Genomic DNA, 139,692 nt, shown 5'->3' on the forward strand with positions numbered 1-139,692 from the left:
GTCATTTGTAATTCTTTCATATATTTCATTCCTTATTTGTATTGAATATTTTGTTTATCATTTATTATTTGGTCTTATTAGCTCTGTGTTTTTTTGTGGTAAATTTATGGTTCATCATATGTATCTTTAACATATAATAGTCTATCTTAAATAATATGCCACTTCATATAGTGTCTGTCTTTTTTTTATTGTTTCTCTTTTACTTGTTTTATTCTGTTGACTATATTTGTTTAAATGTATGTCTCTCTATATTTGCCAGAAATACTTGGATACAAGTGGGTAGAAATCTAACCCAAAGTAGCTTAAATTAAAAAAAATTAATACTGATATGAATATTTGCTAATTCCTGAACCAAAAATGTGGTCATAGGGATAGAGGTATTGATGGGCCAGACAAGGTTGTGGACCCACCTCTATGATCAGAATGGCATTGGGTTGATTGCTCCATGAGATAACACGAAGTGAGAATATAGTATTTGAAAGATCAAGTGAATGGATGGAAAGGTATGCTTGACAGAAGAGAAGCACTAGACTTATCATTTTTCAATATATTCCCAAAATAGAATGCAAGCTACTTTAGGTCAGTTTTATTTTAAATTATTTCTTTTAATTATTTTTAAAAATGTAAGTAATGTGTGATTAAATTATCTAAATTAAAAAATTGAAACAGTATTTAAAGAAAATAAAAAAAAATTAAAACAGTATCCATAAGCTTAAAGACTCCTACAGATCACCCATTCCTAGGAGGTAAGCACTATCACTGTCATCAGGCTGGTATACATTCTGTGCTATGCATAGACCTAAAATATGAATAGTTGTTTATTTCACTTAAAAAGGTGTCATATTATGGACATTGCTCAGGAGCATTTTTTTTAATTCAACAGATATCTTGTCAATCTACATATAATAGTGCATGTAGATTTACCTCATTCCTTTTAACTGCTGCATAGTATTTCTTTAAATGGATAATCAACGGTTTATTTTTTTGTATTGCTGCACATTTGTTTCCTATTTTTCATTATTATAAACAATGCTCCCATGAACACCTTTGTATATGCTTCCGTGTGAATGTTTTCAAGTTATTCTCTAGAGTATATACCTAGAAATGTAATTTCTGGATCAAACTCTTTAGTTATCAAATTGTATTTGTTTACTTAAAATTTTTAATGGATAAACTTTTGAATAGGAAGTAATGCACATGGTAAAAAAATATTAAAAAGTTTTGTAATGAAAAATAGTCTCTTTTAGTTTGGGAGAGTTCCTCAGCTGATGCTTGATGGCCATAAATTCTTAATATTAGTAACTATTAATTTTATAGCATATCTTTCAGTTTGGATTTGTTTGATGTTCCCATATATTTAGTTTCAGACTTTAAGCCTTTGGTAGGGGTAGCACACAAGTAAGGCTAATTTCTGATTTTGTCCTATCAACATATCAATATTTATCAATATCAATCCTACTACTCATAATGCTCAGTTTAATCACTGATTAAGGTGTTGTGTGCCAGACTTTTATACTTTTTTCTTTGTGATTACTATTTTGTGGTGGGTTCTTTGAAGTTATGTATATGTCTTTTTATTCATCAAACTTTTCATTCTTTATTCATTTCTATTCATATGGGCTCATGGTTTTCTATCTTATTTAGAGGATTATAGTCTGTTATTATCAATATTTATTTTGATGTTCCTATTGTCACAGGATTAGATAGTGGAAACCCCTAAGATTAACTTCTGGGTACTTTTGACATATCTCTATCATTCTTTGAACATTTTTTTATTTTCTTATTTAGCACCATATGTCAAGACCATCTGGTATTTTCCCGGCACCAGTCCTAGAATCAGCCATTTCTCTAAGATATCCTGGTTCTGTTTGCTGGAGTACAGTATTGAGAAGCCAATATATGGGTGCTAAGAGTGCTAAGTGTGTTCATTGTTACTGGAGTATTATTACCCCCATGCCTTCTCGGTGTATACACACACACACACACACATAATATACATCTATATTTATCCTATATCTATATACATTAAAAACTATGAGTTTACACTAATATCTCCACTTCCAGTCAAACCCAAACTTCAGGGTTAATTTTAGTTTTTTCCCTTCCATATCTGTAATCCCCTTCTCCAATAGTGAGAAATCTGTCTGCCATTATTATTATTATTTTAATTACAGGGTAATTGACATTTAACAAGGCTCCTATTATTCTTAAAAGAGGAAACTCTAGTGATATTTGGTAGACCAATATTAGTTTTTCCTGTCTCTGACTTGGGTTGTTCCAAGGGCAGTAATCATGCAACATGAAAGCATATATGATTGAGTTTTATTTGATAGTTTAATCTACATATATCCTTTTGAAAAATGTCAAATGCAGTTAAAACTCTAATTTCATATTTGTAGGTATTTATACTACTGTGTTATCATTGTCAGGAGAAGCAAAATCTTAATTTGACATCTCAGGAGGTAATCATAGTTACACTTCAAATGAGGGAAATGAATTATTTGATATGAAACTGTCTTTTTTTTTTTTAAGATTTCATTTATTTATGTGACAGAGAGAGAGAGATCACAAGCAGAGAGGTAGGCAGAGAGAGAGGGAGAGGCAGACTCCCCGAGGAGCAGAGATCCCCATGCGGGGCTTAATCCCAGGACCCTGAGATCATGACCTGAGCTGAAGGCAGAGGCTTAACCCATTGAGCCACCCAGGTGCCCCAGAAACTATTTATTTGACAGACTGAGATCACAAGTAGGCAGTAAGGCAGGCAGAGAGAGAGAGAGGGAGGAAGCAGACTCCATGTAGAGCAGAAAGCCCGATTCGGGGCTCAATCCCAAGACCCTGGAATCATGACCTGAGCCGAAGGCAGAGGCTTTAACCCACTGAGCCACCCAGACGCCCCCCTGTTTATATCTTTAAATACGATGCATTGTGCTGATCAGACGCCCCCCTGTTTATATCTTTAAATACGATGCATTGTGCTGATCAGGCTAGACTTCTCTGCACTCCAGTGTTGAGTATTGAAAGGTTACTTCTATATTTACATTAGATATCAAAAAGGAAGCTTAAACTTAACATATACAAAATAAAACCCTTGTTTTTGTTACATAACATCTGGTATATATATTTTTTTTCTTTTGAGATTTTTGTTATTTGTCAGAGAGAGGGATAGAGCATATCAGGGGGAATGGCAGACAGAGGTTTGATCAACTGCCACACTGTTTTCCAAAATAGCTGTACCATTTTTCATTCCCACCAACATTTGTATTCTTTTTGATTTTAACCATCATTGTAGGTGTGAAGTTTTAGTAAATATTGATTTTGATTTGCATTTTCCTGATGGTTAATGATATTGAGCAGTTTTCATCTAATTTTTTATTTTTAATGGCATTTTGGGAAAGAGGGGAGTATTTTATCTACTCCATTATAGGGGAAACACAGTAGTTTATTTGAAAAGTAACATGACAAATTTTTCTTCTAAATATTTGAAAACACACAATGTCAAGCCTTCAAAAACATAGACGGTGTTCTTCTATGCTTTTGGAATATTACAGTTACCGAGTGATTAAGGGACAGTGAAATTCTGCCCTGAATTAAGATTACTTCTTCTGTGTGTTTGAGGAATTCACCCAAATTGCTCCTCAGGGTTGACTTTAAGGCAGAGCAAAATTAATTGCCAAAGCCTCAAAGCCCAGTGCCTTTTCATCACAAATGCTGCATACATCTGTTTTGAATAAGTGTGTAGCACAGGTGATAAATACCAAAGAAACGTGAGAGCTTCGACGTGGATACATAGCATATGTCTCAGAGATGGATGGCAAGGTGTTTTAAAGGGGATTTTGCACTTTAATCACAGTGTATCACACCCACCCAATGATAACAGAACAAGTTTGGTAATGGATATGTGGGAAGTTATATTGTTCTATGTGCTCTTGTACATGTTTAAACATTTCTCTAGTAAAAATCATTTTCAAAGAGATGTTGAGTGCCTCATAAGGACAGGGAGGAGTCAGAAGGAGACCTGACAAGGGTAGATTAGTCCATCAAGACAAGAACTTAGCTCTATCTCAATAAAGACATTTCAGAAAATATATTTCCTTTGAGACTGGGAAGGAAACCTCTTTCCATATAACAGGAAGGAAGAGGAAAAGAAGAATGGGGATATTTTTTTGGAAGGATTTCATTTTGTTTTGTTTTGTGAGAAGCTCTATCACTGCTTTCTTGTTCCTCTGTGAGCTGTGTTGGATGTGCTGGATGTGCTGGATGCGAAGATGGCCTAAGTTTGAAGAAAGTAAAGGAAATTTGAAATAGATCTGAGGGCCACCTGGGTGTCTCGGTCAGTTTAGAATCTGCCTTCGGTTCAGGTGATGGCCATGGTGTCCTGGGATTGAGTCCTGCTCCTTGCTTGGCAGAAAACTGCTTCTCCCTCTACTTCTGCCAGTACCCCTGATTGTGCTTCTGCTCTCTCTCTCAAATGAAATTAAAAATAAGGTAAAATAAATTAGGTCTGAGAAACTGGGGAAAGAATGTACTAAGGAAATATTGACCTAACTCCATTTATTTTGCTCACATTAGTAGGTCTTAGATAAGTATTTGTGGAATGAATAATAATTTCCGGGTAGTGCTGGGGCTGAATTTCATGTGGCACCAGTAGACTCAGTTTTGACATGGGAGATTTAATCCAACAGTGATCAGTTACATATAGAAAGGCATTTCTTAAAAAAAAAAAAAAAAAAGGCAGAGAGACAAGATTTTGCCAGACAGTAAGGAGGGCAGGAGTTTAGATGGGGTCCACTTGTACTGGAGCCTGTTTTGTTTTGTTTTTAATTGAAGAATGGCTGATGCGGTATCACATTAGTGTCAGGTATGCAACTCTATGCTGTGCTGTGCTCACCACAACTGCAGCTACCACATGTCACCAGATAACACTATTACAGTACCATCAACTCTATTTCCTATGCTGGACTGGTGGCAATCAGTGAGGAAAGGAATAACAAGGCCTTGCTGGATAGGCAAGAAGAGGAAGGTGAATGATGTGAGTAGAAAAATTAAGAGACATATAAGCTGGAAGGACAGGGCCATGAGGCAAGAGAACAGAATGTCAGACTATAGTATTCTGATGCCAGAAGTATTCCCAGTAATAAGCTCTACAGGGTGGTGGGAAGAACACTGGATTGACCATAATGGACTATAAAATGAGATTATGTAGGAACCACAAGGATGGGTTATTGGCTGGTCTGTCCGCATAGATATAAGATCAGCGTGTACCCCCTCACCACCTCTTCAGGTTCCCTGCCTGGGGCCCCATCCCACCTATTGTCCCCCTCAGGGCCTCCACCACATCAAATCTGCATTCTATCTGTGACCCCCAACATTCAGATAGTGTAGGGTCAATGATAACTTGAATGGGAAGCTATAAGAGTGGTAGTGAGAGAGGTCATGGACATCTGGTTTTTTGTTTTAGCACTGAGCATCCTGAGACTGTCCAGAAGACTACCTCAGGTGTTCTCTAGCACACTCACCCCATTTTGAGTCCCAGTCTGAGGTGGAGTTGCCTTCCGTCCAGAGCCCTGTTTTAAGTGTGGGAATATGTGCCATCATGCCCTCCCCCCAAAGTAAAGCATTCCATGGAGTTCCATGATAAGCCCCCAAACATCTGTATCCTGGTACACAGTCTAGAACTCACCTCTGGTTCATAAGTTGCACGTGTTCTGGGGAAGAGCTACCATGGCTCCACTAAGGCCGTGAATATTGAAGGTGGCAAACCGCCATCCTAGCCATAGTAAAGGCCGTATCTTATATATTGTCATCGAGTGTGGATGGAAGGCAGGCACCAAGATCACCTTCCCCCAAAGGGGATGCCATGCCTGACAGCCTGCAGGTATTGCTTGCATACTCAAGGAACAGAGCCATGCCTTTTTGGTATAAGGCATCGGTAGGCTGCCAGATTCCAGTCTGCCACAAAGTGGTGGTGCCTGGATCAGACTGAGGAAGGAGAGGAGTGGGACAGGTCCTGAGAAGGGGATGAGTAGAAATAAACTTTTGTTCTACCAGCAAGGTTTCTCTTTCACTTTTTCATTTCTTCAAAGGTGTCTTATCCTGGAAGGTGGCAGCTGCCTTGTCAACATTCATATGAATAACAGCTAAGTGATGCTCTTATTCTGCAAAAAACATCCTCAGTCCAGCAGCCTGAAGAAACACCCCCAACCAGCCCAAGAACAACACCCCATCCCCCAAAAACACTCCCATTCAGAGTTCATCCACCTGTGGGATCCTCTGATCACTGACTTCTAAGTCATGATTAAGCTAACACAACAGTGTCTTAATCAATATTTTCTGAAAACTATACCTGTATTTGATCCTCCTCCGATATAGAAGACTTACTGTAAAGGGTGTAAAACATTCAGTGAGGGGAGAGGTGTGAGCTACTGTATATTTTCAGGAAGGCTAAGTCATGGGACAGGAGAGAGAGCCCATCAGAGGGAGAATGGGCTTTGGGGGCTTTCGGGGGCACATGATACATATTTCCCAAGAGGTCCAGGAGATTGGTAACCTTTTAGAAGATGAAGGAAGCAATCAATAATGGCTGAACTGATTTGCCCAAAACCATTGCTCCCAAAACAGTACACAGAACAGACAACATGTTACTAGAGAAATATTTACTCTGTGGGCACACCACCAGGTTATGGCTTCTTCCCCTTTATGCCTGGTTACTGTCCTCTTCCAGCATCGGCCTTTGCACTTTTGACCTTTGGCTCCCATGTGAGCACACCTTGCCTTATAGGCAGCCTTGGAGGCCATCTGAGCGCACCTTGCCTTTTAGGCGGCCTTGGGGGCCATCTGTTGCCTATGGAGTCACGTTTGACAGATGTAGGAGTCTGATGGGTTATATTAGAGGCTAATGGCCTCAAAATTCTTTGTTCCTCCTTGCCCGCAGTTGAGGTGGCAGGGAAAGGATGATTGGGGATGGGGGCTGAATTGGCTGTTCCTGCTTTGTGTCCACAGAGAGATGTCAAGCTTCCATTAAACTCTTTTGATTTAAAGCACTGTATGGATTCAAGGACCCTAGGGGGAAGGCCCCAAGTCACCCTCTTATTAAGCCTTTTAATATGGTCTTCCAGCATCTGTGCTGCCGTAGGTGTAACAAGGGGAAGCTCCTGGAAGTATTCAGGGAGTCTTCCTCAACCTGTGATGGTGGCAAACTTCCCTCTTTTATTTCATTCTGGTATTTCTTAGAAACAAGTGATGTCTGCTCCATGGAATGCCATTAATTATGCACAGTCTTCACAAGTTTATCAAGTTGTCTCTGTCCTGTAGTCTCTACAGACACCATGGAATTTTTCACAGATTGGCTATGTTCTTGGTCAGAACCATATCCCATATCATTTGCTGGGTTGTGTCCCTGATCCTTTTCCAGGTCATCTTTGCAGGAAATGTCCTCTAGCAGAATTTCTGGGAGCTCCACATACACGCTTTTTGACCTACTCCTTCTGATCAGACTCTTATTAGAGATCCCCGAGCGTCCACCATGGCGCTGAGACTCAGTTGCTGTGGAAGAGTCAGTGCTAGAGGCTCATAGATCCTGCGGGTTAGGCCCCTCTGGTGTAGGATGAGCCTCTTTTGAAGATGAGACTCTAGTTTTCTCCGAAGCTCTTCATTCAGAGGAAACTTCCCAGGAGTGACAGAGATTACAACTTGGGCCTTGGTGGCCTTGTGGCTGAAACAAGGGTTAGACGCAGAACAGTAGTCCTCCTGGGATCTTTGGACTATAGTGGGTAAACCCCACACACGTTTCTGTACCTTCTGCAACACGTTCCATTCCAGTTGTTGGATTTCTTTTGATGTGAGATGGTTGGATACATTGTGAGGTCTGTGAAAACACACTCCACAGATGCTGATTAGGCTAGAGGACCAGATGGGCCTGGGGCTGGACATGAGGGATGGGTAGGGGCTGGGTTTGAGGCAGGAGTTGAGGCAGGTTCTCAGGCATGGATGGAGGAAGTAGATGGGGAACTCCTGGGGATTCCTGCTCTGGGGAGGCATTCGAGATGTTATCTGAGGCATCCGCAGCAGGGAAGGACTCATTATGCAGAGTTTGGAAACCTCAAACTGGATGGGGGTTTGCTGTAAATGGCCCTCCTCCAAGGTGGTAGGATATGGACACTGTTCCCACAACTGCGGAAAGGGGCTGACATCTTGGGAAAGGGTATTTAGGGACACTGTCTCTGTTTGGACGCTACGGTCCACTGAATGAGCATGATGGGGTGGGACAGGAGGTGGAAAGGCAGGGGGCTGGGCTGGGAAATGGTCCATTGGGAATTTGGAATCCAAGGAAGGAAAGGGCTCTGGTGGCACAGAATCACCCGGTGGTGAGGGTGGAAAGAAATCAGCCACAGGGATCACTGGGTTAGGTGAGAAGATGGAGGCAGGTGGTGGGGAAGACTCAGGCAGCGAAGCTGGTATTAGCTCTCCTGGAGGGACTGCTGAGAAGTCAGTGGAGAGAGTGAATGATGAAGTCGTCACAGGAGCTGTGGAAGCCAAGGAAGTAGAATCTTCCAGTGCCTGCAGGAACAGCAGCCGTTTGATCTCAGCAAATGTGCTGTTACTTATCTCACAGGAGGGGTCTGGACATAACAGTTGACGAAAGTGGATGGTATCATGATGCCGGCCGAGGGGGCTGCAGGAGACAGGAGGTAAAAAACTGCAGCCAGGACCAGAACAAGGGGAGGCGGCCATGCAGACCTGACAAGGGAGGGGCCACCTGAATCCTGCTATCCCTTCACAATGCCCCACTTTAATGAACTGACAGTGTACTCAGTACCATTCACCCCAATATCTGTTCCTATGGCTACCCCCACCCCATGGCTCTGACAGACTGCAGTGAATCCTGCAATTGCATAAAACCTGCTCTAAGAGGCAATAGGATCAAGGGGGAAAACTGGTCACCTTCTTAAAATAGAGATCAGCTTCCGGGTCTCCTCCACTTCCCGTTGGTACCATCTGCCATCTGGGGAAACAGGAGACTGAGTTATATAGTGAAAGTAGAAACATAGGTATTAATCCAGGAGTCCCCTTATAGGACAGCCTTGGGATGTTGGACTCTGAAAGCCCCAACAATCAATAGATGAGGGCAAATGGCCAGTGATGTGAAGCTGGTTAGTAATCTAGCTTCCTGTATAAAGTACTTTCATGTAAATTATCCATGTGATGATCAGACCACCTCTGTGAAGCAGAGAGGTCAGGGAAGACTCCTGAAGGTCCATGATGTCAGAGAGCTTTCACAAAGTCAGGAGACAGAAGTTCTGACTCTTGTCATCTCACACGGCCACCTAGTGGGAAGCACTCGTTGTCCAGATCCATCACTGCTTCATGCTCAATAATGGTCAGAGCAGGGATCTGAGAAGGGTTTTGCACTCTGGCTACATTTCCATGAGCCTCTCCTCTGAGGGAATGTATCTAGCAGCTCGCATCCTCAGAGTTCATGGACCGGGCCCTCATGGAGAGGGCAGCAAGCATCAGCCTTGGAGAGAGCTCAGGTGGAATAGGCAGAACCTTACCTTCCAGTGTCTCTCCTTTCCTCCTCCTCTTGGCTCTGCCCTGATGCTAGAAGAAAAATGAAAATGAGGGGGGTTGGGAACCATGTCTTACTCTTCTCTCAGAAATGGAAACATCGTTTATGCAAGAATTCTAGGACTTTAGTAGAACTTTGTGTTCCTTGCTTTTTTCAGTTTTAAAGGTGATAAAATGTTGTCAATATTTACTCTTTGGAAAATCCAGGGGACGACTTTGTCTAGGAGGTCCACAATCCGAAGTCCTTTGTTCATTGAGGACATAGAAAAGGAAGCCCAACAGTCACACCTGTGCTGCCTCAGGTAGGACCCTGTAAACTAGGTCATAGCTCCGACCTCACTGTCTTCTCAGAGGTTTAGCAGTGTTCTGATCATCTCAGCATGAAGGAAGGCTTGATCAAGTGATGCTGGACTTGGGAATGTGACTTGATATGGTCGAGTGCTGGGAAACTTTGTTCTCTTACACAGACCCCATCCTCTCAAAATAACCCAATCCAGGACTACAGAATCCCTGAGTTTGGGATTTTATCCAAGAACCACCACCATACCCAGATAGACTGTAGTTTCAAGTAGAAACCTTAGTTCTTTCTTAACACTTACCCCTGCCAGGCCTCTTTTCCTAGAGGAGTGAATGTCTGTTCTCTTAAGACTTCCCATTTTAGGTGCTTCTCCCACTCTACCAAACTCCTTTTAAAACCTGGGATTAGGGCTCCTGGATGGCTCAGTTGGTTAAGTGTCTGCCTTGGGGTCAGGTCAGGGTTCCAGGGTCTTGGGATCTAGCTCCACATTGCACTCCCTGTTTCTCTCTCCCTCTGCCCCTCTACCCCACTTCTGCTTTCTTCCTTTGTCTTAAATAAAGTCTAAAAAAAAAAAAAAGGAATAAGATTTGGGATTAGAAATGGAAACCGTAATAATCTATGTTGAGTTCCTCCCCTCCCCAAGGTTTTCTTACCTTTTGGGTAATTTTGCTTTTCCAATTTGGAAATGGAATCCCCACCAGGTAGCACAGGAACAGAAGGAGCAATCCCAAACCGCACAGGAAGGTGAAGTTGGGATCAATCTCCAAGCATGTTGAGCCAGAGCTCAGACATGGTTTAGTATCGCTATTCAGAAATGAGAGAACATTCCAGTGTTGGAACTTCATCGTCTGAATCACAAGACACCCTATATTGTGCACACGCTGAATATATATCGTCCCCAGGCTTACATCACAGAGCACGGTCACAAAGAGTTTCTGAGGGTGAGGGAGGGGAGAGTTGAACAAGGTGTGTCCAGAGCCCCTCCCCACCTACTAGCTCAGAAGACCCCTCCATCCTCCTGGTCCTTCAGGTCTGCCATCCTATTTTCCTACTCCTTTTCATCACTTATGAAAATTATGAAATTTTCTGTCATTCCATGTATAATTCATATATTACCTGGGTCCCGCTTCACTGTTTGAGAAATTGGCTTTCGTCTTACCAGGTCTGTGCCTTGAAAGTCTGCAAGGCTACCTGGAGTTTTTGCTTGTACCCTGACATTTACACTCAGGATCACATAGGTCCTCAGATCCAGCTTTCATATACAGTGTGTTTGCCTGGGACACCTGGGTGGCTCAGTCGGCTAAGTAATCACCCTCAGCTCAGGCCATGATCTGAGGGTTCTGGGATCAAGCTCCGCATCTGGCTCCTTGCTCCATGTGGAGCCTGATTCCCCCACTCCCTCTGCCTGCAGCTCCCCTGATTGTGTGCTCTCTGTCAAATAAATAAAACCTTTAAAAGAAAATGTGTTTGGCTTCCATGAACGCAGATAGAGACCTTAACGTTCTTTCACACTCACTCAGTTCCGTACATGTTGCACAGCACATTTCAGTTTTTGTTTCATTCGGCCTTTAGTATCTTCCGTCAGAGAGGCTGACTCAATTAAACTCAATAATGCATTATTCAATAATCCCCAAACCAAAGTCAGTGTAAAATGACTGTAAATAATTAAACCTTCAAATGGTCTTGGGGGTAACTGTGCAGCACTCGTATTCCTAAAGTTAGTGAAGCTAAACTGCATAAAAGGTTTGGGGACAAGCTAACACACACACACACATACACACACACACACCCTTTGACAAAACAATCCATTTTCTTATTTATAAACTTAGGTTATTACTTATCTACTATATTACTACTTAGGATTAGTAAGAAGATTAGAGAAAATGCTTATAAAATGCCAAGCACAATCTCTGGCAACTAAGAGACAGTATCAGAGAAAGATCTGTTATTGTTGCCACTGCTGTGGCTCCAAATTAAAGGTCCCAGCTCAGATTTGGGAAGTAAGATAATCAAATATATGATCACTACTTAGGAAAAGCAGAACTAAGGAAAATCATTTTCCAGGGTTCTAGAGTGAGGGAGAAGTGCATAAAGAATAGAGATTTGAGTTGGGAAACAAAAGTGCTGATTTCATGCTTCCTTCCCACCACTTTCTGTATTAAGCAACCATGGTCAAGTCACTAAACTGGCCTCAACTATTACAAATGTAAATTGGGGTAATAGTCCTTATTTTTCTATGTTCTTGGATTCCTCATGTGATATGTTAATAAAATATTATACAAAAAGAGTGGCACTAGTAGCTGTGACTATTTTTTTGTTGTTGTATACTTATAAAGAAATATCACACAATTAAGGCAAGATATTTAAACTTCAAGTGCTTACATAATTTTTGTGTCAAGAGAGAAAAGTTGTTCACATTTCTCCACAAACAGAAGAGGCATCTCACCACATTTTTAAAAAGCATAAAATGTTAATGATATGTCTAATAATGTGTTATGTCAAGGTTTAGAATTCATGACTAAGAAGATAAGACAGATGTCTATAAATGTACATATTTAGCAATAATAATAGCAGAATTAACAAATGCCAATACTGTCAATGAGAATACTGACACTAGCACAATATGATAGAAGGTTATGAACACCATCTTCCAAATACCCAAGCTGCAAGTTCCATGGGAACAGATTTCCCAGGTCACATAAGATATATTGAGTTTTATTATTTTAAGGATAATATGATTTAACAATCATTTTTAGCCTGAGTCAGTCAGCACAATTTCTAAGCTGTGACCAAAGAATAATGTAGGTCCCCTGACAACCTTCCTCATTAATAATAACCATCTTCCCTCTTCCAGCTGAAAATGTCAAAGGACTCGACTGATAAAATTTTCCATACAGTCTGAGCATCACAGTACTTCAGTGAATATTGCTTCAAAAGAAGACTCCTACCCAGGAAGTCTTCAAGCCACCTTTGACTCCTCTGCCCTTCAAGCCCTCACATTCAATGTTATTACATTTCCTGGATATTTCCTTAAGATATCTCTTAAATTTGTTCCTTTACTTCCATTTTCACTGCCACAATTATAGTCCACAGCATGACCTTTTATCAACACTCTCAACTCCAGTTTTTTTCTTCCTTCAATCCAGCCTATAAATCCCTGCCCATTTAGCTCCCTAAAACACTGCTTACATCCTGCCACATGCTTTCTCAGGAGCCTATACTCAAGTCCATCCTTTGATCCCAGGGAGGAGCTTTCAAAAAGCACTGATGCCCAAATCCTACCTAAAGAGGTTCTGATTTAATTTATCTGGGATGGAGCCCAAATATTAATTTTTCTTTAAAGGTTCCTTGGGTGTTTCTAGGGTGTTTCTAATGTGCAGCCAGGTTTGGGAACCACTTCAATGCATCTCTATTGCCTATTAAGTCAAACTAAGACTCCCAGAGCAGATGCTGCAGGTGCTCTCCTGAGATTCCCTCCCATTCCTTTGACCTTTCTATGCACCATCCCATGGCTTCGGTGTGATTTGTTCCTAATGCCCATCAATACATGCTACTCTTCTGATGACTGCCCTTGTGTGACTAGTGCTATTGCATCCTTGTTCCTGCAGAGAAAACAGAAGGGGCCTGGGGATTTATATCCCTGGGGCAGCTCTAAGTCAATGCCTAAGAAATGTAGGAGTACGACTGCCTAGCTCCCTTGGCTGGATCTGGGCATATTCTGTAGTGTAATTTACACTTCAGAGCTCCCTAGCAGACCAGTCTAAGACAAACACTTTACATAAATAAACACACACACACACACACACACACACACACACACACACAAACACGCACTGTGTGTGTGTTTAGATTTTTCCCCTTGCTTTTTTCCCCTTCCCTTTACTCCCTTTCTTGTTTCATCAGGTAGCACCTTCCTTAAGATATCACTTGGATACAAAACCTCATCACAAGGTCTGCTTATGAAGAAGCCAACCTGTCTGACATCTTGCTAAAAACAATTCATAACTTGGTCCCACCATGTTTTCTGCAATTATCCATCATGTACTAGATGTGCTAGTTTTCTCATCAATTATACTTACTCCTTAAGCTATTTCCCAAGTGACCTCTGCGACTATCATAACTTCCTAACTTCCAAAAACAAACTCTATCACTCCCATACCATGCATAGCCCAAAGCCCTATCCATGAAAAGTGCTCAATAAATATGGTTTGAACTGGTGCTGCCTCCTCCATGAAACTTGTTTCAACAATTCTAGCACATATAACCCTAGATGTATTCTCCAAATTCTATATTTAATGTCATCCACATTCATTTGTTGAGTTATTCAACAAATATTTATGTGATTACTATGTCCCAAGACCTGTGCTCACCATGGGGAATGAAACAGTAAGTATGGAGGCACGTGGGTGGCTCAGTGGGTTTAAGCTTCTGCCTAAGCTTGGGTCATGATCTCAGGGTCCTGGAATCAAGCCCCCCATCGGGTGTCTGCTCAGCAGGGAGCCTCCTTCCACCCCCATCCCCCAAGCCTGCCTCTCTGCCTATTTTTGATCTTGGTCTAATTAATTAATTAATTAATTTAAAGAAAAAAAAGACACAGTAAGTATGGATTTTCTTTTGCTCCCATGGAGTTTAGAATCAAGTTAAGGATACATATATTAAGCAAATAATCACACTAATAAATGTTGATTTATAGCCATGAACATCTAAGGTGAGATAAATGGTGCTGTGAGAAAACACAAAAAGTAATAAATGTCCTCAACTAGGACTTCTCTGAGTAAATAATGAAGAAGTGATGACCTAAAATTATTGTCCTTCTCTATTTTAGAGATTCTTGGTCCCACCCCCTGAAATTGCATACAAATTTTGTGTGACTATGTATTATTCTTTTAATAGATTTTTAAGAGGTCCATAACCACAAATGTTGCACAATGGCAATCCTATAGAAAACATGCCACATTTATCAACTGCCTTCTACGTGTACCCTATCTGGAGATCACTATTCATAGAAATGTTAATATTTTCTTTTGTACTTGATATTATTTAGTAAAATATTAGACATATGCTCATCACTTAACAAATATTGTTATCCTCCCCCTGCTCTTAGCCTGAGTGTTTGCACAGAACTCAGATTCTCAAAAAACAAATAAGCAAAATGTCTTTATTTTCTTTATTAAATTAAGGGCCCATTTTGAGCAGTTGTGGGCAGGGTGCAATTGATTATCTTGGTTTTGTTTGGGTACCAGGAAAACAAGAGCAACAAAACAGGATTTGCGTGTTAAAACCTTCCGGGATGCCTGGGTGGCTCAGTCGGTTAAGCGGCTGCCTTCGGCTCAGGTCCTGGGATCCGGTCCCACATCTGGCTTCTTGCTCCACAGGGAGCCTGCTTCTCCCTTGGCCTCTACCTGCCACTCTGCCTGCCTGTACTCTCTCTATCTCCCTGACAAATAAATAAATAAAATCTTAAAAAAAAAAAAAAAACCTGCTTGTACCAGGCTAGTGCCAAACAACTGTCTCTACATAGGCTTCAGTGTTTGCTACTTCAGGGATTTAACACATTCAACCTGGGAACTCCCTGCTGTTTTTCCCATCCTCAAACCTTAGCTACCCTAAATGTATGTTTGTTACCTAAAAGGTAAAAGCAAAAATCATTCATTTCATGCAGAAAAAAAAAAAGGGAAGCTGATTTCTTAATCAAGTATACTGATCAAATTCAAAGAAAAATAGAATGAAAATTAAAATTTAATTTCAAATGCCACTGGAAAAATATCTTTGACTACATACACATTGAAAATAATGTTATAGCATTAAGGAGGGCACATGATCTGATGAGCACTGGGTATTATACACAACTAAGGAATCATTGAACACATCAAAAACTAATGGTGTACTATATGTTGGCTAATTGAATTTAATAATAATAAAAAAGGAATAAGGGCATTTGGGTGGCTCAGTCGTTAGGCATCTGCCTTCAGCTCAGGTCATGATCCCAGGGTCCTGTAACTGAGCCCCACATCGTGCTCCCTTCGTGGCAGGAAGCCTGCTTCTCCCTCTCCCACTCCCCCTGCATGTGTTCTCACTCCCACTGTCTCTCTCTCTCTGTCAAATAAATAAATAATCTTAAAAAAAAGAAATATTATGTATGTACAGACAAAAAGTTAATATACAATTATATAATAGAAACAACAAATACTTTTCATTTGTATACTTCAAAATGCATTTAAACATGTTATAGATGGAAAAATGTATATAGGGTGCCTGGGTGGCTCAGTGGGTTAAAGCCTCTACCATAGGCTCAAGTCATGATCCCAGGGTCCTAGGACCATAGGGAGCCTGCTTCCTTTCCTCTCTCTCTACCTGCCTCTCGATCTACTTGTGATCTGTCTGTCATAAATAAGTAAATAAACCTTAAAAAAAAAAGAAAGAAAGAAAAATGTATATATAAACCACAATGCCTAACTTACATCAATAAACGCAATAACATAAAAAAGAAAATAAGGAAAATTATACCATATTCCAATATATTGCTAAGGTGTTGTTAAAAAATGTAAAAATTTCAACAACTTGTACTTGAATTTCAGGTCCAGCAGCCCTGAGATAATGGTGCAAAATGTGCAAAACACAAAAACACAGCAAAATATTAAGGGAATAATTAAACTGAATAATCAAAAGACAAACAGGCATCAAAGTTCTAAAGAGGAAAAAGACTACTTTAATACCACATTCTCATCTCCTGTTTCTCTTAAACTTGAAGCTCAGAGTCTCAAAGATTGGCTATTACTAGAACATCCTGAACAGATGACACCATATGCACACATCAATATTTTAACAGACTGCCGTTCTTGAACGGTCCAGGGACCAAACACCAAATTTTAAAAATTTATTTCCTTCTCCCACAGGTTGACAACCCCTATGCCCCTGCACTCCTGTTCACTTCCATCCTAGGTATGCTGTTAATAAAGGGAGAAGACATCAGATACAAACAATATTGGCACTTAATAACAACTCAGGTATAAAGTCTGATCAAGTAGCTGAAATCCACAGTTCATTCTGAAAGCAAGATTTGATGTATGGTTTCTTATTTATGGGTTTTCCTCTCTTGTTAACATATATAATTAAATGCATGATAAGTAGTTAAATATTAGAAATCAAGTCTCAAAAACTACTTTAAGAAGGAAGGATGAGGTAGCAAATTACTTTCCATCCAGGGAATGATGACGGAGTATGAAAGAGTATAAGGCCATCTAATTTTGTCATCTCTTGCATCTACTTTTTAGGGCCTTTGAGCCTCTATCTGTTTCCTAACATGTCCTCCCAGGACTGTCACATTCCCATGGACAGAGTCAGCAATTCTCCATGTTAATTCTATCCTCTCTTCTGCTGCTTCGATGCAAGTAAAGGAAAAACAATTTTACTACACATAAGGGCAGCTTTAATTTAACTCCCATTTTTAAGTAATTTATTCTTAAACATTAATATTTAAGTTATTAATGACAAATTATCTGCTACAAATTTTATGAGTGATGAAAATGAACCAATAATATATTGATATCCCAAAGTAGACATTCCCTGGCCTCAATTAAAAACTTGCCTATTCTAACCGTGAGGTATTTTGCATAATATCACAGACCTGAAAGAAATACTAAGTAACCATTTAGTCCTGTACTTTGCAACTCCTCTGTCTGGAGCTCTCACATACACTAAAAGACTATTACAGTTTTTCTTTCCTTCCTTGCTGAGAGTTCTAGCTGGGAGGGGGGTGGGGGGGATGAAGGTCGAAAGGAGATAAGCTGATGGATATGATGGAGGAGGTTTCACATTCATATGTGTGTTGGATATATAATGTGATCATGGAGCAGTGCTATGGATGAAACGATATCTAGAGGCTAAGAAATTGGCAGCTTCACTGTGCCCAAAGAAGGTTCATTGGGCTGTCACTGACCAGTAAAGATTCACTAAAAGCAGTGGAATAGGCCCTAAATGTTTTTAGTTCACTTCATTGTCAGCCCAAGTGCACTACTGTTCAAATAAGATACATACTTGGGTTGCTTTCACTATACAAATAATACAACCCAAGAATTTTTCTATAACAATGGATTTTTAATTGGCATATTAAATCCCTTCCCCCCACCACCTCCAAGCCAAGGCACCCCTCCAATGACGTTGATTAATCCTTTTGTAGAATTATGAACTTGGAGAGCTTTTTAAAGGAGAAAGGGATTGAACGCCAGGTGGGATTTAGCCAAAGCTGTCACAGCTCTGGTTGTTACCCCTCACAATCCATCTTGCTGAATCAAAAAGCAAACTGTGAACAAAGAGCTTAGGCAGTTTGTTTGAAGATACACTCCTGTCTTTCTAGGAGGGATTAAGTCATGGCTACAGTTTGTTTGGAAAATTATCCACATGAAAATTATTAAATTCATGTGGCATCTCTTTGAGCCAAAATGTTTTATAACTTTTCATCTCTATATCACAGTGATAGTAATGCTGTAGTTTTTTACTGAAACACAAACCCTCTCCTCAGTCTTTCAGAATATTGCTTAATATTTTGCATTTACCACAAGAATACACAAGATGTTGACTCTTAGACTTTTAAATAATAAGGATCCAGGCTCTTCCTTTAAACAGGAATCACAGCCATACCAGATGTGGAGAGAAGAGGATTATTTTAGCATTTATTCCCAACACTGGGCTTCCTAAAAGCCTCACTGGTGCCCTGCTGAAACAGGAGAAACAGATTAGATAGTTAAGACCTTGGGCAAAAAGGGAAGAATAAAGCCAACCCTGTGATATATTTCAAAAGTAAAGTGTTTTCCCTCAGAATGGGAATTTTCTTCATGGTAAATGGATCCAAATCTTAGAATATGCTATAATCTTAATTATCTAAACAATAAGCCACCTGTGTATCACCAAATACTCCATTTTTGACACTCAAGGTATTTTTGTTATTCAAATAATCCTTGAATTGAGATGGGGGCAGGGAGATTATTCAACAAATACTAAATGGTTGCTATGTATCAGGCACCAGGGCAGGTCTTAGAGAAACAGGATTAATAAACTGCTAGCCCTTTCTTCTTGAGCTCATAGTCCAGTAAAGGAAGCAAACATGTAAACAAACATTATGATAAAAACCACAAAAGAAGGGTAACCATTGTGTTTAATAAGCAGAACTCCACAGAATATGGGGGTGGTGGGGGGAAGCCCTTCATCTTTTCCCCTCACAGCCTCTTTGTAACCAATCTACAGACTCATTTTTCTCTTGCCCTTTGAAGGAAAAGTTGGGCAAAGAAAGGTCCCATGATTTCCTTAAACACTCTTCTGTAGTGCCAAGAATAACCTAACTAGGTAATTAAAATGCCCAGTCCAGGTTATTATTGATTAATAAACACCAACTTCATTTAAAATTCAAAGTTCCCTCTGCCAAATTGGTCGTACATTCAGGCTGGAAGAGTGGAGAACGATATGGCCTTCTTTTTCTCCATTTCCCCACCTTCCACTTTTCTACCCATTCCATACCCAGCTGCACATACAAATTTGCCTCTGCTCTCATCAGGGATGCAGTCAGAGAAGAGAAGACGGAAGCATCTGAAAATGACTTGACTACTACTATTAGAATCTGAACGAAATTGATTCTCTCAGAAGTTGCTTTTATTTATTTATTTATTCCACAAATATTAACCAAACACCAATTACATTCTAGGTACTGTTCGAAACACTGGGGACACCTAGTGAGAAAAACAAAGTCTTTGAGTTTACGGACGTAATAGCCTAGTGGGGGTATAAGCAGACATAGAAATGCTATAAGTTGACAAGTGGTATGGAAGAAAAAATTAAACAGGATTAAGGAAATAGGGAGCATTAAGAGGTAGATGCTATTTTACTTAGGACAGTCAGGAAAGCTGTTTATGATAAGTGAATATCTGAGAAGAAACACAGTAAGGAAAAAAAGAAAGCTGAAGGATTTAAGCTAAGCAAATGTCAGAGTAAAGCGTATTCCAGCCTGAGATACTAATAATTGCAAAGGCCCTGAGGTAAGCAAATGCTATAGTAATGTTATAAGAACAGCAAGATGTAGCATAGTTAGAATAGCAATGAATAGAATAGCATAGCTAGAACAGAATGACACAAGGAAAGAATATTGGGGATGAGGCCACAAATGTAGAGGAAGTTAGAACATATGAAAGGAACTCAGGTCACTGGGCTTTTTTCTGCATCAAAAAGAGAAGCTTTTGGAAGTTTTGAGCAGAGATGTAAAATGATACATGTTTTGTAAAAATCATCCTGGCTTCAAGGTAGAGAAGAGAATGTAAAGTAAGCATCGAAGTAGGGAGACAACTGGGAGGCTACTATAAGAATTCAGAGCAGAGATGATGATGGCTTAAACCATTATGATAGAGGAGAAGGAAATAGAATTGGGCAGATTCTGGATATACTGTAAAGGATTTAATGATGGGCCAATTATGAGGTATAAAAGTGAGACAGAAATCAAAGCTGACTCTAAATTTTTGACCTGAGGAACCTGAAAAAGGATGTAGCTATTCACTGAGATAAGGAAAAAAAAATGTGAGAAGATAAGGTTTGATTAAGAAGAAACAAAGAGGGACACCTAGCCAGCTCAGTCTGCTAAGCATCTGCCTCTGCTCAGGTCATGATTCCGGGGTCCTAGGATCAAGTCCTGCATTGGGCTCCTTGCTCAATGGGGAGCCTGCTTCTCCCTAAAAGTTAAACATAGGGTGCCTGGGTGGCTCAGTGGGTTAAGCCACTGCCTTTGGCTCAGGTCATGATCTCAGGGTCCTGGGTTCGAGTCCTGTATCCGGCTCTCTGCTCTGCAGGGAGCCTGCTTCCTCCTCTCCCTCTCTCTGCCTGCCTCTCTGCCTACTTGTGATCTCTGTCTGTCAAATAAATAAAATCTTTAAAAAAAATAAAAGTTAAAAACATAGAGTTAACATAAGATCCAGCAGTTCCACTTCTTGGTATATACTCCCCAGAAATGAAAACAAGTCTACACGAAAATGTGTAAACAAATGTTTATAGCTATCTTATTAAAAGATCAAAAGATGAAAACAATTCAAACAACCATCAACTGATAAATGGCTGAATTAAATACACATATTCCTATGATAGAGTATTTTTTGGAATAAAAAAGACCAATCCATTCCACAACAGGGATGAACCTTGAAAACACGTTAAATGAAAGAAGCCAGTCACTAATGGCCACATATGACTCCATTCACATGAAATGTCCAGAATAAGAAAATCTAGAACCAGAAAGTAGTACATCTTAGAGGTGGAGGGAGGAGGGCGGAGGAGAATAATAGCAAAAGGTTGCAGATTTGTTTCTTTTAAGTCATGACAACATTTAAAATTGTAGTGATGTATATACTGAAAATCAAGGAATTATACATGTTAAATAGGTGAATTGTATGGTATGTGAGCTGTATTTCAATAAAGCTGTTAAAACAAGTAAAGTATTTAAAAATAAGTACTTAAGGATGACAAGAAGGGGAGCATAAAGAACAAAAGCTGTCAACACATTTTTGAAAAATGGAAATCTGGTGGAGGAGTGGAAACTGACTCACAGAGCTAACAAAGTGCTGGCAAATCGTTCACAGTGCAAAACCTAGAAGACACGCAACCTGGTGGCACTAGAGAAAGAAAGAGATTAGGGATTCCATGTTAGTAAAGATGTTGAATTATTGTTCTTTGTTGTTTGTTTTATATTGCATATAATTTCTAAAATAATTTTTTTTGAGTGGGGGTGCCCTTTGCCAGTTTTGTAAAACCTTTTTGAAATGTTAGCATGTTTCAAATGTGTAGAGAGGATCCCAGGTTTCTTGCATTGGACAGAACTTGAGACAACTGTTTTAAAGTTAGCATTGCACACACCTGATGGTCTGAAAACATACTGTGTGTGATTTCTATTTTATATTTGTTAAGGTGTGTTTTGTGTCCTTGAATATGGTCCATCTTAGTGAACGTTCCATGTGAGCTTTAGAAGTATGTGTATTCTGCGGTTGGATGAGGTATTCTATAAATGTCAATTAGAGCAAGTTGATTGAGGATGTTGTTTGGGGCAACTATATCTTTACTGGTTTTCTGCCTTCTGAATCTGCCCATTTCTGATAAGGACTGTTGAAATTTCCAAGAATAACAGTGGATTCATCCATTTTTTCTTGCAATTATAGTGGTTTTTGCCTCACAGATTTTGACACTATGTTTTACATGTGTAACTGTTAAAGAGTGTTCTGTATTCTTGGAGATTTGACCCCTTTGTTGTTATGTAATGCTCTTCTTTACCTATGATAATTTTCCTGTTGTGAAGTTTGCTTTGTCCAAAATAATAGAGTTACTTCTATTTTCTTTTCATTAGTGTTAGCATGGTACATTTTTCTCTGTCTCTCTTTTTTTAATCTATCTGTATCTTTATATTTAAAGTGAGTATTTCATAGGTCTTCAATTGGGTCTTGTTTTCTTATGTGCTGTGATAGTCTCCTCTTTTAATTGGTGAATTTAGACCACTTCCATTTAGTGATTTTTAAATATAGTTAGATTAATATCTCTACCTTGTCCGTTCTATTTGTTATTCATTATGCCTATCCTTCCCCTCTTTTTCTGTTTTCTTTTCTGGTTTTAAAAAAAGCATTATATATAATTCTATTTTCTTACTTTGTTAGTCTATCAATTATTCTGTTTAAAAATATTTTAGTGTTTGTTCTAGAGTTCATAATATATATTAACAAGTACTCTAAATTCCCTTTCATGTAATGTTATAACACTTCATAGATAGTGCAGGAGTGTCCAATTCCTCCTGTCCCTTGTACCACTGATGTCATTCATTTCACTTATCCATGTACTATAATCACTGAACACATTATCATTATTGTTATTATTAGGTCAACTGAGAATAAGATGAATGAATGTTTTATTTGACCCTCATTCATTCCTTCTCTTCCTTTACTTTATGTATATCTGAGTTATTTTCCTTCTCACCAAAGAACTACTTTTAACATTTACATAGGGCAGGACTGTTGCTGATGAATTCCCTGTTTTTATTTGTCTAAGTTATTATTTCTGTTTTACTTTTGCAGGATAATATCACTAGATATGAAATTTTGGATTGGTGGTTTTTTCTTTCAACAGTAAACATTCTAATCTCTTACTTTCATGGCTTATGATAATAGGTCATAATTCTTGGTTTTTTCCTCTAAGGTAGGGCTTCTATTTCCCTCTGGATTCCTTTGAAATTTTACCTTTTGTTTTCCTATCACTTGAATATGATATGTCCAGGTATAGACTTTTAAAATATTTCCCTACTTGATGTACTCTGAACTTCCACAATGTATCGCTAACCTTTTATTAATTTTGGAAACTCCTTGGCCATTATTACTTCAAGCATTTTTTTCTGTTCTTTCTTCTTCTGGTATTCTAATTATATATCTGTTGTACATTTTGAAACACAGTTCTTGGATATTCTAGATTTTAGCACTAAGAAAATTCTTTTTCTCTTTGTATTTCAGTTTGGAATGTTTCTACTGACATATATGCAAACTCACATATTCTTTCCTTGCTTGTATGGACCTACCGATGAGTCAATCAAAGTCATTTTTCATTTGCCATACTGCTTTTGTTTTCTAACATTTCCTTTTGATTCTTTCATAGAATTCCCTCTCTTGGCTTCCTCTGTTTTTGTATGTTTTCTACCTTTACCACTAGAGACCTTAACATAATAATCATGGTTATTTTAGATTCCATGTATGACAACTCTGAAATTTGTCACATCTGAATGTGTGCCTGATGCTTGGTTTGTCTGACAAGTTTGCTTTTTCTTGCCTTTAGCATGCCTTGTAAGGTTTCTTTGAAAGCCAAACATGATGTATTGGGTAATCAGAACTGAAATAAAGAGACCTTTAATGTGAAGTCTTATGTTAGTCGGGTTAGGTGTTGGGGTATGTTTAATATTTACTGTAACTATGCATATCAGGGGCTGCAATTTCCTTTAGTGTCCTTGTTTTTGTCTCTCCTAGTGTCTTTAGGTTTCCCTAAATTTCCCTAAATAGAAACTATACCTTGCAGCTCTGTTTAGCTCTGATCCTGTTCCTATACCAGAGCCATTAATACTGTAGCAAGGTGTCAAGGGAGGGGATATGATTAATCATTCATCTTTTAATGGGCTTATGTCCCTGGATTATGATGGTCACTAGTGTTTAAAGGTTTTTGGTTTTTTTTTGTTGTTGTTGTTCCACTTTATCAATAAGAAAGGAAGCCTAGAGGGGGCTGCTATTGTTGGGTAATTTACCTTCTTCCATGGGGCATAACGCTCTGGTAGGATTTTCCCAGTGAGTAGGTTTGTGTTATGGAAAACCCTCTGGGAATATTTCATGATGTTTTCAAAATGGGTTACCTTTCTCTTTCTCTCCAACACTACATTCCTCTGCCAGAAACTTGAGCTTTTTTTTTTTTTTTTTTTTTTTTTTTTTTTTGGTAGCTCTACTGTGAGAACTAGTTTGGGTTCCTGGTAATATCACCTATAAATAAATGGGGGTCCCCCAGTAGATTGTGACCCCAGGAGTTTCTCACTCTCATGCTAGCCCATATGCATCCTTCAGCAATTTGTCCAAGTGTCTGTTTAAGTGTTCATACCAGGAGAGCAGTGTTGAGCCTCCAGTGCTTCTGTTTCAGGTAAGTGAATCTTAGGTATGATTTTCTGCACTGACACTCTCAGAAGATTTGAGGTAATGGTTTGCCACTATGGTTCCAAGAAATGTCATTGATTTTTAGTCTGTTCAGCATTTTGCTTCTTTCACAGACTGAAGTGATGACTCCCAGGCTTTTTAAAATGTTAGATCTGGAACCAGAAGTTGCCCTTCAGAGAATGACTCTTTATTTTCCTGTTCCTCTTCCCGCATTTCTAAATGAGTTTGGTAGGGTCAGAGAAACACCTAAAATGAGAAGTCTAAGGAAAGAACAGACATAAACTCCTCTAGGAAAGGAGATCTGACAGGGTGAAGGATTAAGCACGCACTAAGAATTCCACGTGAAACACATGGTCTATTAGGGTATGGTTTTGGCTCTTGGGTAAAATCCCAAACACAATGATTCTGCAGTTCTGGATTGGGTTATTTGGAGAGTATGAGGTCTGTGTAAGAAAACAAATTTTCCCGGGTCTTGATCATAAGTCACATTCCCATGACAAGCAAGCCTGCCTTCACGTTGGGATGATCAGAACAGTGCTGAGCCTCTGAGAAGAGACTTGGGTCTGAGGTATAGCCTACAATACAGGGTCTACCTCAGGGAGCACATATGTGACTGTCAGGCTTCAGTTTTTTATGTCCTCATTGAACAAAGAACTTCTGAGTGAGAATATCAAGTGTGGACCCCCCAGACAAAATCATCCTTTGTTTTTCAAAATAAAGCCTTAAAAATTGAGAAAAGCAAGGAACACAAAGTTCTATAAATTAAAATACAGTCCTTGTGTTCTTGGATAAAGAATGTTTCCATTTCTGAGAGAAGAGTGAATGATGGGTCCCCACTCCTCATTCTTTTCTTTTCGTTCTAGTGTCAGGGCAGAGCCAAGAGGAGGAAAGGTGGGACTCTGAAAGGTAAGATTCTGCCTATTCCACCTGAGCTCTCCAAGGCTGACCCTTCCTGTCCTTTCCATGAGGGCTCAGTCCATGATCTCTGAGGATGCCAGCTCCTAGATACATTCCCTTTCAGAAAACAGAGGCCTCAGAGGAGAGGATCATGGAAACACAGTCAGAATGCAAAACCCTTCTCAGTTTCCATGCTCTGACCATTACTGAGCAAGAAGTAGTGATGGATCTGGGCAATGGGTGCTGTCCAATATGTAGCCTTGTGAGACATTAAGAGTCAGAACTTCTGAGACTTTGTGAAAGACCTGTGATGTCATGGATACTTGAATTCTTCTTTGAGGTAATCATTGACTGATGTCCCACATAGGGCGGTTTTCAGTATCACATAGGATAGATAATACACACAAAAGCCCATTGTGAGTGATAAAATAATGTAAGTCTTATGATCATTGATCATGTGACCTTATATCCTAATACATGGTACTCTCCAAGTCCAGTCTACCAAGGATATCTTTAAAGGACACTCTATTCAGCCTTCTATTAGATCTCTCTCTTCTATCTTCATTATTTTCCTGGTTTCCCAGGGTGGAGAACTTGCCAGAGAGAAGTTGGGGAGGCAAGAAAGGTGCTTCCTCTTCTGTAAAGGTGAGTAAACACTACCTTCTTTCCTGAACCGCTCTTTTAAGCAGAGTCTATGTATTTCTAGAGCCTTAGGGAAGCCTCAAATTGACATAGGATGGAAAATTCTAAGAGTTAGAATTTGAAGGCTTGGGGATGTTGGTGGGTGGGGGGCTACCTTTGCCAGACCAGCCATGGTCACCTATGTTTGTTCTGGTCCTGGTTGCAACTTTGTATGTCCTATCTCCCATAGCCCCCTAGGCTGGCGTCATGATACCATCCACTTTCATCAACTATTATGTCCAGACCCCTTCTGTGAGGAGTCTAACAGCACAACTGCTGGGGTGAATCAGTTGCTGTTCCAGAGGCCCTGGAATATGCTACTCCCTCTGTGATCCCCTTGGTTTCTATAACTTCTGTGACTCACTCATCATTCACTTTGTCTCCTGACTTCTCTGCAGTTGCTCCAGGAGACCTAATACCAGCCTCGTTGCCTGAGCCTTCCCCCCAATACCCTCTATCTTCTCACCTAACCCAGTGACCCCCTTAGCTGACTTTTTCTTACCCTCACCCTTAGGTACTCCCTGCCACTAGAGCCAAACACCTAGGATTCTTAATTCCTAGGGAACCATTCCATACCTCCACCCCCTGCCTTTCCTCCTTTCCTACCATATGATGTTCAGACAACAAGAGGCCACTTTACCTCTGAATACCCTCTCCACTCTTGACCCCACCATTTCACAAGATAACAACCTCTTACCACATCTGTCTCATATAAGGAAACCCACTGATTCATTTGCTTGTTATCAGGCATCTGTTTCACCACTGCCAGACTGCCCTTTAACTGTGACTCAATCTAAATCAATTTCCATCTCATTTAAACATATTCCTGAGAATTCATCTCCAGATGGTCCTCGTGGGATATCTCCTTGTGTCCCAACAATCAGAGGTAGTGAGTGTTCAAACCCATCGAGTTCCAAATTCACTTATTGGCAGGCCTATGGCAAGAACATGTTCCTCCCCGCATTATCACAATCCGATGTTCACCAAGAGCAAGTCTACCTCCGCCAACTGGAAACCTGTTTCAGGAGAGAGACTGCTACTAAACACAAGGAGGCCAGTGGAATTTCTTTCCCTGGTCTTAACTTCCAGGCCCTATTGGAGAGACAAATGGAGAAGAGGATGGCTTTCCAGATTTTAGAGAAGAAAGTAAAAGAGGAGGGGCCATTTTCCAAACAATTGTGGTCAGAGTACCAATGGACATCTTTAGGGAATGTTTTGCATCTGCTTGATGTACAGGTCACCATAGCCTCCAAAAGAGGCTGGAACACTGAAGCAAAACCAGAGCAGCTCTCTATTTATCAACAGCTCCTCTATGTCAAGGCTTTGGCAGAAAACTTGCATCAGATTTATAGCCAGCTCTTCTGGCGTCTTCCTTCTTTGCACAGTTAGTCCTTAGTAGTCACTCTCCTGATTTCTAGTAGTATTTCCCCACTAGAGTCTCACTTTGTCTTATTCAAAGGAATTCATAATACCTCTGCTATCAAAATACAAGCATCTCCTCCACCACTTCCTCATTCCCAACCATTTCCTCTCCCCATTGAACACCCCCAATCCTTGCGTCAAACCCTGTCCCCATCCCAACCTCTACCTTTCACTAAGGTGAACACCCATGCCCATTTTCAATCCTACCTCCCGATCATACCACCTTCTTCATCCCTAATTAGAGACCGTGGAGGGTCTTTCCATAGATCCAAGAATGAATCAGACTCTCCTATCTTGACTGAAAATCAACACCTGGGATGGCATGTGTTGCAGAAGCAATAGGAAAGGTTGTGGGCTTTAGTTCCTGTGTTTCAGAAATCTGAAGAAACCATTTGTCCTCGAGCTCCCAACCTTCCACTGGTTAGCCGGACGTCCCATGCCTATGTACCCATCTCCATCCTTCCTGGCCATTTTCATATCTTCTGTGAACCCCAGGAGACACTGGAGTTACATAGCCCAAGGAAGGTAATCCCACGCTGGTGCCTCCATGACTGCAGAAATCTAGACTCCCTAGCAGTGATGGAGCCTCAGCATACATTATCAGAACTCTCCTAGCAAAAAGGCAGGCATGTTCACTTACAATTCTCTGAGTTTCAGGCCCATAGTAACCAGGATCTAGCAAAGACTGAATTGAGTCTCCCCGGAAGTTTCCACGAGAGGGTCCAAACAGTGTTCCAGCTAAGAAAAGATAGGAGGAGGAATCTTGGGTATATCCTAGAGAAGAGTCCAGAAGACAGCCCACAGAGGATCTTAGAATGCCACCTAGTGAAGGGTCTGAGGGCTGCCTTGGAGACAACAAGGAACTGTGTGTGTCATTCAAGGAATCACTCGGGGAATGAAATATTGAATGTCTCAAGGAAGGACACAGACCAGAATCAAATGAAAAGTATTCTTAGTTTACATATGAGCAAGAAGTTTTGGCAGATCACTGCGGGTAGGATTCCTATAGGTGTGTGTTATTCATGGCTTGCTGATGACAATACATTGCCTTTCTCTGGGAGTTCCCATACTGCTCCAGAAAACACAGATGCTAAAGACAACGGTCGGTAGGGTTTACTGGCAGAGCACCACTCTAGAGCATTCTTTTCTTGGTCCCAGTACTCGACAGGTGCTAGAGGCCCATATTATTAGATTTTGCATGAGTGAGAGGTGGGGTCTACCCCTCAGGGTTCTTGAATCCATAAAATTCTATAAGTTGAGAGAATCCAAAACATGGCCTCTTCCCCAATTTGACTTTCCCTCCTCAGCCATGCATATTTCTGGGGTGGATTCCAAAGCTGAGATTTTTAAACACCTTGAGGGAAGCTCTAAACCTATTTTCAGAAACAGGGTGAGAACAACAAGTCAGTCCCCACTGCGGATCATCCTCTCCTCACTATGTCATCTGTGGGCAATGATGGACGGGGGACCTGAAGGCATCACACTCTGACACTGACCATAAGACTGCAGAGGGTATCCAGATAGCTGAGTCGGGCAGCCAGACTTTTCAGGCCTTTACACACAGCATCAGAGCTCAAGTGCGACCCAGTGAGACTGTACCAGACAACACATGTGGCCCAGAGGTACCTGCAAGTCAAGCTGGTGCTGGACTTGAGCCAACCCATGAGAATGTGAGTTCCAGTAACAGAGTAGAAATGGAACAGGGCAAAGATATGGAGGAGAAGAATTTACAACATTTTGCCATGCCCATCCTGTCCAGGGATATATTCGACACCAAGGAGCTCTATACCCTTCAATCCCCATCTTGGGAAATCTTGATGACCAGTGAGTTGGAAAGCTCCAAAATGATAAATGTCAACATGAATGAAGTAGAAACTGCCATGACCATGGAGCACCCCTCACCAAAAATACTGGTTCCCTAAGATTCTAAACTATCAGACCTGAAAAGACAGATCCTGAGTGAGTTAAAGTTTAAACTGGAGAGTGAGGAGCATAACCAGGCTCAAGGATGTCCCACTGACATGCGCCTTCCCTCAGATAGCTTGAATTCCAAGGCTTCAATGACTTGGTCCCAGGGTGTGCGCAGCGGGGACATGGAAGCATCCCAGGTGCTGCACATCCAACTGAATGTTAGCACAGAGGAGCAGCAGGAATCCTGGGACTCAAAACTGGCCTTCTGTAAGGGCCAACCTACAAATTTCTCACAAAGAAGAAGTGCAAAGAAAGTGAGACCTTAGGATCCCAAAGCAAGAAAATGCAAAAGTGAGGACTCGGGAGTAGGGACATCTGTAGGCAGAGAGGAGAGTCTCCATGCTGAGGACAGAAAATGAGAGAGTGCTTCCCCAACTCTGTCACAGAATGAACAGTTTCCTCTTGAAAGTTACTTCAGAAAAAAGATGAGACAATTTTCTCAGTGGATCAATTCCAAGAAAAAAATCATAGGGCATCAGGAAAGTCCCCAGCAATAAGCCAAGCTCATGTCCACCTTACTGCAGCACCAAGAACCATTTGAAAGTGTGGCTACTTTGGGAGTGATTGGCCTCCTGAAGATCACAAGCTCACTTGGGAAGGTCCTAGAAGAGAAGCTGGAACATATACGTATCTGAGGCCCCAGAGTTAAGCCAGCAGCAGGAGGAACTACAGGCCCAGGTAGGGCACGACAAGAGACCTCCCTCCAACTATTGGGCTCTTTCTGACCCACAACAGGAGAAATGGGCAAGTATCAAGTCCTGCAGCCAAGAATCTGTCTGTGCTGACCAAAACTGTCCTACAAAAATTAGGCAGAACAGAAAGAGGGTCAGACAGCCCCAGAAACCTGAGGCTTTTGAGAATCAGCTATTAGGCCAGAGTCAATGTCCTTCTTCTCTGCCTTCTGGAAAGTCTGTGCCTCATCCAATCCCCACCTTTATGCATCAAGTTTGCCAGGTCCTTTGGGCCACCAGGGGTGACCCTGACAAAAAATACTGTGTTTAGCAATTTGACTCTTCTACTCAGGCAGAACATGCTTCTCCAGCAATTCTTGGGAGAAAAATTTTCTCTAAAGAAATCATTCAGTCCTTGTTGAGAAAACTTCACAATTTTCATGACAATATATCCTCTGATGAGAACAACCTTCAGCACAACCAAGAATATTAATCCTCCTCAATAAGTGTTTTTTTTCTAATAGAGAGTGGTGTTCTCTGAGTACTGCACTGGCTGGGCTTGCAATCAGGGAAAGGAAGCAGTGCATTCAACTCTTAGTAGTTAATGCTTTTGGCTTCTACAAGTACACCAGTCCCTTGTAGAAAGCCAGACAGTGGCCTTCTCAGTTTTATCCTGGAGTCCCTTATTTGATCCTGCTTTGATATCCTGTATTTAAAACCTTTACTTTTTTTTTTTTTTTTTTAAATAAGAAATATAACGTGCTTACTCTGAAACCTTCAGGCCTTTACAAATAGTGAGAAAAACCCTTAAAGACTAGAACTTGATTTACACTCTCTTTCACCTTCTCCCAAACTATTTGTCAGGTAGGATACTATGTCAGCTAGGCCTCACCTCCTGGAGGTTACTCAGGCCCAATGATACGATTTCAACAGATGAATATACGGGATAGTCTTTGAGCATGAAGACAGTGCCCTCAGGGATGTTGCCAGGGACATTGTCCTCCTATATGATGCACCTTCCCAGACATGCAACATTTTACCCCAAGGTTACAGTAATTGAGGTGTACATTAATTATCTATTGCTGTGTAATGGATATTCCAAAATTTAGTGGGTTAAAAAAATACATACTTATTATCTTATGGCTATTGTGGGTCAGAAATTTGGGTGAGGCCTACCTGGATCCTGGATTCTCTGCTTCAAGGCTGCAATTAAGGTGTCAGCTGAGGCTACTACATTCTCATCTAGAGGCTTGACTGGGGAAGGACCAACTCCTGTACTCATTCACATAGTTGCTGGCAGGATACAGTTCGTCAAAGTCTATTGGAATGAGATCTTTAGTACCTTGCTGGCTCTTGGCTGGGGCTGGCTGGTTCCTTATCAAGTGGGCTTCTCCAGCATGGCAGCTTACTTCATCAAAGCAAGGAGAGAGTTTGCAAACAAGATAGAAGTTACAATGTTTTGGAAACCAGTAATGGAAATGATATCCTATAACCTTTCCTTTATTCTATCACTCAGAGGCAAATCACTAAGTCCAGCCTATGCTTAAGGGGAGGTGTAATTACACAAGTGTGTGAACATCAGAAGTAAGGATGATTGGAGTCTTCTCAGAAGTCTTCCTAATGCAAGGGTTTCTTTTTGGACACTTTCCTCAGTTTGCTGGTGCAAAAGTCTCCAAACATGCCAAGTTGGATCTTTGTCCTCATTCATGTCCAAGTCATCAAGGTCAAAATTGCTTAATGGCTAAATGAAGTGGCACCTGGGAAGTAACCATCAAAGAGACTGGAGCATCCGAAGAAGGAAGGAAAGATGACATAGAGAGGTAAAGGTAGTTTGGGTTTATCCTGAATGGTTAAGTAAAATAAACCCTGAGAACCACCTGACTTACCAGTATTCAAACTGGGGGCAGGGGCAGGCAGGGTGTAATATGACTCATCCAGCTCTACCGCAGTCTCTCTATTTTGACCTAGCTCCAGACCACAGGTGTGTAGAAGTAACCTTCAGCTTCTGTAGACCTAGCTAACGTTATACAGGAAGGAACCTATAGGTTGCAAGGTTTAATTTCTGTTCTTGTTAATATATTTAATATAGTGCTATCATTTCAAATTTAATTCTCGTAGTTTGAACATCAGAGAGAATGTGTCACTCAACTGTTGGAAAAGGCAGTACTAGGGATCTTAGAGCACATACTCCCATTTTGGGATATTTTCCACATACCTATGCCTTGAAGGCTCCGATGCCTGGGAAGTCTGCCACACTCAGGCACCCCTGTTCTTTCTGTGATCCCGGGAATCCTGAGACCCACTGCCCCAGCGAGGATTCTGCCTGCTTTGGCACCTAGGAGTCCTTCAGGCAAGGACATCCCTCACAGGAGCTGCCTTCTAAAAGTTCTGATTCTGTGCTCTGCTACTCTATCACTAGCCTGTAGCCAGCTGATGGAGGCTCCCTCCCCTCCCCCCATGGCTTATCTTCCCATATATCGCCTCGGATTCCCTCCTTTCCATCTCCTACCTGGCAGAACACGGTCACTTTTCTATCTGATGAGTTGCAGGTATTCTTTTCTTTGAACTCCCCTTGATTTCACAGGTGTTCAGAATGATTTTTATAGCTATCTAGCTGAATTCCTGCCACCAGACAAAATTAAGGTCTCTCACTGCTCTGCTTTCTTGGGCTGCAATCTCAATGCAGATTTCTTAATCCCCTCTCATAGAAGGGCAACCTGAAGGACAGAGAACATAATATATATTTAGAGGGCTAGCATGAAAGAGGGAGACAGTGATGGAGAACCCCCTTATACTGCGAGGAATTATTTAGATGTAAAAGACAGGAAATATAACTTACCTGACTTAAAAATGAGAATCTATTGACTTAGGTACTTGAAAAAGTCTGGGAATAAAGCTGGCCTAAAGTACAAGGTTTCATGCTGGGGCTCAATTGATGCCTTCAAGATTCACTTTCTATCTACTTCTTGGCATTCTGGACTGACTTTCTGTCCATATTTTGTAGCTTTAAGTGTATCTTCCAAACTTTAAGTGTAGCTACAAGTGGTTGTGTCTCTCAGTAGTCCCTGCAGAAAATCCCACTGTGCCTTACTGGCTCCAGTTTTGTCACATGCCTATCCCTGACCAATCACTGTTGTCAAAAGCATAATATCATCTTTTGGCCAATACTGATTTATAGATGCATTCTCAAAAGAGGAGTGTTAGGGAAAGACAACTCTACCTGCCCATAGACTAAGACTGAGAATGTGGTTAGTTCCCTAGAGATCAATAAAGAGACTGTTTCCAGAAGGTGATTGAATGCTAGGTATCAAAAATAAAACAGATGTCTACTCCAGACCACTTTCTCTGCCTCATTTATGCTTTCTTGTCCAGAGTTATGCCATGACTAAAGCTTGGGGTTGCAGGAAATGCTGATTCCGGAAGGTGGGATGGGCTGGGGTCAAGGAGAAGAACCTGAAGGAGGAGGAATCAGTCAGAGTCCCCCACACCCATGTGGATAGACCGTCCAATAATCTGGTCTCTCACTGTTCACCCCTTCTCATCCTTGAACCCTTTACTTCCATTCCAGTTTAGTTATGGCCATGTCCTAGAACTTATCACCAGGAACACTTCTGCCATCTGAAAAGACAGTCTGACATTCCACCAAGTTCATCCTTTCAGCTTATGCCCTCAGTACGCCAATTCTTCAACTTAGGAACTACAAGGCACTGTACACATCTCCCTATCCATCTAGACTGGTTTGTCTCATTTCCTCACTCTCCAAGGAAAACTTCATTGTTCGTCACTTAATTCCAAACCTAAAGAACTCTATTTTTTCTTTAAATTTTTATTCATTTTTTAAATTTTTCAGTGTTACAAAATTCTTTGTTTATGCACCACACCCAGTGCTCCATGCAATACGTGCCCTCCATAATACCCACCACCAGCCTCACCCAACCTCCCACCGCCTTCCCCTCCAAAACCCTCTGTTAGTTCCTCAGAGTCCACAGTGTCTCATGGTTTGTCTCCCCCTCCAATTCCCCCAGCTCCCTGCTCCTCTCCATCTAAGAGCTCTACTTCTGACAGCTTTTCATTCGCCTTTCATCTGTCAGGCCAGGCAAAAGGCAGTTGTGTCTTTTTTAGACCTGTATTCTAATAAAGGGGTGATTCATGTAGGATAAAATCAACACAAGTAATTGTGTTGATGCCACCATAAATGTTGTATAGTATTAGCTTCAACAATCCGTGAAAACAACCCATTAGTTCCTTCAGTGTTTAATGTACACTAGGCATTCTTCGAAGCATTAGGGGCACACCAGTGAAGGAAACAAAGCTCCCTGTCTTGGCCGACCTCATATGATTGTTCTTTAGTCAATTCTCTTACCTAAGCGTTCAAAATGATTTCACTTTTCTAGAATTTCTCGTCACCTCATTCGTTGAGCGGATGTGCTGGACCACGGCAGGGGAATAAAAGGTCACCAGAACTTTTCATCATCAAAAGACTTCAAAAGAGTAACAATATCAACACGTGAACATCTATCCCTCTTTTCTCTTTCCTTCCTATTATACTGAAAGGTTTTCCTCGGGGATCTGTCCTTGCTTCCCAAATTACAGCACTTTTTTCCACTGCTTGAATATTTGGCTTTATCGTCTACTTTTCTCAAAAACTGAGAACATATTTACCTCAATACAGTCTGGCACGCCAGCAGAGTTCAGAAACTCCCAGACAGAAGAGCCAGTAGCAGAAGGGATTTCTAAGGAGAGGTTCTGACCAGCCTGCTCTGGGGGCGGAGCCACGCACAGGGCAAGTCGCACCTGGGGGTGTGGCTACGTACAGGCTACGTACGCCACACCCTGCGGCGGTTCGCGTCCTGAAGGGGACTGCATCCAGGGGCGGGCTTCCTCTCGGGAAAGCCACACCCAGTGGCGGTATTACCCCAGGGTGAGCCACGCTCAGGGACGGGACACGTCCAGGTAGGCGCAGGGCAATGTGGAGGTCGAGCCACACTTGGCGTGGTGACTATATCCAGGGCAAACCGTGCCAGCGCGGGATAACGTTCAGGGCAACGCATACGCGGGGGCGGACCATGTCCAGAGTGAGCCCATCTAGGTGCGGGGCTGAGGAGGCTGTGGTGTTTGGCTTTTTCATGGCGGCGGTGCTGTACCGTCTGACTGTTAAGCATTTCACCTCGGTCTTCTGGATCCTGTCTCCATCACTTCTGAAAATCGAGTTTTGATTTGCCCCAAAGTCAGATTTTGACGGAGAACTTCTGGGTGTCCGAACGACCTACCCTTCTGCCCAGAAGGACCCTTCCCACAGTTGGCCTTTTCCATCCTGGCTGTTGGCTCTAGAGGCCGCTCCATGCCTAACGGTCTCCGAGAACGTGCCTCAGCGAGCCACGCGAGCGCCCTTTGCGGAGGTCACTGGATGGAACTTGCTGAGGTGATCCTAGTAATGAATAGGGCGGCCGTATGGACCCCTGTTAAGACTTCACCTTGTACCAGCTGCCTGCCCTTGTACAAGAAGCCTGGCTCAGATCTCATCTATTGTTTGCAGAGATAATAATATCTGACAGGGGTGGCCCTGGGACGTGGAATGAAGTGAAACATTTAGAGTCGTGTTAAGGGTTGATGTTACTGAAGGGTTTGGGGCGCCTGTGGTGACCTCGTGGACTTCCGGCCCCCGGAGAGCCTAGTGCCTTGCAAGTGCCTGCACTGGTCGGGACAGTGAGACGTCAAGATGTGAGTTCAGACACTCAATTAACAGTCATCATTTCTGATTCGCTGCAGAACCCGGAACTGGAAGGAGGTTCGCAGTTCGCCAGTTTTCAAACAAGCCAACAAGAGCTTCAACCACGGGGACCTAGCGGTGAGTTCAGTAGGAATGGTTTGTGGGAGCCTCAGGTATAGGTCATCGAGGCATTATGGACAGGCTAGAGGCAGAGCCCTTTGTCACGCCTTGCCTGAACCAGGATAGCAGGACGCACACCTCTCCAGCAGGCGGGACTACGAGTCTTTGATTAGAAACACTCAGGTAATTGTCTTACATTGCGGGCATTGATGCATTCATGCCACTTTGTGTCCTGGTTCTGTGTTAGGAAGTGTCACCATGATTATCATTGTAAGAGGTGGAAGAGAATCCCAATTGTGACTAATTCTACTATTAGAAAGTATTAAATGTGAATTTGAAAGATAGGTGAAGCTAAAATAAACCTCGTAGATTCCCACCTTCAAAACAATTACTGTTAACTTTCTGGTGCATCTTCTTTGAGATTTTATTATGTCTACTTTAAAAAAAATTAATATATTTATTTGACAGAGATCACAAGCAGGCAGAGAGCAGGCAGAGAGAGAGAGGAATGGAAGCAGGCTCCCTGCTAAGCAGAGAGCGGGACGTGGGGCTCCGTCCCAGGACCCTGGGATCATGACCCAAGGGGAAGGCAGAAGCGTTAACCCACTGAGCCATCCAGGTGCCCCACTATGTCTACTTTTAATACTGCTTAAATAATATATATTTTAACTGAAAAACACTATCATTAGCATTTTTAAGTCATTATAAACTTTCATAACGTTTTTATGATAACATTCTTTTAAGTGCTAGAATATTCAACTGCTTTTTGTTGACATTTTGTTAGTTTCTAACTTCTGAAATTTTACTATTTTGGCTTGCCATGTTTGGTCATAATTGTACTTATTTATAAACCCTCCTGTTCCAAACAGCGTCAAGCTTTTCCTATGTCCGAGTAACCCTGGATTCTGCCCTAGGCCAAATGCTTTTTTCTTTCTCCTGCTTCCTTAGATGAGCTGTGTCCTCATGTGGTTAGCTGATTCAGCAGTAGACTGTCCTCTGAGTGTCAAGCCAGTGAAACCAAATGCTTGCTGAACCTCCTTTATCAGATCTTACAGACTGAACCTGTTGTCTTCCTTTATCTCTAACCTTCCCTTCCCCATACAGTTCCAGTTTCAGTAGCACCTGAAAATCCAAGCAAGAAACACAAGAGCCACTTTACATTCTTCTCTATTGTAGCTAGTCAGTTACTTCGTGGAGAAGCTGGAAAAATATGTTGCGCAGAGAAATCCTAGAACTCTCACAGTATAGTACGTTCCCCAAAGAGATTATAAGATCCTTCAGGTCATGAGCTATATTTTGGTAATTAATTTTAGTTATATTAGTAATAGATGTTCCCATTCTCCTGAGTCAAAACTCTCATTAAATACCCCATTAAATACCCCATTCCAAAACAAAGTGTCTCATTCCACATCAATCAATTAATTAATTTCTGTGCTACTTATATCAATACAGACTATTGGTTTCTAGTTGATTCAATTCAGTCTGCTACTGTTCATTTATTTTGGTGCCCAAATTGTCAGTTTTAGCTGATTACCTCAGTCTGACTGTTGTATTCTTTTGATTTATCTCAAGCATTTTTTACTTTCTGACACAAAAGATGTTTCAAGCTGATTGTATACTTTTCCTTGCATAATCCTTCAGTTCTTGATTTCTTTAATGGAAAATGGTATTCAGAAGCCAACGTCAGTTTGCTAGATGTGTTCATTATTATTAGGATGTTGCTGTTTGTTGACTGTCTCAATAAATAGAGTTAAGGAATATGTATATATATGCAGACACACACACTTTCACACATTTAAATACTAATTTATTTTTCTCGTCTCTACATGTGTTGAAAGTTGTGAGTTCACACCAATACTTCTAGTTATAATCTAACACCACAGGGTTCATCCTAGTTTTCTCCCTTTCCAGTTTTGCAACTTCTTTCTCCAGCTATATTGGCTGGAGCTTTATTAAATTTTTAAAAATCTTTTCAGAGAACTAGCTTTTGGTTTAGTTGATTTTTCTCCACTTTTTTTGTTATGTGTTTTCTATTTCGTGGATTTCTTCTCTGGCTTTTATTATTTCTTTCATTCTTTTTTTTTTTTTTTAACCTACTTTGGGTTTTTTTTTTTTTTTTTAAGATTTTATTTATTTATTTGACAGAGAGAAATCACAAGTAGATGGAGAGGCAGGCAGAGAGAGAGAGGGAAGCAGGCTCTCCGCTGAGCTGAGAGCCCGATGCGGGACTCGATCCCAGGACTCTGAGATCATGACCTGAGCCGAAGGCAGCGGCTTAACCCACTGAGCCACCCAGGCGCCCCCCTACTTTGGGTTTAATTTGCACTTCTTTTTTGTAGTTGCTTAAGATAGAACCGCAGGTCACTGGTTTGAGACTTCTCTTATAAAGACATCTAGTGCTATGAATTTTTCTCTTAATACTGCTTTAAGTACATCTTGGAAATTTCAGTGTGTTATGTTTTGTTTTCATTCTGTTCAAAGTATTTTTAATTTCCCTTTTGATTTATTCTTTGGTTCATGGGTTATTTAGAAGTTTTTATTTAATTTCCAAATATTTGGTGGATTTTTCACAGATTTTTCTGATACTGATTTAAAAAAATTCCCTGTGGTAGAAGTACATACTTTTTCCAATTTGAAGAGTTTAAATTTATTTGGTAATGTGTGTGTGTGTGTGTGTGTGTGTGTGTGTGATTTATTTATGTCTCCATACAGAACGTGTTTTGTCTTGGTTAATCTTGTACATTTTTCTCTTGTGTGGAGTATTGTATGAACGTTAATTATGTCAAATTGATTGACAGTGTGTTCAAGTATTCTATGTCCAAACTGATTTTTTGTTTGTCTTTTCAGTCACTTACTTAGAGAAGGCTATTGAAATCTTTGACTGTAATTGTGGATTTATCTATTTCTCCTTGAAGTGGTGTTTCTTTCTTTATATATTTTGAAACCTTGTTATTAAGTATGTCAGTTTTCAGACTATTCTTTGTTGTGTGTGGGTGAAGTCTGTTTTTTAGCTTAGTGCTCAGGTAGTGGTTTGTCAGAGATTTTCTTAAATGACTGGGGAGAAAAGAAAAAAAGAGGAAAGAAAAGACTCTAGATCTTTGCAGATTGGCTGTGTGCTGGAGCACTCCCTTCTTGTTTTTGCTGAGCCTAAAGATTAGCTACTGGTGAAAGAGTAGTGTTCTCTCAGGTCTTTTCAGTACATTGTCCTATCGTGTATATGTCTGTGGCTTCTAGATTCTCTGGTGTATGGGAGAACTTTTCAAAGCCTCCTGGAGTCCTAGTCTACTGTTTTGCATCACTCTTCTCTTCCCAGCTTTGTTTTGATTAGGATCATTTATCTTTTTGTTTTTTTTTTTTAAACAAATTTAGAGTGTTTCTTAATATTTGAAGTGTGTTAGTTTTGATTTTTTTTTTTTAAAGAGAGGAGGAGAGAGGTGGAGGAAGGGGCAGAGGGAGAGGGAGAGAGAGAATCTTAAGCAGGCTCCCAGCCCAGTGCAGAGCCTGATGCAGGGTTTGATCCTGCAGTCCTGAGACCATGACCCTATCTGAAATTAAGAGTTGGACACCCAACTGACTGATCCCCAGGCACCCCAAGTTTCTGTCTTTTAGTGAATGTTTAAACTGGTGGTAGGTGGAATAGTGGCCCCCAAGAGATGATCATGTCCTAATCCCTGGAACCTATGAATATGTTACCTTATATGATATAAGGTAATTAAGTTTTCAGATGGAATTAAGATTGTTTATCAGCTGTCTTAAAATGGGTATATCTTGGAATGCCATGTGGGTCCAGTGTGAGTCCTTAATATCTGAGAACTTTTCCCAGCAGAAATCAGGTTGATTTGAAGACAGGAGGAGAGGCAAGAGAAATTCAAAATTTGAGAGTCTTTGATCCTCTATTGCCGGCTTTGGAAATGGGGGAAGGCAACCATGAGCTAAAGCTTTCAGGTAATTATTAGAAGCAATAACAGCCCTCAGCTGATAGAAAAGAAATAGTCTTTTTTTTTTTTCCTGCAATTGTAGGAGTCTTAATTCTTTAAACAACTTGAATTAGCAAGGAAACAGTTTCAGAGAGTCTCCAGGAAGGAATAATACATCGTGCAGATCTCGGTTTTAGCCTGATGAGACTTGTACCAGACTTCTGTTGTTCATAACTGTAAGAGAATTAATTTGTATTGTTTCAAGACACTAAGTTTGTGGTAATTTGTTATGGCAGCAATAGAAAACTAATGTAGGCTGTTTATGTATAATGTGATTATTGATTTAGTTGGGTTTGAATCTTTTTTTTTTTTTTTTTGGTATTCATTTGTTCTTTGTTCTTTGTGTCATTTGTAATTCTTTCATATATTTCATTCCTTATTTGTATTGAATATTTTGTTTATCATTTATTATTTGGTCTTATTAGCTCTGTGTTTTTTTGTGGTAAATTTATGGTTCATCATATGTATCTTTAACATATAATAGTCTATCTTAAATAATATGCCACTTCATATAGTGTCTGTCTTTTTTTTATTGTTTCTCTTTTACTTGTTTTATTCTGTTGACTATATTTGTTTAAATGTATGTCTCTCTATATTTGCCAGAAATACTTGGATACAAGTGGGTAGAAATCTAACCCAAAGTAGCTTAAATTAAAAAAAATTAATACTGATATGAATATTTGCTAATTCCTGAACCAAAAATGTGGTCATAGGGATAGAGGTATTGATGGGCCAGACAAGGTTGTGGACCCACCTCTATGATCAGAATGGCATTGGGTTGATTGCTCCATGAGATAACACGAAGTGAGAATATAGTATTTGAAAGATCAAGTGAATGGATGGAAAGGTATGCTTGACAGAAGAGAAGCACTAGACTTATCATTTTTCAATATATTCCCAAAATAGAATGCAAGCTACTTTAGGTCAGTTTTATTTTAAATTATTTCTTTTAATTATTTTTAAAAATGTAAGTAATGTGTGATTAAATTATCTAAATTAAAAAATTGAAACAGTATTTAAAGAAAATAAAAAAAAATTAAAACAGTATCCATAAGCTTAAAGACTCCTACAGATCACCCATTCCTAGGAGGTAAGCACTATCACTGTCATCAGGCTGGTATACATTCTGTGCTATGCATAGACCTAAAATATGAATAGTTGTTTATTTCACTTAAAAAGGTGTCATATTATGGACATTGCTCAGGAGCATTTTTTTTAATTCAACAGATATCTTGTCAATCTACATATAATAGTGCATGTAGATTTACCTCATTCCTTTTAACTGCTGCATAGTATTTCTTTAAATGGATAATCAACGGTTTATTTTTTTGTATTGCTGCACATTTGTTTCCTATTTTTCATTATTATAAACAATGCTCCCATGAACACCTTTGTATATGCTTCCGTGTGAATGTTTTCAAGTTATTCTCTAGAGTATATACCTAGAAATGTAATTTCTGGGTCAAACTCTTTAGTTATCAAATTGTATTTGTTTACTTAAAATTTTTAATGGATAAACTTTTGAATAGGAAGTAATGCACATGGTAAAAAAATATTAAAAAGTTTTGTAATGAAAAATAGTCTCTTTTAGTTTGGGAGAGTTCCTCAGCTGATGCTTGATGGCCATAAATTCTTAATATTAGTAACTATTAATTTTATAGCATATCTTTCAGTTTGGATTTGTTTGATGTTCCCATATATTTAGTTTCAGACTTTAAGCCTTTGGTAGGGGTAGCACACAAGTAAGGCTAATTTCTGATTTTGTCCTATCAACATATCAATATTTATCAATATCAATCCTACTACTCATAATGCTCAGTTTAATCACTGATTAAGGTGTTGTGTGCCAGACTTTTATACTTTTTTCTTTGTGATTACTATTTTGTGGTGGGTTCTTTGAAGTTATGTATATGTCTTTTTATTCATCAAACTTTTCATTCTTTATTCATTTCTATTCATATGGGCTCATGGTTTTCTATCTTATTTAGAGGATTATAGTCTGTTATTATCAATATTTATTTTGATGTTCCTATTGTCACAGGATTAGATAGTGGAAACCCCTAAGATTAACTTCTGGGTACTTTTGACATATCTCTATCATTCTTTGAACATTTTTTTATTTTCTTATTTAGCACCATATGTCAAGACCATCTGGTATTTTCCCGGCACCAGTCCTAGAATCAGCCATTTCTCTAAGATATCCTGGTTCTGTTTGCTGGAGTACAGTATTGAGAAGCCAATATATGGGTGCTAAGAGTGCTAAGTGTGTTCATTGTTACTGGAGTATTATTACCCCCATGCCTTCTCGGTGTATACACACACACACACACACATAATATACATCTATATTTATCCTATATCTATATACATTAAAAACTATGAGTTTACACTAATATCTCCACTTCCAGTCAAACCCAAACTTCAGGGTTAATTTTAGTTTTTTCCCTTCCATATCTGTAATCCCCTTCTCCAATAGTGAGAAATCTGTCTGCCATTATTATTATTATTTTAATTACAGGGTAATTGACATTTAACAAGGCTCCTATTATTCTTAAAATAGGAAACTCTAGTGATATTTGGTAGACCAATATTAACTTTTCCTGTCTCTGACTTGGGTTGTTCCAAGGGCAGTAATCATGCAACATGAAAGCATATATGATTGAGTTTTATTTGATAGTTTAATCTACATATATCCTTTTGAAAAATGTCAAATGCAGTTAAAACTCTAATTTCATATTTGTAGGTATTTATACTACTGTGTTATCATTGTCAGGAGAAGCAAAATCTTAATTTGACATCTCAGGAGGTAATCATAGTTACACTTCAAATGAGGGAAATGAATTATTTGATATGAAACTGTCTTTTTTTTTTTTTTAAGATTTCATTTATTTATGTGACAGAGAGAGAGATCACAAGCAGAGAGGTAGGCAGAGAGAGAGGGAGAGGCAGACTCCCCGAGGAGCAGAGAGCCCCATGCGGGGCTTGATCCCAGGACCCTGAGATCATGACCTGAGCTGAAGGCAGAGGCTTAACCCATTGAGCCACCCAGGTGCCCCAGAAACTATTTATTTGACAGACTGAGATCACAAGTAGGCAGTAAGGCAGGCAGAGAGAGAGAGGGGGAGGAAGCAGACTCCATGTAGAGCAGAAAGCCCAATTCGGGGCTCGATCCCAAGACCCTGGAATCATGACCTGAGCCGAAGGCAGAGGCTTTAACCCACTGAGCCACCCAGACGCCCCCCTGTTTATATCTTTAAATACGATGCATTGTGCTGATCAGACGCCCCCCTGTTTATATCTTTAAATACGATGCATTGTGCTGATCAGGCTAGACTTCTCTGCACTCCAGTGTTGAGTATTGAAAGGTTACTTCTATATTTACATTAGATATCAAAAAGGAAGCTTAAACTTAACATATACAAAATAAAACCCTTGTTTTTGTTACATAACATCTGGTATATATATTTTTTTTCTTTTGAGATTTTTGTTATTTGTCAGAGAGAGGGATAGAGCATATGAGGGGGAATGGCAGACAGAGGGAGAAGCAGGCTCCCCATTGAGCAAGGAGCCCAATGCAGGACTTGATCCTAGGACCCCGGAATCATGACCTGAGCAGAGGCAGATGCTTAGCAGACTGAGCTGGCTAGGTGTCCCTCTTTGTTTCTTCTTAATCAAACTATCTTCTCACATTTTTTTTTCCTTATCTCAGTGAATAGCTACATCCTTTTTCAGGTTCCTCAGGTCAAAAATTTAGAGTCAGCTTTGATTTCTGTCTCACTTTTATACCTCATAATTGGCCCATCATTAAATCCTTTACAGTATATCCAGAATCTGCCCAATTCTATTTCCTTCTCCTCTATCATAATGGTTTAAGCCATCATCATCTCTGCTCTGAATTCTTATAGTAGCCTCCCAGTTGTCTCCCTACTTCGATGCTTACTTTACATTCTCTTCTCTACCTTGAAGCCAGGATGATTTTTACAAAACATGTATCATTTTACATCTCTGCTCAAAACTTCCAAAAGCTTCTCTTTTTGATGCAGAAAAAAGCCCAGTGACCTGAGTTCCTTTCATATGTTCTAACTTCCTCTACATTTGTGGCCTCATCCCCAATATTCTTTCCTTGTGTCATTCTGTTCTAGCTATGCTATTCTATTCATTGCTATTCTAACTATGCTACATCTTGCTGTTCTTATAACATTACTATAGCATTTGCTTACCTCAGGGCCTTTGCAATTATTAGTATCTCAGGCTGGAATACGCTTTACTCTGACATTTGCTTAGCTTAAATCCTTCAGCTTTCTTTTTTTCCTTACTGTGTTTCTTCTCAGATATTCACTTATCATAAACAGCTTTCCTGACTGTCCTAAGTAAAATAGCATCTACCTCTTAATGCTCCCTATTTCCTTAATCCTGTTTAATTTTTTCTTCCATACCACTTGTCAACTTATAGCATTTCTATGTCTGCTTATACCCCCACTAGGCTATTACGTCCGTAAACTCAAAGACTTTGTTTTTCTCACTAGGTGTCCCCAGTGTTTCGAACAGTACCTAGAATGTAATTGGTGTTTGGTTAATATTTGTGGAATAAATAAATAAATAAAAGCAACTTCTGAGAGAATCAATTTCGTTCAGATTCTAATAGTAGTAGTCAAGTCATTTTCAGATGCTTCCGTCTTCTCTTCTCTGACTGCATCCCTGATGAGAGCAGAGGCAAATTTGTATGTGCAGCTGGGTATGGAATGGGTAGAAAAGTGGAAGGTGGGGAAATGGAGAAAAAGAAGGCCATATCGTTCTCCACTCTTCCAGCCTGAATGTACGACCAATTTGGCAGAGGGAACTTTGAATTTTAAATGAAGTTGGTGTTTATTAATCAATAATAACCTGGACTGGGCATTTTAATTACCTAGTTAGGTTATTCTTGGCACTACAGAAGAGTGTTTAAGGAAATCATGGGACCTTTCTTTGCCCAACTTTTCCTTCAAAGGGCAAGAGAAAAATGAGTCTGTAGATTGGTTACAAAGAGGCTGTGAGGGGAAAAGATGAAGGGCTTCCCCCCACCACCCCCATATTCTGTGGAGTTCTGCTTATTAAACACAATGGTTACCCTTCTTTTGTGGTTTTTATCATAATGTTTGTTTACATGTTTGCTTCCTTTACTGGACTATGAGCTCAAGAAGAAAGGGCTAGCAGTTTATTAATCCTGTTTCTCTAAGACCTGCCCTGGTGCCTGATACATAGCAACCATTTAGTATTTGTTGAATAATCTCCCTGCCCCCATCTCAATTCAAGGATTATTTGAATAACAAAAATACCTTGAGTGTCAAAAATGGAGTATTTGGTGATACACAGGTGGCTTATTGTTTAGATAATTAAGATTATAGCATATTCTAAGATTTGGATCCATTTACCATGAAGAAAATTCCCATTCTGAGGGAAAACACTTTACTTTTGAAATATATCACAGGGTTGGCTTTATTCTTCCCTTTTTGCCCAAGGTCTTAACTATCTAATCTGTTTCTCCTGTTTCAGCAGGGCACCAGTGAGGCTTTTAGGAAGCCCAGTGTTGGGAATAAATGCTAAAATAATCCTCTTCTCTCCACATCTGGTATGGCTGTGATTCCTGTTTAAAGGAAGAGCCTGGATCCTTATTATTTAAAAGTCTAAGAGTCAACATCTTGTGTATTCTTGTGGTAAATGCAAAATATTAAGCAATATTCTGAAAGACTGAGGAGAGGGTTTGTGTTTCAGTATAAAAATTACGGCATTACTATCACTGTGATATAGAAATGAAAAGATATAAAACATTTTGGCTCAAAGAGATGCCACATGAATTTAATAATTTTCATGTGGATAATTTTCCAAACAAACTGTAGCCATGACTTAATCCCTCCTAGAAAGACAGGAGTGTATCTTCAAACAAACTGCCGAAGCTCTTTGTTCACAGTTTGCTTTTTGATTCAGCAAGATGGATTATGAGGGGTAACAACCAGAGCTGTGACAGCTTTGGCTAAATCCCACCTGGCGTTCAATCCCTTTCTCCTTTAAAAAGCTCTCCAAGTTCATAATTCTACAAAAGGTTAATCAAAGTCATTGGAGGGGTGCCTTGGCTTGGAGGTGGTGGGGGGAAGGGATTTAATATGCCAATTAAAAATCCATTGTTATAGAAAAATTCTTGGGTTGTTTTATTTGTATAGTGAAAGCAACCCAAGTATGTATCTTATTTGAACAGTAGTGCACTTGGGCTGACAATGAAGTGAACTAAAAACATTTAGGGCCTATTCCACTGCTTTTAGTGAATCTTTACTGGTCAGTGACAGCCCAGTGAACCTTCTTTGGGCACAGTGAAGCTGCCAATTTCTTAGCCTCTAGATATCGTTTCATCCATAGCACTGCTCCATGATCACATTATATATCCAACACACATATGAATGTGAAACCTCCTCCATCATATCCATCAGCTTATCTCCTTTCGACCTTCATCCCCCCCACCCCCCTCCCAGCTAGAACTCTCAGCAAGGAAGGAAAGAAAAACTGTAATAGTCTTTTAGTGTATGTGAGAGCTCCAGACAGAGGAGTTGCAAAGTACAGGACTAAATGGTTACTTAGTATTTCTTTCAGGTCTGTGATATTATGCAAAATACCTCACGGTTAGAATAGGCAAGTTTTTAATTGAGGCCAGGGAATGTCTACTTTGGGATATCAATATATTATTGGTTCATTTTCATCACTCATAAAATTTGTAGCAGATAATTTGTCATTAATAACTTAAATATTAATGTTTAAGAATAAATTACTTAAAAATGGGAGTTAAATTAAAGCTGCCCTTATGTGTAGTAAAATTGTTTTTCCTTTACTTGCATCGAAGCAGCAGAAGAGAGGATAGAATTAACATGGAGAATTGCTGACTCTGTCCATGGGAATGTGACAGTCCTGGGAGGACATGTTAGGAAACAGATAGAGGCTCAAAGGCCCTAAAAAGTAGATGCAAGAGATGACAAAATTAGATGGCCTTATACTCTTTCATACTCTGTCATCATTCCCTGGATGGAAAGTAATTTGCTACCTCATCCTTCCTTCTTAAAGTAGTTTTTGAGACTTGATTTCTAATATTTAACTACTTATCATGCATTTAATTATATATGTTAACAAGAGAGGAAAACCCATAAATAAGAAACCATACATCAAATCTTGCTTTCAGAATGAACTGTGGATTTCAGCTACTTGATCAGACTTTATACCTGAGTTGTTATTAAGTGCCAATATTGTTTGTATCTGATGTCTTCTCCCTTTATTAACAGCATACCTAGGATGGAAGTGAACAGGAGTGCAGGGGCATAGGGGTTGTCAACCTGTGGGAGAAGGAAATAAATTTTTAAAATTTGGTGTTTGGTCCCTGGACCGTTCAAGAACGGCAGTCTGTTAAAATATTGATGTGTGCATATGGTGTCATCTGTTCAGGATGTTCTAGTAATAGCCAATCTTTGAGACTCTGAGCTTCAAGTTTAAGAGAAACAGGAGATGAGAATGTGGTATTAAAGTAGTCTTTTTCCTCTTTAGAACTTTGATGCCTGTTTGTCTTTTGATTATTCAGTTTAATTATTCCCTTAATATTTTGCTGTGTTTTTGTGTTTTGCACATTTTGCACCATTATCTCAGGGCTGCTGGACCTGAAATTCAAGTACAAGTTGTTGAAATTTTTACATTTTTTAACAACACCTTAGCAATATATTGGAATATGGTATAATTTTCCTTATTTTCTTTTTTATGTTATTGCGTTTATTGATGTAAGTTAGGCATTGTGGTTTATATATACATTTTTCTTTCTTTCTTTTTTTTTAAGGTTTATTTACTTATTTATTTGACAGACAGATCACAAGTAGATCGAGAGGCAGGTAGAGAGAGAGGAAAGGAAGCAGGCTCCCTATGGTCCTAGGACCCTGGGATCATGACTTGAGCCTATGGTAGAGGCTTTAACCCACTGAGCCACCCAGGCACCCTATATACATTTTTCCATCTATAACATGTTTAAATGCATTTTGAAGTATACAAATGAAAAGTATTTGTTGTTTCTATTATATAATTGTATATTAACTTTTTGTCTGTACATACATAATATTTCTTTTTTTTAAGATTATTTATTTATTTGACAGAGAGAGAGAGACAGTGGGAGTGAGAACACATGCAGGGGGAGTGGGAGAGGGAGAAGCAGGCTTCCTGCCACGAAGGGAGCACGATGTGGGGCTCAGTTACAGGACCCTGGGATCATGACCTGAGCTGAAGGCAGATGCCTAACGACTGAGCCACCCAAATGCCCTTATTCCTTTTTTATTATTATTAAATTCAATTAGCCAACATATAGTACACCATTAGTTTTTGATGTGTTCAATGATTCCTTAGTTGTGTATAATACCCAGTGCTCATCAGATCATGTGCCCTCCTTAATGCTATAACATTATTTTCAATGTGTATGTAGTCAAAGATATTTTTCCAGTGGCATTTGAAAATAAATTTTAATTTTCATTCTATTTTTCTTTGAATTTGATCAGTATACTTGATTAAGAAATCAGCTTCCCTTTTTTTTTTTCTGCATGAAATGAATGATTTTTGCTTTTACCTTTTAGGTAACAAACATACATTTAGGGTAGCTAAGGTTTGAGGATGGGAAAAACAGCAGGGAGTTCCCAGGTTGAATGTGTTAAATCCCTGAAGTAGCAAACACTGAAGCCTATGTAGAGACAGTTGTTTGGCACTAGCCTGGTACAAGCAGGTTTTTTTTTTTTTTTTTTAAGATTTTATTTATTTATTTGTCAGGGAGATAGAGAGAGTACAGGCAGGCAGAGTGGCAGGTAGAGGCCAAGGGAGAAGCAGGCTCCCTGTGGAGCAAGAAGCCAGATGTGGGACCGGATCCCAGGACCTGAGCCGAAGGCAGCCGCTTAACCGACTGAGCCACCCAGGCATCCCGGAAGGTTTTAACACGCAAATCCTGTTTTGTTGCTCTTGTTTTCCTGGTACCCAAACAAAACCAAGATAATCAATTGCACCCTGCCCACAACTGCTCAAAATGGGCCCTTAATTTAATAAAGAAAATAAAGACATTTTGCTTATTTGTTTTTTGAGAATCTGAGTTCTGTGCAAACACTCAGGCTAAGAGCAGGGGGAGGATAACAATATTTGTTAAGTGATGAGCATATGTCTAATATTTTACTAAATAATATCAAGTACAAAAGAAAATATTAACATTTCTATGAATAGTGATCTCCAGATAGGGTACACGTAGAAGGCAGTTGATAAATGTGGCATGTTTTCTATAGGATTGCCATTGTGCAACATTTGTGGTTATGGACCTCTTAAAAATCTATAATACATAGTCACACAAAATTTGTATGCAATTTCAGGGGGTGGGACCAAGAATCTCTAAAATAGAGAAGGACAATAATTTTAGGTCATCACTTCTTCATTATTTACTCAGAGAAGTCCTAGTTGAGGACATTTATTACTTTTTGTGTTTTCTCACAGCACCATTTATCTCACCTTAGATGTTCATGGCTATAAATCAACATTTATTAGTGTGATTATTTGCTTAATATATGTATCCTTAACTTGATTCTAAACTCCATGGGAGCAAAAGAAAATCCATACTTACTGTGTCTTTTTTTTCTTTAAATTAATTAATTAATTAATTAGACCAAGATCAAAAATAGGCAGAGAGGCAGGCTTGGGGGATGGGGGTGGAAGGAGGCTCCCTGCTGAGCAGACACCCGATGGGGGGCTTGATTCCAGGACCCTGAGATCATGACCCAAGCTTAGGCAGAAGCTTAAACCCACTGAGCCACCCACGTGCCTCCATACTTACTGTTTCATTCCCCATGGTGAGCACAGGTCTTGGGACATAGTAATCACATAAATATTTGTTGAATAACTCAACAAATGAATGTGGATGACATTAAATATAGAATTTGGAGAATACATCTAGGGTTATATGTGCTAGAATTGTTGAAACAAGTTTCATGGAGGAGGCAGCACCAGTTCAAACCATATTTATTGAGCACTTTTCATGGATAGGGCTTTGGGCTATGCATGGTATGGGAGTGATAGAGTTTGTTTTTGGAAGTTAGGAAGTTATGATAGTCGCAGAGGTCACTTGGGAAATAGCTTAAGGAGTAAGTATAATTGATGAGAAAACTAGCACATCTAGTACATGATGGATAATTGCAGAAAACATGGTGGGACCAAGTTATGAATTGTTTTTAGCAAGATGTCAGACAGGTTGGCTTCTTCATAAGCAGACCTTGTGATGAGGTTTTGTATCCAAGTGATATCTTAAGGAAGGTGCTACCTGATGAAACAAGAAAGGGAGTAAAGGGAAGGGGAAAAAAGCAAGGGGAAAAATCTAAACACACACACAGTGCGTGTTTGTGTGTGTGTGTGTGTGTGTGTGTGTTTATTTATGTAAAGTGTTTGTCTTAGACTGGTCTGCTAGGGAGCTCTGAAGTGTAAATTACACTACAGAATATGCCCAGATCCAGCCAAGGGAGCTAGGCAGTCGTACTCCTACATTTCTTAGGCATTGACTTAGAGCTGCCCCAGGGATATAAATCCCCAGGCCCCTTCTGTTTTCTCTGCAGGAACAAGGATGCAATAGCACTAGTCACACAAGGGCAGTCATCAGAAGAGTAGCATGTATTGATGGGCATTAGGAACAAATCACACCGAAGCCATGGGATGGTGCATAGAAAGGTCAAAGGAATGGGAGGGAATCTCAGGAGAGCACCTGCAGCATCTGCTCTGGGAGTCTTAGTTTGACTTAATAGGCAATAGAGATGCATTGAAGTGGTTCCCAAACCTGGCTGCACATTAGAAACACCCTAGAAACACCCAAGGAACCTTTAAAGAAAAATTAATATTTGGGCTCCATCCCAGATAAATTAAATCAGAACCTCTTTAGGTAGGATTTGGGCATCAGTGCTTTTTGAAAGCTCCTCCCTGGGATCAAAGGATGGACTTGAGTATAGGCTCCTGAGAAAGCATGTGGCAGGATGTAAGCAGTGTTTTAGGGAGCTAAATGGGCAGGGATTTATAGGCTGGATTGAAGGAAGAAAAAAACTGGAGTTGAGAGTGTTGACAAAAGGTCATGCTGTGGACTATAATTGTGGCAGTGAAAATGGAAGTAAAGGAACAAATTTAAGAGATATCTTAAGGAAATATCCAGGAAATGTAATAACATTGAATGTGAGGGCTTGAAGGGACAGAGGAGTCAAAGGTGGCTTGAAGACTTCCTGGGTAGGAGTCTTCTTTTGAAGCAATATTCACTGAAGTACTGTGATGCTCAGACTGTATGGAAAATTTTATCAGTCGAGTCCTTTGACATTTTCAGCTGGAAGAGGGAAGATGGTTATTATTAATGAGGAAGGTTGTCAGGGGACCTACATTATTCTTTGGTCACAGCTTAGAAATTGTGCTGACTGACTCAGGCTAAAAATGATTGTTAAATCATAGCGTCCTTAAAATAATAAAACTCAATATATCTTATGTGACCTGGGAAATCTGTTCCCATGGAACTTGCAGCTTGGGTATTTGGAAGATGGTGTTCATAACCTTCTATCATATTGTGCTAGTGTCAGTATTCTCATTGACAGTATTGGCATTTGTTAATTCTGCTATTATTATTGCTAAATATGTACATTTATAGACATCTGTCTTATCTTCTTAGTCATGAATTCTAAACCTTGTCATAACACATTATTAGACATATCATTAACATTTTATGCTTTTTAAAAATGTGGTGAGATGCCTCTTCTGTTTGTGGAGTAATGTGAACAACTTTTCTCTCTTGACACAATAATTATGCAAGCACTTGAAGTTTAAATATCTTGCCTTAATTGTGTGATATTTCTTTATAAGTATACAACAACAAAAAAATAGTCACAGCTACTAGTGCCACACTTTTTGTATAATATTTTATTAACATATCACATGAGGAATCCAAGAAGATAAAAAAATAAGGACTATTATCCCCAATTTACATTTGTAATAGTTGAGGCCAGTTTAGTGACTTGACCGTGGTTGCTTAATACAGAAAGTGGTGGGAAGGAAGCATGAAATCAGCACTTTTGTTTCCCAACTCAAATCTCTATTCTTTATGCACTTCTCCCTCACTCTAGAACCCTGGAAAATGATTTTCCTTAGTTCTGCTTTTCCTAAGTAGTGATCATATATTTGATTATCTTACTTCCCAAATCTGAGCTGGGACCTTTAATTTGGAGCCACAGCAGTGGCAACAATAACAGATCTTTCTCTGATACTGTCTCTTAGTTGCCAGAGATTGTGCTTGGCATTTTATAAGCATTTTCTCTAATCTTCTTACTAATCCTAAGTAGTAGGATAGTAATATAGTAGATAAGTAATAACCTAAGTTTATAAATAAGAAAATGGATTGTTTTGTCAAAGGGTGTGTGTGTGTGTATGTGTGTGTGTGTGTTAGCTTGTCCCCAAACCTTTTATGCAGTTTAGCTTCACTAACTTTAGGAATACGAGTGCTGCACAGTTACCCCCAAGACCATTTGAAGGTTTAATTATTTACAGTCATTTTACACTGACTTTGGTTTGGGGATTATTGAATAATGCATTATTGAGTTTAATTGAGTCAGCCTCTCTGACGGAAGATACTAAAGGCCGAATGAAACAAAAACTGAAATGTGCTGTGCAACATGTACGGAACTGAGTGAGTGTGAAAGAACGTTAAGGTCTCTATCTGCGTTCATGGAAGCCAAACACATTTTCTTTTAAAGGTTTTATTTATTTGACAGAGAGCACACAATCAGGGGAGCTGCAGGCAGAGGGAGTGGGGGAATCAGGCTCCACATGGAGCAAGGAGCCAGATGCGGAGCTTGATCCCAGAACCCTCAGATCATGGCCTGAGCTGAGGGTGATTACTTAGCCGACTGAGACACCCAGGTGTCCCAGGCAAACACACTGTATATGAAAGCTGGATCTGAGGACCTATGTGATCCAGGGTACAAGCAAAAACTCCAGGTAGCCTTGCAGACTTTCAAGGCACAGACCTGGTAAGACGAAAGCCAAGTTCTCAAAGAGTGAAGAGGGACTCAGGTAATATATGAATTATACATGGAATGACAGAAAATTTCATAATTTTCATAAGTGATGAAAAGGAGTAGGAAAATAGGATGGCAGACCTGAAGGACCAGGAGGATGGAGGGGTCTTCTGAGCTAGTAGGTGGGGAGGGGCTCTGGATACACCTTGTTCAACTGTCCCCTCCCTCACCCTCAGAAACTCTTTGTGACCGTGCTCTGTGATGTAAGCCTGGGGACGATATATATTCAGCGTGTGCACAATATAGGCTGTCTTGTGACTCAGACGATGAAGTTCCAACACTGGAATGTTCTCTCATTTCTGAATAGCGATACTAAACCATGTCTGAGCTCTGGCTCAACATGCTTGGAGATTGACCCCAACTTCACCTTCCTGTGTGGTTTGGGATTGCTCCTTCTGTTCCTGTGCTACCTGGTGGGGATTCCATTTCCAAATTGGAAAAGCATAACTACCCAAAAGGTAAGAAAACCTTGGGGAGGGGAGGAACTCAACATAGATTATTACGGTTTCCATTTCTAATCCCAAATCTTATTCCTTTTTTTTTTTTTTAGACTTTATTTAAGATAAAGGAAGAGAGCAGAAGTGGGGTAGAGGGGCAGAGGGAGAGAGAAACAGGGAGTGCAATGTGGAGCTAGATCCCAAGACCCTGGAACCCTGACCTGACCCCAAGGCAGACACTTAACCAACTGAGTCATCCAGGAGCCCTAATCCCAGGTTTTAAAAGGAGTTTGGTAGAGTGGGAGAAGCACCTAAAATGGGAAGTCTTAAGAGAACAGACATTCACTCCTTTAGGAAAAGAGGCCTGGCAGGGGTAAGTGTTAAGAAAGAACTAAGGTTTCTACTTGAAACTACAGTCTATCTGGGTATGGTGGTGTTTCTTGGATAAAATCCCAAACTCAGGGATTCTGTAGTCCTGGATTGGGTTATTTTGAGAGGATGGGGTCTGTGTAAGAGAACAAAGTTTCCCAGCACTGGACCATATCAAATTACATTCCCAAGTCCAGCATCACTTGATCAAGCCTTCCTTCATGCTGAGCTGATCAGGAGAACACTGCTAAGCCTCTGAGAAGACAGTGAGGTCGGAGCTATGACCTAGTTTACAGGGTCCTACCTGAGGCAGCACAGGTGTGACTGTTGGGCTTCCTTTTCTATGTCCTCAATGAACAAAGGACTTCGGATTGTGGACCTCCTAGACAAAGTCGTCCCCTGGATTTTCCAAAGAGTAAATATTGACAACATTTTATCACCTTTAAAACTGAAAAAAGCAAGGAACACAAAGTTCTACTAAAGTCCTAGAATTCTTGCATAAACGATGTTTCCATTTCTGAGAGAAGAGTAAGACATGGTTCCCAACCCCCCTCATTTTCATTTTTCTTCTAGCATCAGGGCAGAGCCAAGAGGAGGAGGAAAGGAGAGACACTGGAAGGTAAGGTTCTGCCTATTCCACCTGAGCTCTCTCCAAGGCTGATGCTTGCTGCCCTCTCCATGAGGGCCCGGTCCATGAACTCTGAGGATGCGAGCTGCTAGATACATTCCCTCAGAGGAGAGGCTCATGGAAATGTAGCCAGAGTGCAAAACCCTTCTCAGATCCCTGCTCTGACCATTATTGAGCATGAAGCAGTGATGGATCTGGACAACGAGTGCTTCCCACTAGGTGGCCGTGTGAGATGACAAGAGTCAGAACTTCTGTCTCCTGACTTTGTGAAAGCTCTCTGACATCATGGACCTTCAGGAGTCTTCCCTGACCTCTCTGCTTCACAGAGGTGGTCTGATCATCACATGGATAATTTACATGAAAGTACTTTATACAGGAAGCTAGATTACTAACCAGCTTCACATCACTGGCCATTTGCCCTCATCTATTGATTGTTGGGGCTTTCAGAGTCCAACATCCCAAGGCTGTCCTATAAGGGGACTCCTGGATTAATACCTATGTTTCTACTTTCACTATATAACTCAGTCTCCTGTTTCCCCAGATGGCAGATGGTACCAACGGGAAGTGGAGGAGACCCGGAAGCTGATCTCTATTTTAAGAAGGTGACCAGTTTTCCCCCTTGATCCTATTGCCTCTTAGAGCAGGTTTTATGCAATTGCAGGATTCACTGCAGTCTGTCAGAGCCATGGGGTGGGGGTAGCCATAGGAACAGATATTGGGGTGAATGGTACTGAGTACACTGTCAGTTCATTAAAGTGGGGCATTGTGAAGGGATAGCAGGATTCAGGTGGCCCCTCCCTTGTCAGGTCTGCAAGGCCGCCTCCCCTTGTTCTGGTCCTGGCTGCAGTTTTTTACCTCCTGTCTCCTGCAGCCCCCTCGGCCGGCATCATGATACCAAGGCCGCCTAAAAGGCAAGGTGCGCTCAGATGGCCTCCAAGCCTGCCTCCAAGGCAAGGTGTGCTCACATGGGAGCCAAAGGTCAAAAGTGCAAAGGCCGATGCTGGAAGAGGACAGTAACCAGGCATAAAGGGGAAGAAGCCATAACCTGGTGGTGTGCCCACAGAGTAAATATTTCTCTAGTAACATGTTGTCTGTTCTGTGTACTGTCTTGGGAGCAATGGTTTTGGGCAAATCAGTTCAGCCGTTACTGATTGCTTCCTTCATCTTCTAAAAGGTGACCAATCTCCTGGACCTCTTGGGAAATATGTATCATGTGCCCCCGAAAGCCCCCAAAGCCCATTCTCCCTCTGATGGGCTCTCTCTCCTGTCCCATGGCTTAGCCTTCCTGAAAATATACAGTAGCTCACACCTCTCCCCTCACTGAATTTTTACACCCTTTACAGTAAGTCTTCGGAGGAGAATCAAAGACAGGTATAGTTTTCAGAAAATAATGATTAAGACACTGTTGTTTCTTCACTGTTATTGTGTTAGCTTAATCATGACTTAGAAGTCAGTGATCAGAGGATCTCACAGGTGGATGAACTCGATTGGGAGTGTTTTCATGGGATGGGGTGTTGTTCTTGGGCTGGTTGGGGTAGTGTCAAAGAATACCCTAGATGCTGCTGATGAATCTGTCCTTTAAGTCACGTTAAACTTGACATTGAGCTTTCCTACTGGAAGTGCTTCCCATCCCTGGGTGTTTCTTCATGCTGCTAGACTGAAGATCTTTTTTGCAGAACCAAAGCATCACTTAGCTGTTAGTTGTAGGAATGTTGACAAGGCAGCAACCACCTTCCAGTATAAGACACCTTTGATGAAATGAAAGGGTGAAATAGAAACCTTGCTGGTAGAACAGAAGTTTATGTTTAATCATCCCCTTCTCAGGACCCTGTCCCACTCCCCTCCTTCCTCAGTCTGATCCAGGCACCACCACTTTGAGGCAGACTGGAATCTGGCACAGCCTACCGATGCCTTATACCAAAAAGGCATGGCTCTGTTCCTTGAGTATGCAAGCAATACCTACAGACTGTCAGGCATGGCATCCCCTTTGGGGGAAGGTGATCTTGGTGCCTGCCTTCCATCCACACTCGATGACAATATATAAGATACGGCCTTTACTATTGCTAGGATGGCGGTTTGCCACCTTCAATATTCACGGCCTTAGTGGAGCCATGGTAGCTCTTCCCCAGAACACGTGCAACTTACGAACCAGAGGTGAGTTCTAGATTGTGTGCCAGGATACAGATGTTTGGGGGCTTATCATGGAACTCCATGGGTTGCTTTTTTGGGGGGGGGGGCCATGACAGCACACATTCCCACACTTAAATCAGGGCTCTGTAGGGAGGGCAACTCCACCTCAGACTGGGACTCAAAATGGGGTGAGTGTGCTAGAGAACACCTGAGGTAGTCTTCTGGACAGTCTCAGGACTGCTCAGTGCTAAAACAAAAAACCAGTTGTCTGAGAATTTTGAAGGGACAGGGTGTGGGAGGTTTGGGGGGACCAGGTGGTGGGTATTAGAGAGGGCATGGATTGCATGAAGCACTGGGTGTGGTGCAAAAATAATGAATACTGTTATACTGAAAATAAAAAGTAAGTAAAAAAAAAAAAAAAAAAAACAACAGTTGTCCATGACCTCTCTTACTACCACACTTGTACACTTGTAGCTTCTTGTCCAGGTTATCATTGACCCTACACTATCTGAATGTTGGGGTCAGAGAAAGAATGCAGATTTGATGTTGTGGAGGCCCTGAGTGGGACAATAGGTGGGAAGGGGCCCCGGGAAGGGAGCCTGAAGAGGTGAGGAGGGGGTACAGGAGGCTCTAACATCTATGTGGACAGACCAGCCAGTAATCCAGCCTGCTGGTTCCTACATAATCTCATTTTAGAGTCCATTATGGCCAATCCAGTGCACTTCTTGCCACGCTGTAGAGCTCATTACCAGGAATCCTTCTGGCATCAGAATCCTATAGTTTGACATTCTGTCCCTCTGCCTCATGCCCCTGTCCTTCCAGCTTGTATGTCCCTGTTAATTTTTCTACTTACATCATTCACCTTCCACTTCTTGCCTATCCAGCAAGGCCTTGTTCTTCCTTTCCTCACTCTCCAAGGTACAACTGATGGCTTGTCGGGTAACCAACATATAAAAAGCACCAGCCCAGCATAGGAAATAGAGTCCATGGTACTGGAACAGCGTTATCTGTTGACATGTGGTAGCTGAAGTTGTGGTGAGCACAGCACAGCATAGAGTTGCATACCTGACATTAATGTGATATTGCATCAGCCAATCTTCAGACAAAACAAATATGCTCTAGTACAAATGGACGACCCCATCTAATCCCCTTTAGTCCTTCTTATCTGGCAAAATCTTGTTTCTCTGCCTTTTTAGAAATGGCTTTCTGTATGTAACTGATTATTGTTGGATTAAATCTCCCATATCAAAACTGAGTCTACTCACAACTGAGTCTACTGTGTCTACATGAAATTCAGCCCCAGCACTACCTGGAAATCATTCACTCACTCCACAAATACTTATCCAAGACTTACTAACTTGAACAAAATACATGGAGTTAGGCCACTATTTCCTCAGTACATTCTCTCCTCAGTGTACCCAGATCTAATTTAATTTATTTCAAATTTTATTTGACAGCAGAAACACAATCAGAGTGAATGACAGTGGTAGAGGGAGAAGCAGGCTTCCTACCAAGCAGGGAGCAGGACTCAATCCCAGGGCACCAGGGTCCTCACCTGAACCGAAGCAGATTCTTAACTAAATGAGGCACCCAGGTGGACCTCAGATCTATTTCAAATTTCCTTTACTTTCCTCAAAGTTAGGCCATCTCACTTGCCCAGCAGATGTGCTGTACCACAGCTCACAGAGGAGCAAGAAAGCAGTGATCGAGCCTCTCACAAAACAAAAAACAAAACAAAACAAAACAAACCCAAATCCTTCCCAAAAAAAATCTCCCCATTCTCCTTTTTCCTCTTCCTTCCTGTTATACAGAAAGAGGTTTCCTTCCCAATCTCAAAGGAAATATACTTTCTGAAATGTCTTCATTGAGAGAGAGCTAACCTCTGGTCTTGATAGACTGATCCAACGATGCCAGGTCTCCTTCTGACCCCTCCTCCCACTCCTTATGAGGCACCCAACATCTTTGTTTGTTTTTTAATGGTTTTACTACATCTTATTTATTTATTTATTTATTTATTAACTACAGAAACATGTCCAAGAGCACATACAACAATATAACTACACACATATCCGCCACCCAACTTGCACTGTTATCATTGGGCCGATGTGATACACTGTGACTAAAGCGCAAAAGCCCTTTCATTAATTAATTTATTTATTTAATAAATTATTTATTTTCAGAAAAACAGTATTCATTATTTTTTCACCACACCCAGTGCTCCATGCAATCTGTGCCCTACATAATACCCACCACCCGGTACCCCAAACTCCCACTCCCCTGCCACTTCAAACCCCTCAGATTGTTTTTCGGAGTCCATAGTCTCTCATGGTTCACCTCCCCTTCCAATTTCTCCCAACTTCATTCTCCTCCCTAACACCCCTTGTCCTCTATGCTATTTGTTATGCTCCACAAATAAGTGAGACCATATGATAATTGACTCTCTCTGCTTGACTTATTTCACTCAGGATAATGTCTTCCAGTCCCATCCATGTTGCTACAAAAGTTGGGTATTCATCCTTTCTGATGGAGGCATAATACTCCATAGTGTATGTGGACCACATCTTCCTTATCCATTCGTCCGTTGAAGGGCATCTTGGTTCTTTCATAGTTTGGCGACTGTGGCCATTGCTGCTAGAAACATTGGGGTACAGATGGCCCTTCTTTTCACAACATCTGTATCTTTGGGGTAAATACCCAGGAGTGCAATGGCAGGGTCATAGGGAAGTTCTATTTTTAATTTCTTGAGGAATCTCCACACTGTTCTCCAAAGAGGCTGCACCAACTTGCATTCCCACCAACAGTGGAAGAGGGTTCCCCTTTCTCCACATATTCTCCAACACATGTTGTTTCCTGTTTTGTTAATTTTGGCCATTCTAACTGGTGTAAGGTGATATCTCAATGTGGTTTTAATTTACATCTCCCTGAGGGCTAGTGATGATGAACATTTTTTCATGTGTCTGATAGCCATTTGTATGTCTTCACTGGAGCAGTGTCTATTCATATCTTCTGCCCATTTTTTGATATGCTTGCCTGTTTCGTGTGTGTTGAGTTTGAGGAGTTCATTATAGATCCTGGATATCAACCTTTTGTCTATACTGTCATTTGCAAATATCTTCTCCATTCTGTGGGTTGCCTCTTTGTTTTTTTGACTGTTTACTTTGCTGTGCAGAAGCTTTTGATTTTGATGAAGTCCCAAAAGTTTATTGTCGCTTTTGTTTCCTTTGCCTTTGGAGACATATCTTGAATGAAGTTGCTGTGGCTGATATCGAAGAGATTATTACCTATGTTTCCTCTAGGATTCTGATGGATTCCTGTTTCACGTTGAGGTCTTTTATCCATTTTGAGTTTATCTTTTTGTACAGTTTAAGAGAATGGTTGAGTTTTATTCTTCTACTTATAGCTGTCCAGTTTTCCCAGCACCATTTATTGAAGAGACTGTCTTTTTTCCACTGTGTATTTTTTCCTGTTTTGTCAAAGATTAATTGGCCATAGAGTTAAGGGTCCATATCTGGGCTCTCTACTCTGTTCCACTGGTCTATGTGTCTGTTTTTATGCCAGTACCATGCTGTCTTGGTGATCACAGCTTTGTAATAAAGCTTGAAATCAGGTAACATGATGCCCCCAGCTTTATTTTTGTTTTTTAACATTTCCTTAGTGATTCAGGGTCTCTTCTGATTCCATACAAAGTTTTGGATTATTTGCTCCAGCTCTTTGAAGAATACTGATGGAATTTTGATTGGAATGGCATTAAAAGTATAGATTGCTCTAGGCAGTATAGACATTTTGAGAATGTTTATTCTTCTGATCCAAGAGCATGGAATGGTCTTCCATCTTTGTGTCTTCTTCAATTTCTTTCATGAGTGTTCTGTAATTCCCCAAGAACAGATCCTTTACTTCTTTGGTTAGGTTTATTCCCGGGTATTTTATGGTTCTTGGTGCTATAGTAAATGGAATAGATTCTCCAATTTCCCTTTCTGTATTTTCATTGTTAGTGTATAAGAAAGCCACTGATTTCTCTACATTGACTTTGTATCCTGTGACATTGCTGGATTGCTGTATGAGTTCTAGTAGTTTGGGGATGGAGTCTTTTGGGTTTTCCATATAAAGAATCATGTCATCTGCGAATAGAGAGAGTTTGACTTCTTCATTGCCAATTTGGATACCTTTTATTTCTCTTTGTTGTCTGATTGCTTTTGCTAGGACTTCTAATACTATTTTGAACAAGAGTGGTCAAAGTGGGCATCCTTTTCTTGTTCCTGATCTCAACGGGAAGGCTGCAAGCTTTTTCCCATTGAGGATGATATTTGCTTGGGTCTTTCATAGATAGATTTGATGAGGTTCAGGAATGGTCCCTCTATCCCTATACTTTGAAACGTTTTAATCAGGAACGAGTGCTGGATTTTGTCAAATGCTTTTTCTGCATCAGTTGAGAGGACCTGGAGCTCATTCACAAGGAAAAGTTCAGAAGGAACTCAAACACCTGGAAGCTAAAGACCACCTTGCTTAAGAATGCTTGGATCAACCAGGAGATCAAAGAAGAACTTAAACAATTCATGGAAACCAATGAGAATGAAGACACTTTGGTCCAAAACCTATGGGATACAGCAAAGGCGGTCCTAGGGGGAAATACATAGCCATCCAAGCCTCCCTCAAAAAAATTGAAAAATCCAGAACACACCAGCTGTCTCTACACCTTAAATAACTGGAGAATCAACAACAAATCAAATCAACTCCACACATAAGAAGGGAAATCATCAAGATTAGAGCTGAGATCAATGAGGTAGAAACCAGAGATACAGTAGATCATATCAATGAAACTAGAAGCTGGTTTTTTGAAAGAATTAATAAGATTGATAAACCGTTGGCCACACTAATCCAAAAGAAAAGAGAGAAAGCCCAAATTCATAGAATTATGAATGAAAGCCCAAATTCATAGAATTATGAATGAAAAGGAAGAGATCACAACTAACACCAAGGAAGTAGAAACAATCATCAGAAGTTATTATCAACAGTTATATGTCAATAAGTTTAGCTACCTAGATGAAATGAATGCATTCCTGGAAAACTATAATATGCCAAAATTGAACCAGGTAGAAATCAACAACCTGAATAGATGGATATCTAATAACGAGATTGAAGCAGTGATCAAAAACCTCCCAAAAATTCTACCAAACTTTCAAAGAAGAAATAACACCTATTTTCCTGAAGCTGTTTCAAAAAATTGAAGCAGAAGGAAAACTTCCAGACTCTTTCTATGAAGCCAGCATTACCCTGATCCCCAAACCAGGCAAAGACCACACCAAAAAGAATTTCAGACCAATATCACTGATGAATATGGATGCTATGATTCTCAACAAGATCCTAGCCAACAGGATCCAACAGCACATTAAAAAGATTATCCACCATGATCAGGTGGGATTCATCCCTGGGCTACAAGGATGGTTCAACATTCGTAAATCAATCAATGTGATACAACAAATTAATATGGGAAGAGAGAAGAACCACATGGTCCTCTCAATTGATGCAAAATCCCTTTAAAACACCTTGCCAGTCATCTCTGAGACATATGCTATGCGTCCACGTTGAAGCCCTCAAATTTCTTTGATATTTATCACCTGTGCTACACACTTATACACAACAGGTGTATGCACCATTGGTGTCAAAAAGGCACTGTGCTTGGGGCGCCTGGGTGGCTCAGTGGGTTAAAGCCTCTGCCTTTGGCTCAGGTCGTGATCCCAGGGTCCTGGGATGAAGCCCCACATTGGGCTCTCTGCTCTGCAGGGAGCCTGCTTCCTCCTCTCTCTCTGCCTACCTCTCTGCCTACCTGTGATCTCTGTCTGTCAAATAAATAAATAAAATCTTTTTTAAAAAAAGGCACTGGGCTTTAGAGGCTTTGGCAATCAGTTCTGCTCTGCCTTATAGTCAATGCTGGCTTATAGCATTTTAATGAGGAAGGGATGCTGGATTTTGTCAAATGCTTTTTCTGAATCAATTGAGAGGACCATGTGGTTATTCTCTCATTTCTTATTGATTTCTTCTATCACATTGATTTATTTGTGAATGTTGAACCATCCTTGTAGCCCAGGAATGAATCCCACCTGAACATGGTGGATAATCATTTTAATATGCTGTTGGATCCTGTTGGCTAGGGTCTTGTTGAGAATCTTAGCATCCATATTCATCAGTGATATTGGTCTGAAATTCTCCTTTTTGGTGTGGTCTTTGCCTGGTTTGGGAATCAGTGTAATGCTGGCTTCATAGAAAGAGTCTGGAATTTTCATTCTGCTCCAAATTTTTGAAACAGCTTCAGGAGAATAGGTGTTATTTCTTCTTTGAAAGTTTGGTAGAATCCCCCAGGGAATCCATCAGGTCCTCAGCTCTTGTTTTTTGGGAGGTTTTTGATCACTGCTTCAATCTTGTTACTAGATATCGGTCTATTCAGGTTGTCAATTTCTTCCTGGTTCAATTTTGGGAGTTTATAGTTTTACAGGAATGCATCCATTTCATTTAGGTTGTTAGCTTATTGACAGATAACTGTTGATAATAACTTCTGATGATTGTTTCTACTTCCTTGGTGTTAGTTGTAATCTCTCCCTTTTCATTCATAATTTTATGAATTTGGGCTTTCTCTCTTTTCTTTTGGATTAGTGTGGCCAATGGTTTATCGATCTTTTTTTTTTTTTAAGATTTATTTATTTATTTATTTAACAGAGAGAGAGATCACAAGTAGGCAGAGAGGCAGGCAGAGAGAGAGGAGGAAGCAGGCTCCCTGCTGAGCAGAGAGCCCGATGTGGGACTCGATCCCAGGACTCTGAGATCATGAACTGAGCCGAAGGCAGCGGCTTAACCCACTGAGCCACCCAGGCGCCCCTTTATCGATCTTATTCTTTCAAAAAATCAGCTTCTAGTTTCATTGATACGTTCTACTGTATCTCTGATTTCTACCTCATTGACCTCAGCGCTAATTTTGATTATTTCCCTTCTTAAGTGTGGAGTTGGTGTGATTTGTTGTTGATTCTCCAGTTATTTAAGGTGTAGAGACAGCTGGTGTGTTCTGGATTTTTCAATTTTTTGAGGGAGGCTTAGATGGCTATGTATTTCCACCTTAGGACCGCCTTTGCTGTATCCCATAGGTTTTGGACCAAAGTGTCTTCATTCTCATTGGTTTCCATGAATTCTTTAAGTTCTTCTTTGATCTCCTGGTTGATCCAAGCATTCTTAAGCAAGGTGGTCTTTAGCTTCCAGGTGTTTGAGTTCCTTCTGAACTTTTCCTTGTGATTGAGCTCCAGTTTCAAAGTATTGTGATCTGAGAATATGCAAGGAATAATCTCAGTCTTTTGGTATCGGTTGAGTCCTGATTTGTGACCCAGTATGTGGTCTATTATTGAGAAAGTACCATGTGCTCTTGAGAAGAATGAGTATTCTGTTGTTTTAGGGTGGAATGTTGTGTACATATCTATCAGGTCCATCTGGGCCAATGTGTCATTCCCTCCTCTTATTCATTGATTTTCTGCTTTGATGATCTGACTATTTCTGAGAGAGGTGTGTTAAGATCTCCTACTATTAATGTATTCATATCAATATGACTATCCTGATATACAGTTTTCTTATGTAATTGGCTGCTCCCATATTGGGGGCATAGATATTTATAATTGTTAGATTATCTTGGTGGATAGTCCCTTTAAGAATGATGTAGTGTCCTTCTGTATTTTTGACTAAAGTCTTTAGTTTAAAATCTAATTTATCTGATATGAGAATCGCTACCCAGGCCTTCTTTTGAGGCCCATTGGCATGAAAGATGCTTCTCCATCCATTCACTTTCAGTCTGGGTGTATCCTTAGTTTCAAAATGGGTCTCTTGTAGACAACATATGGATGGGTCCTGTCGTTTTATCTAATCTGCAACCCTAAATGGCATTTAGGCCATTCACATTGAAAGTGATTATTGATAGATACATTTTTTCTCATCGTGTTACCTCTGAAGTCTTTCTTTCTGTAGATTGTCTCTATATTTCTCTTCCATGATATTCTTAGGATTTTTCATCTTTTATAGAACCCCCCCCCCCTTAATATTTCCTGCAGTGTCAGCTTGGTGGTCGCATACTCTTTTAAGCCTTGTCGGTCCTGGAAACTCTTTATCTCTCCATCCATTTTGAATGTCAGTGTTCTGGGTAAAGTATTCTTGGCTGCATGTTCTTCTCATTTAGTGCCCTGAATATATCTTGCCAGCCCTTTCTGGCTTGACAGGTCTGATGTTATTCTGATGGGCTTTCCTCTGTACATAAGGAGCTTCCTTGTTCTAGCTGCCTTCAAGAGGGCCTGCCTACAATTATAATTCTTTATTCTTGCTATTAGGTGTCTCGAGAATTTTGAGAATCTATAATCTTGGGGGGAGACCGTTCTGCCTCTAGTACATGAATGCTGGTTCCATTCGCAAGATTGGGAAAATTTTCATGGAGAACTTGTTCATATATACATATATACATATATACATATACAATTTTATTTTTGCTTTTCAGAACATATATATATATATATATTCTGAAAAGCAAAAATAAAATTGGGGCATCCCATTACCTGATTTCAAGCTTTTCTACAAAGCTGTGATCACCAAGACAGCATGGTATTGGCATAAAAACAGACACATAGACCAGTGGAACAGAGTAGAGAGCCCAGATATGAATTCTCAACTCTATGTAATCTTTGACAAAGCAGGAAAAAATACACAGTGGAAAAAAGACAGTCTCTTCAATAAATGGTGCTGGGAAAACTGGACAGCTGTATTTAGAAGAATGAAACTCGACCATTCTCTTACACCATACACAAAAATAAACTCAAAATGGATAAAAGACCTCAACGTGAGACAGGAATCCATCAGAATCCTAGAGGAGAACATAGGTAGTAATCTCATTGATATCAGCCACAGCAACTTCATTCAAGATATGTCTCCAAAGGCAAAGGAAACAAAAGCAAAAATGAACTCATGGGACTTCATCAAAATCAAAAGCTTCTGCACAGCCAAGGAAACAGTCAACAAAACAAAGAGGCAACCCACGGAATGGGAGAAGATATTTGCAAATGACAGTATAGACAAAAGGTTGATATCCAGGATCTATAAAGAACTCCTCAAACTCAACACAAACAGAACAGATAATCATATTAAAAAATGGGCAGAAGATATGAACAGACACTTCTCCAATCAAGACATACAAATGGCTATCATGTTCATCATCACTAGCCATCAAGGAGATTCAAATTAAAACCACATTGAGATACCACCTTACACCAGTGAGAATGGCCAAAATTAGCAGGACAGGAAACAATGTGTGTTGGAGAGTATGTGGAGAAAGGGGGACCCTCTTCCACTGTTGGTGGGAATGCAAGTTGGTGCAGCCTCTTTGGAGAACAGTGTGAAGATTCCTCAAGAAATTAAAAATGAAACGTCCCTATGACCCTGCAATTGCACTCCTGGGTATTTACCCCAAAGATACAGATGTTGTGAAAAGAAGGGCCATCTGTACCCCAATATTTATAGCAGCAATGACCATGGTCGCCAAACTGTGTAGAGAACCAAGATGCCCTTCAACAGACGAATGGATAAGGAAGATGTGGCCCATATACACTATTTATTATTATGCCTCCATCAGAAAGGATGAATACCCAACTTTTGTAGCAACATGGATGGGACTGGATGAGATTATGCTGAGTGAAATAAGTCAAGGAGAGAAAGTCAATTATCATATGGTTTCACTTATTTGTGGAGCATAAGAAATAGCATGGAGGACAAGGGGAGTTAGGAGAAGGGAGTTGAGGGAAATTAGAAGGGGAGGCATACCATGAGAGACTATGGACTCTGAAAAACAATCTGAGGGGATTGAAGGGGCGGGGGGTGGGAGGTTGGGGGAACCAGGTGGTGGGTATTAGAGAGGGCACGGATTGCATGGAGCACTGGGTCTGTTGCAAAAACAATGAATACTGTTACGCTGAAAATAAAACAAAAAAATGGTCAAAAGATGGAAACAATTCAAACATCTGTCAACTGAGAAATTGGTAAGTAAATTTTAACATATCCCTATGATATAATATTTTTTGGAATAAGAAAGTCAATCCATGCCACAACAGGGATGAACCTTGAAAACATGTTAAATGAAAGAAGCCAGTCAGTAATAACCACATATGACTCCATTCCCACGAAATATCCAGAATAGGGAAATGTAGAAGCAGAAAGGAGTTCATCTTACAGCTGGAGGGAAGAGGGGAGAGGAAAATAATAGCAAAAGGTTGCAGATGTGTTTCTGTTAAGTTATGACAACGTTTTAAAATTGACTGTGGTAAATCATATTACAGAAAATCAAGGAATTATACATGTTAAATGGGTGAATTTTATGATATGTGAGCTGTATTTCAATAAAGCTGTTAAAACAAAGGATTTATAAATAAATGCTTAAAGATGACAAGAAGGGGAACATAAAGGCCAAAGGATGTGAACACATTTTTGGAAGATGGAAATCCGGTGGAGGACTGGTAACTGAGTAGCAGAGCATACAAAGTGCTCGCAAATCAATTCACACTGCGAAACCTAGGAGAGGAGCAGCAACCTGGTGGCACTAGAGAAAGAGGAAATTAGCTGTTCTTGTTAGTAAGCAATGTTGATGTTGAATTTTTGTTCTTTGTTGTTTGTTTTATATTGCATATAATTTCTAATTTTTTTTTGAGTGGGGGTGCTTTTTGCCAAAGTTGTAAAACCTTGTTGAAATGTTAGCATGTTTCAAATGTGCAGAGACGATTCCATGTTTCTCACATTGGACAGAACCTGGGACAACTGTTTTAAAGTTGGCATTGCACACATCTGGGGTTGGAGTATGGTGGAGGCACTAGCTTCTGGAATCAAAGCCAGAATTCTCAAAGGTTGGGTTAAATCTATTTTTAAGATGTATTTGTAAATAAAGTTGTGGAAAAGTTGCAAAGATGGTAAAGCCATAGATGATAAAGCTATATACCCTTTATCCAGATGTACCTATTAAGATTTTGACCTGTTTACAATCTCTCTCTCCTTTTCTCCTTCCCCTTCTCTACATAAGAAGACACATATATGCATATGAAAACTATGCATACATTCTTGAATATTTGAGAATACATTTCATGCATCATGCACTTTCTCCCTGAATATTTCATAGTGTATTTCTTATTAAAAAGAATATTCTCTGACAGCAGTTATCTCCTTCAGTAAATTTCATGTTGATGTAAAACTTTTAACTAATCTCCCACTCAAATTCCATTTTTATCAATTCATCAAGTAATGTCGTGTGTGTGTGTGTGTGTGTGTGTAAACCTGCTTACAGGATTTAGTCTAGAATCACCTAGATTCTATGTATATGGATGTATATGGAATACATTCTTTGAAATACACTTTTGGTTTCTGGGTACCTTTTAATGTGGTTGCAGATGTGGTATCCTTAAAATAAATCACCTAAAATATGAAGAAAAAAATCCAGTTGCTGTGAATCTTTAGTTTCCTTTAATTGGGTTCAGTTTCTCAGCCTTTTTTAGAACAAGGCCAGGTTTCAAAAATGATTTTGCTGTGCCATATTTATAATGCCTTCATACCTGGAAATTTTTTTGGATGGGACTTATCTTGCTCAGACTTTAAAGGATGTTTTTATAGTTGTGAGTCCTAGGGGCCTATTTAAAAACAATTCCAGAAATTCAAAGATATGTGGAGGGATTTATCTTAACAGACATACATCCTACAGTCAAGGGAGGGTATGTGAAGTGGGGCGGGTTAGAAGTGTACTTTCCTTTGGGAGAGACAATGGTGAAGCTGTGGACTCAGGTTAAGAGAGGAAAAGAAGGCTGTCATTACTGGCAAACCCTCCTCATATGGGAGGGAAAAGATTGGGTGTCTAGGGCCAAGACACCCATTCCCTCAGGGAGGGAATGTAGGCAAGTCAAGTAAGGAAACAATACAGGGCTTAATTTCAACAGTTTATAATCTAACCAATGAAGCTGTAATGGTTTCAACTATTAAATGATTAGGTAACATGGGGAGAAGAAATAAATACATATAACCATCAACAAAAATGACATTATCATGTAAAATTGGTAGAGATGACAATAAGGCATTTTGGTGAAAAGGTAAGGTAGAAGGTATGTGGGAAAAACACGTTTCATGGAAGAAATAAACAAGGTTGTCATTCAAAAATCCAAAAGGTATTGCTAGGTATAGTTACAGTTGTGCTCATTAGACCTTATGATAGAGGAGCTCACTTCCTAAATCAAGGTGAGTTTGGTCTGCTGTGATGCAGCACACTTGCTCTGTAAAATAAAGGAACCTTTAAAAATGTTGGGGGGAGAAGGGGGACTGGACAGAGAGGAAAGAGGGAGCAGCAGGGAGAGACACTATACATGTGGAAGAGAATCTATAGGGTGTGAATAGCCCAAGAGGGATTTGGTGAAATTATAGAATTACTAAAAATTTTTAAATTGTTTGCCTCAGTTCCATGGATATGTCATGCCCTTGTCTCCCTCTTTGTCATGCTTTCTGTTCCTTGGTACAGGCTATTCTGCTTTCTCATGCTTTTTGGTGAACCTTTTGAATACTTTTAAGGAGCTGTGGGGGTGGGGCTGCGGCTGAGTCTATTTCTGACTTCATTTAGGGAAAAATGCTTGAGGGAGAGCTGCAGCTGAAGGCAGAGTAGATCTTGAGAATGTAAATCCCGGGGTACACCAAACCTTCAGAGATGAATTGAGGTCCAAAGTGAGATCAACAAGTAGAGAGAAGGGTCTCAGGTAATATCAGGATAACAGGGGACCAAGAACATTTCACCAAGGTAAATATATGATATGTGACTAGGTGGAGCAGGAAGGTAGGCTGGAGGCATCTAACATACCAGGAAGGATGGACACATTTGCTGGGCTGCATAGTGGGAAAAGGGTTGCATGTGAGTTTCTCTATCCTGTGTTGTCCCCTCCCCAGCACTCAGGAACCTTTGGTGTCTATACTAAAGCCCTGTGATGTGGGCCTGGAACTCTAGTCTAGCACATGCATTCTCCATGCCCAGCTGCCTGAGGCAGGAGTGCACTTGCAATGATGTGAATCATCTATGTCTGAGAAACCGTACTACACCATGGCTGAACTCCAATTACACTTGCTCAGTTTTCCCATCCTTGCCTTCCTGGGTTGGGTGGGGTTCCTCCTCCTGGTGCTGTGCTACCAAAAGAGGAAACTGTTTTTACCAGTATTTGGAAACAAATTCAATCAGGTAAATAAAGACCCTCAGAGATACTAAATCTTTCTTTTCAAACAGATGAATTCAAAACAACTTCCAAATGATACTTTTGCTGAATCTTACAAATACTAAGTAGTTTTTTTAATTCTATTCTATTTTATTTTATGAGTCTCTATGCTCAGTGTAGAGCCCAAAACAGGGCTTGAACTCATGACCCTGAGATCATAACCTGAGCTGAGACCAAAAGCCAGATGCTTAACCGATTGAGCCACCGATGTGCCCCTTCAATTGTATTTTAATTTTCATTTGGTTTAAAATAGTTTTTTTTTTTTCTTTTGAGTCTCCTTTCTTGGCCTGTGTATTAGCAGTGTGTCATTTAATCTAATCTAAACATGTTGGGATTTCCAGCTATCTTTCTGTAGTTGATTCCTAGTTTAAGTCTATTATGGTCTGAAAACATACTGTGTGTGATTTCTATTTTATATTTGTTAAGGTGTGTTTTGTGTCCTTGAATATGGTCCATCTTAGTGAACGTTCCATGTGAGCTTGAGAAGTATGTGTATTCTGTGGTTGGATGAGGTATTCTATAAATGTCAATTAGAGCAAGTTGATTGAGGATTATGTTTGGGGAAACTATATCTTTACTGGTTTTCTGCCTGCTGAGTCTTCCCATTTCTGATAAGGGCTGTTGAAATCTCCAGCAATAACAGTGGATTCATCCATTTTTTCTTGCAATTGTACCAGTTTTTGCCTCACTTATTTTGACACTATGTTGTTACATGTGTACCTGTTAAAGAGTGTTCTGTCTTCTTGGAGAATTGACCTCTTTGTTGTTGTGTAATGCTCTTCTTTACCCCTGGTAATTTTCCTTGTTGTGAAGTTTGTTTTGTCCAAAAGTAATAGAGTGACTCCTGTTTTTTTTTTTTTTTTCATTAGTGTTAGCATGGTACATTTTTCTCTGTCCCTTTGCTTTTAATCTATCTGTATCTTTGTATTTAATGTGGGTATTTTATAGACAACATATAACTATGTCTTGTTTTTTGTTTTGTTCTGTTTTGTTTTAATCTGCTCTGACAGTCTACTCTTTTTTTTTTTTTTAATTTTATTTATTTATTTGACAGAGAGAGATCACAAGCAGGCAGAGAGGCAGGCAGAGAGAAAGGAGGAAGCAGGCTCCCTGCTGAGCAGAGAGCCTGATGCGGGCCTTGATCCCAGGACCCTGAGATCATGACCTGAGCCGAAGGCAGAGGCTTAACCCACTGAGCCACCCAGGTGCCCAGTCTACTCTTTTAATTGGTGAATTTAGACCACTTCCATTGAGTGATTTTTAAATATAGTTGGATTAAAATCTCTCCCTTGTCCATACTATGTGCTATTCATTATACCTATACTTCCCCTCTTTCCCTGTTTTTTTTTTTTTTTTCTTTCTGGTTTTAAACAAGCATTATATATAATTCTACTTTCTCACTTTTGTTAGTCTATCAATTATTGTGTTTAAAAATATTTTAGTGGTTGTCCTAGAGTTTGTAATATACATTTACAACTACTCTAAGCCCACTTTCATATAATGTTATATCACTTCATAGATAGTACAGGAGTGTCCAATTCCTCCTGTCCCTTGTAACATTGATGCCATTCATTTCACTTATCCATATACTATGATCACCCAACACATTATCATTATTATTATTAGGTCAAATGAGAATAAGATGAATGAAAGTTTTATTTGAGCTTCATTCATTCCTTCTCTTCTTTCCTTTTTGTAGGTCTGAGTTATTTCCCTTCTTGCCAAAGAACTTCTTTTAACATTTATGCAGGGCAGGTCTGTTGGTGATGAGTTCCCTGTTTTTATTTGTCTAAATTTTTATTTCTCATTTACTTTTGCAGAATAATATCAATAGATATAAAATTTTGGTTGTTGTTTCTTTCAACACTAAACATTTCACTCCAATCTCTTACTTTCATGGTTTATGATAATAAGTCATGATTTTTATGTTTTTTTCCTCTAGAGGTAGTGTTTCTATTTCCTTCTGGATTCTTTCAAAGTTTATCTTTTGTTTGCCTACAGTTTGAATATGATATGTCCAGGTATAGACTTTTTTAGTATTTCCCTGCTTGGTGTACTCTGAACTTTCACAATGTATCATTAATCTGTTTTTAATCTTGGAAAGTATTTGGCCATTATTACTTCAAACATTTTTTCTGTTCTGCTTTCTTCTGGTATTCCAATTACATATATATTACACAGTTTGAAACTCAGTTCTTGGATATTCTAGATTTTAGGATTAAGAAAATTCTTTTTCTCTTTGTATTTCAGTTTGGCAAGTTTCTAATGACATTTATGCAGACTCACATATCTTTCGTTAACTGTATGCAACCTACAGATGATTCAATCAAAGGCATTTTTCATTTGTCATACTGCTTTTGTTTTCTAACATTTCCTTTGATTCTTTTGTAGAATTTCCTTCTCTTGGCTTACATGCATCATCTGCTTTCCTATGTCATTTACCTATTCCATTAGAGCCTTTAACATAATAATCATGTTTACTTTAGCTTCTGCATATGAGAATTCTGAAATGTGTAATTTCTGAACCTGATGCTTGGTTTGTCTTAACAGTTTGCTTTTTCCTGTCTTTTAGCATGTCTTGTAATTTTTCTTTGAAAGCCAAACATGATGTATTGGGTAATCAGAACTGAAATAAAGAGACCATTAATGTGAAGTCTTATGTTAATCTGGTTAGGTGTTGGGGTGTGTTTAATATTTACTGTAGCTATACATATCAGAGGTTGCCATTTCCTCTAGTATCCTTGTTTTTGTCTCCCGTACTGTTTTTAGGTTTCCCTAAATCTCCCTAAATAAAACCCATACCTTGCAGCTCTTTTTAGCTGTGATCCTGTTCCTACACTGGAGCCGTCAATACTGTAGTAAGGTGTGAGGGGAGGGGATATGATTAATCATTTGTCTTTTAATGATGGCCTTATGTTCCTGGATTGTGATGTTCACTAGTGTTTCAGAGATTTTTATTTTGTTTTGTTCCACTCTTTGGATGAGAGAGGAAATCTAGAGGCGGCTGCCATAGTTGGGTAATTTACCTTCTCCCATGGGGCATAATGCTCTGGTAGGCTTTTCCCCTCTGAGTAGGCTTTTGTTATGGAAAACACTCTGGGAATATTTCAAAATATTTTCAAAATGGTTACCTATCTCCCTAACCCTACTCTTCCTGGCCAGAAAATGCCAGAGAGCATTGGGGGGGGGGGGGCGTAGCTATTTATTATGAGAACCAGGTTGGGTTCCTGGTAATAAAACCCATATAAGTGGGGGGGAGGGGGTCCCATCAGATTGTGAGTCCAGGAATTTCTCACTCTCATGCTAGGCCATAGGCCTCCTCCAGCAATTTGTCGAAGTGTCTGTTTAAGTGTTCCTACCGGGAGAGCAGTGTTGAGCCTCCAGTGCCCTCTGTTTCAGGTAAGCTAATCTTAGGTATGATTTTTCTGCATTGATACTCTCTGGAGATTTGAGGTAGTTGTTTGTCACTATTATTCCAAGAAAAGTCATTGATTTTTAGTCTGTTCAGTTTTTTAGTCTTTTCAATCCAGAGGTTGCCCTTCAGAGAATGGATTCTTTGTTTTCCTGTTCCTTTTCCCAGATTTATAAATGCTTTTGATAGGGTTAGAGAAATACCTAAAATGGGAAGTCTTAAAAGAACAGATATTTGTTCTTCCAGGAAAAGAGGCCTGGCAGGGGTAAGGGTTAAGGAAGGACTAAGGTTTCTACTTGAAACTCACAGTCTATCTGGGTATGGTGGTAGGTCTTGGGTAAAATCCCAAATACAGGGATTCTATAGTCCTGAATTAGGTTATTTTGAGAGTATGAGGTCTGTGTAAGAGAATAGTTTCCCAGAAGCTGATCATGAGTCACATTCCCATGTCCAGCATCACTTGATCAAGCCTGGACTGATCAGGAGAAGAGTGCTTAGCCTCTGATAAGACAGTGAATTTGGAGCTATGACCTAGGATACAGGGTCCTACCTGAGGCAGCATATATGTGACTGTTGGACTTCATTTTCTATGTCCTCATTGAACAGTGGAATTCTGACTGAGAATATCAAGTGTGGACCTCCCAGACAAAATCCTCCTCTGAGTTTTTCAAAGAAGTAAATATTGACAATACTTTACCACCTTAAAAACTGAAAAAAGCAAGGAACACAAAGTTCTATTAATTAAAGTCCTACTATACTTGGATAAAGAATGTCTCCATTTCTGAAAGAAGATTTAGACATGGTCCCAAGCCCCCTCATTCTTTTATTTTTGTTCTAACATCAAGGCAGAGCCAAGAGGAGGAGGAAAGGTGGGGCTCTGAAAGGTAAGCGTCTGCCTATTCCACCTGAGGTCTCTAAGGTGACCCTTGCTGTTTTCTCCATAAGGGCTCAGGTCCATGATCTCTGAGGAAGCCAGCTGCTAGATATGTTCCCTCTCAGAAAATAGAGGCCTCAGAAGAGAGGCTCATGGCAAGGTAGTCAGAGTACAAAACCCTTCTCAGATTTCCTGCTCTGACCATTACTGAGCATGAAGCAGTGATGGATCTGGACAATAGGTGTTGCCCATTAGGTGGCCATGTGAGGTGTCAAGAGTCAGAATCTCTGTCTCCTGACTTTGTGAAAGACCTGTGACATCATGGATACTCAATTTCCTCTTTGAGATGACCATTGACTTATGATCCACATAGGATGTTTTCAGAATGACATAGCATAGATAATATGTAGAAAAGCCCATTGTGAATGATAGAAAAATATAGGTCTTATTATTATAAGCATTGATCGTGTGACCTTATATCCTAATTCTTGGAGCTCTCCAAGTCCAATCTACCTACGGTATCATGTAAAGGACATTCTACTTAGCTTTTTCTGAGCTCTTTTGCTTCTATCTTCATCATTCTCCTGGTTTCCTGGGTTGGAGAACTTGCCAGAGTCAAGTAGAGGAGGCAAGAAATGTGCTTTCTCTTCTAGAAAGGTAACTAAACATTACCTTTTTTCCTGTACCCCACTTTTAAGCAGAGTCTTTGAACTTCTAGAGCCTCAGGAAAGCCTGGAATTGACATGGGATGGAAAATCCTCAGAGTTAGAATTTGAAAGTCCTGGGGATGTGAATGGGGAACCTACCTTTGCCAGGGTCACTTATGTTCATTCTGGTCCCAGCTGCAGCTTTGTACCTCCTGTCTCCCACAGCCTTCTAGGCGGCATCATGACACCATTCACTTTTGTCAACAGTTATGTTGAGACCCCCTCTGTGATGTGTGTAATACCCCAACTGCTGAGATGGATCAGCTGCTATTCCCTGAGGCTCTGGAAGATACTACTCCCTCTGTTATCCCCTTGGCTTCCACCCCTCCTGTGACTGATTTGTCATTCACTTTATCCCCTGACTTCTCAGCAGTCTGTCCAGGAGACCTAATACCAGCCCCTTTGCCTGAGCCTTCTTTACCACCCCCCACCATCTTCTCACCTAACCCCTTTAGCTGATTTTTTCTTACCCTCATCCTCTGGTCACACTCTGCTACTAGAGTCAAAAGCCTTGGATTCTCAGTTTCCAGTGAGACATTCCATATCCCATCCCCTTGCCATTCCCCCTTCCAAACTACATGACATTTAGAAAGGGGATACTGTTCTCCAACCAGAGGCTACTTAACTTCTAAATACCATCTCTGCTCTTAACCCCACCATTTCACAAGATATCAACCTCTTACCAAATCTGTCTCAGACAAGGAATCCTACTGATTCATTTGCTTGTCATCATGCTCCACCAACTGTTTCACCACTGCCAGACTGCCCATTAACTGTGACTCAATCCAAATTGATTTCCATCTCATTGAACCCTGTTCCTGAGAAGTCAGTGGATAGCCCACCAGGGCTATGTCTGATGTCCCAATAATCAGACGTAGTGATTCTTCAAGTCTGTCAAGTTCAGATTTCTCCTCCTGGCAGGCTCATGCCAAGAACATGTTCCTCCCCACATTATCACACTCCAGTTCTCAGCAAAAGCAAGTCTACCTCCATCAACCAGAAACCTCTCTCTGGAGAGACTCTGCTACTAAGCACAAGGAGGCCAGTGGAATTTCTTTCCCTGGTCTTAACTCTCAGCCCCTCTTGGAGAGACAATGGCTTTCTGATTTTAGAGAAGAAAGCAGAAGGGGCCATTTCCCAAACAAATGTGGTCAGAATGCCAATGGACATCTTTGGGGAATTTGTTACAGCCATTTGATGTACAGCTCACTACAGCCCACAAAACTGGCTGGAACACTGAAGGCAAACCAGAGCAGCTCTCTATCAACAGTTCATCTATATCAAGGCTTTGGCAGGAAACTTGCATCAGAAATATACCCAGTACTTCTGAGGTATTCTTTCTTTTCACAATGAGTCCTTCATAGCCACTGTCCTATTTTCTAGTAGTATTTCCCCACTAGATTCTCACACTGTCTTATTCAATGGAATTCATAATATCTCTGCTATCAAAATGCAAGCATCTCCACCACTTCCTTTTTCCCAATCCCTTGCTCTCCCTGGTGTACATCCCCAGCCCTTGCCTCAAACCCTGCCCCAATCCCAGCTCCCATATTTCACTCAGGTGAAAATCCAGGTCTATTTCCAGTCCTGCCTCCCATCTTTTTCTTCATCCCAGATTAGGGACTATGCAGTGTTTTTTCATATATCCAAGAATGAGTCAGACCCTCATATCTTGACAGAAAATCAACACCTGAAATGGCACGTATTGCAGAAGTAACAGGAATTTTGTAGGGTTTAGTCCCTGTGTTCCAGAAATCTCAAGAAACCACTTGTCTTCAAACTCCCAACCTTCCATTTGTTATCTGGTCATCCTATGCTTATGTACCAGTCTCCATCATTCCTGGCCATTTTCATATCACCTGTGAACCCCAGGAGACACTGGAGTTACATAGTCCAAGGAAGGTAATCCCACGGTGGTGTCTCCATGACTGTAGAAGTCTAGAGCCCCTAGCATTGATGGAGCCTCAGCATAAATGAACAGAAATCTCTCAGCAAAAAGGCAGACATGTTCACTCATAATTCTCTGAGCTTGAGGGCCATAGTAGCAGGGATCTAGCAAAGACTGAGTTGCATCTCCCTGAAAGGTTCCATGAGAGGGTCCAAACAAAGCTCCAGCTAGGAAGGATATGAGGAGTAATCTTGGATATATCCTGGGGAAGAGTCCAGAAAACAGCCCACAAAGGGTCTCAGAAAGGTCTGAGGGCTGCCTTGGTGACAACTAACTGTGTGTGTCATTCAAGGAATCACTCAGGGAATGAATTATTAAATGTCTCAAGGAAGGGCACAGACTAGAATCAAATGAAGAGCATTCTTAGATTACATATAAGCAAGAAGTTTTGCAGATCACTGGGGGTAGGATTCTTATAGGTGTGTGTTATTCGTGGGTGGCTGATGACAATACACTGCCTTTCTCTGGGAGTCCCCAGATTGCTACAGAAAACACAGATTCTAAAAATAATGGTGGGTAGGATTTACTGCCAGAGCACCACTCTAGAGCATTCTTTTCTTGATCCCAGTACATGACAGGTGCTAGAGGCCCATATGATAAGATTTTACATAAGGCAAATGTGGGGTCTACCCCTCAGGGTTCTTGAATCCATAAAATTCTATATGAGAGAAGAGAATTCAAGAGAAGTCAAAACATGAGAGAAGTCAAAACATGGTCTTTTCCCCAATTTAACTTTCCCTCCTCAGCCATGCATATTTCTGGGGTGGATTCCAAAGCTGAGTTTCTTTAAACTTTGTGAGGAAAGCTCTAAATCTTTTTTGGGAAACAGGGTGAGAACAACAAAGTCAGTCCCCACTGTGGATCATCCTCTCCTCACTATGTCATCTGTGGGCAATGAAGGATGGGGGACCTGAAGCCCTGACACTGACCATAAAACTGCAGAGTGCATCCAGATAGCTGAGTGGGGCACCCAGACTTCCTTTCACACAGCATAATAGCTCAAGTGTGACCCAGTGAGACTGTACAAGACAACACATGTGGCCCAGAGGTGCTCACAAGGAAAGCTGGGGCTGGACATGAGCCAATGAATGAGAATGTGAGTTCCAGTAACAAAGTAGAAATGTAGCAGGGCAAAGTGATGGTAGAGAAGAATTTAGAACATTTTGTCATGCCCAACTTGTCCAGGGATATATTTGACACTGAGGAGCTCTGTACCTTCAACCCCAATCTTGGGACACCTTGAAAAACAATGAGAACAATGAGCTGGGAAGCTACAAAATGATAAATGTCAACATGAGTAAAGTAGATCCTGGTCACAGAAGTAGATTCCCTGATCACAGAACACCCCTCACCAAAAATACTGGTTCCCCAAGATTCTAAACTATCAGACCTGAAAGGACAGATCCTGAGTAAGTTAATTTTTAGACTACAGACTGAGGAGTATAACCAGGCTCAAGGATGTCCAACTGACATACTCCTTCCTTCAGATAGCTTGACTTCCAAGGTTTCACTGACTCAATCCCAAAGTGTGTGCAGTGGGGACATGGAAGCATCCCAAGTGCTGCACATCCAACTGAAGGACAGCAGAATTAGCACAGAGCATCAGCAGGAATCCTGGGACTCGAAGCTGGCTGTCTGTAAGGTACAGCCTATGAACTTCTCACAAAGAAGAAGTGAGACCTCAGGATCCCAAAGCAAGAAAATGCAGAAGTGAGGACTTAGGAGTAGGGACATCTGTAGGCAGAGAGAAGAGTCACTGCATTGAGGACAGAAAATGAGAGAGTGCTTCCCCAACTCTGTTCACAGAATGAACAGTTTCCTCTTGAAGTTACTTCAGAAAAAAGATGAGGCAATTTTTTTTTTCAGTGGATCAATTCCAAGAAAAATTCACAGGGCATCAAGAAAGTCCCCAGCAAAAATCCATGTTCATGTCCACCTTAGCGCAGCACCAAGACCCAATTGAAAATGTGGCTACTTTTGGGAGTGATCAGCTTTCTGAAGCTCACAAGCTCACTTGGGAAGGTACTAGAAGAGAAGCTGGCACATATATATGGATCTGAGGCCTCAGAGTTAAGCCAGCAGCAGGAGGATGTACAGGCCCAAATAGGGCCTGACAAGTGACATCCCTCCAACTGTCAGACTCTCTCTGACCCACAGCAAGAGAAATGGGCAAGTATCAACTCCTGCAGCCAAGAAGCTGTCTGTGCTAACCAGAACCGTCTTACAAATGTCAGAAAGAACAGGGTCAGACATCCCCAGAAAGCTGAGGCCTTCAAAGATCAGCTATTATGACAGTCATCCCCCTTCTTCTATGGCCTCTGGGGAGTCTGTGCCTCATCCAAGCCCCACTTGTGTGCATCAAGTATGCCAGGTCCTTTGGGCCACCAGGAGAGACCCTAACAAAAGTACTGTGTTTTGTGATTTGACTCTTCTACTCAAGCAGAAAATGTTTCTCCAGAACTTCCAGGGAGAAAAATTTTCCTAAAGAAATCATTCAGTTCTTGTTGAGAAAGCCTCACAGTTTTCATGACAGTATATTCTCTGATGAGAACAACCTTCAGTACAACCAAGAATATTAATCCTCCTCAATAAATATTTCTTCTAATAGAGAGTGGTTTTACTCTGTGTGCGCACTGAGACTAGGGCTGGGGCTTGCACTCAGGTAAAGGAAGCAGTGCATTCAACTCCTAATTATTAACTCTTTTGGCTTCCTCAAGTACACCAGTTCCTTGTAAGAAGCCAGACAGTAGTCTTCTCAGTTTTATCCGGGGGTTGTTTATTTGATCCTGCTCTGATGCCCTATATTTAAAATATTTATATATTTTTTTTTCATAAAAAGTACAAAGAGCTTACTCTGAAAACCTTCAGACCTTTACAAATAGTGAGAAAAACTTTTACAGTGTAGAAGTTGACTCAAATTCTTTTCATCTGCTCCCAAATTATTTGTCGGGTGGGATGATTTACTGTCATCTACGCCTCACCTCCTGGAGGATACTCAGGCTTATTACAGCCCAATGATACCATTTCAACATATGAGCATATGGGATAGTCTTTGAGCATGTAGAGAGTACTTCCAGGGATGTTGCCAGGGAAACTGTCATCCTATATGGTGCTGCCTTCCCAGACATGCAACATTTTATACCAAGGTTACAGTAATGGAGGGGTGCATTAATTATCTATTGCTGTGTAATGGATATTCCAAAATTTAGTGGCTTAAAAAATACATACTTATTATGTCATGGCTTTTGTGGGTCATAAATTCAGGCAAGGCCTACCTGGATTCTCTGCTTCAAGGCTGTAATTAAGATGTCAGCTGAGGCTACATTCTCATCTGAAGGCTTGACTGGGGAAGGACCAACTCCTGTACTCATACTCATTGACACATTTGTTGGCAGGATGCAGTTTCTCAAAGTCTGTTGGAATGAGATCATCAGTACCTTGCTGGCTCTTGGCTAGAGCTTGATGTCATATGGGCTTCTCCAGCATGGCAGCTTACTTCATCAAAGCAAGGAGAGAGTCTGCAAACAAGACAGAAGTTATGATCTTTTGTAAACTAATGGAAATGATATCCCATTACCTTTCCTTTTTTCTATTAGTCAGAGGCAAATCACTAAATCCAGCTTATGCTCAAGGGGAGGAGTAATTACATGAGAGTGTGAACATCCGGAAGTGGGGATGATTGGAATCTTCTTAGAAGTCTTCCTAATGCAAGGGTTTCTTCTTGGACACCCTATTAAGTTTGCTGAAGCAAAAGTGGCCAAAGGTGCCATATGGATCTTTGTCCTCATTCATATCCAAGTCATCAAGGTCAAAACTGTTTAATGGCTAAATGGAGTGGCAGCTGGCAAGTAAACAACACAGAGCCTATAGCATGCAAAGAAGGAAGAAAAGGTGGTGCAGAGAGGTAAAGTTAGTATGGGTTTATCCTGAATGGTAAAATAAAATAAGCCCTCAGAACCATTTGACTTACCAGTATTCAGACTTATAGGGGAGGAAAAGCTAGGTGTCATATGGCTCATCCTGGCTCTATCAGTCTCTCCACTTTGCCCTAGGTCACAGACCATAGGTCTAAATAAATAACCTTCAGTTTCTGTAGACCTAGCCACACTTAAAGAGGAAGGAAACCCTACAGTTTCAAGGTTTAAGTTCTGTTCTTATTAATATATTTAATATAGTACATCCATCATTTCAAATTAAATTCTCATAGCTTGAACATCAGAGAGAATGGGTCACCCAATTGACAGAAAAGCAAGTACTAGGGATCTCAAAGTATGTAACTCCGATTTTGAGATATTTTCCTTGTTTTTATGGCTTGAAGACTTCTAACCAAGGGAGATGTGAAGGCTCAAATGGGTTGAGTTAATGGCCTTGGGTCACATAACAAGTCATATCTAATGTCTATTGTTTCCATTCAGAGAAACATTGGATGATGTACTGAGACAGACTTTGCACACTCAGAATGTATAGGAAGTCATCTGTCCAAATTACATGGTAATACCATCCACAAGTGATCTCATACTTTTGTTCTGCTTCTAGGATTGTTTTCCTTTCTTTCATATTCCTGCTTCAATGAGAAAGCATCATGATCATAAAAAGTAAGAACTATATTAGCTGAAAAATGATTGGAGAGATGAGGATCAATTTCTCTAGAAAAAGATGTGCTTTGTGCCCACACTCAGGATCCCAGTGTTATGAAATTTCAGGAGACTGTCATTTATACATTAGTGATATAGTCTGGTGCCCAGAGAATTGTCCCTGACATATAATGCAATGGGAATGGGTTACCTGAATTTTTCAACCTCAAGCTTAATCTCTAAACCTAATGTCAGGATGGACAAAAATGCATGGATTGGTACCTTGTTGTTGACTGGGCATGGGGACCCCAGATCCCAGCTTCAGGCATTGTGAATTTCTCTGGAGCCTGGTGGTGCCTAAGGCAATCAGGTTCCTTGGGGCAGCCATCAGAAGGATTAACACAGATTTGTGCCCCAATCGGCAGTTGCAGTGAAGGAGCCCAGGCTATCTGAAGGGGCTCTTCTCTTGAGGCTTTTCGCCTAGAACTTCCACTGGCCCTGGATCAGAGCCTAAACTAGGCTATTTTACTGGGGTCACAAGGCCACATTTGGTTTTTATTAGGAAGGCCAAGTGGCAGGTTCAGAGACTTGTAGAGGCTGCCTCCTTATTTCTCCCAGGGGACTTTTCTTTCCTTCATTGGTGGGGATGGGGAAGCAGGGAAAGAACTGATTTTTTTTTCTTAAGATTTATTTGACATAGAGAGATAGAGAAAGCACACAGAAGCAGGGAAGCAGCAGAGGGAGAGGGAGAAGAAGGCCCTCGGAGCAGGGAACCTGACGTGGGGTTCAATCCAGGACCTTAGGGTCATGACCTGAGCTCAAGGCAGATGACTAACTAGCTGAGCTACCCAGGCACCCCAGAACTGATTCTTATAGAAGTGTAGGAGTGCTTCCTTATGAAGAGGAGGTTTGGTAGGCAATGACAAGAGTGGGTAATTTTCCTCTGTAGGGATTCTTTCCCAGCTTTAAGCAGCCTTCATTTGAGGTAGGATAATTTACCAAGCTATTGACAGCTTCTTCTATTCCCTGCCAGAGGGGACTCCAGAAGGAATAAAAGTTAATGTTCCCTTTTGTCTTAGAGGAAGTTCTGACCTTCTGTTCTCATGGGTTATTAATGGTTTTCATGTTTCCTGACCCCAAAGAGAAATTGTGAGGCTCCTGTTGTATAGTCCTGTCCAGACTCTTACATGAGAGGAAAATTTTTACTAGGTGTTCCCAGGAGAGAGGAGACAGGGGTTGACATAGGTGCTGGGTTGAAAGGAGAGTTACCTAAAGGTACCAGGGGTTCTAGTGACTTGATACTAATGGTGTAAAGATGAGTTTCTAAGTGTGTTCTGTGTGAAAGTCTCTAGGAGATAGCACAATTTTTCTTTCTCTCTCTCTTTTATTTTTTATTTTTTTGTGTGTGAGCTTTTTCTAAATTTTTTTATTGTTATATTCGTGACTATACATCATTAGTTTTTGATATAGTATTCCAAGATTCATTGTTTACATATAACATTGCTGTTATATGTAATATTGTTGCTCTGCTACTCCACGCAATACAAGCTCTCCTTAATACCCACCATGAGTCTCACCCATTCCTCCACCTCCCTCCCCCCTAAAACCCTCAGTCTCTTTCTCAGAGTCCCTAGTCTTTCATGGTTCGCCTTCCCCTCCTATTCCCCGCCCCTCACTTTTCCTTTCCTTCTCCTAATGTCCTCCATGTTATTTCTTATGTTCCAAAAGTAAGTGAAACCATACGATAACTGACTTTCTCTGTTTGACTTATTTCACTCAGCATAATCTTCTCCAGTCCCATCCATGTTGATGCAAAAGTTGGGTATTCATCTTTTCTGATGGCTGAGTGATACTCCATTGTATATATGGACCACATCTTCTTTATCCATTTGTCTGTGGAAGGGCATCTTGGCTCTTTTTACAGTTTGGCTATTGTTGACATTGCCACTATGAACATTGGAGTGCATATGACCCATCCTTTCACTACATCTGTATCTTTAGGGTAAATACTCAGTAATAGCACAAATTTTCTAAGGAATGAAATGATGTTTGCTGATATGAATGATCATCAAGCTGCATTACCTTGGGAGCTGCAACAAAATATTGCATTGCCCACAGTTGGGAGCTGCAACAAAATATTACATTGCCCACAGTTGGCATAGAGTTTATACAATGGGCCTTCAGTGGGCATTTCAAAGGGGGCCTTTCAGTGGGCCAAAGGAGCTTGCACAATCAATATCCCAGGGGCAACCATGATGGACTCAAGGGCAGAGTCTCCTTCTTACATATTTGCCTGATAGCAAAAGCCTCTCCTGCATTCCCCATTGCCAGTAATGACTAATATTGGATACCTTCCTTTAACATGGAGTCTCTGAGCCAGATTTATTTTAATTTAGAAAAATTAGGTACTGCTTGCTGTACTTTAACTTTGCAAAACATGCTTTTATGTATACTATCCTATTCAATATTTATAATCCTTCAAAGTAGATTACTTTTCAATTTTTTACTTAAATTCAAATAATTAACATATAATGTATTATTGGTTTCAGATGTAGAGTTCGGTGATTCATCAGTCTTATATAATACACAGAGCTCATTACATCCCGTGCCCTCCTTAATGTCCCTCATGCAGTTACCCCATCCTCTTACCTCCCTCTCCCTCCAGCCACTGTCAGTTTGTTTCCTATGATTAAGAGTCTCTTATGTTTTGTCTACCTCTCAGATTTCATTGTTTTATTTTTTCCTCTCTTCCCCTATGATCCTCTGTTTTGATTTTTAAATTCCATATATGAGTGATATCATATGATAACTGTCTTTATATGATTGATTTATTTCACTTAGCATAATAACCTCTAGTTCCATCCATGTCATTACAAATTGCAAGATTTAATTTTTTTTGATGGCTGAGTAATATTCCAGCGTGTGTGTGTGTGTGTGTGTGTGTGTGCACGTGCCTGCATGCACGTGTGTGTCTGTCTGTACCACATCTTCTTTATACATTCATCTGTCAATGGACATCTGGGCTCCTTACGTAGTTTGGCTATTGGGGACACTGTTGCTCTAAACACTGGGATGCAGGTGCCCCTTTGGATCACTACATTCACATGTTTGAGGCAAATACCCAGTAGTGCAATTGCTAAGTCAAAAGGCAGTTCTATTTTTAAATTTTGAGGAAGTTGCATATTGTTTTCCAGAGTGGCTGCACCAGCTTGCATTCCCACCAACAGTGTATGAGATTCCTCTTTTTCTGCATCCTCACCAACATCTGTCATTTCCTGATTTGTTCACTTTAGCCATTCTGACTGATGTGAGATGTTACTTCATTGAGGTTTTGATTTATATTTCCCTGATGACAAGTGATGTGGAGCATTTTTTTCATGTGTCTTTTGGCCATTTGTATGTCTTCTTTGGAGAAATGTCTGTTCATGTCTGCTGCCTTTCTTGATTGGATTATTTGTTTTTTGGGTGATGAGTTTGATAACTTCTTTATAGATTTTAGATACTAGCCCTTTATTTGATATGTCATTTGTAAATATCTTTCCCCAATCTATCAGTTGTCTTTTGGTTTTGTTGACTGTTTTCTTTGTTTTGAAAAAGCGTTTTATCTTGAAGAAATCTGAACAGTTCATTTTTGCCTTTGTTTTCCTTATCTTTGGAGATGTGTCTAGCCATGTCGAGTTGTGTCAAGAAGTTGCTGTGGCTGAGGTTGCTGCCTGGTTCTCCTGTAGATTTTGATGTATTCCCTCTCACATTTAGGTCTTTCATCCACTTTGAGTCTATCTTGTGTGTGGTGTAAGGAAATGGCCCAGTTTCATTCTTCTGCATGTGGCTGTCCAATTTTCCCAACACTATTTGTTGAAGAGACTGTCTTTTTCCTCTTTGATAGTCTTTCCTGCTTCATCAAAGATTAGTTGACCATAGAGTTGAAGGTACATTTCTGGGTTCTCTATTCTGTTCCACTGATCTATGAGTCTGTTTTTGTGCCGGTACCATACTTTCCTGATGATGACAGCTTTGTAATAGAGCTTGAAGTCCGGAATTGTGATGCCACAAGTTTTGGTTTTCTTTTTCAACATTCTGTTGGCTATTCAGGGTCTTTTCTGGTTCCATACAAATTTTAGGATTATTTGCTCCTCCTCTGTGAAAAAAAAAAATTGATGGTGTTTTGATAGGGATCACATGTATAGATTGCTCTAAGTAGCATAGACATTTTAACAGTAATTGTTCTTCCAAACCATGAATATGGGTTTTAAGGGTTTTTTTGTTTTGTTTTGTTTTGTTTTTATTTTTGTTTTTTTTTTCCATTTCCTTGTGTCTTCCTCAATTTTTTCTCATTAGTGTTCTATATTTTTCAGAGTAGAGATCCTTTGTCTCTTTGGCTAGGTTTATTCCTAGGTATCTTATGGTTTTTGGTGCAATTATAAATGGGATCAACTCCTTAAATTCTTTTTTTTTCTGTCTTATTGGTAGTGTATAGAAATGCAACTTATTTCTGGGCCATGATTTTCTATCCTGCCACTTTGCTGAATTCCTGTACAAGGCCTAGCAATTCTGGGATAGTGTCTTTTGGGTTTTCCACATTGAGTACCATGTAATCTGCAAAGAGTGGGTGTTTGCCTTCTTTGCAGAATCAGGTGTTTTTTATACCTTTTTGTTGTCTGATTGCTGAGGCTAGGACTTCTAGCACTATGTTGAACAGCAGTGTGATAGTGGCCATCCCTGCTGTGTTCCTGATCTTAGGGGCAAAGTCTCAATTTTTCCCCATTGAGAATTATATTCACTATGGGCTTTTTGTATATGGCTTTTAGGATATTGAGGTATGTTCCCTCTATCCCTATAATGTGAAGACTTCTAATCAAGAAAGGATGCTGTACTTTGTCAAATGCTTTTTCTGCATCTATTGAGAGGATCGTATGGTTCTCATCTTTTCTTTTATTTATGTAGGTATCAAATTGATTGATTTGTGGATATTGAACCAACTTTACAGCCCAGGAATAAATCCAACTTGGTCATGGTGAATAATCCTTTTAATGTACTGTTGGCTAGTATTTTGATGAGAATTTTGGCATACATGTTCTGGCCCATAATTCTTTTTGGTGGGGTTTGTCCTGTTTGGGTATCAAAGTAATTCTGGCCTCATAAGTAGAGTTTGGAAGTTTTCCTTCCCTTTCTATTTTTTGAAACAGCTTCCAAAGAATAGGTATTAATTCTTTTTTAAATGTCTGGTAGAATTTCCCTGGGAAGGCATCCAGCCTGAGTTCTTCTTTTTTGGGAAATTTCTGATTACTGCTTCAATTTCCTTGCTGGTCATGGGTCTGTTTTGGTTTTCTAGTTCTTCCTGTTTCAGTTTGGTAGTTTATATGTCTCTAGGAATGCATCCATTTCTTCCAGATTCCCTAATTTGTTGGTGTATATTTGCTCATAATATGTTCTTAAAATTGCTTGCATTTCTTTGGTTGTGATCTCTCCTCTCATGAATAAATAAAATTCATGATTTTATTTATTTGGGTCCTTTCTCTTTCCTTTTTGGTAAGTCTGGCCAGGAGTTTATCAATCTTATCAATTCTCTCAAAGAACCAGCTCCTAGTTTTGCTGATATGTTCTACTGTTCTTTCAGTTTCTATTTCATTGATTTCTGTTGGGTTAAGCACCCAACTCTTAGTTTCACATCAGGTCATGTTCTTAGAGTGATTGGGCTCCACCTTCAAGTGGGAAGTCTGATTGAAGATTCTCTTCCTCTGTCCCCCTCAACTCATGCACATGTGTGCTATCTCTCAAATAAATATTTTTAAGGGATGCCTGGGTGGCTCAGTCAGGTCGCTGTCTTCAGCTCAGGTGATGATCCCAGGGTTCTGAGATTAAGTCCCAAATCATGGGACTTATTTGTTTTAAGCCACTACAATTTGGGCTAGACTATTAACTGATAAAGAACATATAATAACCCTATGACAATTCTGGCTTCTGTCTTGCTCTTTGAGATTCCTGAGCTGCAGTGTAAAATGACAGTGTAGACCAGACCAGCTGCCTGATGAATATTTCCTAGAGAACCAATCAGTGCAGAGCAGAAGAATTGCCTGACTGGGCCCTGCTCAAATTCTTAATTCACAAAATCATAAGATACAATAAAAGTATTATTTGTTTTAAGCCACTACATTTTGGGGTAGTTTGTTTGAGTAATATAATCAGAACAGAATAATATATGCGCACACAGGCACACACATAGATAGCTAAATACATGAATAATATATGCATACACAGGCACACACATTGATAGCTAAATACATGAATACACCCAAACACACACAGTAATATATGCCCAGTTTTTTTTATCTAAAAAGATTAATAAGGAACTATTAATAGTGACTTCTTGGGTGCCTGGGTGGCTCAGTTGGTTGAGCAACTGCCTTTGGCTCAGGTCATGATCCTGGAGTACTGAGATCAAGTTCCGCATTGGGGTCCCGCTGTTTCTCCCTGTGACCTGTTCTCTCATGCTCTCTCTCATGGTCTTGCTCTCAAATAAATAAATAAAACCTTCAAAAAAAATAGTGACTTCTTTAAGAGACAGAAACTTAAAAAAAAGTAAAGCTTTTCCTTTTCACAATATGGCTATCTTTACTCTTCAAATTTTTTTGAATTTGCTTTTTGTAATTGCACTTTTATGTATTTTTCTTTTCTTGCTGGAAGGCCTGTCTGGGTGGTGAAATGAAAAGCTGTCTCTTCCTTACATGTTTTCTGTATTTAAAAAACTAACATATTTTAGGGGCGCCTGGGTGGCTCAGTGGGCTACAGCCTCTGCCTTTGGCTCAGGTCATAGTCTCGGGATCCCGGGATCAAGAACCGAGTCGGGATCTCTGCTTGGCAGGGAGCCTGCTTCCCCTCCTCTCTCTCTGCCTGCCTCTCTGCCTACTTGTGATCTCTGTCAAATAAATAAATCGTTAAAGAAAACTAACATATTTTATGAAAACTAAAATTAATCTGTGGGACTGAAATAAAAAAAAGAGAATACACACTTTCTAACCATACTTTTTTACAACAATCTTATTCCTTATTTTGTACAATGAGTTCTTTCTCTTCTGTCCCATTTACCTGATTTTAGCACACTTTACAGCACTGGTGATGATCTAGCCTGGTTCTAATTCCATTGTTTTCCTATGCTTCATTTCCTCTACTATATTTTGAAATCATCACCCTTCACTGTTCAGTTCTTACTCACAATATACCATATTCTTAAAGTTAAATCCAACACACAGCAAACAAAATATCGAATCTACCAACAGAGACTCTTTTCTCTTCTCAAGAAAGGAAGAACTGAATACTGACATGCTGACTTTGTATGGGCATTTTTATTGATGATATCAAGTTGATATATGCAAGCATTGCAGCACAGAGTAGAAAAGCTTTTTAAAAATTTTTTTATTTATTTTTTAATTAAACATATAATGTATTTTTATCCCTAGGGGTACAGGTGTGTGAATCGCCCGGTTTACACATTTCACAGCACTCATCATAGCACATATCCTCCCCAATGTCCATATCCTCACCACCCTCTCCCGTTTCCCCTCCCCCCAGCAACCCTCAGTCTGTTTTTTGAGATTGAGTCTTTTATGGTTTGTCTCCCTCACAATCCCGTCTTCTTTTATTTTTTCTTTTCCTACCCCCCAATGCCCCACATTGCATCTCCACTTCCTGATATCAGGGAGATCATATGATAGTTGTCTTTCTCCGACTGACTTATTTCGCTAAGCATAATACCCTCTAGTTCCATTCATGTCGTCGGAAATGGCAAGATTTCATTTCTTTTGATGGCCACATAGTATTCCATTGTGTATATATACCACTTTTTTATCCAGTCATCTGTTGATGGACATATAGGTTCTTTCCATAGTTTGGCTATTGTGGACATTGCTGCTATAAACATTCGCGTACACAAGCCTCTTCGGAGCACAACGTTTGTATCTATATATACCCAGTAGTGCAATTGCTGGGTCATAGGGTAGCTCTATTTTCAGTTTTTTGAGGAACCCCCACACTGTTTTCCAGAGTGGTTACACCAGCTTGCAACAGTGTAGGAGGGTTCTCCTCTCTCTGCATCCTTGCCAGCTTCTGTCATTTCTTGACTTGTTAATTTTAGCCATTCTGACTGGTGTGAGGTGGTATCTCATTGTGGTTTTGATTTGTATTTTCCTGATGCCTAGTGATGTGGAGCATTTTTTCATATGTCTGTTGGCCATCTAGATGTCTTCTTTGCAGAAATGTCTGTTCATGTCCTCTGCACATTCCTTGATCAGATTATTTGCTCCTTGGGCGTTGAGTTTGCTAAGCTTTTTATAGATTTTGGATACTAGCCCTTTATCTGATATGTCATTTGCAAATATCTTCTCCCATTCTGTCTATTGTCTTTTGGTTTTGTTAACTGTTTCGCTTGCTGTGCAAAAGCTTTTGATCTTGATGAAATCCCAATAGTTCATTTTTGCCCTTGCTTCTGTTATCTTTGGCGACATTCCTAGGAAGAAGTTGCTGCTGTTGAGGTCAAAGAGATTGCTGCCTGTGTTCTCCTCAAGGATTTTAAAGGATTCCTTTCTCACATTGAGGTCCTTCATCCATTTGTGTGGTGTAAGGAAATGGTCCAATTTCATTTTTCTGCATGTGGCTGTACAATTTTCCCAGCACCATTTGCTGAAGAGGCTGTCTTTTTTCCATTGGACATTCCTTCCTGCTTTGTCGAATATTAGTTGAATATAGAGTTGAGAATCTATTTCTGGGCTCTCTATTCTGTTCCATTTATCTATGTGTCTGTTTTTGTGCCAGTACCATACTGTCTTGATGATGACAGCTTTGTAATAGAGCCTGAAGTCTGGAATTGTGATGACACCAACTTTGGCTTTCTTTTTCAATAATCCTTTGACTATTTGAGGTCTTTTCTGGTTCCATATAAATTTTAGGATTGTTTGTTCCATTTCTTTGAAAAAAAATGGATGGGATTTTGATAGGGATTGCATTAAATGTGTAGATTGCTTTAGGTAGAATAGACATTTTCACAATATTTATTCTTTTAATCCAGGAGCATGGACCATTTTTCCATTTCTTTGTGTCTTCCTCAATTTCTTTCATGAGTGCTTTATAGTTTTCTGAGTATAGATTCTTTGACTCTCTGGTTAATTTTATTCCTAGGTATCTTATGATTTTGGGTGCAACTGTAAATGGGACTGACTCCTTAATTTCTCTTTCTTCTGTCTTGTTGTTGGTGTAGAGAAATGCAACTGATTTCTGTGCATTGGCTTTATATCCTGACACTTTACTGAATTCCTGTATAAGTTCTAGCAGTTTTGGAGTGGAGTCTTTTGGGTTTTCCACATATAGTATCATATCATCTGTAAAGAGTGATAGTTTGACTCCTTTGCCAATTTGGATGCCTTTAATTTCTTTTTGTTGTCTGATTGCTGAAGCTAGGACTTGTAGTACTATGTTGAACAGCAATGGTGATAACGGACATCCTTGTCGTGTTCCTGATTGAGAATGATATTTGCAGTAGGGTTTTCATAGATGGCTTTGATAATATTGAGGTATGTGCCCTCTATCCCTACACTTTGAAGAGTTTTAATCAGGAAGGGATACTGTACTTTGTCAAATGCTTTTTCAGCATCTATTGAGAGTATCATATGGTTCATGTTCTTTCTTTTATTAATGTATTGTATCACATTGATTGATTTGTGGATGTTGAACCAAACTTGCAGCCCTGGAATAGATCCCACTTGGTCGTGGTGAATAATCCTTTTAACGTACTGTTGGATACTATTGGCCAGTATTTTGTTGAGAATTGTTGCATCTGTGTTCATCAAGGATATTGGTCTGTAATTCTCTCTCTTTTTTCAATTTATTTTTTATTTTCAGCATAAAAGTATTCATTATTTTTGCACCACACCCAGTGCTCCATGCAATCCATGCCCTCTATAATACTCACCACCTGGTACCCTGACCTCCCACCTCCTGCCCCTTCAAAACCCTCAGATTGTTTTTCAGAGTCCATAGTCTCTCATGGTTCACCTCCCCTTCCAATTTCCCCCAACTCCCTTCTCCTCTCTAACTCCCCATGTCCTCCATGCTATTTGTTATGCTCCACAAATAAGTGAAACCATATGATAATTGACTCTCTCTGCTTGACTTATTTCACTCAGCATGAGTATTATGCTTCCATCAGAAAGGACGAATACCCAACTTTTGTAGCAACATGGATGGAACTGGAAGAGATTATGCTGTGTGTAATTCTCTTTTTTTGATGTGATCCTTGTCTAGTTTTGGAATCAAGGTGATGCTGGCCTCATAAAATGAGTTTGGAAGTCTTCCTTCCATTTCTATTTTTTGGAAAAGTTTCAGGAGAATAGGAATTAATTCTTCTTTAAATATTTGGTAGAATTCCCCTGGGAAGCCATCTGCCCCTGGACTTTTGTTTGTATGGAAATTTTTGATGACTGTTTCAATCTCCTTACTGGTTATGGGTCTGTTCAGGTTTTCTATTTCTTCCTGGTTCAGTTGTGGTAGTTTATATGTCTCTAGAGTAATGTATCCATTTCTTCCAGATTGTCGAATTTGTTGGCATAGAGTTGCTCATAGTATGTTCTTATAATTGTTTTTATTTCTTTGGTGTTGGTTGTGATCTCTCCTCTTTCATTCATGACTTTATTTATTTGGATCTTTTCTATTTTCTTTTTGATAAGTCTGGCTAGGGGTTTGTCAATCTTATTAATTCTTTCAAAGAACCAGCTCCTAGTTTCATTGATTTGTTCTATTGTTTTTTTAGTTTCTATTTTATTGATTTCTGCTCTGATCTTTATGATTTCTCTTCTCCTGCTGGGTTTAGGCTTTCTTTGTTGTTCTTTCTCCAGCTCCTTTAGGTGTAGGGTTAGGTTGTATACCTAATTGCCTTTGTTGTGTCCCACAGATTTTGAACCGTTGTGTTTTCATTATCATTTATTTCCATGAATTTTTTAAATTCTTCTTTAATTTCTTGGTTGACCCATTAATTTTTTAGAAGGATGCTGTTTAGTCTCCATGTATTTGGGTTCTTTCCAAATTTCCTCTTGTGACTGAGTTCTAGCTTCAGAGCATTGTGGTCTGAAAATACGCAGTGAATGATCCCAATGTTTTGATACCAGTTGAGACCTGATTTATGACCCAGAATGTGGTCTATTCTGGAGAATGTTCCATGTGCACTAGAGAAGAATGTATATTCTGTTGCTTTGGAATGGAATGTTCTGAATATATCTGTGATGTCTGTCTGGTCCAGTGTGTCATTTAAGGCCTTATTTCCTTGTTGATCTTTTGCTTAGATAATCTGTCCATTTCAGCGAGGGGAGTGTTAAAGTCCCCAACTATTATTGTATTATTGTCAATGTGTTTCTTTTATTTTGTTTTAATTGGTTTATATAGTTGGCTGCTCCCATGTTAGGGTCATAGATATTTAAAATTGTTAGGTCTTCTTGTTGGACAGACCCTTTGAGTATGATATAGTGTCCTTCCTCATCTCTTATTATAGTCTTTGGCTTGCAATCTATTTGGTCTGATATAAGGATTGCCACCCCTGCTTTCTTCTGATGTCCATTAGCATGGTATATTGTTTTCCACCCCCTCACTTTTAATCTGGAAGTGTCTTCGGGTCTAAAATGAGTTTCTTGTAGGCAGCATATTGATGGATTTCGTTTTTTTATCCTTTCTGATACCCTGTGTCTTTTGATTGGGACATTTAGCCCATTAACATTCAGGGTAACTATTGATTTATAGTGGCAATATATATTTATAATGGCAATATAATGCCATTATATTGCTTGTAAGGTGACTGTTACTATATATTGTCTCCATTTCTTTCTGATCTACTACTTTTAGTGTCTCTCTTTGCTTAGAGGACCCCTTTCAATATTTCCTGAAGAGCTGGTTTGGTGTTTCCAAATTCTTTCAGTTTTTGTTTGTCCTGGAAGCGTTTTATCTCTCCTTCTATTTTCAATGATAGCCTAGCTGGATATAGTATTCTTGGCTGCATGTTTTTCTCACTTAGTGCTCTGAATATATCATGCCAGTTCTTTCTGGCCTGCCAGGTCTCTGTGGATAGGTCTGCTGCCAATCTAATGTTTTTACCCTTGTATGTTACAGACAGTATTTTCCCAGGTTGCTTTCAGGATTTTCTCTTTGTTGCTAAGACTTTTAGATTTTACTATCAGGTAACTAGGTATGGACCTATTTTTATTGATTTTGAGGGGCGTTCTTAGCATCTCCTGGATTTTGATGTTTGTTCCCTTTGCCATATTAGGGAAATTCTCTACAATAATTCTCTCCAATATACCTTCTGCTCCTCTCTCTCTTCTTCTTCTGTAATCCCAATTATTCTAATGTTGTGTCATCTTATAGTGTCACTTAACTCTTGAATTCTCTTCTCGTGGTCCAGTATTTGTTTGTTTCTCTTTTTCTCAGCTTCTTTATTCTCTGTCATTTGGTCTTTTATGTCACTAATCTTTCTTCTGCCTCATTTATCCTAGCAGTAAGTGCCTCCATTTTTTATTGCACCTCATTAATAGCTTTTTTTATTTCAACCTGGTTAGATTTTAGTTCTTTTATTTCTCCAGAAAGGGCTTTTCTCTCTCCAGAGAGTGTTTCTCTAATATCTTCTATGCTTTTTACGAGCCCAGCTAGAACCTTGAGAATCGTCATTCTGAACTCTAGATCTGTCATATTACCAATGTCTGTACTGATTAGGCCCCCAGCCTTCAGTACTGCCTCTTGCTCTTTTTTTTTTTTTGTGGTGAGTTTTTCCACCTTGTCATTTTGTCCAGTTAAGATTTGCTTTCTCCTCCTCTGGAATTCCCTGTTTTTCTTGGTGAGTGAAGTTGGTCTTGGCTGGATTTCTTGTTGATCTTCTGTGGGAGGGGCCTGTTGTAGTGATTCTCAAGTTTCTTTGCCCCAGGTGGAATTGCACTGCCCTTACCAGGGGCCATGCTAAGTAATTCGCTCGGGTTTGCTTTCAGGAGCTTTTGTTCCCTGAGCACTTTCTGTAGGGTTCCAGAGGACAGGAATGTAGATGGCGGCCTGCCAGTTTTTGGCCTGGAGGAGCCAAGAGCTTGGTGTCCCTCCCGCTCCTCAGTGCATCCTCAGAGAAAAGTGCCTAACCATCCCCGTCTCCCGGGCCTCTGGCAGCACTTGGAGGAAAGTGCTCAATTGCTCACACTTGGAGAAAAGTGCCCAGTCACTTCCATCTCCGTGGCCTTCGGCTGTGCTCCAAGCTCACCCAGCCTATGACTGGTTCAAGGTAAGCCTGGGTTGAGAGCTCAATCCTCAGCTTTGTCGCTGTTCCTGGCTTACCCGGTCTATTACCTGTAAGCTCTGGGATACTCAGACACCCCCGGGTCCTTCTGTGACCCCATGGGGGGTTACGCTGACCCCACGTGGGCTTCCCCCTGGTTTAGCCTCTGGAGCGATGTCCCTCCATGGAGCAGACTTTTAAAAGTCCTGATTTTGTGCTCCATTGCTTCACCGCTTGCCTGGAGCTGGCCCCTCCCCCCACGGTCTATCTTCCCGTCACTTTGGTTTCACTTCTCCGCAGGTCCTACCTTTCAGAAAGTGGTTGATTTTCTGTTTCTAGAGTTGTTGCTCTTCTTCTCTTCGATTTCCTGTTGGATTTGTAGGTGTTCACAATGGTTAGATAAGCTATCTAGCTGATCTCTTGCTACCTGATGTCGTTTCAGCCTGCTACTTCTCTGCCATCCTGACTCTCCCCTCAAAAAGCTTTTTTTTATTCCTATGCAAGTCATCCAAGGAAAGAGCCCCCAAATGCCCTACCTAAATCGGAAAATATCTGCCATTTTCAAACACATTGTACGTATTAGAAGTCTGAAGGAGTTACATTTGAAAGAGACTCTAACTTTGTAATAGTTTGTTTCCCTTGAGTAGAACATGAGAAGAAAATAACTCTGGAAACACATCTGTCACAGGTTAGGTTCTGTGGAAACAGACAATGAAATGGAAAATGGTATATTGATTAGGTATGATTAGGGATCCATACTGCGGAAGGAAGGAGAAGGGAGGAGAACTGGTCAAAATGGAAGGTCAAACTATGTTGTAGGCCCACAAACCCTGTTCAATCCCATGGGAGGTTCTGCAGTGTACATTCATGAAAAGTATACTGCAGTGGGCTACATGGGCTTTATATCTCTGATGTGGTCAGTCATTGCATTTGGACTGCTCCAGAAAGGTTCTTCTCTTGGGTGATGCAGCTTTCTGCAGCTGAGGCAATTGTGACCGGGATGACAGCTGGATGTTGACTGCCTACAGTATTCCCAGGAGCTGGCCAACAAGTCCTTCTTTAAATGGGAATCTGGGCCATGATTCTCCACGTCTGTCACACATCCTATACAAAACCATTCAAGACTTCATGCACCAGATTTATAAGGGTTTACTGATGTATGAAGTCATCCTAGATTTTGAGACAGAGGTTTTCATTTTTCTCTAATCCTTTAGTGGCCCACAGAGGCAAAATTGTCATGTGTGTGCTTGAGATAAACAGGTAAATTATAATGACAGGCATTTGTATAACACATTACTATTTATAAAATGTTATTCACATATATCAGCCCTTTGATTCTAATGACAAAATTTACTTCTTTTTATAATTCATTGTTAGAAATGATAAACTTAAGTTTGAAAGGACAAGTGATTTGCTGAGTTTTCATAGATAAGTAGAGGTGGAGCTGTGATCTTCTGACTCCAAGCCCCACCATTACAAATGCAACCTATTATGGCAGAGATACCATGTGATTTGTGACTTGGACTCAGTCAACCCTGGTTATACCCCAGGATTTCCATTTATTAGCTGTATAAGCTTGGGCAACTTTGTCTAAACACTGTAAGGCTTAATTCTTCACACATAAAGTATAACAACAACAACACACTTCTTACAGTCCTTATATGTGTTAATTTAAATGAAGTGTGTATATAATCAAGTATAATGCATGGCATACAATAGGCATTTAATCATTTGAAGCTCTTTTTTTAGTTTTGTCGAAGTCACATTTCATTTGTGTTTGTGAACTGACTGAACATAAATCACCAGCATTACCACCAGGAATGGTATGCTCTCAAAGTTTTAAATTCAAGTCATCCACAAATGGGTGGTAAATACATAAAATTGTTTTTGAATTTTTAAAAATTAGATTTTTAAGCTCATACAATCTTGAGAAGTAACATATTCTCCCTTGGTCTCAGTGTCCTTCAAAAAAATACATGTTTAGTAATGTGGTTTAAAGTTTCTGTGATTATATCCAGATCCAAAATTCTAAGTGCCTACAAATTCACTGAACAATGTGCTCACAGTGCTCTTAGGTGAGTGGAGTGAGAAAGGACCTAATATGGGGTAACCACTGAGTATTGAAACCCAGTAACACATGGGCTCTTCTGGAAAACAATAAAAACAAACAAACAAACAAACAAAACCCAAACCTGGTGTAAAAGGCTCCAATATTTGTGGTTATTTTGGCATGGTCACTAAATGATTGTGTCTGAAAACAACCTTGGATTGGCCAAAAAGTACTTCCCATCAAGCCCTGTCAACATCTGAATGAGTAAGAGTACTGGACCAGGAACAACTGTTCTGGAACAGATCAAGTTTCTAGACTAACTGGCAAGTTATGAGACAAACTAAGGAGAATAAATGACATCAGGGGATTCAGTCAGTAAAACTTAGGTCATGAGAAACTGAAAAATTCTGTGCAAGAAAAGGAAGACAGAAAGAGAGAGATGAAAATATGAGGAAGGGGAGGCTTTAAGATAAAAAGTATTTAAGAGGCATAGTAGCCAATCATAATTGGAAAATTGTTTTAATCCTTATATGAGCCAGTAAACATTAAAAAATTGACATTTATGAGATAATCATGGAAACTAGGACAGTGACCTGATATTTAATGACATTTAGAAAGTATTGATAATTTTTAAGTTGGTTTTAAAAAAGAATCCTTATCTTTAGAGATATATGCTGAAATATTTATCTATTAAATGATATGATATCAGAGATTTGCTCCAAATGGGGTGGTGAAGAATGGGATAAAAGTATAGATGACACATAATTGGACATCAATGGATAATTACTCAAACTGAATGATATTATACTTTCTGCTTTTTAAAAAGATTTCATTTATTTATTTGAGAGAGAGAGTGAGAGAGAGTGAGAGTGCATGAGAGGGGAGGTCAGAGGGAGAAGCAGACTTCCCATGGAGCTGGGAGCCTGATGTGGGATTAGATCCCAGGACTCAGGGATCATGACCTGAGCCAAAGGCAGGGGCTTACCCCACTGAGTCAGCCAAGTGCCCCATACTTTCTGCTTTTATGTTTGCAACTTTCCATCATAAAAGTTAAAACATATATACTCATACACAAATATACTAAGGTTCAGCTCAAGGAAAGAGCTGAGTCCTACTAATAATACAAGTGGAGCCTGCATCCAGAATGTTCTACCTCGGAAATCTTTTGCTGACACTATGACTAAATATGGATAATACCCATTAACCACAAAGTTCCCATGAAATGGGACAGAGATGATTTCAGAACCTTTTATGGAAAACCCCTAGAGAATGTTCCTTGAAATCCATGTCATTAAAACAAAAGTTTGACTTAATTGCAGCAAGAGTTTCTGAAAAAATGTCTCTGCCTCATCAAATTTTGTTATGGAGAAACCTGTATGAATTTTCCTTTTGGTGTGTTGGTCCTGGGTATTTGGATAGGGTAGGGAAGTTCCAACCCCTCTGCAGCATTTGTATGTAGCAAGGGACATTTATACAGTTTAAAAGTTAGGGGGACCTAATTTTTAAAAATGCTTCTGTTCTGATGAAGAAGTCAATTTCACAGATGAAGCAAGTCACTGTCTCTGCAGAGATAGTAATTCCTGTAAAGGAAGCAGGGGAAGGTAGAAATTATAGCCACAATGAAATTGTTTGCTTTCTTTTTTTATTAATGTCTACCTTTATACAAGCTCCTCTAATTGTCCCATTGATAGCGGTAATCAAAAATAGAGAATGATAATATACCATTCTGACATACATGAGTACACACCACACATGCACACACATGCACAACACAACAGTGATAGCTGATGGACTGTGATGGTTCTTTCCAGCCCCAATTATGATTGAGCATTCCATTACCTTTATGCTTATTTTAAAATTCCCTTGACACAGATTGATTAAAGGCACGGACCTCTATGAACCTATGAAATATTTATGGATTTTGAAAGAGCTTTAACATGTACCATTTGAGCACAAATCATTTCCTAGCTGTCACTGTTTTTCCCACAATCTCTCTTATGTTGGCAATATATGTTTAATAATCAAAAACTGATGCTAGGGATTAAAGCATCAAGATGTTACAGAACAAAGCAACACAAAAAAAGAAATTAGATTTGTATGATTTTAACTATCCCTTAATCTGCTTCTGGGCAACAAAAGTGATTTGTGTCAGCCGTTATTGCATTATACTTTAATTTTCTTCCACCGGTACAGGAGTATATAAAGGAGTATTGGATTGCACTCAGCATGGATTAGCCGAACACTGTCTCTACTGCCAAGGAGCAAATGGATTTCCTTCTTTCTTTGATTTATATTTTTATTGCTCTTTTTGCCCTCCTTCTAATTCCCATTACCCTCTGTTTGCCAGCTCTGAGGTAGCCTGTAGGAGCAGCAGAAAGGCAGGCAGAATTATTGGCTTATTGCATATATTTATGTTTCAAGGCTTCTCAGCCATCTATGTCAGAGGAATAAAGTAGCCTCCAGCCATGGAGACTGCCAGTTTTAAACTATTAAATTAAAACTTTTTTTTAAGGTAAAAAGTCACCTCTTACCTGCTTAAAATTGGCAAAACTAGCTGGATTTTGCCTCTCTTCTGATATCTTGGGGGTATCTATAGTGGGTGGAGAAAACTACTATTGAGACAGAAAAAGATAAAGATCTAAGGACTTCTTTTCCATGCAGGTGGGTATATGCAGCTGAACCACTGAGATTCAGAAGGCAGAAGAGGCTCTCTTTGGCCTTCACCTTAGGGTCTTCGAGATACAAATGTGTCTCTGGAAACAAGAATAAATGATCTCCCTCCCTTCAGAGGAATAGAGAGACTGCCTGCCCCCTGCATAGAACCTAGAGGGGCTTCTATAAACAAGACTCTAAGATTATAGCAGAGAAGCCAACCAAATCCGATTGTGTCAAGGAAAGAAGAAGCATGTATTAGATTTGATCTGCAGAAATCTCTAGATTTCTAAAGAAGAAAATAAACCTGATTTCAATTTTGGTTTTGGTTCTCACAGACTTCTTGAGAATAATGAATTTCTAGATCTCAGAAGAGTAGCTATTGGGTAGGATGTCCATAGCAGATGCCACTTAAGCAGTACTTCTCAGGAAGGATCCAAGTGTCCAAATTGAGACTTGACTCTTCTCATTGAGAAGCCCCCACATTGGGGACTGGAATTTATTCTCCAAAGGAGCCCAAATGAGTTAACCCAAGGCAAAGATGCTTATACTAAATTAAAAGAACCATTTCAAAGAACAGAATAAAGACGAAGAAAACCATTGGCAGGCCTTTAAAAGAAAAGACTAAGACCTAATTAGTGGAGCAAAGAAGATTCCACAGAATTTGAGGAATAAAAAAATTATTCATGAATTCATCCTTAAGTATCTTTTGGATACACAATACACTCAAAATTTGAACTACAAAAGTATGGTTAGATGTGAATCATCTTCGTTCAGACCTCTTAGTACATCTAACTCAGATACTAAATAGAGAGGATTTGTTTCCAAAACCAAGAGGCACTGTTACTTGTCACTAATCTTTATATTTCAGTGTATTTCATATCAGATATGATGTTATATCATAAAGAATAAATGAAATATTCAAAAACTTCATTCCAAAGACATATAATATCTGGCCCAGACATTCAACAAATGTATGTTACATTCTTCTCCTTCAGCCCCATAATGCTATTAGGACGTATTACAATCATTTGGTAGAAGCCACTTTTTCCAAAGACCATTTGGTTTTTCATTAATTATAATGTGTCAAATAGAGTTCATGGCCAACCAAACTTATAGCAAATTCCATTCTATATAGAACAAACTTATCTTGAAGTTCCTGGATAGACTAGATTTGACTCCATGATTCCTGGTTTTTCCAATAGATTTTTGGAAATTGTATGGAATTTTCAGTTTCTGCTGAGAATATTGACCTTAAAGGAGCGTTCTTTGTATTGATAATTCTCTAGAACCCCTTACCATAGAGATAAAAATGGCCATGCCACAGAAAAGTATACCTGAGATTGAATATTCATAGGCCAAAGTCACTTGCACTTAGAATATTCTCCAGTTAGGCCAGACATCTACTATAACTTGTTTCAGACACTAGCAGTTACCTATAAAAATGCCCCTAAGATTCAGTGAAAACTTACAATATTTTAGGAAAAATGAGGAGGAAAATAATTTAAAAAACATAAAATGTAAAGAAAGCAAGAGGGATTCTCTACTAAACATAGTGGAGTTCCGTATAAAACACCCATTTAACAAACTTCTGGTTTAATATCTAGTGTTCTCATGTCCCTTTGTTCTTGTTAAAAAACAAAAGCCTTTAAAAAGACTCTTATATGTTTACTCATTCTAAAATCTAAATAACGAAATAGTTTTAAGTATTATTTCATTATCCCTACACAACACTTACATCACTAAATCTTGGTTGTATTAATAAAATAAAACTTCAGAGCTCCTGAAATTTGGAGTCTTGTTTTGTTTTTTGGGTTTTTTGTGACAAAGCAGCCAGCTAAGTTTACATAAATCTATGTTTATTGAGGTCACATTAAAAACACTGGAAATTTATGCCTAAATTTATGATCAGCTAGCCAAATGTTTTATTTCAATATGTAGCTTTTTAAAAAATTCAGTATGGAAAGTACTTTTATATTTGTTAGGTTTATGTTACAGTAGTAACATGTAACAAACATTCCCCAAATTCAGTGTGTATACTCTTTCTACAGTCACCAACTACATGCTTTTTCTCCACATCGATTTCTAATACCAACTGGAGGTCTAGCAATTCAATTCACTTTAGACACTAACTTCTGGAGGTAGCACAGACTTCACAGGTCAAGGACTGCAAAACTGCCCTCACTTCAGCTGTCAGCCACAAGTGGGGTGCCCAAACTACCCCAACTTTTGATCAGAAGACTACAAATTCAGTGGCTCTTACAACTCTCCTCCTTCAGTTTGATAATTTGCTACAGTGTCTCAGAGAATTTATAAAAGAACCATTTCAAAGAACAGAATAAAGACGAAGAAAACCATTGGCAGGCCTTTAAAAGAAAAGACTAAGACCTAATTAGTGGAGCAAAGAAGATTCCACAGAATTTGAAAGTGCTTTATTTATGATTTCCAGTTTACTACAAAGGATATAATTCAGGAATAGCCAAGTGGAAGAAATGCACAGGGCAAGATATCAGGGAAGGGAGGGAGAAAAATCTTCCATGCTCTTTTGGGTATTCTGCCCGCCTGGCATACCAATGTGTTTACCAACCTGGAAACTCTCAAAATCTCATTGTTCAAGAGTTTCTAGAGAGGTTTCACCACATAGGCATGATTTACTAAATCACTGGCCATTGGTGACTGAGTTCAATTTCCAGCCTCTCTCCCCTCCCTGGAGGTTGATTTAGTTTCACGATTGTTTTTTCTGTTGATCAGTCCCCATTCTAAAGTTATCTAGCCCCTACCACCACGGATCATATTAACATGTAAAAGACAGCAAATTCCAAACTTTTTGGGAGCTCTGTGCCAGGAACTGGGAACAAAGACCAAATGTTTATTTTTATTATACCACACAGTAGTTTACAAAAACAAACATTGTCTCTCATGGAGATTTCTATAGGTAGGTTGGGTCTCTGCTAAGCTTACCTGGGATCATTTCAGCTTGGTCTAGGTTGTGGTTTGGTTTGAGATATACTCCATGTATTTTCTTATTTTGGGCCCAGCATTTACGCAGTGTATGTTTTGTCTTGGTGGATGGTCAAAACAAAAGAGGTGTGAACAGAAATGGGCAATGTCTCTTAATACTTCACCCGAGAACTGGTACATGCTTTGGCCACCCCCTGCCCCCACCACCACATTCAGTTGACTAAAGCAAGACACATGGTCAAACCCAAAGTCAATGAAACAGGAAGTAAATCTGCTCATATGACATTAATTGCAAGGAAGGAGTAGTACAGGAGAAATTTTGACAAATAACACAATATACTAGGGGTCTTCAAATGTTTTTTCAAAGGGGCAGATAGTAAAAAGCATCACAAAATGCTTGCCTATGTTCTAGCTAGCATTTGCTGACTCCTGCAATAAAATACACTCTTTCCTATTATCACAATTTTCCCTTCCAAATGCAAATTATGAATACCCTCAGAGTCATATTCAATCGGAGTCAACATCCAGGATCTCAAGACAATATCTCTATCAGGCCAAAATGTGGCAACTCATGATCCAGAGACTTAAGAATCAAAATGTCAAACCATCTGCTCTCTTTATATATACACGCCCATACACAGTGGTGAAAAGAGGCAGGATAACTAGAGTTAACATCCCCATTTGGAAAAGAAAAGAATTGGAGGCACACAGGAGTAACCAAAATCCTACAGAAGGTGGTAAATATGTCATAATTAGGCCCCAGATCCAATTCCTAGTAACAACTCCTTAGTCCACTGTTCTCCATGGTTCTTGAATCTACCCACTGTGATATCTTTTCTTTTGTTAGCCTTGGCCACATTTGAAAAGAACTTCAGATCGCTTCTCAGCCTTTTGGCTAAGATCAAGTATAAAAAGACCATCAGAGAACATGCTTTTCTTTCTTAGCTTGTTTCTTACCTGTTTAAAGTTGAAATCCCTGTGTTCTCTTTCATTGTTCATTTTCAAATTGCGGGTGATGTACTTTTGTCAATAACAGCTCTCTGAAACCCTTCTCCCTCCCCTCTTTTTTTAATCTCTCAATTTGATTAGTCCTATATGCCAAAAGTCAGACCCATAATTTTGGTGGGGGGGATGTCTCTTTCTCTATCTTGACTTAATTTCATCTCCTTTGACCATATCTTCCTTCACTGAAATTATACTCTTAGTCTCCTTTGAAGATGACATCTTGCCCAACTGTAGTGATCTACTGACCCCTATCTTAAGTTGTGGAGAGTCCTTAAGCAAAGGTTTTCATAGCCACATCCATATTTTGTCTTTGCTCTGAGGTTATGTCTTTAAAACGAAAGTTCCGGTTGGGTTTTTCCCATGAGTTTGAGTCTTAGAAGGCCTTTTATTTTTTATTTTATTTTTTTAAAGATTTTATTCATTCATTTGAAAGAGAGAGAGAGCACATGCAGGAGGTGTGTCAGAGGGAGAGGGAAAAGCAGCCTCCCTACTGAGCAGGGAGCCCCAAGCAGGTCTTAGAAGGCCTTTTAAACTCAAAGTATTTTTTTTTAAAGATTTTATTTATTATTTGACAGAGAGAGACACAGCAAGAGAGGGAACACAAGCAAATTATGGACAGGAAGCAGGCTTTCCGTCTAGTGGGGAGTCCAAGACGGGGCTGGATCCCAGGGCCCTGGGATTATGACCTGAGCCGAAGGCAGACGCTTAACAACTGGGCCACCCAGGCACCCTCAAAGTATTTTTTAATCTTATCTTCAACTGGTGGAGACTTGAAAGAGTTTCATTTCTCAACCTGAAAAATTCTAGATTTTCTGAGCATTCTATATTCTTTTTCAATTGTTTTTTTTCCTGAGATCTCTTTTTCTTTTGGCACCATATCAAATAAAATTAGTAACAATCAACTCATCCTATCAATAACCTGCCTCAAAACTTCCATGCCTAATGTCACAAATTAATTAGAAGGAACATTTACTAAATGTTTTACCCCAAGTAACCTGGGTTGCCATTCCCAGGCCACTTTAAACAGTTCCCTCATTCTAAAGCCAGTGCTTCATATTTTAGGTTGATATCATGGTGGTATTTCATTCTCATTAACAATTTTTGCATAATGTGTTTTTGGTTGTTTTTTTTTTTTAGTATGTTGACAAACAGTATTACATTAGTTTCAGGTGTACAACTTAGTGATTTGACAAGTTCATACATTATGCTATGTTCACCATAAGCGTAGATACTGCCTCTCCTATTCCATGACTGTATTCTTTATGCTGTGTCTTTTATTCCCCTGACTTATTCATTCCATAACGGAAGCCTATCACGTCCTATCTCCTTCACCCATTTTTCCCAGACCCCTACCCCTTGAGACCCCTTTATTCATTTGATGTTTTTATAGATTCCATCTATATTGAAATCATACAGTATTTGTCTTCTCTGTATGACTTATTTCACTTAGCATAATACCCTGTAGGACCATCCATGTTGTCTCAAATGGCACAATCTCACCCTTTTCTATAGCTGTGTAGTATTCCCCATCGTGTGTATGTGTGTGTGTGTGTGTGTGTGTGTGTATACACCACATCTTCCCTATCCATTCTTCTATTGATGGACCCTTAGATTGCTTCCAGCTCTTTAAAAATATTCCTAAAACTTAGTGCTTTGCAATAATAAACATTTGTTTCTTGCTGAATATATGAAACTAAGGGAGTTTGTTCCTAGCTACCTGTCCTACAAGAAATGCTAATGGGGGTTTTCATTTTGAAATATAAGAATATTAAACAATAACTCAAAGTTATATGAAGAAATAAGGAGCTCTGGTAAAAGTAAGTTCATAGGTAAACATAAAAGATAGTAATATTTTTGCTTTAGAATTCTTTTTGTTTCCTATACAATTTAAAAGACAAATGCATAAAACAATAATTATAAGTCAAAGTTAATGGGCACACAGATACAAAGATGCAATCTGTGACAATAACAATACAAAGGGTGGGGAAATAGAGGTGCAAAGGAGCAGTTTTTATATGCTATTGAAGAAAAATTGTTATCAATTCAAAACTAGATTATTTAAATTTAGGATATTAATTTAAATTCTCTTGGTAGCTACTTAAAAAATAATTAACAAATACACATAGAAGGAAATAAGAAGGGAATCAAAATGACAGACTAGAGAAAATTAACTAAACACAAAAGAAGATAGTATTGAAGGAAATGAAGAAAAAAAAGATATGACATATAAAAATGAAGAGTAAGATGATGAAAGAAAACCTTTTTTTAATTTTTTATTTTATTTTTTTATTTTAGAGATACAGAGAAAGAGAGAGCAAGCACAACACAAGAGAGGGGTTAGGGGCAGAGGGAGAAGCCCTAATTCAGGGCTCAGTCCCTGGACTCCAGGATCATGACCTGAGCAGTAGGCAGATGCTTAATTGATTGAGTCACCCAGGTGCCCAAAAGAAAGACTTCTTAACTGTAATCTCCTTAAATGTATATGCATTAAATTCACCAACTAAAAAATAGAGGCCGTTAGAATGGATAAAAAAACATGATCCACCCACAAACAGTCTATAAGAAACTCAATTTAGGCCCCCAAACAAAACATAGGTTGAATGTGAAAGAATAGAAAAGACATTCCATAGCAGTAACCGAAAGAAAGCTGGAGTCTACATTACTACCAGACAAAACCAACTTCAAGTCAAAATTGTTAAAGGATACTCAGAAAGTCATATATTGATAAAAGGGTAAAACTATAAAGAAGATACAAAATTATGATCATGTACAACAAACAATAGAATATACATGAAGGAAATATTGAAAGAATTCAAATCAAAATCACAATGAGACACTACTTCACACCTACTAGAAAGGTAAAAATTAAAAAGAAAGAAAACAACAATGAAGAATATGAAGAAATTGAAACCCTCTTACATTGTCTGTGGGAACATAAAGTTGGAATATAAAGTACAGAAAAATTTGGTGGTTCTTAAAAAAGTTAAACAGAATTGCCGTATGACTTAGCATTTCTGCTTTTAGGTATATAACCAAAGGAACTCAAACAAATACTTCTGCATGAACATTAATGCAGTAAGATTCACGGTATCCTCAAAGTGGAATTAACCCAAATGTCCATCAACAGATAAATGGATAAACATAAAATGGAATATTATTCAACCAAAGAAAGGAGTAAAATGCTGATACATCTGTAACAGAGATGATTCTCAAAATCATGTTGAAAAAAGCCAGACACAAAAGGTCACATATTTTAATGATTCCATTTATATGAACTAGCCAGATTAGGTTAAGTCCATAGAGATAGAAAGCAGGTAGGAGGCTGCTAGTGGCTGTTGAGTTCATGGGAAGTGACTCATGAATAATATGGAGTGATGAAATTATTTTGGAACTGGTTGGAGCTAGCTGGTAGTTGCATAGTATTGTAAATATACTAAATGCTTCTGACTCGCTTACTTGAAAATGGCTAATTTTGTGTTATGTGAATTTCACCTCAATTTTTTTCACATTCTCCTACAGTTTAATTTTTTATTTTTTGATTATTCTCATAAGAATTTTATTATTTTTAAAAATTATTTTTATTAACATATAATATATGATTTGCCCCAGGGGTACAGGTCTGTGAATCATCAGGCTTACACACTTCACAGAACTCACCATAGCACATTTTAAAAATCCTTAAGACCAAAAATAAAAAAAGATAATTAATTCAACCCAGCAAGTCCACTCTTAACGTATTTACTCAAGGGAACTGGAAAAAACAAAACAAAACATGTTTCTCCATCTATCATCACAAATACTTGTACATGAATGTTCTAGCAGCTCTATTCATTATAGACCCACACTGGAAACAACCCAAGTACCCATCAACTGCTGAATATATAAACAAGCTGCTGTATATCTATACAATGGAAAAGTATCCAGCAATAAAAAAAGACAAACAACAACATGGATGGATCGGATGGATCTCAAAAACATTTTGTTTTGTGAAAGATGCCAGATTCAAAAGACTGCATATGGTCTGGTCTATTTACATAAAATTCTAGAAAAGATAAAACCATAATGACAGAAAACACTTCACAGGTTGACAGGGGCTAAAGTAATGAGAAGGAATTGACTGGAAAGGGGAATAAGAGAATTTGGGATAATAGAACTATTTCATATTTTGATTTTAGTGGTGGTTATATGACTACTCACTTGTCAAAAGTCATTGAAATATCTAAAATTAGTGAATTTTATTATAGGTAAAGTGTAAATCAGTAATTTAATTTTTAAAAGAAGGAAAAAAAAGCCTTTATACTAGGCATTCTTTGTGGTTGGTTTTTTAAAATGCCCAACTCAAATCTATTTTTTGGGTGTGAAATAGTAAAGTTCTTTCAACAATGACCATAGAAATTTCCTAGAATCGAGGGAAATCTTTTACCCTTTTTACCCAGGTGTTAAAGGGGAATATTAAGATGGATATGCCTTCTGTGCCAATGGAAGATTGAACCAAACAATATATTCAACCATATGTTCTCATCTCATCCTGACCATCTGTTGGCTGTTCACTTAAATATACCATCTAGTTCACTGATTCCCATTTGAAGGAAAACTATGGGGTAAAAAACCCCAATATATCCAGTAAAATAGTTAGCTAATAGCTATGGTGAAGAAACCTAAGCACACTTTTTTCTAAGAATAAATTGTGCACTCTAGGGTAAGTAAAGTCATTCACAGTATCAAGGTATGTAGTTTGGAGGGGGGAAAAATGCCTTAAATCTATAAAAAGAAATGGAACCAGAGCGGTGTCTCAAAGTGTTGACCTAAGACACTCAAGGGTGCAAATCTATTCATTTGCGCTCTCTAGACTGCCCTTAAAAAGACATTAGATACAAATTAGAGTTATAGCTATCATTCCGTTGCTACTTCGATGTCTATATTTCTGTCCTGAAAATTTTTTTGGTTGAAGTAACTAGTCTGTGTATATGTGTTTCTGACAACTGTGGAAAATTCCATTCCTACATTTTCTTGGTATGAGCTATGATATTCCCTGTGCATTTGGAGACGAATCTTGATTCTTATCTTCTTATTTCTCCACAGACAGAATTAAATAGTTAACACACACACACACACACACACACACACACACACACACGTCATGTGGTAAATAATTGCTTTTATTGTTTGTCAACCTACTAAAGGCATATTAGCTCCCATTGTTTGACAGACAGCAATCACAAGTAGACAGAGAGGCAGGCAGAGACAGAGAGAGAGGGAAGCAGGCTCCCCGCTGAGCAGAGCACCCGACGCGGGGCTTGATCCCAGGACCCTGGGATCATGACCTGAGCCAAAGGCAGAGGCTTTAACCCACTGAGCCACTCAGGCGCCTTAGCTCCCATTGTTAAATTTCCTAAATTTATATCCATGAGAGTGTTAGTCTTTAACTAAACTACATCTACGAAGAGATGCATTATAATTCAGTCTCTCCATTTATTCCAAAAACATTACCATAAAAGTAAAGGTTCTGACATTGGCAAAGTTAAATACAACACTGCTTTTTGAGAGGTTTTTTCCAGCTTCAGCCTCTTGCATATTTCATCTCAGTAGCTCCCCGGACCCCGTTCTTTCCCCACAATTGGCAACTGGCGCCCTTCAGCCGTTATCCTTTTCCCAATCCAGCGCTTAGTACCTTGCAGCCACTGTCAGAAAAGCAGCCTCTTTAAAGATTCCACATGTAAGTGATACTGTAGAGTATTTGTCTTTCCTTTGATTTAGGGCTCCTAATTAGCCATACTGCTTTGTGGAGCCTCCCATTCCAACTATCTGTATGCCACTGCAAGATAGAACTTTATAAACCACCACTTTTCATGAAGATGTTCTCAAAACTTCATGCTTTCATGGCGATGCTCTCATATCATATCTAGCCCTGCTTCTTTAATTTTCTTTCATTTATTCACTTAAGAAATATTTACTGAGTGCCTACAATGTGCTAGGCACTGCTGTCATAGAAGTTACATTTTAGGGAGAGAAGAAAGACAATAAAAAGAAAAACTAGGGAAAAACAAAAAACATGGCAAAAGAACAGGGTGATCAACAGAAGCTATTTCATATAGGGTGGTCAGAGAAAGACTCTCTAATAAGGGAGTGCTTGAGCAATACTGAATGAAATAAAGCTGCAAGCCATGCCAATAACAAAGAGCAGCATACTAGGCAAAGGGTTAAGAATTCCATTTTTAAAATTTTTTTAAAAGATTTTATTTATTTATTTGAGAGAGAGAGAGAATGAGCAGGGGTGGGGCAAAGACAGAGGGAGAGGGAGAAGAAGACTCCCCACTAAGCAGGAAGTCCAACTACATTGGGACTCGATCTCAAGATCCTGAGACCATAACCTGACCCAAAGGCAGCTGCTTAACTGACTGAGAGACCCAGGAGCCCCAGAATTAAGAATTCTAAAAGCCCCAGGTAGGGAGGATGCCTAGTGAGTTCTAGAGCCATCTTGAAGGCCATTGTGTTGGGAATGGAGAGAGTACTATGTAGAATGACAGGTAGTGACTTTAGAGAAGGAGGCTATATTGCTATCATATATTCATCCTTACAGTCAATATTATAGACTTTCTGTTTTATTCTGTCCAAATGAGTAATTATGGAAAGCTTTGAATTCATGAAGTTTAATCTCTAAACTTTTATCTCATTATAAGCCCTTTAGTTTTGACCTCCTATGCATCATTACTCAGTCTTCTTTTCATCCAATCATAAAGTATATTGACTACCAATTTTATGCTGGATACCAAGGCAGGTACTGGGCACACAAAGGTGAAGAACTTAAGACAACAAAGAGAATATGGTATGTAAATGTTATCATAGAAGCATTTACAGAAAGTTCCGGAAATCTCATCCAACTTCCCCAGGAATCTCATCCAACTTGGAAGGCAAGGTACTTGGAATGGGAAGAGGTCAGGGAAGTTTTTGCAAGAGTTAGTGAGCAATACTATTCCTTTGGCAGACATTCCTATGCTGTTTCTCACTTTGACAAGATTTTTTATCTCCTGCCTGCTTATTTGAATCCTGCCTATACATCAGTACTCTACTTAGATGTCATGTGGCTTCCTCTGAAGTACCCAACTCACTGATTGTACTTTAACTTCTATTCCAGTGTCTGCCAGGGCCCTGTTCCTCAGTACTTTTGTTCAGATTTATTGAGGAGTAACTGACAAATAAAATTGGTATGTATATAAAGTGTACATTATGAAAAGATGACCACATTCAAGTTAATTCATATATCCTTCACACCTTACATAGTTATTTTTTCTCTCCTTTTTTGGTTGTGTGAACACTTATGATCTACTCTCAGCAAATGTTCAGTTTTCCCAACACCACTTATTAAAGAGACTCTCCTTTCCCTATTCTATGATCTTGACACTCTTAGTTGACCATGTGTGCACAGGTTTACATCTGGGCTCTCATTTTTGTTCCACTGAAGTATTTGCCTGTTTTTATGCTACCACCATCCTGTTTTAATTGCTATAGCTTTGTAATATAGTTGAAATTGTGAGGTGTGATGCCTCCGGCTTTGTTTTCATTGCTTCATCACGTAAGGTTTGCTTTTCTGACACATTTTAAATATCCTGAATGCTGACAAGGTCACAGTTTAGACTATTTCCCCATACCCTTCAAATTATTCAACACAATGTTTACATAAACGAAAAGAAGTGATCATGGGCTATATGAAGATTAGAGGCCTAAAAGAAACAGGCAGCCCCAGGATGAGGCCTTTTGTTTCAACCTTAGAGGCCAAAGGAGGTATCTGAATAGTAAAAGAAAAAGTGAATCATCTACTAAGAAAATTCATTCATTCACTCATTCACCAATGACCTGACGAGCATGTGTAACAGCCCAGAGTCCGCCAATACCACACACACACACACACACACAATGATTTTATTCCCACAGAAGCAAAAATTCAAGGCATGTGAAGGTATTCATAAGCCACTTTTCCTTCTCAGGAATAAAACTAGTGACTGCAGCAGAAATGCGGTATAAATGAGGCAGAAAGTTCTTTGCTCTGAGCAGTTGCTGACAGAGGGAGTAAGCTCCTTAGGAACTTTACCAATGGCACTGTGCAACATTGTCTAGAGGGTGATGCAGAAGCAGGTAAGGTGGTCAAACGCAGAGCCATGAAGAGCTGGGGTGTTTCAAGAGGTGGGTTCAGACCATACTGGGATGGGCCCCAGGACCACACATTCTCTTATCACCCTGGCTTCATTAGTCTTTTCCGACTCCCTCACATGGAGGATGCATAATTAACAGGAACCACATTGCATGTAATTGGAATTGATGGCAAATATTTACATCTAAGTTTCCTATTAGTAAAGTGTATGTAGGTCATTCATAAGGAGGGCTTAATTCCCCACCTGGCCTTTTGCTGCTCTCCTAAATTTCCAAATTTAAGAGATACATATCTCGTTAAAATAGAACACCTGCCTTGTGTGGACACACCAGTATTTCAGTAACTGCTTTGATGCCCTGATTGCTACAAGGTACAAAGGACTTAAAACGTTAGAATGGAGATCTGTTTTGAGCTACTACATACTCACCCATTCTCAGACACTATGAATACCCAATACATAATTAGTTGTTTAGAATATCAAGTCTGTCACTTGACTGAATCAACAAGTTATTGAACTGCAATTTCAATTATGTACTCCAGGTAAACAGAAATTCAGGTAAAATTCAGAAACTCCTACATTGGAGGAGGGAACAGCCTTGAAGCTAAGTCCCCAGCAAGCTTAATATTTTCTGCTATTTACCCTGGAGTTCAGTCAAACACATCCACTGTCCCTGTGCAGAAGGCACTGTGATCACCGATGTGATTAATATGCTGCTTTTACTGTGGCAAAAGCTGCCTAAAGCCAGTTTCCAATGAGCTCTGTAAATGTCTTTTTTATGCCCTCCACTGAGCATAGGCCTACGAAGTTTAGGTCAACAATGGGTACTGGAAGGTGCACATTGTATTGGCAAATACATTCCTCCCACTTTTGAACTAGTCTCCTGATGACAAGGCAAAATCGCAATCCTGCCTGACTGTTCACTGCCAGGCTTTTTAAGTTCATGACTCCCTTACACAAGCAGTGACTAGGTGACACATTTACTTCACTTTAGCACTGAAACAATGACAACAAACCACGCAGAGGAGTTTTTGCTAGACACACACACACACAAACTCTTTCCTGCCATCAACTGTGAGTCGAAAAGGCAGAGAATGCCTCAGAATCTGCCATCCATATGCACATGCAGGAGACACATGCAGTTTCTCAAAGTGGACAACCAGTGCCACAGTTTATGGGTGGCTCTCCCTCTCCAAACTGGGGACATGGGTGCAGGATATTATACATGGGCTCTCTTCTGGTTCACTCCTTCAAAGGAGAAAAAAGAAAAAAAAAAAAAAAACTAACCTGTAGCAAATTGTCCTTGGAAATCAATGCTTGGACGAGCTCTTGGGAAGTGTGAAACAAGATAAAAGCAAGATGAGCATTCACTCTAGTCAACAGCATTGCAGTCCACTCCACAGATTTTAAGATAAACTTCCAGAGTTTGTTGGGCTACAAAGACATTTTACCAGAGTAACAAAGTCCAGGCACAGCACACATGAAAAGCCAGTTATTGTTCTGACCTCTCGAATGCCCTCTGGGGACTCCAGTATAGATTCCTTTTCTATTTTGGAAGCTCACAGCCCTAGACGAGCTTCATGTGGGGTTTAAAAAAGGAAAGCCAGTCTCACTTGTAATGTTTTTTCTGCCCACTGATTTATTGTTTAAATTTTAATTTTTTTCTTATAGAAATACTAAGGATGGCCTCATCTTATAGTAAAAGAAGCTATTTATTCACATCTTGTTCTAGAGTCTCACACACACTGAGTATTTATGTGTGTCTGTATGTACATACATGCAGGTTTACACACACATTTCCAAATATAAATTCTTGACACAGAATGATTCACAGCTACTTACAGCTAATTTCCTCATGACCTGGCTCTTTGTGAAAAATCACAAACCTGGCATATGACGGTGCCTCATTTTCACTTGTGATGAGACTAATGTATTTATGCTATAATGTAGCCACTTTTATTTTTTAAAACCAAATAAACTAAAATGAGTGATCTTGTTCTCTGATCAAGAATATTGGCTGCATAAACCAAAAATATATAAAGATACAGATAAAAATACAGATGCAATATTCTCAAAATATAAAAAGTGACTAGTTACTTAAATAATTGTCTCATATATTCACAGGGTATGGGAACTGTGTTTGTTCTGTTTACAGAATACTGAATCATATGCTTTTTCCATGTTAAAAAAAAATGGATTGATTCCTTGCCACCAAGTCCCTGATCCATTTTAGTAGATTCTCCTTCTGCAAAATGGCCCCTCAGTGACTCTGTGGATGAAAACTATTAGAGAGATGAGAGATTGAAAATTTACCATATGTTAGAACATGTGTACAGCGGAAGTTGCCTTGGATTGAATGCTGTCAACATGGGGATTCTTCAGCTTAACTGTGTCATTTCATCCACACCTAAAGCCCTCAGCAATGCTTTCTGTCCTTTGTTGTCTTTCTATGAGAGAAGCCCTTCAAATAACAGATGTTTGCAAAAGCACAGTGCCTCATACCAAGATCCAAATAATTCACCACTATTCAGGTTTGGTGCATTTTCAAGATTCTCTAATGCCATTTGCCAGACTTCTAATTTAATTTGTATTTTTAGCAAAGTTGTATAGGTGCATGATTTACATAAATAAGACTGCAAAACAGCAGTCACCTTACCTACTCACCCTTGATTCTTGTTCTCTAAAAGCAAACACTTTCAGTATTTGCTCCTGAAATCTACCTGCATATTGCTACATAGTATCCTTCCTGGGTTTTGGGGTTTGTTTTTGTTTTTGTTTGTTTGTTTGTTTGTTTGTTTTTGCAGCTTTAGGTATTATTGTTCAACCTCCTACTGTGGGACATAAGGACTTCAGTGTCTTCAGTGTCCTTACATATCCACCCCCAAGACACATCTATACCTTTTTTACTACCTCACTACCACCTCTTGATACCATCTTTTCATGACAAATATGCCACAATTTTCAATAACACCCAAAGCTAGTAACTTTCTTGTTTAACGTTTTATTTTCTAGTGTTAAAAATTGTCCTGGATTTTGTTTGGTTTGGGTTTTGTTTTTTCAAATATCTAGCATTAGTACATCCCAAGAGTGTGAATCATCTTTCAAAAATCTAATACAAGGCCGGAGAATATTTTTTTCTGTAAAAGGACAGATTGATTTTGTGGACTATATGGTCCATATTGGAACTACTTAACTCTGACATTGCAGCAATATAAATGAGTGAGCCTGAGTACGGGAAAGGACCTTTATTTACAAAAACAAGCAGGGGGCAGGATTTAGCTCTAGCCATAGTTTGCTGACCTTGCTCTTACATCAGGTGATCTATGACTTCTTTCGTTTTCCCAAAGATATTCTTTCTAGATGTTTTGGCCCTCTTGCTTCAACCTGGACTCGATTCTTTCCACACCTATTGGAGAGTCATTGTCCTGACATTTCCCCATCCCTCTCTCCTAGGCTGAATTCTTCCTTTCCCGAATCCTCTTTTCTTTCTTTATATCATCCTTTCCATAGCTTGTCTAGAAAAAGGGCATAGCAGGTAAATTTTCTGACTGCATTGGTTCCTCAAATGTCTTTATTATACCCACACACATCTTTGCTATCTTTACTGGGTTTAGAATTCTATATTAGAAATAATTTTCCTTTCAGCATTTTTAACCCTATCATTTTCTTGAAATTTCCAATTATCATTGAGAGATACTTTATTTTGATTCCTGGTCTTATTGGTGTGACTTATTTCATTCTTGCTGGGAAACTTAGCATTTTTCTTTTTCTTCAATATTCAGAAATTATACGATAAAACATTTTATTGTTTTTTGTCTTCATCAATGTATTAGAGACTCAATGGATCCTTTCAACATAGAAATGGGTATCATTTATGGGAATATATTTGGAATAACTTTTTTGGTGAATTATGTCCAAAATTATTTTCCTTTCCAAAATTCCTTCCAGTCAGGACAACCATAATTCATCTTATCTTTTCTCTTCCTCTTTCCCAGCTGAGCATCTCGCTTCTATTTTTTTATTTTAATATTTATCTTTTATGAAACATGAAGTTTTATAATAAAATTGATAGTAATAAAACAAATAAAACAAGCCCAAACATTTTCAAAGGTGTCTCTCCAGAACAGAGATAGGGATTTTGCTTCTCCTTTTCCCTACCATCTGGCTCAATGCCTGGCACATAGTGAATGTTCAGCATATGCCTTGGTTCTATTTTTGAAGACAGTTTTAGGACTTTACCTTTCAACCAGCATGGAAGTTACAACAGGTGATGAAGTAATGGATATAAATATACAAAGAAATACTATTAGAGGATGTAAAGTTCTTTGATCTGGGAGCTTACGGAGCTGATTTGCACAAAGCAGACAGTAACACTGAATGGAGGTATGCTTCCTGGATCCTTCCTAGAACCTCCCTAGAGGAGAATAGCCTTGGATAATACCTATCGTACAAATAAGGATTCCAATGAGAAACATCCCTGATGTTTAGAGATGACATATCATATTAGAGATTTTTAATCATTTTTTTTTTCTTTGCCTGTGTTTCTTCTTGGTTCCTTTGTTTTATTTATTTGTTTTGGTCTCTTCTGTTTCAGAGAGTTTCCTTAAATGTTTGATGCTCCTTAGTTGTTTATATTTATGAATGATATACTACAAAACTGATTAGAATGGGACAGCCATTAGTTTGACATTTTTTAAAAAATATAATTCATTGACCAGCTATGCGAGCCTAGACAAAAATGTAAACTTCAGTGAGCTATACTTTTCTCATGTATAACCTGGGGATATGGAGTCTCTTTCTTGTATGGCAGTTTTTAATACTTAATGAGGTCACATGTGCTAAATGCCTATCAAAAGCCAGATTCTTAAAATTTGTAATGGGCTTTTCAAATTAGCAGTCCCTTCTCTGCTAATTAGCATCTGAAAGGATGATTATAGTATTAATTATCAGTACAATGTACCCGGCAGACATTAGGCTTAAGAATCAGATAAACCAGAAGATGTTTCTCAAGCAACTTTATTACTTCACTTATTTATAAATTTAAAAATATTTGTTGAACATCATCTGTGCCTTTTACTAGCTGAGTGAACTTAAGTAAATTACTAAATGTCCCTCATTATCTCTTAGTCTACTCATCTATAAAATCAAAATAAGAATATCTACATAGCAAGGTAGTTGAGAAATGGAAGGAAACACAAAACTTGTAGTAGATTGTCACTGAGAAATATATAATGTTAAATGATTAAAGAAATGAATTATTAAGTGGTCACATAGCATTTTTTTAACTTGGTTTTCTTGGAGTCTGAACTAGAATAATATTAATATATCTATAAATACATTTTCCTCTAAATGTACTTGTATTGAAGACAAAATATGGTATGTTCAATGTATTTGCTTAACATTATGCAGGCTCTATGGGCCCTTCAAATTTACATCTTCTATGATTCTGGGAGATATAGATTTATCAATCCTTAGGTCATACCCACTGAAGTAAGAAGCTATAGGAAAGGTATTTATGAAAGCAGTATGTCAAGAAAGAGAAGTTTCAGTAGCTTAAATTTTGCTTATGAATCTGGGTTATTTAGCAAGAGTATTTCTCAGATGAAGCTTTTTCCTTATGATGTGATTTATCATTGAAAAAAAAAATGAGGGCACCTGGGTGGTTCTGTGGGTTAAGCCGCTGACTTCAGCTCAGGTCATGATCTCAGGGTCCTGGGATTGAGCTCCGCATCAGACTCTCTGCTCAGCAGGGAGGCTGCTTCCCTCTCCCTCTCTCTGCCTACCTCTCTGCCTACTTGTGATCTCTCTCTGTCAAATAAATAAATAAAATCTTTAAAATAAAGAAAAAAAAAAGAGAAAAGAAAAAAAAAAAGACTCCTGAGGTTTCTGATCTATTTTAAGACTGTCTTAAATGCTCAGGAGGCTTTTTTGTCTTTCTGATTAACTATTTTTATTTCTCAAGAAAAATATCTTCTCATTTGCTATTCTATCACACACACATATGTTTCCATGTGTTTAAGAGGAAGAGTACATCTTGCCAAAGGAAACTACTAGACCCACCCTTGAGAGTTTTATAGGTGCCCCATCACATTGACCTGTGAGTAGTGGTAATATTTTCAACAGATATAACGATTAGGGTGACATGTGGACTTCTAACCATGTTTGGATCAGCTGGCTCTTTTTCAAACTCTGCATTTGTTGCCTTCATATCGACGTCTTCCTTCTGCCACCATTCTCCAGGATCTCATTCATTTATTGGCTGTATTATAGACTGCCTTTATAGTGATAGTTTTTTAGGTACTTCACAGAAAATGGATATTTAGTAAAAGAAAATAGAGGAGTTAACAAGCAAGGAAAAGATCTGAATGTGATTGTTGGTACAACATGCGCTGTACCAGCCTGACAGGGAACTGCCAGGTTTTGCGGTCTCCAGCCTCCTCTCAGGAGTGCGTATGGCAGCTGTCCTCATCACCTTTCACCCTGATTATGGGTTTTAGTTGATATAAGACTGAAACCTGCCTCATTGTTGGCAGGGTAGAAGGAAGATCTAATTCAGGATTCTTGCATTTTAGATTATATTTTGGATGATGTAATATGCACCAATAATTGCAGAGTATTGTTTCCATGAGCCAAGCGTGTAAGAGACTTACTTATCTTCATTCTTGTCATACATGTATCTTCCCTTGGCCCCCCCTTCTTTTCCACCCACCACATTCGTTTGTGACAGTTGCATTTCCTTTAAAGCACATTTTCTTATCCATATTGTATGTTACTCGAGCTCTTTTATTTGGGGTTTTTCACACACCCTTCACATCTTCTCTGCAGTTCCAGTCAATACGCACTAAGACCTAAATACGCCTTCGCATTTCATGGCTGTTCCCTTATCACATGCATTTTCTGTTGCCTCAAGGAAGACCTGTACAATTTTTGTTATTGGAATCTGAATTTTTTCCCTCCCAAGCAGATGGAGGATGTGTAAATGTGTCTAAAGACTCAGAATAGCATTAAGTCTGTTCCCTCCCGACAAAGCCATGGGAGGCAGAGGATTTCTCAGGCACTCATTAAAAACAAGTGGGGAGGGGCGCCTGGGTGGTTCAGTGGTTAAGCCTCTGCCTTCAGCTCAGGTCATGATCTCAGTGTCCTGGGATTGAGCCCCGCATCGGGCTCTCTGCTCAGCAGGGAGCCTGTTTCCCCCCTTCTCTCTTTGCCTGCTTCTCTGCCTACTTGTGATCTCTGTCTGTCAAATAAATAAATAATATATTAAAAAAAAACAACAACAACAATTCTACAAAACTCAGAGAAAACTGCAATACATGTTACCAAGCCTCCTCTACATGTGTTTTTTTTTGGACTGAGGAATCAATCTCCCCATCTTTGGCAAGACAGTATGATTCCCAAATTATCCATGGATGGATTACATTATTTCATCATATATTGGTTAAAAGATGTGGAGTTTTTATATTGTTATTTGTCAGGGCCCCTTCCCAGACAATGTGTGGGAAATAATGCAGCACAGGGAACCTCAATTTACCCACCTGCTACACTGACACTCTCTTGCATAGATTGACTCGGTATATATTAAGATGCGTTTCACAGCAAATAAATCATTTTGGATGGTTAGGTTTCTATGGCAGACCATGAAGGCTCAATTAACCCTTAATAGGATACTCCTCCACTTTTATTTTATACTCCTAATTTACCAAGCCACTCTTTGTTCACCTGATATACCTTATACCTGCACACATACAATTCAGATCCAGCTCTTGTTATTTTATAGTTTGAAGGCTACAGTCATCCTATTCTCATTGAAGCAAACATCTTTCTTTTCCTTTGTGAAAGTAACTCTGAGACATTTGTGATTGAGCTTAGGCATTGTCTCTTGTAGAAAGCTTTCTCTGATTCCTTCCTAGCCTATCCACCACCCACTAGAGTTACGTGAGTTCTCTGGTTTCCCATCATAACCCAGGCAGATGAAGTGTCAGTACCATACTACACTGCTTAAACAGTAGATTAAGATGCTATTATTAGCCTTCTCTTTGATTTACTAGATTTAAATTCTTGATTATCAAGAATTTAAAGATGTGCCCAAGAATTGGTAGTTGCTCTATATGTTTCCTTAAATGGCAACTTAATTGGCAGTCACACAAGTATGGTCTCCAGGAGTCCACCTCTAGCACACTCTCTTCCTCTATTCCTGCCAAACACAGTGAAGCTCTCTGAGAGTCTCAAATTCACTTCTGGAAGAATCTGAGTCATTATCAGCAAAGAAATCTTTACACTGTCTAGGCGGCTTGGGGAAATCCAGTAACATGTGAGATGGGATGGAGGGGGGATTATATGGGAAATCTAGAAGCAACAGAAGTACATGCTCTGCAGGAAGAGTGCTGATGTTAGATATCTTAAAGTGGACACAGATGTCTCTGCAGAGATGACTCAGGGGACACCAGGTATCATATACATATAACCCCCACAGGTAAGTCAGATTCTGTCTATATGGAATGGCAAAAATTCCACAGACTTTGCTTTAATCTAGGATGATTTATCAACACTTACTCACCAATTTAATGATTTTCTAATCTCATCTGTCTACTGGCTACTCTTTGAAGCTTTCCTTTATCATATCACTCTTCTTCTGCAGAAATCTCATAGTTCTCCGTGGTCCTAGTGCCAGTTTATAAATATCCCCTCCAGGTTCCCATTACACTGTAGTTGCCACTCCCTGTAGCATTTAATGGCTACTCCCTTACAGCACTCAAAGAGAGCACAGAATATTGACACTGGACAGAATTTTTGAACACATCTAGTTTATCCTTCTTGTTACACACCTAAGGAAACTGACACCCAAAAAGTAACATGTTTTGTTCAAGTGCTCACAAATAATTAGAAGTGCAAGGGTGACAATCTATATAACCTAATTTTAAGTTTATTGTTCTGGCTGTTATATTAACAATCTCTACCTTGTCATACTTAACAAATTCTATCTTGTATTTATGTTGAAATATGGCTTATCTTTTCCTTGAAGGCCAGATATCTGTCTGATTTGCCTCTGTATGAGCTCAGGTCCAGAAAGGAAAGACAGAACATTAAAATTGGTCATTTATATTTAATTTAAGGGACTATTCACAAAGTTGTGGGCAGGGTTTATGTTCTTCTTTTTTTTTTTTAATTTTTTATTTATTTATTTATTTATTTTTAATTTTTTATTTTTTATAAACATATATTTTTATCCCCAGGGGTACAGGTCTGATAATCACCAGGTTTACACACTTCACAGCACTCACCAAAGCACATACCCTCCCCAATGTCCATAACCCCACCGCCCCTTCTCCCAACCCCCCTCCCCCCAGCAAGCCTCAGTTTGTTTTGTAAGATTAAGGGTCACTTATGGTTTGTCTCCCTCCCAAACCCATCTTGTTTCATTGATTCTTCTCCTACCCACTTAAGCCCCCATGTTGCATCACCACTTCTTCATATCAGGGAGATCATATGATAGTTGTCTTTCTTTGCTTGACTTATTTCGCTAAGCATGATACGCTCTAGTTCCATCCATGTTGTTGCAAATGGCAAGATTTCATTTCTTTTGATGGCTGCATAGTATTCCATTGTGTATATATACCACATCTTCTTGATCCATTCATCTGTTGATGGACATCTAGGTTCTTTCCATAGTTTGGCTCTTGTGGACATTGCTGCTATAAACATTCGGGTGCATGTGCCCCTTTGGATCACTACATTTGTATCTTTAGGGTAAATACCCAATAGTGCAATTGCTGGGTCATAGGGCAGTTTTATTTTCAACATTTTGAGGAACCTCCATGCTGTTTTCCAGAGTGGCTGCACCAGCTTGCATTCCCACCAACAGTGTAGGAGGGTTCCCCTTTCTCCGCATCCTCGCCAGCATCTGTCATTTCCTTACTTGTTGATTTTAGCTATTCTGACTGGTGTGAGGTGATATCTCATTGTGGTTTTGATTTGTATTTCCCTGATGCCGAGTGATATGGAGCACTTTTTCATGTGTCTGTTGGCCATCTGGATGTGTTCTTTGCAGAAATGTCTGTTCATGTCCTCTGCCCATTTCTTGATTGGATTATTTGTTCTTTGGGTGTTGAGCTTGCTAAGTTCTTTATAGATTCTGGACACTAGTCCTTTATCTGATATGTTGTTTGCAAATATCGTCTCCCATTCTGTCAGTTGTCTTTTGATTTTGTTAACTGTTTCCTTTGCTGTGCAAAAGCTTTTGATCTTGATGAAATCGCAATAGTTCATTTTTTCCCTTGCTTCCCTTGCCTTTTGCGTTGTTCCTAGGAAGATGTTGCTGCGGCAGAGGTCAAAGAGGTTGCTGCCCGTGTTCTCCTCAAGGATTTTGATGGATTCCTTTTGCACATTGAGGTCCTTCATCCATTTTGAGTCTATTTTTGTGTGTGGTGTAAGGAAATGGTTCAATTTCATTTTTCTGCATGTGGCTGTCCAATTTTCCCAGCACCATTTATTGAAGAGGCTGTCTTTTTTCCATTGGACATTCTTTCCTGCTTTGTCTAAGATTAGTTGGCCATAGAGTTGAGGGTCTATTTCTGGGCTCTCTATTCTGTTCCATTGATCTATGTGTCTGTTTTTGTGCCAATACCATGCTGTCTTGATGATGACAGCTTTGTAATAGAGCTTGAAGTCCGGAATTGTGATGCCACCAACGTGGGCTTTCTTTTTCAATATCCCTTTGGCTATTCGAGGTCTTTTCTGGTTCCATATAAATTTTAGCATTATTTGTTACATTTCTTTGAAAAAGATGGATGGTACTTTGATAGGAATTGCATTAAATGTGTAGATTGCTTTAGGTAGCATAGACATTTTCACAATACTTATTCTTCCAATCCAGGAGCATGGAACATTTTTCCATTTCTTTGTGTCTTCCTCAATTTCTTTCATGAGTACTTTATAGTTTTCTGAGTATAGATTCTGTGTCTCTTTGGTTAGGTTTATTCCTAGGTATCTTATGGTTTTGGATGCAATTGTAAATGGGATTGACTCCTTAATATCTCTTTCTTCTGTCTTGCTGTTGGTGTAGAGAAATGCAACTGATTTCTGTGCATTGATTTTATATCCTGACACTTTACTGAATTCCTGTATAAGTTCTAGCAGTTTTGGAGTGGAGTCTTTTGGGTTTTCCACATATAGTATCATATCATCTGCGAAGAGTGATAATTTGACTTCTTCTTTGCCAATTTGGATGCCTTTAATTTCCTTTTGTTGTCTGATTGCTGAGGCTAGGACCTGTAGTACTATGTTGAATAGCAGTGGTGATAATGGACATCCCTGCCGTGTTCCTGACCTTAGCGGAAAAGCTTTCAGTTTTTCTCCATTGAGAATGATATTTGCGGTGGGTTTTTCATAGATGGCTTTGATGATATTGAGGTATGTGCCCTCTATCCCTACACTTTGAAGAGTTTTGATCAGGAAGGGATGCTGTACTTTGTCAAATGCTTTTTCAGCATCTATTGAGAGTATCATATGGTTCTTGTTCTTTCTTTTATTGATGTGTTGTATCACATTGACTGATTTGCGGATGTTGAACCAACCTTGCAGCCCTGGAATAAATCCCACTTGGTCGTGGTGAATAATCTTTTTAATGTACTGTTGAATCCTATTGGCTAGTATTTTGTTGAGTATTTTCGCATCTGTGTTCATCAAGGATATTGGTCTATAGCTCTCTTTTTTGGTGGGATCCTTGTCTGGTTTTGGGATCAAGGTGATGCTGGCCTCATAAAATGACTTTGGAAGTTTTCCTTCCATTTCTATTTTTTGGAACAGTTTCAGGAGAATAGGGATTAGTTCTTCTTTAAATGTTTGGTTTAATTCCCCCGGGAAGCCATCTGGCCCTGGGCTTTTGTTTGTTTGGATATTTTTAATGACTGTTTCAATCTCCTTACTGGTTATGGGTCTGTTCAGGCTTTCTATTTCTTCCTGGTTCAGTTGTGGTAGTTTATATGTTTCTAGGAATGCATCCATTTCTTCCAGATTGTCAAATTTATTGGTGTAGAGTTGCTCATAGTATGTTCTTATAATCGTTTGTATTTCTTTGGTGTTAGTTGTGATCTCTCCTCTTTCATTCATGATTTTATTTATTTGGGTCCTTTCTCTTTTCTTTTTGATAAGTCGGGCCAGGGGTTTATCAATTTTATTAATTCTTTCAAAGAACCAGCTCCTAGTTTCGTTGATTTTTTCTATTGTTTTTTTGGTTTCTATTTCATTGATTTCTGCTCTGATCTTTATGATTTCTCTTCTCCTGCTGGGCTTAGGGTTTCTTTCTTGTTCTTTCTCCAGCTCCTTTAGGTGTAGGGTTAGGTTGTGTACCTGAGACCTTTCTTGTTTCTTGAGAAAGGCTTATACCGCTATATATTTTCCTCTCAGGACTGCCTTTGTTGTGTCCCACAGATTTTGAACCGTTGTATTTTCATTATCATTTGTTTCCATGATGTTTTTCAATTCTTTTTTAATTTCCTGGTTGACCCATTCATTCTTTAGAAGGATGCTGTTTAGTCTCCATGTATTTGAGTTCTTCTCAAACTTCCTTTTGTGGTTGAGTTCTAGCTTTAGAGCATTGTGGTCTGAAAATATGCAGGGAATGATCCCAATCTTTTGATACCGGTTGAGTCCTGATTTAGGACCGAGGATGTGATCTATTCTGGAGAATGTTCCATGTGCACTAGAGAAGAATGAGTATTCTGTTGCTTTGGGATGAAATATTTTGAATATATCTGTGATGTCCATCTGGTCCAGTGTGTCGTTTAAGGCCTTTATTTCCTTGCTGATCTTTTGCTTGGATGACCTGTCCATTTCAGTGAGGGGAGTGTTAAAGTCCCCTACTATTATTGTATTATTGTTGATGTGTTTCTTTGATTTTGTTATTAATTGGTTTATATAGTTGGCTGCTCCCACGTTGGGGGCATAGATATTTAAAATTGTTAAATCTTCTTGTTGGACAGACCCTTTGAGTATGATATAGTGTCCTTCCTCATCTCTTATTATAGTTTTTGGCTTAAAATCTAATTGATCTGATATAAGGATTGCCACTCCTGCTTTCTTCTGATGTCCATTAGCATGGTAAATTCTTTTCCACCCCCTCACTTTAAGTCTGGAGGTGTCTTCGGTCTTAAAATGAGTTTCTTGGAGGCAACATATAGATGGGTTTTGTTTTTTTATCCATTCTGATACCCTGTGTCTTTTGACAGGGGCATTTAGCCCATTAACATTCAGGGTAACTATTGAGAGATATGAATTTAGTGCCATTGTATTTCCTGTAAGGTGACTGTTACTGTATATGGTCTCTGTTCCTTTCTGATCTACCACTTGTAGGCTCTCTCTTTGCTTAGAGGACCCCTTTCAATTTTCCTGTAGAGCTGGTTTGGTGTTTGCAAATTCTTTCAGTTTTTGTTTGTCCTGGAAGCTTTTAATCTCTCCTTCTATTTTCAATGATAGCCTAGCTGGATATAGTATTCTTGGCTGCATGTTTTTCTCGTTTAGGGCTCTGAAAATATGCCAGCTCTTTCTGGCCTGCCAGGTCTCTGTGGATAAGTCAGCTGCCAATCTAATATTTTTACCATTGTATGTTACAGACTTCTTTTCCCGGGCTGCTTTCAGGATTTTCTCTTTGTCACTGAGACTTGTAAATTTTACTATTAGGTGACGGGGTGTGGGCCTATTCTTATTGATTTTGAGGGGCGTTCTCTGAACCTCCTGAATTTTGATGCTCATTGCCTTTGCCATATTGGGGAAATTCTCCCCAATAATTCTCTCCAGTATACCTTCTGCTCCCCTCTCTCTTTCTTCTTCTTCTGGAATCCTAATTATTCTAATGTTGTTTCGTCTTATGGTGTCACGTATCTCTCGAATTCTCCCCTCGTGGTCCAGTAGCTGTTTTTCCCTCTTGTGCTCAGCTTCTTTATTCTCTGTCATTTGGTCTTCTATATCACTAATTCTTTCTTCTGCCTCATTTATCCTAGCAGTGAGAGCCTCCATTTTTGATTGCACCTCATTAATAGCTTTTTTTTATTTCAACTTGGTTAGATTTTAGTTCTTTTATTTCTCCAGAAAAGGCTTTTATATCTCTCGAGAGGGCTTCTCTAATATCTTCCATGCCTTTTTCGAGCTCGGCTAGAACCTTGAGAATTGTCATTCTGAACTCTAGATCTGACATATTACCGATGTCTGTATTGATTAGGTCCGTAGCTTTCGGTACTGCCTCTTGTTCTTTTTTTGTGTGTGTTGAATTTTAACGTCTTGTCATTTTGTCACACAAGGAAATATTCAGGGAAAAAGTGCATGATGCATGAAATGTATTCTCAAATACTCAAGAATGTATGCATAGTTTTCCTAGGCTTATACATGTCTTCCTATAGAGAGAGAAGGGGAAGGAAGAAAGGAGAGAGAGAATGTAAACAGGTCAAAATCATAATAGGAACAACTGGATAAAGGGGATATGCCTTTACCATCTATGGCTTTACCATCTATGCAACTTTTCCACAACTGTATTTTCAAATACATTTTAAAAATGTTTTTAACCCAACCTTTGAGATTTCTGACTTTGATTCCAGAAGCTAGTGCCTCCACCATACTCTGACCCCAGATGTGTGCAATGCCAACTTTAAAACAGTTGTCTCAGGTTCTGTCTTATGCAGGAAACCTGGGATCCTCTCTGCACATTTGGAACATGCTAACATTTCAGCAAGTTTTTACAAAACGGGGAAAGAGTGCCCCCTTTCAAAAAAAAATTTAGAAATTATATGCAATATAAAAAAAAAACAAAGAACAAAATTTCTACATGTTTACTAACACAAAACCCCTAATTTCATTTTTCTCTGGTGCCACCACGTTGCTCTTCTCCTGGGTTTTGCAGTGTGAATTGATTTGCCAGCACTTTGTTTGTTCTGCGAGTCAGTTTCCACTCCTCCACCAGATTTCCGTTTTCCAAAAATGTGTTGACAGCTTTTGTTCTTTATGCTCCCCTTCTTGTCATCCTTAAGCACTTATTTTTAAATCCTTTACTTGTTTTAACAGCCTTACTGAAATACAGTTCACATACCATACAATTTACCCATTAACACGTATAATTCCTTGATTTTCAGTACAGGCATCACCACAGTCAATTTTAAAACATTGTCATGACTTAAGAGAAACAAATCTGCAACCTTTTGCTATCATTCTCCTTTCTCTCCTCCCTCAAGCTCTAAGATGACTCTATTTTCTGTGTTGTAGATTTTACTATTCTGGACACCTCATGTGAATAGAGTCATATGTGACCATTAGTGAATGGCTTCTTTCATTTAACATGTTTTCAAGGTTCATCCCTGTAGTGGCATGGCTTGGTCTTTTTTATTCCCCAAAATATTGTATCATAGGAATATGTTATCTTTAATTCACCCATTTCTCAGTTGATGGATGTTTGAATTGTTTCCATCTTTTGACCTTATAAATAAGATAGCTATAAACATTTGTTTACAAGTTTTTGTGTAGACCCATGTTTTCATTTCTGGGGAGTGTATACCGAGAAGTGGAATTGCTGGGTCTTATGTTAACTCTATGTTGAACTTTTTGATCAACTGCCACACTGTTTCCAAATTGGCTGCACCGTTTTTCATCCCCACCAACATTGCATGGGGGTCCTAATTTCTCCACATTCCCACCAACATTTGTATTCTTTTTGATTTTAGCCAGCGTTGTAGGTGTGAAGTTTTGGTAAATATTGATTTTGATTTGCATTTTCCTGATGGTTAATGATATTGAGCCGTTTTCATCTAATCTTTAACTCTTAATGGAATTTTGGAAAGAGGGGAGTGTTTGGTCTATTTCATTTAAGGTGATACACAGTAGCTTATTTAAACAGTAACATGACAAATTTTTCTTCTAAATATTTGAAAGCACACAATGTCAAGCCTTTAACAACATATAAAGTGTTCTTCTATGCTTTTTACATATTACAGTTACCGAGTGATTAAGGGACAGTGAAATTCTGCCCTTAATTTGCTCTGTAAGATTACTTCTTCTGTGGGGTTGAGGAATTCACTCAGATGGCTCCTCAGCGTTTACTATAAGGCAGAGCAGAACTGATTGCCAAAGCCTCTAAAGCCCAGGGCCTTTTTAACACCAAGTTCCATACATCTGTTGTGAATAAGTGTGTAGCACAGGTGATAAATATCAAAGAAATTTGAGGGCTTCGACGTGGACGCATAGCATATGTCTCAGAGATGGAAGGAAAGGTGTTTTTTTTTTTTATTATTAACATGTATTTTTATCCCCAGGGTTACAGGTCTGTGAATCAGCACTCACCAAAGCACATACCCTCCCCAATGTCCATAACCCCACCGCCCCTTCTCCCAACCCCCCTCCCCCCAGCAACCCTCAGTTTGTTTTGTAAGATTAAGGGTCACTTATGGTTTGTCTCCCTCCCAATCCCATCTTGTTTCATTGATTCTTCTCCTACCCACTTAAGCCCCCATGTTGCATCACCACTTCCGCATATCAGGGAGATCATATGATAGTTGTCTTTCTCTGTTTGACTTATTTCGCTAAGCATGATATGCTCTAGTTCCATCCATATGGTCGCAAATGGCAAGATTTCATTTCTTTTGATGGCTGCTTAGTATTCCATTGTGTATATATACCGCATCTTCTTGATCCATTCATCTGTTGATGGACATCTAGGTTCTTTCCATAGTTTGGCTATTGTGGACATTGCTGCTATAAACATTCGGGTGCACGTGCCCCTTTGGATCACTACGTTTGTATCTTTAGGGTAAATACCCAGTAGTGCAATTGCTGAAATCCCAACAGTTCATTTTTGCCCTTGCTTCCCTAGGCAAGGTGTTTTAAAGGGGCTTTTGCACTTTAGTCACAGTGTATCACACCCGCCCTATGATAACAGTACAAGTTGGGTGGCAGATATGTGCGAAGTCATGTTGTTATATGTGCTCTTGGACATGTTTCTGTAGTAAAAGCCATTAAAAGAAAAAAATAGATGTAGTAAAACCATTAAATAAAAAACAAAGATGTTGGGTGCCTCAAAGGGAGAGGGAGGTGGGGTCAGGTGGAGACCTGGCAAGGGTGCATTAGTCCATCAAGACCAGAAGTTAGCTCTCTGAATAAAGGCATCTCAGAAAGTATATTTCCTTTGAGATTGGGAAGGAAACCTCTTTCCGTATAACAGGAAGGAAGAGGAAAAAGAAGAATGGGGAGACTTTTTTAAAAGGATTTGGGTTTGTTTTGTTTTGTGAGAGGCTCGATCACTACTTTCTTGCTCTTCTGTGAGCTCTGACCCAGCACATCCGCTGGGCAACTGAAGATGGCCTAAGTTTGAGGAAAGTAAAGGAAATTTGAAATAGATCTGAGGGCCACCAGGGTGTCTCAGTCGGTTAAGAATCTGCCTTCGATTCCGGTGATGACCCAGGTGTCCTGGAATTGAGTCCTGCTCCTGCTTGGTAGGAAGCCTGCTTCTCCCTCTACCTCTGTCACTCCCTCTGATTGTGCCCCTGCTCTCTGTCAAATAAAATAAATTAGATCTGAGTACACTGAGGAGAGAATGTACTAAGGAAATAGTGACCTAACTCCATTTATTTTGTTCAAGTTAATAAGTCTTGGATAAATATATGTGGAATGAATGAATGATTTCCAGGTAGTGCTGGGGCTGAATTTCATGTGGCATCAGTCGACTCTGTTGTGAGTAGACTCAGTTTTGACATGGGAGATTTAATCCAACAATAATCAGTTACATACAGAAAGGCATTTCTAAAAAAGGCAGAGAGACAAGATTTTGCCACACAGGAAGGACTGAAGGGGATTAGATGGGGTCATTCACTTGTACTAGAGCCTGTTTTGTTTTGTTTTGTTTTGTTTTGTTTTTTAACTGAAGAATGGCTGATGCAATATCACATTAGTGTCAGGTATGCAACTCTATGCTCTGCTGTGCTCATCACAACTGTGGCTACCACATGTCACCAGATTACGCTGTTACAGTACATTGGACTCTGTTTCCTTTGCTGGACTGGTGCTTTTTACATGTTGGTTACCTAACAATCCATCAGTGAGGAAAGGAAGAACAAGGCCTTGCGGGATAGGCAAGAAGTGGAAAGTGGATGAGGTAGAGTAGAAAAATTAACAGGGACATAGAAGCTGGAAGGACAGGGGCATGAGGCAGAGGGACAGAATGTCAAACTATAGGATTCTGATGCCAGAAATATTCCCAGTAATGAGCTCTACAGGGTGGCAAGAAGTGCACTGGATTGGCCATAATGGACTCTAAAATGAGATTATGTAGGAACCGGCAAGCTGCGTTACTGGCTGGTCTGTACGCATAGATTTAGAGCCTCCTGCACCCCTTCTTCACCTCTCCAGGTTCCTTGGCCGGGGCCCCATCCCACCTATTGTCCCCCTCAGGGCCTCCACCGCATCAAATCTGCATTCTTTCTGAGACCCCAACATTCAGATAGTGTAGGGTCAATGATAACCTGGACAAGAAGCTACAAGTGTGGTAAGTGAGCGAGGTCATGGACACCTGGTTTTTTGTTTTAGCACTGAGCATCCTGAGACTGTCCAGAAGATTACCTCGGATGTTCTCTAGCACACTCACCCCATTTTGAGTCCCAGTCTGAGGTGTGGTTGCCTTCCCTCCAGAGCCCTGTTTTAAGTGTGGGAATGTGTGCCATCATGGCCCCCCTCACCTCCCCCCAAAAAAAGCATTCCATGGAGTTCCATGATAAGCCCCCAAATATCTGTATCCTGGCACACAATCTAGAACTCACCTCTGGTTCTTAAATTGCACTTGTTCTGGGGAAGAGCTACCGTGGCTCTACTAAGGCCGTGAATATTGAAGGTGGCATACCGCCATCCTAGCCATAGTAAAGGCCGTATCTTATATAATGTCATCAAGTGTGGATATAAGGCAGGCACCAAGATCACCTTCCCCCAAAGGGGATGCCTTGCCTGACAGCCTGCAGGTATTGCTTACATACTCAAGGAACAGAGCCATGCCTTTTTGGTATAAGGCATCGGTAGGCTGTGCCAGATTCCAGTCTGCCTCAAAGTGGTGGTGCCTGGATCAGACTGAGGAAGGAGAGGAGTGGGACAGGGTCCTGAGAAGTGGATGATTAGACATCAACTTCTGTTCTACCTCTTCAAAGGTGTCTTATCCTGGAAGGTGGTAGCTGCCTTGTCAACATTCCTACCACTAACAGCTAAGTGATGCTTTTGTTCAAAAAAACATCTTCAGTCCAGCAGCCTGAAGAAACACCCAGGGAAGGGAAGCACTTCCAGTAGGAAAGCTCAATGTCAAGTTTAACATGACTTAAAGGACAGATTCTTCAGCAGCATCTAGGGTATTCTTTGATGCTACCCCAACCAGCCCAAGATCAACCCAAACAACACTCCACCCCCTGAAAACACTCCCATTCAGAGTTCACTCACTTGTGGGAAACTCTGATCACTGACTTCTAAATAATGATTAAGCTATTGTAACACAATAACTGTGAAGAAACAACAGTGGCTTAATCATTATTTTCTGAAAACTATTTCTGTCTTTAATCTTCCTCAGATATAGAAGACTTGCTGTAAGGGTGTAAAACATTCAATGAGGGGAGAGGTGTGAGCTACTATACGTTTTCAGTAAGGCTAAGCCATGGGACAGGCTTCATCAGAGAGGGAATGGGCTTTTGGGGGCTTTCGGGGGCACATGATACATATTTCTCAAGAGGTCCAGGAGATTGGTCACCTTTTAGAAGCTGAAGGATGCAATCAGTAATAGCTGAACTGATTTACCCAAACCCATGCTCCCAAGACAGTACACAGAACAGACAACATGTTATTAGAGAAATATTTCTTCCTCACAAGCCATTATTTTGGGGTAGGAAATCCCCCTCCCCCCCCCAAAAAAAAACCCTCTCACTGGAAATTCTGGAGAAGGGTTTTCTGTCTAAATAAATAGTAGACACACATCTCTGCACACAGTGCCTTCAGGAATCTTGAGAGTAGCTGGAGGCCACTGCATAGCTTGATGCCCACAAATGGCCTTTGGGTGGGGCGCAGGCTCCCTGAGGGGAATGGAGAGGGGATACCTCTGATGTGGTAGCTGCTCCTTAAATGCCACAACTTTCTGGGGCTGTGTGTCCTGGTTTCTGAGCTGTCTGTTACTTCCAGGAAGGCCTTGGCCAGCAGAGACGGCTTCTTCCTTACAAGACCTGGTATTTGCCTCCTTTCAGGCAGGAAGCCTGGAGTTGAAAGGAAACCCTGGGACAGGCTGTGCCTGGGCCTGCACTTGTGCTTTCTGCTGAGTTTTCCCAAACTTGGTTGGGGAGGGAATGGGCTGCTGAGGGCAGGTGCTGCCTATTGCATGCCAACGCCCCATTTTCTCCTCTTGGGACTTCCCAACAGCTGTCATGATTTTCTGAGCTTCAGGTATCCCAATAAAGGTAGCTCTACCATTAAGCAGGCCTCTGCTTTCCACAGATAGGGGACTATGCTTCTCCTGGGAGTTTCCTTGACTTTTGCATTTTATCTCAAGAGTAAGTCATTGCAAAAAATCCTTCATTTTTTTACTGAAAATAGAAGGAGCCTGACCCTTCCGGGAAGGGCTTTCAGGAGGCAGCTGACCCTTCTGTGATAGGGTCTGGGAAGGCTGGCTTCCCCAGCTTTACCTTCCATACCTGTGTCCTGAGTAGGGAACCTATTCTTTGATGCCACATCTTCAGTAGGGAACCTGTTCATTCTCGGTTGGGATGTTCCCAGTCCTGCATCCCCTCCACCATGCTCTTGTGCCTTGGGACCAGAGGCCTCATGGTCTATGCAGCAGGTGGGGGATTCTTATTCTGGCACTTTCTTAAGACATGTTTAGGCACCCAGGGCTCCTGCTATTGTTCCACAGTAATTCCTGTGTCCTCTGGATGGACATACAGCACCTGGGAAGCTCTCGTGTCCCTGGGGGAGACACCCTGGGCAGGAGTCAGCCCTCTAAGTCAAAGAATCTGATGCAGGGGGTAGGCCAGTGCATTGGGCTTTGTCCCAGCTATGCTCCCTCTTCTCCAGCATAAGCTTTAACTCAGGCAAGAGTTGTTCTTTGAGATTCAATGATTCAGGATCCTGCGGAACTGGTATGTTTGATGGGATAGTGGTTTTGACTTGATGCTCATTCTGCTTTATAATATGAGGCCTTACTGTCTTGCCGGTTGTCAAAATTCTAGATTGTGGTTGACCTGCATCAAGTTCCTTGGCCCTGGATATCTTCCTGGACAACAGGTTCTGGATTCCTCATCTCTTCCTTGTTGCCCTCCTCTTCTACCACTGGAATTTGCACTTTTATCCTTTGGCTCACGTCTGGCCCCAGCTTACAGGTGGCTGTGAGGACTGTCCGTTGCTAATGGTGACATGTGAGACAGGTGTAAGAGTCTGTCTGCCATCCTTAGTTTTCAGGACATCCTCTGCAAACTGATGTTTGATAATAGAGAGTGATTCCCTCAGAATTCTCTGTTCTTCTTTGCCCACAGTTGAGATGGCAGGGCGAGGACCATCCGGAATGGGGGCTGAATTTGCTGTTCCTGCTTTGTCTCCGTGGAGAGATTTCAAGCTTCCTCTGTAGGAGTTGAAGCCCTCAGCTTTAGAATTTGCTGCAGGAATGGGGTTGGTTGAACAGGAAAAGCTTCAAGGGAATGTGGCCTTTCTCAATTTAAAGATCTCTATGGATTCAAGAACCCTGGAGGGAAGGCCCCATAGCGTCCTCCAATGAAACCTTTTAATATGGGCTTCCAGCATCTGTTCTGCACTAGATTCAACAAAGGGAAGCTCCTGGAAGGTATTCAGGGAGTAGTCCTCAACCTCTGACAGTGGCAAGTTTTCTCTGTTTTACTTCAGCCTGGGATTTCTCAGAAAAGAAGTGATCTTTGCTTCATTGTATGCCATGAATTAAGCACAGTCCCAGACAACTGACCCTCAGTGATTTCCACAGACCTTTGGCACAAATGTATTTTCAGGACATTTTCAAGTTGTCTCTGATCTATGGTCTCCACAGACACCATGGAGTTTTTCTCTGATGGGCTCCTCAGTTTTTTCTCAGAATCATACCCCATATCATTATCTAAAGAGCTCTTTGGGTCACTCAACAGATTTTGGGGGCCATTCTCTGGGTTGTGTCCCTGATCCTTCTCCAGGTAATCATTGTTCTTCTCCACGTCATCACTGTACTTCTCCAGGACATTGTTATGCTTCTCCATGTCACCTTTGTACTTTTCCAGGTCATTGTTATCTAACTGAACTATTTCTGAGTCCTCCTCATAAATACTTTCATAGTCACTCAATTTTCTTTGTTTCTTAGAGATCCATGAGCGTCCACGATAACACTGTGACTCAGGTAGCTGTGGAAGAGTACTTGGACGCATCGGCATTGTTAGAGACTCAATGATCCTGTGGGGCAGGTCCCACTGGTGTTGGATGAGCCTCTTTTGAAAGTGACTCTCTTGTTTTTTCCGAAGCTCAACACTGATAGAAAGCTGTCTAGGAGGGATAGAGATTGCAGCATAGGCCTGGGAGGCCCGGTGTGTGAGAGAATGGTTAGGAGCTAAAGGACAAAATTCCTCCTGGGATCTTTGGACAATAGTGGTAAACCCCACACACGTTCCTGCTCTTTCTGCAACATGTTCCATTCCAGATGTTGCATTTCATTTGATATGAGACTCTCTGATTCATTCTGAGGTCTCCACAGATCTTGATGTGGGGTAGAGGACCAGATGGCAGGATTGGGAGTGAGGATTGAAAGTGGGCCTGCGGCTGGACCTGAGGCTGGACCTGAGGGATTGGTTGGCACTAGGTTTGAGGCAGGCATTGAGGTTGGTTCTCAGGCAAGGATGGAGGAAGTGGATGGGGAACTACTGGGGATTCCTCTTCTGTAGAGGCATTTGAGATTTTATTAAAAATAAAGATGGAGGAACAATTATCTGAGACATCTGCAGCAGAGAACAAGGACTCACTATGCAGAGTTGTGAGACCCCAGAAGAGCAGCATGTGGGTTTGCTGTGACTGGCCCTCCTCCAAGGTTGCAGGATATGGGCGCTGCTCCTGCATAGGCAGCTCCTTTGATTGGTCTTTGCTGCTCCAGAAAGGAAGGGAGGGTGCCAAATCATGCTTATCAGCACTTGTTTGTTTTGGAAAAGAACGCTTTGTTTCCTTCGACCTTAGGAAGTCACTCATCTTTTGGACTTGTTTCTCTAGAAGTGCCAGGGCATCAGGGCTGAGAAGTGAGAGGGTAACAGGCTCTACAAGGTTGGCTGCAGGGTCTCCCCTAGAAGAAGCCTCGGAAGAATGGAGGGCCATAAACTCTTGATGGAAAGCACGTGGAGCCAGGGTTGAAGGGAAGAAGTTTCTGGCATGTGTTTGCCACCAAGGGAGGTCTAAAACTGACAAGCTGGAGGGGTCAATGCCTATGATTGTTGGGACAGAAGTAGACAACCCACCAGAGCTCCCTGGGGGTGAGCTCTCTGGAACAGGCTTCCTTCAGATGGAAGCAGAATCCAGATCTCCGGACAGATATTAAAACGTACAAATCAGAAGATAAGTAAGTATAGCGTAATGCTTCAGAAATACTACACTGTAATCAAAGAGACCTTGACTTGAATCTCAGCTTTAGCATTTTCTACCTCATAAACTTGGGAAAGTAATTTGACTACCCTAAAATGCAGTTTTCTCCGGGTGCCTGGGTGGTCAGTTGGTTAAGTGTCTGCCTTTGGCTCGGGTCATGATCCCAGGGTTCTGGGATCAAGCCCTCAGTCAGGCACCCTGTTCAGCAGGGTGGCTGTTTCTCCCCCTGCCTGCTGGTCTCCCTGCTCAAGCTTTCCTCCCCTCTCTCTATCAAATAAATAAATAAAATCTTTAAGAAAAAATAAAAATAAATATTCAAAATGCAGTTTCCTCATCGATCTACATTATAGAATTATTATAGGAATTGAAAGAGATGAGGCATCAATGCATATTCCATACATTTAAAACTTATCTTGAATACATAGAGCTCAAAAATATTATTTTTATCATGCTTTTTCATAGATTAACTTTTTATCCTTTTGTGTGTGTGTGTGTGTGTGTGTGTGTGTGTGTGTGTGTCTTTTCAGACATCAGCAATACAAATTTGGATAAAAATGAGTGTCTGCGGGAGTATCTGGGTTGCACAGTTGGGTAAGTGTCCGACTCGGTTTCAGTTTGGGTCATGATCTCAGGGTCTTCAGATCAAGCCCCACGTCCAGCTCCATGTTCCGTGTGGAATTAGTTGAGATTCTCTGTCCTTTTCTCTCTGTCCCTCCCACTTGTGCTCGCTCTCTTTCTCTCTAAGACACACACACATATACAGACAAATAAATAAATAAATCTTAAAAAAAAAAAACAAAAATGAGTGCCTATGTCAAGGAGTTTATATTCTAGGGGTGCCTGGGTGGCTCAGTGGTTGATTGCCTGCCTTCAGCTCAGGTCATGATCCGAGAGTCCAGGGATCAAACCCCACATCTGGCGGTGCCCTGCTCAGCGGGTAGCCTGCTTCTCCCTCTCCCTCTGCTCCTCCTCCCCACCCTGCTCATGCTCTCTCTCTCTCTGTCTCTGTCTCTCTCTCGATCACTCTTTTATTTTTAAATAAATAAAAAACCTTAAAAAGAAAAAGGAGACTGTATTCTATCGGAATAGATAGAATAGCAACAAAATGGACTGTGGCAAATGCAAAACCATCAGCATGAACAAAGTGCCACAAAAGCACAGAGAAGCAGCAACTGATTTTGCCTAGAAAAGGAGAATAGGGTTCTCAGAAAAGATTCCATAGTCTTATTTACCTTGATGAGGAGTTGGGAGGTCATCAAGATATTCAATCCAATTTAGTTTTTGAGGAATGAATATGCACTTGGTATGGACGGTTGAGGGCACTAAAATATAAATAAGATAACATCCCAACAGAATTCCACAATCGGAAAATACAGAGCTGAAAGGGACATAGGCTGGAGGCTGAGATGCTGTCCTAGTACTTTCCCCACTCCCTTGCTGTTGAGTGTATCCACAAAACTAGTTGTAAGCGATGAATGGGGCAGAAGTGATGTGAACATTCCAGAACAGAGTATAGAAAAGAAAGCCTAAGGGCACATATTCCCCTGGTGCAGGTACAAGATGGTAGAATTTCCGGGATAATGTGTCACCCAAGTTATACCACTGTACAAGCTGGGAATTCATTTTGGTGGTAGTACATCACTCAGACTGGGGAGCTGCTTGTTACCATACCGTAACCCAAACATCCTGACGCACTCAGGATGATAATGTTCACGGAGCATGATACCACATTTTAAAGTGGAAGAAACCACGGTGTCAAAAGGAGTCGGAGAAAGGATTGACCTCAGCTAAAGTGGGAGGAGGGGTTGTTACGAAACCAACCGAAATGTGTAACTAAACTGCACTTTCTAATATTTTCCCTCCTCACACGTCAGTATTTTTCAGAATTTAATCTTAAGATCCTACTAAGGACATACACCCTCATTTGGCCAACAAAACCACATTATGTCATGGGGTCATAGTGCATATCAAGGCTACAAAAACAGTTGTGAATTGCCTTTAAGAAAAACAAATCCATCTGTGTGTCTTTTTGTGCTACTTCAAAGCCACTCGACCCTCTGAAATCAGACTTCTTAGGTTAGGATTAAATAGACCACAAGTTTGAGACCTAGAGAATGTCACTTTTAACCTCTAGTAAATTTTCACAGCCAGTGGTACACTCTTCCCAAACGACATTTCTAACGGGGGGCCGACAGACTTCTAACTAAAGCAGTTCCAGTGTGCCACTATAATAACCTACTTCTTTTGATTGCGTTTATTTTTAATGATTATTTTCCCTGCATGCCAATCCAAACTGTGCTGCCAACCCAGAGCAATGGGGAGGGGAGGAGGCAGGGGACCAGGCACATTGTCTTGGGCTGCACTGCCACCTAGAGGTTGCGCTGAAGAACTGACGCATTGCTATTCAGAAAGGCCTGTGGCCGCTGTGAAAAGGGGATCTTTCTCCACTGCACTCTGCTGGCTCAAGGAACTGAAACAAAATACATTATTGGGTGGCGGCAGGGGAGAAGCATGACTCCTGCGTGCTTTCAGTGAAAAATTATTGCCTTGAAGAGGGAGCCCCTTTAAGTCATATATGCAACTTGCACTTGGGAAATGCTTTTCTTTCCAGTTATTTTCAGCACAACGGTTACATTCGATTTGCACCTTGAACTGAATTGACAGAAAGTCATTCGGAAGTGGATTGTTACAGAGTCTGAATAGGTCCATATGGTCGAAACTACAATTCAATTGCAAAAATAAAATGTATTCAGAACTTATTCAGGCTTGACTCAGAAGCCAAGAGGTGTACTGAGGGGATGGAAAGAATTCATTTGCTGAATTTATGCTGAGGGTGACAGCCTAAATTCAGCAAATGAGAGTTTGACGGGAATATTCTTAATTGTTACGATTTTGAAGACAAACTGGAAATTCTTTCTCCTCAGGCAATGTCAACTTATGTACAATACAAAACAATGTGGAATAACCACGAAGGACCTATATTACATGAGAAAATTATTTTCAACTGATTAATACAAGGAACACACAGGTTAATGGAAAAGATCATTTAGGCAGGTTTGGGGAAAGATAATGATTTAGTCAACATTATCAATGACACTGTCTTTTTTTAAAAATATTTTATTATTAGCTTGAGAGAGCGAGAGAGAGCAAGGGGAGGGGCAGAGGGAGAGGGAGAAACAGACTCCTTGCTGAGCAGGGAGCCCAACTTGGGGCTCCATCTCAGGACCCCAGGATCATGAGGTGAGCTGAAGTCAGACATTAAACTGACTGAGCCGCCCAGGTGCCCCTCAATGATACTTTCCATATGAGACGGGCAGAAACTGAGACAAATCATTCAAGAGCTCACGAATTTTCAGCTGCAACCCCTTTGTGACATTTTAAGCCAATAATGATGGCACCTCTTAGAATTTAAGAGACACATCTATGTTCTAATTCTGGGGACGACCGATCACATGGCTGTTGTCATTTACATCATCTGCCCGAGATCAAAAAGTGATGTCAAAAGGACAACAGAGAAAAGCCACAAAAGGGGAGAAAATGTATTTTGCAGCTCAAAAGCTTATTAGCCCTACAAGTACAAAATTCAAATTTAGGTGAATTAATAATTCCACTCATTGGAAGACATGGTCGTTTTCAGAAGGGCACAGTTAAAATAACTGTTTCCATTTTCAAGTACTTATGCTTTCTATACTATTTTAGCACTTTACTCATTTAGTCCTCAAACAAGCCTACATGGTGCGGACTCTCACATCCCCATTTTACAAATGAAGACAGTGAGGTCCTGAGAAGTAAAGCAAAGTTACAGGGAGAGCCTGAAAACAAACCCAGGTAGTTGGTCTGTCCTCAGAGTCTGCATTATACTATTAAACTAACTCAATAAAGAACACTTTCTATAGGGCAGGCAACTCAAGAAACCTGCTCCTTTTTTCTGTGAGGTTGTTCAACATGGTTCCTCCACTCATGAAAGCCATTGCCTTCCTGAGGTCCATTCTGGCTGCCACTCTGGAGCTTTCCTTTACTGCTTGGATGACCATTCAGATCAGAACACCTCTGATAATAGGAGCGATAAGCCTTATCAGTGTCCGGGCACCTAATGGTTTTTACCCCTAATGGTTTAACCCCTGGGCTAAGCCAGCCCATTCTTCAGTCACCCCACCAGGAATTTCCCTTTCCTGCCCCATGTACGTGTGTGCCTTCCCCTCTCAGGCCTTGGGCAAAGGTGACTTTCCTGAGGTCAATTAGTATGCCCTGTCTGAGGGAGATGTTCAATAAATACTTGAATAGGATCAATGAAGGTATTTCCCCAATTTTCCTCTGCTGATTTTCTTCTGGATATTTCCACAGGTATCCTGTACCTATAACCTTTATATCACAAACCATATCATATTATGTGTATCAGTCTCTTTCCTTTTCACTTAAAGATGTATTAGAAATGGTTCATAGCTTGTATATGCAGAGCTGGGTCATTCTTCTAGAAGGCTACGTAATATTCCAT

General features: G+C 39.8%; 2 protein-coding genes, 1 long non-coding RNA gene and 4 pseudogenes across 14 annotated transcripts; 3 read left to right on the forward strand and 4 right to left on the reverse strand.

Moving 5' to 3' along the window:
* Window positions 1–7,488: 7,488 nt before the first annotated feature.
* On the reverse strand, window positions 7,489–11,701 carry LOC309846295 (spermatogenesis-associated protein 31D3-like; the record flags this gene model as incomplete). Its single annotated transcript, XM_082695177.1, has 4 exons — window positions 10,516–11,701; window positions 9,552–9,597; window positions 8,941–9,001; window positions 7,489–8,671 (listed from the first exon to the last, which is right to left on the reverse strand). The coding sequence occupies exons 1-4, from the start codon at window positions 10,705–10,707 to the stop codon at window positions 7,489–7,491; spliced, it is 1,482 nt and encodes a 493-aa protein (XP_082551303.1). The 5' UTR covers window positions 10,708–11,701.
* A 13,720-nt stretch (window positions 11,702–25,421) lies between these two features.
* On the forward strand, window positions 25,422–61,127 carry LOC309846385 (spermatogenesis-associated protein 31D3-like). Of its 4 annotated transcripts, none has more exons than XR_014301872.1 (5): window positions 25,422–25,458; window positions 35,964–36,042; window positions 53,424–53,574; window positions 54,496–54,541; window positions 55,092–55,152. XR_014301872.1 is itself a non-coding variant. In XM_082695291.1 (4 exons), exons 1-4 carry the CDS (start codon window positions 53,383–53,385, stop codon window positions 61,108–61,110), a joined length of 303 nt encoding a protein of 100 aa, XP_082551417.1. In that variant the 5' UTR covers window positions 51,807–53,382; the 3' UTR covers window positions 61,111–61,127. The 4 variants fall into 4 exon arrangements, 1 of the variants encoding a protein (XP_082551417.1); XR_014301873.1 differs by lacking the exon at window positions 25,422–25,458 and adding an exon at window positions 31,831–32,014; XR_014301874.1 differs by lacking the exon at window positions 25,422–25,458 and adding an exon at window positions 35,061–35,147.
* Window positions 31,374–54,485, reverse strand: LOC309846391. 5 transcript variants are annotated; one of them, XR_014301895.1, is made up of 4 exons: window positions 54,227–54,485; window positions 47,243–47,353; window positions 32,704–32,911; window positions 31,374–31,602 (listed from the first exon to the last, which is right to left on the reverse strand). It is a non-coding gene; the product is annotated as an uncharacterized lncRNA (long non-coding RNA). The 5 variants fall into 5 exon arrangements; XR_014301896.1 differs by lacking the exons at window positions 47,243–47,353; window positions 54,227–54,485 and adding exons at window positions 34,558–34,675; window positions 35,465–35,952; XR_014301898.1 differs by lacking the exons at window positions 47,243–47,353; window positions 54,227–54,485 and adding exons at window positions 34,558–34,675; window positions 34,857–35,952.
* Window positions 61,128–68,787: 7,660 nt separating the features above from the next.
* LOC309846296 (spermatogenesis-associated protein 31D3-like) lies at window positions 68,788–77,436 on the forward strand (annotated as a pseudogene). Its single transcript has 2 exons — window positions 68,788–68,814; window positions 75,558–77,436. The product of its transcript is annotated as a spermatogenesis-associated protein 31D3-like (transcript).
* A 73-nt stretch (window positions 77,437–77,509) lies between these two features.
* On the forward strand, window positions 77,510–78,630 carry LOC309846297 (spermatogenesis-associated protein 31D1-like; annotated as a pseudogene). Its single transcript has 2 exons — window positions 77,510–77,529; window positions 77,907–78,630. The product of its transcript is annotated as a spermatogenesis-associated protein 31D1-like (transcript).
* Window positions 78,631–132,185: 53,555 nt separating this feature from the next.
* Window positions 132,186–132,952, reverse strand: LOC309846298 (spermatogenesis-associated protein 31D1-like; annotated as a pseudogene). The gene has a single exon. The product of its transcript is annotated as a spermatogenesis-associated protein 31D1-like (transcript).
* A 316-nt stretch (window positions 132,953–133,268) lies between these two features.
* On the reverse strand, window positions 133,269–134,995 carry LOC309846299 (spermatogenesis-associated protein 31D4-like; annotated as a pseudogene). The gene is made up of 2 exons: window positions 133,512–134,995; window positions 133,269–133,464 (listed from the first exon to the last, which is right to left on the reverse strand). The product of its transcript is annotated as a spermatogenesis-associated protein 31D4-like (transcript).
* Between the last annotated feature and the right edge of the window lie 4,697 nt (window positions 134,996–139,692).

This window comes from Mustela nivalis (assembly GCF_964662115.1).
Source record: "Mustela nivalis genome assembly, chromosome: 13".
Taxonomy (NCBI): Eukaryota; Metazoa; Chordata; class Mammalia; order Carnivora; family Mustelidae; genus Mustela; species Mustela nivalis.

Coding starts and splice junctions, on each gene's coding strand:
- LOC309846385 (XM_082695291.1), top strand. CDS start 53,383: ATGAAGTTCCAACACTGGAATGTTCTCTCATTTCTGAATAGCGATACT. Junction 53,575..54,495: donor AAAGCATAACTACCCAAAAG/GTAAGAAAACCT, acceptor TTTTTCTTCTAG/CATCAGGGCAGAGCCAAGAG. Junction 54,542..55,091: donor GAAAGGAGAGACACTGGAAG/GTAAGGTTCTGC, acceptor CTGTTTCCCCAG/ATGGCAGATGGTACCAACGG.